We start from the raw sequence: 135,344 nt of genomic DNA on the forward strand, positions 1-135,344 counted from the left end.
CAGTTCCCAAGGGGTTCTCTGTAATTTAGCCTCTCACAGACGGTACCTGACTTATTTGTATTATCACTGAGCCTAGGAGCTCTATTCACGGATTGTACAGTACCTAGCCTATGTTCCAAAGCTCACATGGTTGAGCAAGTGAATCTGGGAACACTGATGAACTTCTATTTGGCACAGAAGCACTTCAACAGTTGGCAGTATTGGATCCTCAGTTGACTACATGGATCTGGGGATCTCAGTGCCTCTTATGGTGGACACAATGACTTTGTTCTCCAGTTCTCCAGATTCAACGGTGACAAGTCTTCTGCTCCAAACTATAATGACCCAAAACCACATTGATTAATAGATCACTAGCGTCTGTTTGCTGGATCCATGGCACCAGACTTGCTTTACCATCTAATGACCTTGGTGGCACTTACATGAGGCACTTGTGGTAAAAATGCTGGACTTCCAGACTCTCCGCTTTAGTCGGTCGGACATGAAATGCCTCCTCGATCTGGAGGTATGAGATGGCTCATGCTTTCGTGGGTCCAGACAATGCCCAGGCCATATGGGCCTCTTAAGAAAAACTGACTAACAACCTGACTACAAACACAAATAGCCCTTAAAGGGCAGAAGAAATAAACCAGTGAAGCAGCATTGAGGACATTGAGCAGGATCTGAGCTCACTGTACCTTAGAAGAAACTGAAGGGCAGTTTTTACATCTTCCCCTTTTATATCTTCTGAATCTTCCATGAGGGAGGGATGAGTGGCTCCAAGAGAATTGCTTACTAGATGATTCTGGAAGCTCATGGTGCAAGCACCTTGATTCCACAGGTGCAGATGATACTTGAAAAACTACTGTTACTTTATGATCTCCAAGCACAAGAACATCCTTTGGATGATTCATCTTTTAAACTGTCATATACCAGTATCTATGGTGCCACCTAATACTGCAAGGTTGCCAAGCATGCTCAACTTCTAGTGACTCCACTGGGAGAGTAGGGAGCTGCTCAACATCCTGAAGGAGGTGGCCCTCCACTGATTAACATGCTTGTACTGTGTTGACAATCATCCCATTAAGAGTGTTCTATTGTATACTTTGGCCCAAAAGTACACAGATTAACCTCTTCACCAAGTAGTCTCTATATTCTTAAGAGGTAAACAGAAACCTAGAAATAGATAAATACTTTACAACCCAAACACCTTTTGTGTTGAGTTAGAGTAGCTGTATAACATTCTGAAACGACAATTACAGATAATCATTTCACAAGTGCAGATCACACCATTTTACAATACCGATCTGTTTTGGTTTACAATTGCAAGTTTATTTGTTCAAATACGCCAGATAAGATGCAAGCACTTCCATGACAAATATACAGAAAAAAAGATAGGATCAACACAGAACAGTATGTTAACTAAAAAAGGGAAAGCTCTTTAAATGTTATGATAACGTACTCCCAACAGGAACTATTTCCATTCTCCAGTTAAGTTAATCATACATGTCAATAAAACAAAGGGTGGTGGGTTGAGAGAGAAGTTAGTTGTGTATTTTCCTTAAAAATAAACTCGATACTCTAATTAATGCCAGTTAAACACTACAACTAAATTTACAAATAAGCATAAAAGGAGTTGAAAGTGTTAGAATGACCTTTTCTCTTTGAACAGTCCAGAAGAAAACAATTACTACAAATACAGCAGGCAAACTGACTGTTGGACTGATTGTTATAAGATACATAGTGTAGTACTGAATTCAGTCTCAAATTGTGCTAAATGCTCATCCTCAGTATGGCACATTTTGGTCCATGATGGGGGTTTTAGGCCAAGACAGATCCCAATTTGTTAGAGAAATGTGTAAATTATTGTTGCTTTTTTAAAATGCCAAGTGTACTTCCTCCTACAAAGGGCAGTGTGAGGAGATGTTTATAGAAAGTAGTCTGGAGTACGACGGGTAACGTGAGGCTCTCCACGACGAGGTGCAGGGTCAAACTGAAGGCTGTAGTAAAAGGAACAAATTAATTTTTTGCCGCTACAATTACCGTTTAGTGAATTTTAAAATCCAAATACAGAACGTTTTCCCCACTGCTAGGCTATAACTTACCCCAACCTCTCCACCCAATGCACCATATATGCAAGTCTAGAAAAAACTCACCTAAATTACATCATTTTATGGGAGGCAAACGCTTATAAACTGGTATAGGTGATTACATGAAATAAAGATAATCATTGGCTACAGTTTGTTGAAGCCTCTCTCTAGTCTCACTAAAGGCCCTCCGAGCAGAATTCTCTATTTTCTTATCATAAACAATCAATTTCTCATTACACAACCTAATGTCAGCAAAAGAATGCACCCACTTTACCTCCTGGATGTAGTAAGGTTCAAAAATACTACGGATTAGCTAAATACACATCGGAGTAATATTTCACTGCTCTGCAGCTAAGCATCAAAATAAGGAGTTGCAGCACTAAGTCGTTATTAGGAATTCATGTGTTGTGTAACAACTGCACAAATATGAAGCTTAACATTAAACAATATATCCAGTTCAGTGTAACTTTTTAAATACTTTTATCCATCATGGCTCTCCTGCTCCCCTCTCCCCCTCAGAAGAGAAGTCCAAAAAAGAAGGGGTGGTGGGCGTGGTGAATATAGATGCCTACCTCGCTACCTTTGAGAAGGCTTGAAATTTGACCCAGGTTGATCCTGTGGACAGGCTCCATTGTCACACCCCCTTACTTGGTCCCAAAGCGATAGAAGCTTATAGCCAGATGGATGAGTTGATACTGGGGACTATGAATAGTTCAAAAAGTCTCTACTGCTTAAGTCTGAATTGACACCTGAGGCTTATAAGAAAAGGTTTTGGTGTGTGTAAATAAACAAGAGGTGACATCAGATGTCACTAAACTGGAATGTTTATATGACCTGGTTGGGTTAGAGCAACTCAGATATGTCCCCAACATGTTTAAAATGTGGTTAGTGGATAGGAAGCCTAAGGAGCTCACAGTTGCAGGCCTGCTGGCAGACGAATTTGTAAACAATAGGTATGAAAAGAGATTCAAAGAGTACTAGCTGAAATACATGGCCTGGGAATGGGAACCAATGGAGGGCCCTAAAGAAGGATTCAGATAAATCCAAGTGCGTGGTGATGGACAGAGAGAGCATCCGACTCTGGTAGACAGCAGCTGAGGGATCTCAAAGAACTGAGGTTCAGCATTCGTAGGATGACAGGGCATAAGTGAGTGTACCATCCAAGGCCTGAGGAACTCATGTCTGTCCAGGATTGAGGAGCTAACTCTCATTCTATCCAGCCAAAAAGACAGCCTGTACTTCAACCTTAGAGTGAACTGTGTTACTAAACTCTTGGAGCAAAGCAGTCACAAAACCAGATCCTCTTGGGGACATGGTGCACTGTCAGATGAGCTCCTATTCCAGGCACCAGTGCACAGTTCCTGTTGTAGTCTCATGAGTTCAGACTCTGACCCCTGCAGGAGGAGTGCAAGGTGGTTGTTAATCAGAAGACATCTTCAGGCACCTAAAGTTGCAAATAGGTGTCTCGGAGGATTTTCAAGAGTCTCTAGGCCCCTAATGCTCATTAGTTTCCCACACCCTTTTTTCCTGTCCTTTGGGGTTATTTCTGCATGTAGTCTAGCAGCCAGTTGAATTTCTAAGTGCCCACACCATTTTAGGCATTGTCCACTGGTCCCAACCTTCTGAACTACCTTCTTCACCTAGCCTGGTTAAGACTCTTGTCTTTCTTGATTTATTTGTATATTATTTGTTGTCTTGAAGTGATACCACAGCTGAAGCTATTAAGGAAATCAGTGCCCACTTTTCACTAACACTCCTCAGACTCACTTGCTGAAGGGTTACTGCTGCTTGTTAATATCCTGGAGCAGGAATCAACCCTGTAATTCTCCAAGGAGAAGGATCAGCTACTTACCATAGTGACTGAGACAAATGTTTATATGGATTTGCACTCCTCCCCCACTTATTTGGAGTCTCATTAAGGATTCCTGAATTAGTAGTAGGAACTGAGGGTGCACTTGAAAGCACTCCCTCTTTTATACCCTTCTGCCCCAGAGCATTGCAAGAGGGAGGTCCGTGTGCCCAGGTTTTGGATCCATACAGGTAATTATCTTGAAGATTAGTTACTATGGTCATTGTTTATACATCCACAAACTCTAATACGGTCTTATTTTCCAGAGTTTTCCAAGCTTTGGATAATGACTGCTTCATTTAAAAACAAAACATCCCACCAATTTTAGGTCACTCATTAGTCCTATTTTACAAGTTTTGAAGTCTTTTCCCAAAATCAAAATCCCTCAGAAAAAATAACCTTCATAGAGGATTTTTATATACCCATCTAGGCTTTAAATTTCCAAATCATACAAGTCTTTCCCTCTAGGTTTCAGTAATACCAACTAGGTTAAACTTCTGTTCAAATGAGCAATTCCAAAGGCTCATAACACTGATGTATAGACAACGAAATCTCTTCACATCCCTTGCACAACTTTGTTCTCCATATCATAATTTTGATCCACAGCTATGCTCATTCGTTCCCCCTTTTCACCTTCCCCTTTTGTTTAGTTTAATACCCCTCACCCCCCCGGCTCGTGTAGCCAGCCTGTTCCCTAGAAGACTGGTTCCCCTTCTAGTGAGATGGAGGCCATCCAAACTAAACAGACCATAAAGAAGGTGGACTAACACAGCCCCTTATAAACTCTATCCTCTGTACCAGGCAAAGAGTAAACTTGTCTGCATTGATCAATAGGCCTTGAACACTGACTGAATGAGTTCAGTGCTGGATATAAGCTGGGCTTTGGATTGGCTCTTGACTAACCAGTCATCCAGGTAAGGGTAGACCTGCACTCCTAGTCTCTTCAGGAATACTGCTACCATGGCCAGACATTTTGTGAACACTCGAGGAGCTGCAGAGGGGGCGAATGGAAGCATTATGAACTTGTAATGCAAATGCTTCACTAGGAACCTGAGGAACTTTGTACCCTTAGTACATTGACACATGAAAATAGGCACCTCTTAAATCAAGAGCAGCATACCAGTCTCCATGGTCCAGAGAGGGAATGATGGATGCCAGGATGACCATGTGGAACTTTATCTTTTTGAGATAGTTGTTGGTAGAACTGGAAGGATTCCAGTTGGATATAGTTGTTGGTAGAACTGTGCCGTGGAAGGATTTCTTTCTGGCTCCAGACTAGATGAAACCTGCCTAGGCACTGGAGTCCACAAGCAGAGGAGTGCTTAGATTTAGGACACACACACACTACTCTTAACCCCATGCCTAGCAGACTTGGGTGCAAAGGATCAGCCCCTTTCGCACTCTGCTTCTTATGCCTCTTCTTAAGCACTGGGGACAGTGAATGGTGCTGGGATTCAGGCATGGTAAGAAGCACACTACTTACTGATGCCGAGGCACCTGGCTCAGATGGAGGTCTCAAAGATGCCTCCATCAGTAGAAACTTTAGCTTGGATTCAAGATCTTAAAGTCCCTGCAGCTTTGGCAATGCTCTCCAATATGAGCTTCCCCAAGTGAGGATTGCTCATGGCCACAGCCTTATCACAGGAAACGCAGGACTTGAAGCCTGGTGACCAAGGCATCCCTCAGCACCGGGAATAGAATGAAACCCTCATATGTGATAAAACTTAACTAAACTCTAATAACTTTATTGACACTAAACTATTTAGAGTAAAATTAGAGAACACAGTTTTCCTTGCAAAAGCGAGGAAAGCAGTTAAAGCAACTGTCACAGCTGGTAAGAAGGAACTTTGGGGGCTATGATCAGCTGGGCCCTTTATACCGAGGCCAGTGGTGTGTGGTAGCAGAGGCTACTCGAGCCACCCTGACGGGTACCACTGAGGGGAAAATTTTCTGGTGACTATGCATGGAGTATGCGCACACCAAGAGTGGAATGCACATGTGCAATAACTCAAAGAAGGAAGCTGTGTGGAATTCTTCTTGGTCTTCTCTGAAAGTCACAGCATTCCTATTCTTGTCAGTCTTAGCTGTGTAGAATGCCACTGGGTCCTCTTGGTGGTTACAAACTCCAAAGCCTCTAGTTTCCACTCTCTGGCTCCTTGGTTAACCAATTCTTTTCTTTCGCACTACCTCCAAGCACAAAATCTGCAGCTACACTCAAACTCCCGTTTGCCACTCTGTTCACCTGCATTCACTCTTTCAATCAACCTCACAAGCTATAAACAAAATTAGTCCCGAAAGTACAGGGGTGGGGGAGAACAGACAAGGGCAGCACCAAGGACATTGCACAATCTCAGCTTGCTGCAACTTTGGCAGTTAGAAGGAACTGAATGGTGGCTAGGGTCTTCCCCCCACCCCTGTTTTTATATCACCGGAACTTCCAGGGATGGGAGAGACAAGTATTCCCAATGGACACAGCTTTCCAAAAGGTTCCAGAAGTTTTTGACAGAGGTGCAGGAATTCTACAAGTGAGAACATGCTGAGGCCACTTGAAGATCAGATGTTAAGATTTCAAAAATGAAGTCCTAGAGTATGTAAAAGTGTGATTTTTTTCTTTTCTTTTTTTATTATTGATATTGATATTTTTCTATTCATCTTGCATATATTTTGCTTTTTTAATAATGTAGATCTAAGTATCTATAGATAGGGATATGAAGGCCATGTCCTCAAACTCTCTGATAGTAGGATTGTTTCTCCATCCTGAAGGGATCCCCTGTCACTAAGGAAAGGCTGCGGCAATCCTTAGGGAGACTCCCATATCTCACTGCCATGTTTCTCAAAAAAAAATGTGTTTTCATAACTTCTATTTCCATTTCTGCATCACACTCTTTACTCAGAGTGAGAGTAGCACCATTAGTTCTAAGATCTGCATCTCTACCCTTTTAGAAGAAAAAACAGACACTTGAAACAAGGTAAGTTACTCACAAGGAATATTTTAAAGTGTCATCTAGTTCCATGATAGCAGCCTGGTTCCCACAACGATAACAGTAATTGGGTGCACTGAAAATGGTAACCACATTTCGATCATGACACCAGTTGTAACCCTGTAATGTAAAAGAATTGAATTCTCAGTTAAAAAACTAAGTACAGATCATAAGAGTGGCCACACTGGGTCAGATCAAAGGTCCATCTAGCCGACTGACAAGTCTTCTGACAGTGGCCAATGCCAGATGCCCCAGAGGGAATGAACAGAACAAGTAAATCATCAAGTGATCCATCCCCTGTTGCCCATTCCCAGCTTCTGGCAAACAGAGGTTAGGGACACCATCCTTGCCCATCCTGGCTAATAGCCATTGATGGACCTATCCTCCATGAATTTATATAGTTTTTTTGAACCCTGTTATGGTCTTGGCCTTCACAACATTCTCTGGAAGAGTTCCACAGGTTGACTGTGCATTGTGTGAAGAAATACTTCCTTTTATTTGTCTTAAACCTACTGCCTATTAATTTCATTTGATGACCCCTAGTTATTGTGTTATGAGAAGGAGTAAACAACACTTCCTTATTTACTTTCTCCACACCAGTCATGATTTTATAGACTTCAATCATAACCCCCTTAGTCGGATCTTTTCCAAGCTGAAAAGTCCTAATCTTATTAATCTCTCTTCATATGGAAGCTGTTCCATACCCCTAATCATTTTTGTTGCCCTTTTCTGAACCTTTTCCAATTCCAATATATATTTTTTGAGATGTACAACCACATCTGAATGCAGTATTCAAGATGTGGGTGTACCATGATTTATATAGAGGCAATATGATGATATTTTCTTTTATCTATCCCTTTCTTAATGATTCCCAACATTGCTTCGTTTGACGGCACTGCACATTGAGTGGATTTTTCAATGACAGATCTTTCTTGAGTGGTAACAGCTAATTTAGACCCCATCATTTTATATGAATAGTTGGGATTATGTTTTCCAATGTGCGCTACTTTGCATTTATCAACATTGAATTTCATCTGCCATTTTGTTGCCCAGTCACCCCGTTTTGAGAGATCCTTTTGTAGCTCTTCACAGTCTGCCTGGGTCTTAACTATCTTCAGTAGTTTTACATCATCTGCAAATTTTGCCACCTCACTCTTTACCCCTTTTTCCAGATCATTTAGGAATATGTTGAATAGGACTGGGCCCAGTATAGACCCCTGGGGGACACCACTATTTACTCTCTCCATTCTGAGAACTGACCATTTATTCCTACCCTTTGTTTCCTATCTTTTAACCAGTTACTGAGAGGACCTTCCCTCTTATCTCATGACAGCTTACTTTGCTTAAGAGCTTTTGGTGAGGGACCTTGTCAAAGGCTTTCTGAAAATTTAAGAACATTATATCTACTGGATCCCCCTTGTCCACAGGCTTATTGACTCCCTCAAAAAAATTCTAGTAGATAGGTGAGGCACGATTTCCCTTTACAAAACCACATTGACACTTCCCCAACAAATTATGTTCATCTATGTATCCGACAAATTTGTTCTTTACTATAGTTTCAACCAATTTGCCTGGTACTGAAGTCAGGCTTACCAGCCTCTAACTGCTAGGATCACCTCTGGAGCCCTTTTTAAACACTGGCATCACATTAGCTATCCTACAGTCATTTGGTACAAGTCTGAAAGCTCTTAAAAGCTTAAATGGGTTATGAGCATTTAATAGGGCAGCTTTCTTTATTCTTTTTAAGTGTTTCCATTTTGCAATGATCTCAAACTTCAAATATAGTAAAAGCTTTGTTATCTGGCATGTTGGGTGAATGGGTGGGTGGGGTGCCGGTAAGTAAAAAATTCCAGTTAACTAAAAGGGAGGGAGTTTGGATGTGGGAGGGGGCTCAGGGCTGGGACGCAGGGTGCCGGATCCAGGTGGCACTCACCTCAGGTGGCTCCCCACAAGCAATGACATGTCCCTGCTGCTCCTAGGAGGAGGCACGGCTAGGCAGCTCTGTGTGTTGCCTCTGCCCACAAGCACCGCCCCTGAAACTCGCACTGGCTGTGATTCCTGGCCAATGGGAGCTGTGGAGCCAGCACTCGGGGTGGGGGCACCACGCAGATCCGCCTAGCCACCCCTCCACCTAGGAGCAGCAGGGACAGGTCACTGCTTGTGGGGAGCCATGTGGAGCCAGGTAGGGAGCCTGCCGGCCCCATGCTAGCTGGACTATAAACCAGACTTTCAATAAAGATCAGAAATGTCGGCTTATTTAGCTTTCTGATTGGTAAAGTGCCGGATAACAGCTTTTACTGTAATTGTTTCTTCTTAGCAGCTATTTCAAAATGAGCAGTAAACACTAAGACATGAAGAACTTAAGCCTTTACATATTAAGGTCACAGCACAGGTTATAAATTACTATGATTATTGGTAGTTTAAACTATTCGTGACTTGCATGTTTATTAGTACCTTTGTTCGCAAATTCCAGAGAACAGTATCCTAAATGTACCTAGATGTTTTTAAATAGAAATGTTTAACTTTTTTAAAATCTGAGTATTGAAGTTCAAGCTCATCAGCTTACATACTCTACATGTTTTTATGTACAACACAGGCTATAAAGGATCTACTTTAACCGAATAAAAAATAAAAATGCTCCATTGACCCACCTGGCATTTTTCCAGTAATGCTATGTTCTATCTATACCAGCTGGATGGTTTAATCCCTGTTGCAACTGACCGCTACATATTACAGGATAGCCTATTTAACACATTAGTAGAGGGAAAGATTGTCAGCATGCAAGCAGACTATACTTTTGTAACCAGTCCTTAGCATGAGCCACATTCACTCCCTTTGACTAACTCACTCAAAAAAAAAAAAAAAATTCTCTTACTAATTCAGCTAAAAGGAAAAGTGTACAGTGAAGGAGTACTTGTGGCACCTTAGAGACTAACAAATTTATTTGAGCATAAGCTTTCATGAGCTACAGCTCACTTCATCGAAAAGTGTACAGTATTACTTTTCAGGCCTATAGCACAGGATGAAAAGCCTCTCAGGATTTAGAATGTAAATACCACTGTATGTAAGCCTGTAAACAATGGACAACCTTGCATTTATAAGAAATTAGGTCTTCAGTATTTGTATCACTTCATCTAGATTAGGCTACCATAACAGAATACGCTCACCATACCTCCATCACAAGTTGGTGAGCACGGGAGACCAGTGTAAGACCATTGGCATGGTTAAATGTTTCAGAGATATCCTGTCCAAACGTGTAGCCAGCCCCACGTGGAGAAATACCCCAGCCTCCACGATCATCTGGATCTGACCATAAAAGATCACACATTGGGCCCTAACAAGGAAAGCAGAAACTTTAGTTAGAAGCAAAATATTAAAAAGTCTACTTTGAAAGGCATTTTATTTACAACCACCACCACATTTCCAATCCTCATCCTCTAAGTATATGTTGAATATTCTATATATTTTTTAAAAACACACACTTTCATGGTATATTATTTCATAATCTTAAAAAAGGTACTCACTACTTATATAGTACTGACCATCCCAGATGTTCACAGATCATGAATCAGTCTCAAAAAATCATGACATTGGCTTAAATATCATGAGTTTGAACAACTTGAGATTTGGAGCTCTTTGTAGTTTTTGTCCGGTTTGAGCCGGGGGGAGGGGGAGCACTCACATCAAGTTTTCAAGCTTTTCTCTGCAATCAGGACTAGAAACTTTTTTCTGAAGTGAAAGCTGAGATTCTCACGTAATCTTGTTAAGATATGGAGCTTTAAGTGAAACATCAAATATCATGAGTCTCATGATAAAAATCACAAGAGTTGGCAATACTGTTTATAAACACTCAGAGCTTGAAACTGAAATGATTCCTCCCCAATTCCTCCTCCTCCCCTTCAACATGTGTGACCACTGACACACACTGCAGGCTTGCTCATAAACACTGGTTTAATAGTCTTTTTGAAAATAGGGAACATTTGACCACATCATGGTGAGAAAAAACAAAGTTATGAAAATTATATTGATGTAGGCATAAAAAAAACCCATAGAATGGTCATCTAGTCTAACCTCCTGCCAAAATGCAGGATTTGTCGTGTCTAAAGCATCAAATGATGAGAGAGTCTAGTTCCCTCAAACTAATCTTCTGTCCTACTGCAGAGGTTCCCATATCTCAGAGGAGCAACCAGAAATCCATTCCCAAACTGAAGTTATTTTGTCATTTAACTAGTTTATGTTAGTTGTGCCTACTATTTCAGTCAGTTAACTAGTCCATGCATTAGTCAGTGTATTTTGCTGACAAAAGAGCAAGTGTGTATGTACGGCACTTGCCAGGAAATTTCATTCCTGACTACACAGCTACCCCTGACAGAGTTTGGCCCCATCACACTTGCTAAAGCTCAAGAAGTTGTGAAAAAGAATTAGAGCCACAAGCTGTGATGCAGATCCATGCCCTCCTGGCTAGTGAAAGCCAGCAGGGAACTATGCCCACTACTAAAAAGAAGGAAAGGAAGTCAAAGGAGGAAAACTGCCAGGCTCCTTGAAAAACAGAGTAGCCTACCCAATCCCCTTGAATTCAACACTACAAACGGAAGACATCAATTACTGTCCCACCTCCAGCCTTGCACTGCTGGCAAAATAATTAAGCAGAAACCACCAAATGCCAACATCTGATGTCACGCAACATCTTGCAAGTCTCAGCTACAATTCAGACAAGGGCAGGGCACAAATATATCCCTTGAACCACCAATAGATTACCTCCTTTTGGCACCTATGAGCAGGATGAAAAGATTGTGAAAACCAAGTTGACAAATGGAAAAAGGGCAGCGATCTGGTGCAGTCCAATGCATTCTCCACCATTCCAGGGTACGTCTACACTGGAATAAAAGACCTGTGGCATGGTTGTGGGTGGCCTTGGTCAGCTGAGCTGTAAAATTGCTGTTCAGGATCTGGGACCCCACAAGGTAGGAGAGTCCTAGAGCCTTAGCAGTATGTCTACACTGCGATTTTACAGCCCAAAAGCCCAAGCCAAAGAGAGCTAACCCAAGCCAGCTGCGAACATAGTGTGGGTCTTTGATTCTAGTGTAGACATACCCTTAGAGGATGCAGGAGAAAAACGGAGTGGCTTTCACCTTGGAGCTGGCCTAGCTCTTCAATTTTCTCTAATCTGCCTAAGCCAGGCTCCAGGTACTCTGCAGCAAAATGGACCTAAATTCTCCAGATAACCATATAAAAATTATTGAGAGAGGTTTTTACTGAATTAAATATGAAAAATCAGTCAGTGACCCCTGCTATTTAATCTGATATTCAATTTTATGCTTTCCCGTATTTACAGTTTAATACGTTGCAGATTTTTGAACTGACAATGCCTAATCACACTGTAGAAGTTGCTAGGGAAATGAGAGGTTTTGGAATGCTGGGAATTGTAGCATCAGCATATTAGCTAGATATTTCAGTTAAAATGATCAATAGTTACATTTTGCATTCAAACCACTTCTCCTTGCTTTCCAAGTCAACAAATCTAAAGTGTATGGAGCAGTTCCCAGTTTATCTTTCCAGGTATAGACTCAGGCAGACTTCAATGCATTTTTTTACATGGATTATATTTTTAAGCATATCTTTGCCACCATAAGAGCTAGGATACATACATTTGTTTTTCTGTGAAAACTCAGATACTGGACCACTATTTTATGTCAAGACCCGAGTTCCACAGAAAAGCCAAACAGCCATGAAATTTCAGAATACGAGTCCTTTGACTAAGTAGTGGGTATTCCATTTGGAGTGTCCCATTCCTCCTGGGAGAGATGTATGCTTCACTTTTTCCCTTAGATGGATGCTAGACGAGACTTTGCTATTCTTCACACTCCACTCTCAAGAAGTATCACTTTGATTTGTTTCTATCCCTCAGTCTATTTTGCATGCACTCTCTCCTGTCCTATTTGGTTTGTCTTTCCTGCTCCCCACAGAATTATGTCCTTGCTGCAAAGTAAAGTTGACCAAATTCTTGTAAATTGCACTCCGCTACAGGTAACCTATTTACCAGGCTAACTTGAGCAGAAGTGGCATTTATTCACATGGTAAGCATGAACTGGTTTAACATGAGATGTGCAAGCTAGTACACACACTTTCCTATCCAAATATTTCATCAATTTTGGGGCTGATGAGGTGGTACTCAAAGTCAGAGAAGATAAGAGAGTGTGGGAAACACCACTACCTCTTCCTTTGCCAATTCTGTCGTCATAAATAAAATAAACCAAACCAGTATATGTTATTTAAAACTAAAATATTTGTCTGTTACAATCTACTGTTACAATCACTATGTACCTTACTTTAGTAAATCGGATTTCAAAATGGAGGATAAATGTGCATTTAAAAATACCCAAACATATTTGTAAAATCACAGTGCATTTCCTTTCGGGTTACCTCATGTGGAACTTCCTGTAGACGATCCAGAGCTCTGATATGATCCAACGTATCTATAGATGGAGAGAGACCCCCATGGAGACAGAATATCTGTACAGGAACAAAAAAATAAAATATTGATTTTAACTGAGAAAAAACCTCATTTTGAAAAGTAAAATTAACTAGTTTATGCTTATCACTGTTCAGATTCATATCATTCTAAACCTCATGGAACAGATCACAGCTCTCATTCTCAGAAAAATTAATTCCACCAAAAGAAACACACACAGAATTCTGTAAGTGGTGAAGATCACCAAAGAAAGAGTATCCTTATACCTGTAAGGTAATATTTCTTCACTGTCACTTCAGAAATACTTTGACTCCCACAGAACTTAGCACATAGGATACAACCTGCACATGACTCAAGAGGGGACTCCTACCTATTTAGGTGGTGTGTTAGGGATAAAAAGTAAAATCCTGCACTAGTTAGGACAGCAGGACCCAAGATGGGATGGAAAGAGCAGCCCTTCCTCCCGAGACTCTACCACACACTAACTAACCTGGTTGCAGCTTCTCAATCATCTTCTCCTCCTCCTCTCACATACCACTCAGTTCTGGTACAGTACATGTGGAACTTCAAAGCGGCACAGACAGTTTCCACACCTCTTGAAGTGGTGCTTCAAGTGAAGCAGAGTGCTGTACAGGCAGCTTGGAAAAGGAAGTACACTCACCAGTGTACCACTCAATTCAGCAGAAGTCCCCACAACTCCCCACTTGAACCAGCCTAGGTTCATTTTGGTCATGACTCCAATCCAAATCTAGGTGGGTTGCAGCCTGAAATCACCAGGTTTTGGGTCAAAGTCTGAGACTCAGTGCCATGATTAATTTTTCAAGTCATCATGCACAACAGCTTCCAGGATATCTGCTATTCACCATAACCAGAACTATACTTACAATATCTTTCACAATGAATTATTATAAATGGCATGTAGCAAATCAAGGCCAGGAACAAAGTAATACTCTAACTTGTAAGCACAACAGAAAACAAACTGCTTAAAAAAAGTTTTATAGGTATAATAGTTAGAAGTATAATAAAGACAGGACTCCATGAATATAATACTGAGCTGATTCTCACTAATGTTACGAACGTGTGTTATACTCCAAGTATGACACAAGCAGAGCTCCGAAAAGGAGTTTGAGGCCATCTATTCTTAGGAGATCAGACTAGATAACTGAAGTACTCCCACCTGACTTTAACATCTATGTGTAAGATCTATTATCCCCCGTAGAATACACAAAAGCTTACCTGACCATCTACTAGAGCTGTAAGTGGAAGATAATCAAACAGATCTGTGAAATACTTCCAAACATTGGCATTTCCATACTTTCGTAGACACTCATCATAAAAGCCATACACTTGTGTAATTTGTCTGCTCTCATGATTTCCTCTCAGTATTGTAATGCGTTCTGGATAACGCACCTAGCAATGGAAAGAGAACAATCATTTATAACATCAAACAACAGATTTCTGATTAGTGTTAACTGCATGCCATTTGAACATGTAAAAAATATTAAACTTCTTGTCAAACATTTTTACAAAGTGAAATCTTCTAGTCTGCAAATTACATTTCAGCTCATCCCTCCAGCCTCCAATTTGTTTCAGAGTTCTTGCAGTGTGAGGGGTTTTATACTTTTTTAAAATAAAAGTATACCTTTAGTCCTACAAGAAGAGTCACTGTTTCCACCGAGTAATAGCCTCTATCCACATAGTCTCCCATGAACAGGTAGTTTGTGTCTGGCGATTTCCCACCAATTCTGAAGAGTTCCATAAGATCATGGAATTGACCATGGACATCCCCACACACCGTAACAGGGCAACGCACCTCCTGCACATTTGATTCTTTTGTAAGTATTTCTTTAGCCTAATAAAAGATAGAGATAACATTTAGGACAAGAGGTAAGGTAAACCATATTTTGTAAACAGATTCAGTAAGTTGTTTCAGCGCCTACATGTTACAATCCCAATTTTCTGACTGGTTTTGAGATACAGGGAAAAGCCAGGTAGTGATATAAGCAGAGCTGTAATGCATGCTGCAAATTGCTGTGGGGAGAGCTGGCCAACCTTGTATACGCTGGACGACAGATCATTGAGATTTTATTGCACTGTCAATGCTTTGAGCACATTAGTTTTCTACCAAAGGAAATATGCACACAATGCAAAAAATGTTGACAGAATACTCACAATGCATCCGATGAAGTGAGCTGTAGCTCACGAAAGCTTATGCTCTAATAAATTTGTTAGTCTCTAAGGTGCCACAAGTACTCCTTTTCTTTTTACGAATACAGACTAACACGGCTGCTACTCAGAATACTCACAGGTTCATAGATATTCAGACCAGAAAGGACAACCATCATCCAGCCTGACTTCCTAGATAACTCAGGCCAGAAAAACAGCCAGCCGTGATTTAAACATTTCAAGTGATTCAGAATCCACCATATGCCCAAATATGTTGTTTTCTAGTGGTTAACTGCTTACTGTTGCCTCACTTCCAAATTGAATTTTTCTATGTTCAATTTAAAGCCACAAGATTTTGTTATACCTTCTTCTGCTAGATTAATCAGCCCTCTGATATCGCATAGCTTTCCCACACAACAGCAAGTTGTAGATCATGATCAAGTCACCTCTTAACAGTTTCTTGGAAAAGCTAAAAAGAGTGAAAAGAATGAGGAGTACTTATGGCACCTTAGAGACTAACAAATTTATTTGGGCAAAAGCTTTCATGGGCTCAAGACCACTTCATCAGATGCATGCAGTGGAAAATGCAGTAGGACATATATATATATATACACACACACACACACACAAAAATGCGCTTTGCCATACCAACTCTAACAAGACTAATCTATTAAGGTGGGCTATTATCAGCAGAAGAAAAAAATAGCCCACCTTAACTGATTAGTCTCGTTAGAGTTGGTGCGGCAACACCCTTTTTTTCATGTTCTCTGTATGTAGATATCTATCTATCCATCTATCTACCTACTGTATTTTCCACTGCATGCATCTGATGAAGTGGACTTGAGCCCACGAAAGCTTATGCCCAAATAAATGTGTTAGTCTCTAAGGTGCCACAAGTACTCCTCATTCTTTTTGCTGATACAGACTAACATGGCTACCACTCTGAAACATAAAAAAAAAAAAAAAGAGTGAGTTCTTTAAGTCTCACTGCAAGACAGGCTTTCCAAATCTCAAATTGTTCTTGTAGCTCTGAATGCTCTCTAATTTTTCGATAGTCTTTTTGAAAAGCAGATACCAGAAAGGAAAATAATATTCCAGTATATTTCAGAAGTGCTGAGCACAGCAGCAAAGTCCAATTGATTTTGAAAGGACTAATGGTTCTTAAAATATATCTCCTTTATCTATGCACTTTGATGGAAGATTACTCCTGTCAATTGAATTACACCAGAATGCACTAACATTCAGAAACATACGTAAGTATTATGTACAAAAAACGTTGAGGCTGCAGTCATGCATTCCAAAGTTACAGAACACCAGATTTATGGTTGCCCATGCAATCTTAATTCTGTTCCCACTGTATGTCCAACTTGTGCACTGAATGAGGTAAGAGTCTTCTCAGGGGAACTATATGACCGAAGACTATAATACAATAGTCTTTACTCCTATACCACAATAAAAATACACCAAGGGACCAAATTACAGTTGTGCAGGCAACTGTCAAAGTGGCATGTCCTAATTTTTCAGTGCTTGATTTTGCAACCCAAGTAACTTTTCAAAGGTAGCTTTTTGTATGAAATACTTGTATGGTAATATGTAATCTTTTAGGTTTCTTTCAAAAGGAAAATTTATCGACAACTTGCTACATAAAAGTGTAACAGCCCTCTATCTCCATCATGCATCAGCAGGGTCTGACTCATGAAACTTCAGCTCTGCAGCCAAGACTGCTACCATTTGAGCTATAGGATTAACTACATTAGCTGGACGCAGGACAAGGCGTGACCCAGGAACCTCTTTCGGCCAACTGGCAGAAAGCACAGAGTTTTACAGGGATCCCCTAGGTCAAGATTATGCACAACAGTTCACCAAAGGGTGGCATGGAACACTACTGAGAGCCAACAGCCCACAGATCATCATAATCATTGCAAAATGTATGTACAGATAATATTTAAGAGGTTATATATCTATACTGAACTTTATGTTCTTAAGGCCTTGAAGTTAGAGGCAAGTCACTAGGAGGTGATGTCTCAGATAGGTTCTGTTCAGGCAGAGGGTAAAGGCTTATCTTGGTCTTGTCATTGTGAGACACAATGTAAGTCACCACCAGCTAATTAAAACTGCAAAATATCTATGGAAAGGAACGCAGCTGCAGAGTGTCTGGTTTATGAAAAAAAACCAAAAGGACTGTTCAGAGATAGCTTGGGTTGCAAGGAGATGCACAATATCCTTTACCTGGGGGACCAGCTGGCAGGCAACTGGCTCATGAAAAGAGGATCACCGACAGACTAGGCTGAAAAATGCTGGAAGGACTTTGGGGTGAGTTATACTCCATAAAACAAAAAAATAACCTAGTTAAACAAATCTAGGTTCTAAAATGTGTTAGGATTCTATATAGAATCATTTATTTCCAATGCTTCTACTTGCTCCCTTTTGAACCTCTTATCTTTGTTCAAGAAACTTTTGCTTATTTTCACTAAAAAGATATTTAAATACAGTACTGTGTTAAATGCAGCCATGATCTGAAGTAAAACCGGTAAGCTGATGTGTACTGTTCTTTTGGAAACAGCATATCTATGACTGCTGAAAGTGTTCAGTGGACCAAAGGCTGCACGCTTGAGGGAGACGCTTGGCAAACTTGGGGTCAGAGCATACCTATCGCTAACTTGCAGAGGGATAGCAAAGCCTGCATAGGCCTAGAGGGGAGTGCTTGTGTTGCTCCTGACTAGCGGAGCTGGGGAGCTGACCCACAGCAAGCACAGACCAAGGTTCCTCACATTCTTGGGTGGCAGCAATTAAGGGAAAGGTGGGCTAGGTCGAGGAGGTGGCGTTCCCTTCCTCCCCTCCTCCAGCAGATGCAAGACTCACCCATGTGGTGTTCGAGGTAGACAGAACACTGGGGCCATGCACTGGGTCTGGGGAGAGGGTGGAAATAGGAAGGACTCCGGTTACTTCAGCAATTCCCAGGCATTACTAGTGCTGTAGGTGCTGCTGCTGCTTTAGCAACTGCATGGGTCTAGCTCTTGATTGATTTAATTTTAAGTTATTTTAGCAGACATTTTCCTGAGGAGTGCAAGTGAGAGAAGGGAAACAGTAATTTAACAGTTTAACTGAGCTAAACACAAATGTTCTTAGGAAGCTAGAAATGTAAGGGGCAGCTGTGGATGAAGAGAGCTAAGAGATGATAGACAACAATATTTCTCTCACCCATCCTGTCAGCAGGTCCACTCCCCCAAAATTTTACAAGCACAACTAGCACCCTCATCCGATTAACCCACAGTTTACCGGATGGGGGCGGTGACATATGTGTAAATGTCATGTGTCACCCAGTGTAGAGAACATTGGATTTGGACTCAGAAGATCCGACTTCTCTAATGACATGCAGATTGCTTTAGTTTGTCTACCTAAATAAAAAAATACATCAATTCTATTTGTGTTCATAAAACTAAGGAAACTATTCCAGGGAACTACAAACCAGTAAGTCATGGATCTGTCCCTGATAAACTGGTTGAAATGTACTTAAAGTAGAACAAAATGCCTGGAAGATCATGATGTGATGAGGTTTAACCAGCAAGGTTTCTGCGGGGGGGGGGGGGGGGGGGGGGCGGGAGGGGGAGGATCTCACTGACAGCATAGTCCAGCAGTTAGGGCACTAGCCTAGGACTTAGGAGGTTCAATTCCATACTCTGACAGAGAATTCCTGTGTGACACTGGGCAAGTCACTTAACCTCTCTATGCCTCAGTTCCCCATTTGTATAATGGGCAAAATACTACTTTACCTCACAGGAACATTGGCAGAATCACAATTCTTAATGTAGTTAAGTGCTTTGAGATCTACTGATGAAAAACAATATATGTGAGACCTAGTTATTGTTAGAATTCTTTGAATGTGGCAATAAAAGTGGGTAAAAGAACTAGTTGATAGTTTGGAAGGTTCAAGAAACTACAGTTATAGAATGAGAGGAAAAGTATTGTTATGGACCAGAAACCAGCTAAGACAGGAAACAGCAGGAACAGTCAATTTTCATCTTAGCAAAAGGTTAACAGTGGAGTGCCTCAATGTTCCATTCTAAGCCGAGCATTAAATATCAGGAAAGGGAGGTGAACAGCAAGAAAACTTTGTATTCTGCCAATTTTTCTAACATTAGTCAAGTGCAGAGGATTATGAGGAACTTCAGAGATGTAATTAAGCTACATGATGGGCAACACGATAGCAAATGAAGTTCAGTGTCAATAAATGTAAAGCAATGGATGTTGGAGGGAAAATTTAAACTGCTCAGACACTTACATGGTTCTAAACTATATGAACTCAAGAAAGGGACCTGCATAACACTCTAAACAGCTCATTCAATACCTCTGGTCAATATACAGCTACCATCTATCCTATTCTATTATTGAAAAAGGGACAAAAAAAGGCTAATACTGGGAGCTAAATTTCTTAAAGGAACCATTTAATTAAAAGCATAATTCCTAACCCAATGAACATATTTACTTGTATATTCTTAGGAAATTTTTACTCAAAAAAGTATTGCAATTCTGGGCATGGTACGCTGTATTTTTCAGACAAAATGTTGAATGCCTCCTGTAAGTGCAAAACTCATCCTTAACTATGGAGACATATGAAGGCTCCATGAAAAACAGATCAACAAATGTTTGGTGTCTTCCGAGGGGAGGGGAAGAATCTCTTGATGACCTACATTAGCTGAGGCTAAACAAATATTTGCCAGGGATGCTATTCAACAAACAGCCTTACCAAATAGAGGAAGGGTTGGGTGAAGAATATTGAGCCTCTCCGTTTCCATTTTAATCTTCCCCACACATTTCTAAGCTTTTGCATTGATCTAAACCACAAGTTATCTCCCATTCATCCTCTATTTGGCTAAAACTGTACATGTCAAGTTTCAGAAAAAACTTGACTCATTTATTCTAGGTCCTATTTTTTGTTCCAAATTTGAAGGCTACTTTTTATATATTTTGGAGGTGGAGATGGGAAGAGTAGCTTAGTCCTACTAAACAATAAAAAAAAATTCCCCTTTTCTCTAGGATCCTAAAGCTAATTCAGCATCACAATGCTCTTGTAAATAAGAACTTCCTCCGGCTGGTCTACAGAGCTGAATCAATGACAAAGTGAGGTATCTATAGGTAAGCATGGCATTTAATATAGCTCTTGATCTCAATGTAGAACAGTAGTCACTGTTGTACCACGTCCACGATCCTGCATTTTATCCAGGCAACACAACATGTAAGTAATGTTTGCTTATCCTTACAGCACATTTTCTAAGAAAGTCCAGGCAGCTCTAACCTACTTATTTATACCGTACTCTTCACAGCAGCATCTGAACTATTCTACATACCTTTAGCTGCTTTTTGCTCAGAAGACTGTGGGTGTTTTCAAGACATTCCTCCTAGAAACCTAGCATTCTGGGATTTTAGAGTCCCAGAATACATTCGTCACACTGGGCCTGTGAACACTTTTACATAAGCAGACTTGTCCTACAATTCAGAGTTTGCTGCTTTGGCACTGTATTCAGCTCCCTTTCCATGCAACTGAATGTGAAAGTTACAGTCTCAAATGGGACATGAGAAGGAGGGAGCTTTTCACATGATGCAGTTTCATGTCCCTCTGTCACCAAATTGAGCTACAAGAGACAAAACTTGGGGACAGCCCCAGCTCTAGCCATTGCTTGTATAATATTATTGGGAGCGGGGGAGGGAAGAGCGGCTGAGAAGCCTTCGTACGATTAAATGTACTTTGGATTCTGTGGAGCTGGAACTGACATTTCAGTATCAGGCTCATCATTTTCCATTTACTTTTTTATGGAAAAGAGAATTGCCACAGTGTTGCAGAGGCTGGAAAGCAATAGAGACCAGTAGTATGGAGTGCACAACATACGGAAGGCCATGATATGATATCATGAGTCAACAGAATATGCAGAAACAGCTAGTTTTACAGACCCAAGTGGTGATTACTGCAGAAATCCCTGAGATAAAGGGGCATGAAGAGTGTAAGGCTTCAACAACTATTCTAGGGTTCTCAAAACAGACTTCATTCCTTTCCTCAATCAAGTCAGAGTTCTACCACTGAAAAATTAAGTCATACTCTGGGACCACACAGGTCATTGTCAGTCACATGGGAAATTTTATTGATGTCACCTATTCTGGTCTTTAAAGGTTAGTGATGCCAGTGTATAAAAGTGGAACTGTGATGACACGAATACAGTATTTGACTTAACTGCAAAATTACTGAAGATAGGCAATGAGAGCAAAGCTATGAGATCAAATCTTTGTTTAATGTTATACCAATTTTTAAACTGACTACATTTCAAGAAGTTACAAGTAGCTTTAGGCACTACAACTGCCCCCCAGCCTTCTTGCTAGTTATGTTGTGGTATTTTCTTGTTTCAAACATGAATCACATAAAGGAGAAACTATGTATAGTTTGAATGATCCCATGTGTACTCAAAATTAAAACTGAAAAAAAGAAAGATTCACTAATGTATTCTGAGAAAGGTCCCTGAAGAGAGATGGGTGGTAGGCAAGGACTGGAATTGAATAAAATGCCTATGACAGTCTGTAGGACCCATCAGTCTAATGCAATTCCAGCCCATGCTTGTGAGAAGGAGAGTGTCAGATTATGTTGACAGGATTGGTGAGGCACTGAATAAGTAGAAGAGAAAAAAATTCATCTGCAGGAAAAGCATGGTTTCTTTTTGGAAGGCTCCAAGATTTCTGATGCTGGTAGAGAGGTCAACTGTCTGCAATGATCTTGCAACACTGTATTTATTATTTGTTTAATTAGCTGGATCTTACAGACCCAAGGAGCACCAACTAGAATCCCTGAAGGTATGGAGTGCCTTGTCTATTTTCAGGCTGAAGAGCTCAGATCCTGCAAACAATATCCTTAATGGCCATTTGGAGCTGCTTTGATATACCCAACTATTGTAACCAGGATGCTCTGTGATGGCTGTAGCCACTAATCAGAGGCATCTAGGTCTACCTGAAGGGATGTCTTCACCACCAGTAGTCCATCTGTCATGATGTCTCTAAGCTCCATTCTATCCTCGTGGGATCTTCTTGAGAAAAGGTGTTATCTTATCCCATGTAAGAAAATCATTCCACCAACAGAGCCTAGTATTTGGTGACACACATTTGGCGAGTTGCAGAATAAGCTTTTCTGCCTAACATCATCAGCCTGTTTATCCACCCTCCTTCTTTTACACACACGGCATTTGGAGGTCCCATTTACATAAATTTCTCCTGTATTACATAGCCAACTAGACCACATTCTGTAGGTAAGATCAGAAGTACTCAAAGCCCTTATGTGGGACGTGGTACCTCTTATCTTCTCTTCTGTATGTCAGGGAAAAGAGAGGCTAGAGTGAGTCACAGATATTTTGCTGGTTTGAGGACCTCTTCACAGATGGGCATTGCCACCCTGCCTCTGTTGAAAATTTGTGCCTTCTGTGCCAATGACAGTCTATATTTAACATGTTAGCTGTTCTCCTCAGCTTGGAATACTCTAAACTAATCACACAGAGAGATTGGATTATAGTGTAACTGCAGCATCTGGTGATGAGGGGCAAGTAGACCAGTTGCAAGTTCCGGGTTATCAGTGCAGTTAACTCGGGGATCCTCAAAATTTTCCTCCACCTCCTGCATTTTAACACCTCTAGCTAGTTTTGACTTGACTGGAAAAGAGACCTATGAGGGGAGTTGCCTCTGGGAGGTTTGAGCAGGGAGAACCCACATTGTCCAGTACAGTCCATGTATTCCATAAGGATGCAGCTAAGGAGCTGCGGGAACCAAGAGAGGAGTGAGGGTGCAAAGGAGACATTGTGTACATCTGAGGTACTCAGATTTATTTTAGAGGAGGACCCCCAATGTGACCCTTGGATCAATCCCCGATAAATCACAAAGACAATACTGAATCCTTCTGTTCCAGAGAATGTTGAGGGGGTCGGGGTTCTGGGGAGGGCTCCAAACTCAGCTCTGAGAAAGTAGGAGAAGGAAGAGAAATATATTGGATCAAAAAGGTACTGATCTCCTACGTGCCAGGGTATCTGGCAGACATTGGAACAATGGTTTAGTGTTGTACTGGGGAGGCAACTGGTGTTAAGGAGGTGTTTCAGTACCTTTCCATCAGAACCCACACCAAGTCCAACACAAGGGACTCCAACCTCGATGTCACCAGAATATCCCCTTATACTATCATTGGTACCAACATCAATGCTGATACCCATGCTAGTATCGACGCTATGGACACCAGCTCAAGGCTCCAACACATCTCAGGGATTGCTGCCAAGGTCAGCTGTCCAGTCTGAAGAGGACCAATACACTGAACAACCACTGGGGTTGTGGATTTTCCCCAGACAGAACACACATCAGGTTTGGCTGTCATGGACATGACATCATCACATGCTAGCAGGGCTTGAAGCCTGAGGCTTTTGATTCCTCTTGAGGAGTGAAAGGTACCTCAGCACTGACTGGCTGGTAATGATCAAAAAAGGAAAAAAGGCTGCTACTTGTTATCAAAACTTACTAAGAAACTGGGTTAAGAACTAGAGGAGAATTTAAATTTGTTTTGTGAGGTCAAGGAGCTAGGGAGAGCAGAACAGATAGCACTAAGTTTCCACTTACTGCCTTGGGTAAGGGATCTCACAAGACTGGGTGACAAAATGGCAGTCGAAATTAAATGTTGATAAATGCAAAGTAATGCACATTGGACAACAAAATCCCAACTATCCATATAACATGATGGGGTCTAAAATAGCTATTACCACTCAAGAAAAAAATCTTGGAATCGTTGTGGGTAGTTCTCTGAAAACATCCAATCAATGTGCAGCAGCAGTCAAAAAAAGCTAACAATGTTTGGAATCATTAGGGAAGGAATAGATCATAAGATATTAAATATAATATTGTCTCTATATAAATCCATGGTACACCCACATCTTGAATGCTGCATGCAGATGTGGCCCCCCCTTTTCAAAAAAAGATATATTAGAATTGGAAAAGGTTCAGAAAAGGGCAACAAAAATGATTAGGGGTATGCAACAGCTTCCATATGAGGAGAGATTAATAAAACCGGGAGTTTTCAGCTTGGAAAAATTCTACTAAGGAGGGATATGATAAAGGTCAATAAAATCATGACTGGTGTGGAGAAAGTAAATAAAGAAGTGTTATTTACTCCTTCTCATAACAAAGAACTAGGGGTCACCAAACGAAATTAATAGGTAGTGGCTTTAACAAATAAAAGAAAGTATTTCTTCACACACCAAACAGTCAACCTGTGGAACTCCTTGACAGAGGATGTTGTGAAGGCCAAGACTATAACAGGGTTCAAAAAAGAACTAGATAAGTTCATGGAGGAAAGGTCCATCAATGACTATTAGCCAGGATGGGCAAGAATAATGTCCCTAGCCTCTCTTTGTCAGAGGCTGGGAATGGGCGACAGGGGATGGATCACTTAATGATGACCTGTTCTGTTCATTCCCTCTGAAGCATCCGGCATGAGTCACTGTCAGAAGACAGGTTAATGGGCTAGATGGACCTTTGGTCTGCCCCAGTATGGCTGTTCTTATGTAACAAGAAACCAACAAGCATTTGGGGCCATGCTGCCCTTTATGTCATTAGACCCAAGAACATGAAGGTACAGACATTGTTGACTCAAAAGGTTCCAAACCCACATGTGTATTGTGAGTGGGATCCATAGAGATGATTCTCAAAGAAGCAGCTTAGATTCTGTAGAAGGTATGGCAGTGTTTCCCTCCTCCACCAAAATCAGGAAAATTTCCTAGTCACCAGTGACAAACCAACATGCCTCACTCAGGAGTTTAGCACACTTTCCATGACTAGCATTGAAAACAGTTTTACAATATCTACAGTTGGTTTTATTATTAATTAGTATTTGTATTACAGAGGCCTGCAGGCCTCAACCATGATTAGCACACCTTTGAGATAGGTGGGTGGTTTCCAATTCCTGCTGAGGATCTGAAAGGGATCACTGGACCTGTGCTTTAGTCAACTACAAGTAACGTTCCTGTTAGTACAGTCTACATAGTTGATCCAGTCAAATTTAAACTATGAAGAAACAATTTAAGTTCTGTGAAGACAAGGCTCAATATTATTTAGATGCCATGGTCTTAGACATTAGGTGGAGAAGACAGAGAAATAGATCAACATCCTCAATGGGAGATAGAGAAATAGTGCCAAACGCTTCTAAAAGGTAACTAAGTTGCTAGTAAGATACTATGTACTTGTAACACACACTTCCTTTAACCTCACATCAGATATTTATCTTTGCAGGTATTCCTTTATGTATGAAAAACACAGTGCACCCTCTCCAAATTTACAGCACTGTGTGTACAGAATGAATTTTCAGAAAATTTATAAAAGTGTTAGTTTAAGTTCAAATTAAGTAAAACTGGGTCCCTTTAAGAAGTTTAGCATGGGTCAATCTTTTGTCTGCCTAATCAAAATAATGGAGTAACAAACTACAAAATGTCCGTATAGAAAATTAAAATCTTGTGCAGACTATAAAAACATAAGAACCACCATACTGGGTCAGACCAACGGTCCATCTAGCCCAGTATCTTGTCTTCCGACAGTGGTCAATGCCAGGTGCTTCAGAGGGAATGAACAGAACAGGTCAACATCAAGTGATCCATCCTGTCACCCATTCTCAGCTTCTGGCAAACAGGCTAGGACACCATCCCTGCCCATCCTGGCTAACAGTCACTGATGGACCTATCCTGCTGCATGAATTTATCTAGTTCTATATTTGAAGCAGTTAATGATTTAGCTTAATTAAATTCAACAACACGTAGTTGCTAAAATTATATAGACTACTAATCCAGGCAACAGCTCAGATAAATCTTAAATGGGGCTCCTGTGATGCAAGAGGTAACTCAACCAACCAAACCACAACTCAGTCTCTAGCTAGTGGACATGCAATATTACTACTGGCTGTAATAACTCGGTGGTAGGAAGGGGACTGGACATCTGTTTAGACCGGTCACTGGTAAATTACTTGGCCCATCATTGCTTTTCCGTGGCTACCTGCTTGCCCCGAGAGGTTTCTCACAGCACTGCTGCCTTGGCTCTCCTGTGCGCGGAGACACAAATACAGAGTAACACGGCTGCTACTCTGAAGTCTGTATTCGCAAAAAAGAAAAGGAGGACTTGTGGCACCCTAGAAACTAACAAATGTATTTGAGCATAAGCTTTCGTGAGCTACAGCTCACTTCATCGGCTGCATGCAGTGGAAAATGCTCACGAAAGCTTATGCTCAAATACATTTGTTAGGTTTCAGAGTAGCAGCCGTGTTAGTCTGTATTCGCAAAAAGAAAAGGAGGACTTGTGGCACCTTAGAGACTAACACATTTATTAGAGCATAAGCTTTCGTGAGCTACAGCTCACTTCATCGGATGCATTTGGTGGAAAAAACTTTTTTCGCGAGCTGTAGCTCACGAAAGCTTATGCTCTAATAAATGTGTTAGTCTCTAAGGTGCCACAAGTCCTCCTTTTCTTTTTGCGAATACATTTGTTAGGCTCTAAGGTGCCACAAGTCCTCCTTTAAATGTTTGACAAATACAGAGCTGCTGGGAATCAGAGACGGGGCTAGCATAGCTTCACAAAGCATCGGAAATGTACAGTTAGGGCCCCCAAATAACCTTCTCTCTGCCCTGCAGTAACATATGGGGGGGGGGGAAATATAGATATAGTTATCTATGAAACTAACGTGTGACCAGGAACAGTGCAACGCCTGGAACCGCTGCACCGGCAAGGTAACAGCGGCAGCACAGGCCGGCGTTCAGTGGTGGGGGAGCCGGAGCCAGACGGTCCCAGAGCGGCAAATCCCGGAATTCCCTTGAGGAGGAGGAACCCGACCGCTGAACGGTCCGGGGGGTTAGAAGGCTCCGGTTCTGGGATGACAGCAACGGCCCCGGGGTAGATTTCACCTTAAACCAGGGAGAGGAGCCCTCGCCCCAAGCTGAGCTCCATTTTTACTTCCCCTCCTGGGAATACCCACGATCCAGCCAGGCCCCAACGGAGGCGGTTTGACACCACAGCCAGGCCACAACCCCGCCGCCGAGCCCAGGGGTCAGCTGGCAACTAGGCCTCCAGCGACCCCGCCGCCGCCGCCGCCGCCGCCCAGGCGCGGAGCGAGCACGGGACGCAGGGGCGGGGAGCGGGCCCGCTCCCCGGCGCACTGGGCCCAAGGAGCCCTGCGGAGCGCGGCGCTGATGCCGGGCCCGGGAAGAGCCGAGCCGAGCCGAGCCGAGCCGAGCACACGGGGCGGGCCCAGGCGGACTCACCTTCTCGCAGAGGCTCCGCACCTGGCTCTCGCTCAGCTGCTTGCACTCGTTGAGCTGCTCGATCCACTGGTCCAGCTCCTTGGAGAAGCCCTTCTCCTCCATGGCGGGAGCGGGGCTCGGCGCCGCGCGGCCCGGTCCCGCCAACGGCCACGGGGCAACGGTGGCTGCGCGAGGCCCGCTCCGCTCCCGGCCCTCCCCCGCGCCGCGGAATGGCGATGGCAGCCGCCGGACGCCGCGCCCTCGTGGCCCCGCCCCCTTCTCCGCGCCGCCACTTCCGGCCCCGCCCCGCCCCACGGGCGTCGCGGCCGTGGGGGGGGCGCGCGCCGGAGCGGTTGCGAAGCGCCGCTGTAGAGACCCTCGCTCCGCCGGGGCCACCGAGAGAGGCCGCGGCTGGTGCGGGAGCTGGAGCAGGGTAGGTGCGGGGGGTGGGGCGAGTATGCGTGAGGGAGGAGTATCGGGGGGGGTTGGAGGAGTGTGTCTGTGCTGGGAGGAGGTTTTTTTGGGGGGGGGGGTCTGTGTCCTGGGGTGGGTATAGGGGGTCTGGGTACGAGGAGGAGGTATTCGGGGTTATGTGTCCTGGGGTGGGTATTGGGGGGTGGGAGGGGGTCTGTGTACTGGGAGAGGGTAGGGGGGGGTGGGAGGGGGTCTGTGTACTGGGAGAGGGTATGGGGAGGGGGTCCGTGTACTGAGAGAGGGTATTGGGGGGTGGGAGGGGGTTTGTGTACTGGGAGAGGGTATGGGGGGGTGGGAGGGGGTCTGTGTACTGGGGTGGGTATTGGGGGGTGGGAGGGGGTCTGTGTACTGGGAGAGGGTATGGGGGGGGTGGGAGGGGGTCTGTGTACTGGGAGAGGGTATTGGGGGGTGGGTGGAGGTCTGTGTACTGGGAGAGGGTATTGGGGGGGTGGGAGGGGATCTGTGTCCTGGGGTGGGTATTGGGGGGGTGGGAGGGGGTCTGTGTACTGGGAGAGGGTATTGGGGGGTGGGAGGGGGTCTGTGTACTGGGGTGGGTATTGGGGGGGTGGGAGGGGGTCTGTGTACTGGGAGAGGGTATGGGGGGGTGGGTGGGGGTCTGTGTACTGGGAGAGGGTATTGGGGGGGTGGGAGGGGATCTGTGTCCTGGGAGAGGGTATGGGGGGGTGGGAGGGGGTCTGTATCCTGGGGTGAGTATTGGGGGGGTGGGAGGGGGTCTGTGTACTGGGAGAGGGTATTGGGGGGGTGGGAGGGGGTCTGTGTACTGGGAGAGGGTATTGGGGGGGTGGGAGGGGGTCTGTGTACTGGGAGAGGGTATTGGGGGGTGGGAGGGGATCTGTGTACTGGGGTGGGTATTGGGTGGTGGGAGGGGGTCTGTGTACTGGGAGAGGGTTTTGGGGGATCTGGGTATGGGGAGGAGGTATTTGGGGTTATGTGTACTGGGGTGGGTATTGGGGTATGGGAGGGGGTGTCTATGTACTGGGAGAGGGTATGGGAAGGAGGTCTGTGTACTGAGAGGAGTTTTGGGGATTGTGTGTACTGGGAGGGGTATTGGGGGGTCTGTGTACTGGGGTGGGCATTGGGGGGGTCTGGGTATGGGGAGGAGGTATTCGGGGTTATGTGTACTGGGGTGGGTATTGGGGTATGGGAGGGGGGTCTGTGTACTGAGGTGGGTATTGGGGTATGGGAGGGGGGTCTATGTACTGGGAGAGGGTATGGGAAGGAGGTCTGTGTACTGAGAGGAGTTTTGGGGGTTGTGTGTACTGGGAGGGGTATTGGGGGGTCTGTGTACTGGGGTGGGCATTGGGGGGTATGGGAAGGGGATCTGTGTACTGGGAGGAGTTCCTGGGGGGTGCTGGTGCGGGTACCTGTGGCCTCGCTCTCAAGGGGCAGGGCAGTTTCGCTCCCTGGGATGGTGGCAGGGCGGCTGGTGCAGGCCTAAGACACAGTGCTAGCCAACCGTCAGTCAGCACCTCCCTGCCTCTTCCTCTCCCCAGGGCTGGGAGCTGGGGCTTGTTGGGTGGGATCCGGTAGCTGTGGCTGCAGTGGAGGGACCTATCGGGATGTGGAGCTAGCTGTTTCTGAGCTGCAGCATCTGCTCCACGAGAATCGTGCACATTTTGTCTTATCTAAAAACTCTGCTTGGACAGAGGGTGGAAGATCAAAAAAGGAAATGTTGGGGAAACCTGGATGTATGGTAACCCTATGCCACCCCCCATGCCACTCCTGGACCCCCCACAGAGCCACTCTGAGCCCGTCACCCCCACACAGCACCATTCCAAACCCTCCTGCCACACCACCGCTCGTAGACCCCTCCATGGAGCCATTCCAAACCCTGTCACTCCCCCACAGTGCCACTCTGCACACCCTGCTATCCCCAACAGTACTGCTCCCAGTTCACCCCAAGCTACTCTGAGCCCCGCATCACTCCTCCCAGAGCTACTCCCAGACCCCCATCACCTCCACCCAGTGCCACTGCCAGACTTCCCCCACAGCCCTCCCAAAGCCATTTCGAGCCTTCCTTCACCCCAACATGAAGCTGCTCCCAGGTCACCTGTATAATATCCCCTTCTACTAACCCCCTCACTTGGAGCCAGCCCCCTACATCCACTCCCAGCTCCCCTCCACATCCCACAACTGCCTTCTCCTACACACAGCTACTCCTAACCCTGCCCACCACTACTCCCAGTGCCCCTTTCCCCCACAGTCTCTCCTAACTTTCTCCCCTCCCCCCTGAACGTATATAGCCACTCTTAATCTTCACGTATGCCTGCACACAGTAACTCCCAGCCCTCTTCCCCACACATACTGTTGGAATTATTTTTTATACAGGAGTGATGTTCCCTAGGATATGATCTGGACAAATGGACTGATGTGTTATACCAATAAAATAAAAACCAGCAGGATCTTATTAAAGGGGAAAAGGCAAAATGCCACATTTATTGTGAATACAGAAAGAATCATAGTAAGCAGTTAATTATAGTATAACATTCCATTCAATTTCATATTTATTCACACATTCATTCATACACACACACACAGGTTCTGCAAGGTTGTTACCATAGTTACTAGCCTTAGAGTTGCTCATGCCAAGCCACTGGCCAGGTGGCCTGGACATGAGGAGGGAGCAGGGCCTTGTCAGATGCTCATCTGATGCTCCTGGAAGGTGGTTTGCAGAATCAGACCCCAAAGTTCTCACTTTCTAGAGTCCATTTTGATAGGAATTTCTTCCTATGCCAGTCTATGGGAATTGCTTCATCATGCTGTTGCTGAATCAATCAGCAGATGGCACATTCCTGACAGCTCCGTGCTGCCAGATGTTATCTTGTTCTTTGGTTCTCCCATCCTTGAGGCTGTTGGGTGGATTCCAGTCTGCCCTCCGGGGGTCTCTGGTTGTTTCCACTTGACGCCTTCTTTAGCCGATGGACACTGGATTCTTAGGCTGGCACCTCCCTGATCATTCAGTTATTTTCCACACCAAGCATCCATCCACATACATCCTCTATCTCTATTTTAATCACAATTGTTAACAAAGCGAGATGAATACAACAAAAGGGTGGGAAGTCTCTGGGTGCTGTTTCTGTTGTAACAGAGTATTGTTTTGAGTCTCTCTCTGTGTGAGTAGTTGTTACAAAGAATTGCTTTGAGAACAGACTCTGTCTTAGAATGTACTAATGCAATTAGCAGCTTGCAAGTTTCACACATAGAGGGAGAGAAACAGTACCAAAACCCAAGAAACCTCTTAATTAGTAATACCCTGGAATTTAAACTATGGGGAATCAAACTCATTTGTGATTTTAATACAGAACTACTTTAATATGATCCAACAGCATCTCCTCAATTCTCCAATCTGGTCCTGCTATCTCAGCCTCTAGCATGCAAAGTCACTCTCAGCTGAATTGTATGAGTGTTACAGCTAACCATTCATTAATTACATTATAGGGCAACACCAGCAAATGCCCAGGCCCAGACTGGTGCTCAGAAATGTGCATCTTGTACTACCCAGCTCTTTCCTTCTGTGCAAAACAAGCTCATAGAAAGTCTGTCATTTCAATAATAGAAAGTGATATGCACAAATCTTATTATCCAAATGGAGGCTCCCAAACACACACTGATTTAGTTAAAACAAGCTTATTAACTACAGAAAGAAAGATTTTAAGTGATTGCAAATAATGAGGCATAAAAGTCAGTATTGGTTACAAAGAAAATAAAGGGCAAAAATGTAAACTAATACCTAATTTAGCAAGCTAATTGAAATCAAAGCAAATGTAAGAGGACGGTTGGCCCTTAACTAAAACTCAGTGGGTTTTTTTGGTTGGCTAGCTCCCAGTACTAAAAGGAAGGGGAATGATTGCTGGGAAATCAGGACTTTGAGACTGACAGTCCTCGGGGCAATGGGGAGAGGCCAGTGCTCCAGGTCAGCCTGATTGATATGGCAGGCAGTCTAATGACAGAGACAGGAGGTCGGGGGGGGGGGGGGGCAGGAGCTGCCTGGGCCAGAATGGGGCCAAGCTAAGGAGAGAGCGGGAGCTCAGGCTGAGCTGGGGAGCAGAGCCGTGCCAGCCAGAGCCAGAGACCATCAGAGAAGCAGCCTGAGCTGGGGAGAGTGGCAGCAAGAGTCAGCCCATAGAGCAGATCCATGCTGGGAGGAAAGCTGCAGCAACCAGAGCCAGAGGGGCCAGAAAAGCTGCCCAGAGAACTGGAGGCAGAGCAGCAGCAGTGCTGAGGTGGAACTGGAGCAGTCCAGAGCCGGGTGTGGTGAACAGCTTGGGAGAGTGAGGGGGATCTGGGCAGAGGGCACTGCACAGGGAGATGCCACCAGCCAAGAGGCCTTGCAGACCAGACTTGGAGGGGATTGTAACCCTGAGCGGGGTGGGGAAAAAGGGTCCTGCCACCTAGAGCCTGAAGGCGTGTGGCCACCACCAGAGCAAGTGTCCACCCGCAGCATCCCTGCAGCACAGTCAGGGCCTGGACAGGAGGCCTGGCATATGTGAGGAACAGACTGAACTTCTCTTATACTCCAGAAACAGCTGTTTGTGATGTCCCTATGTCACAGAGCAGGGTTATGTGTTTTCCTTAACCTTTCCCATTTTTTCCTTATTTTTTTAATATTGATTGCTGTTTAATAAATTGTAATGGCTTGAAATATATGAAATAATCAGTGGATCAGGGAAGCGTCCAAAATGGAGAGAGTAGCTGGGAGTGGGGACACCCTAATCCTGTCCTATATGACCATGACAAGATTGGGGGTTGAGCCCCCCGGGAATACTGGGCCCAGTTTTGTCAGGGTTACAAGGACTCTGCCACACAGGATAGTGGAAGGGGAGTCCTAGAGGTCAGGCAGGCCTCTGCGTAAAAGGAGTGGGAACTAGGACTCAGATCCTTTCGCTAGCCAATTCCAGCGGGGTAGTGTATAAGCCATGAAAGTTCCCCACAATAGCGGGACCAATCCCGTTTACACAAAGGTTTTTCTCATCACATGATTTTTGCAGCCTTTACTAGCTGAAAGCCTTCCAGCCAGGACCCCTCCCCCAGTCCAGTGTTTCTTTAAGTGATTTTGTTGCAGTGAGCAGAGAGGAATGGAGGTGAGAGGTGATTTGAGGCCTCTATTCCTCATTTTTGTCTTTTCCTCATCTTTTAGAATAATCTCTAGCTGGGGTCCAGGTGACAGCAAGTCTGTTTTGGATGGGAACCCCCAGCTGTTTATTTGCCAATATGTGAATTTCTTGCTTACACCATCTCCCCCTTATCTGTTGTTTCAGATAGCCGTCGCTCATCAATAGGGGAATGTGTTCCGATTTATGTTGGTCCTTGTTACGTTTGCACTGACGTGACTGGCTGACATGATCAGGACTGGCGTGAATTGGAACACATTCCCCTATTGTACAGTACAGTGCTGTACTTGCATCCGCGGCCACATTCAAGGCTTATTACCTACAGAGGACATTCTCCATTCTGATTAAGAAGACAGCAGGTGAAGGAAAGCCGAGTGTAAATGAGTTTTGGAAGTCCTACAACATCTTGAATGGTGTGGAAAATATTGATGTGTCGTGGGAAGAGGTCACTTCACAATGTATGAACAGCGTTTGGTGCCATGCATGGCACCAAGCTGTCCACAGCTTCGTGGGATTTGATGCTGTTTCTGATCTCGAGCAAGCAATTGTCAAGTTGGCGAAGGATGTCAGCTTCAAGAAGGTGGAGGAGGAGGATGTACAGGAGTTGCTGAAGGCTCAGGCTGAGCAACTGACAAATGAACTGATTGAGCTGAACCAACAATGGATATCTGAAGCAAGCAAGCAAGGATGATGACGACGACGATGATGATGTAGGGCAGGAAGCCAGGAGTCTGATGACAAAGAATCTCTCCTGTTTCTCTGGATTGCTAGATGAGATGACGGAAATCATACAGAGCAGTGATCCTTTTCGTGAATAGTCTGACAAAGTCTCCAGGGTTTTCAATGATGCAGTGGCTTGCTACAGGGAGATCTATCATTCAAAGATTCATGCAGGAGAGCAGCTGTCGATAAAATCCTTTTTTAAGACTTCTGCAACCAAAAAGCAACCCAAGAAAACCCAGCCGTCACCTCTTCCTAAGTTTAGCGCAATTAACACTGTTTTATACTGTATTACTCTACTCTATTTACTGTATTAAAATGTTCTATGTGTTTGGTGTTAGTAGGATTCTACATTATTTTATTCAATGTTTTGTGTATAAAATGTGTACTGTATAACTTTGCATTGTAAAAAGGTACACTGTTTAGGCGAAAAGAGCATTGTCAAGTTGTGAACGCATTCCCCCCTTATTCTATTATTTCTTATGGGGAAAAATTCCCCGGTATATGTCATTTGGGTATCCATCATCCTTTTCAAGAACGCAACCCCAGTGTATACAGGGGACCTCCTTTAATAGTCCACTTGATTATCTTGACAACTGGTTGAGGTGCTGGCTAACCTTTTGTCTCTGAGGAACTGGTTTGGGCTGCTTTTTAAAAAAAACTTGAAGCATGTCTCAGCAATGTCATATAGTAAACTCTTATAACTTTACAAACAATGTTGCCACATTTTATCAGAACAGTAATGGTCAGTGAATTATGAGTTTTCAAATGATACCTCAAGGCATACTTTGTATAAAATTTAGCATAGTTTTGTAAAAGTGGTGAACATAAGGGTACAGTCTGTCAGAACAGGGTGTTATCCAAACACTAATTTAACCATACATTCCTGTATTAAATCCAAAGACACATATTAATACAATTGCTCTAAACATGCCTAAATAATAAGTAATTTACTACATCCAAACAATACCAAAACATTTATAAGCATTTGATCAAGATACTTACAAACACACTAAACTCAGGGATGCTTAAACCCATATTGGTCAGCTCCAACTTGGTCAGGTAGGTCTTAGAAATGAACTCTTAAAGAGTTTGCTTTTTTAATACCCTTTAACAAAAAAGTGATGTCATTGCCAATTATTGGACCTTAGCTAAGGGTAGATGAAGCCATTTTTTATATAGCCAATTATTTACTGTACCTAGTACCCAATTAACCGTATTTATTTATATTTCTGTTGTTTCATCCCAAACTTTAAATAAAACAACACTGATATTTTGAAGCAGCACTACAAGTTTAACACGTTAGTTCTTCTTTCTCATGATCTCGGACTTTTTGGTCACGTTTTGGGCCTGTTGCTCATGCTAATATACCAACTCCGTTTAAAACCTTAGTTCACCCACATCTAATGTGGGTCTATATTGTGTCTCTTTCTCAAGTGTGCATGCGCGCATACATTCAGACTCCTAGGCTTGCCTTCACACACATCCACTCCCATTCTCCATCTACAGACACACACAATGCCACTCCCAGTTCTCCCTCCACAGTCACTCCCAACCCTCTCCCTCCCCCAGAGCTACTCCCAGCTCCTACTCATGCACAGAGAGCCATTCCCATCACTGCCCAAAGCCGCTCCCATCCCCTTCCTTCTCCACATATAGAGCTACTCTCACAGCAAGGATTGGCTTTTGGCCCTACGTTAGTTAACATCTTTATCAATGACATGGAAGAAAACATAAAATCATCATAGATAAAGTTTGCAAATGACACAGAAATTGGCAGAGTGGAAAATAATGAAGAGGACAGGTAACTGATTCAGAGCAATCTGAATTACTTGGTAAGCTAGGGTACAAGCAGCCAATATGCATTTTAATAGTCAGTGATCCCTTGGAGTTTGAGGATGATTGTCTATCATGAAATGATAGTCAGTGATTGCTGGTAGAGCTGCAGTTGGCTACTGAAACCAATCCAGGATCCACAGATCTTATCAGAGCTGAGGCTGACATTTGCCAGTGGAAGGGGCGGATCTGAATTGTTGAGTCAGGCTGGAGCGCATTCTTTCCTCCTTTCCCGTTTCTCCAATTCCTGTTGTTTTCATTGGGTCTCAAAATACTGAGATCCTTGCCAGAAGGTCCTTCCCCATTTTAATCAGTCGAGGGCTTGGGTTTCCCATAAGTTTATGTTGGCTTTAAGAGAGTCTTTGAAGCACTTTTTTTGCCTTCCTCTCTTCCATTGGCCTTAGCTCAGTTGTGAGAACATGACCTGCTTCAGGAGTCAATAGTCTGGGATTCGAAGAATGTGACCAGTCCAACAGAGTTGTTGGTGGATGATCATGGTGCTGGAAGTTTGGGCTTGGTACAGAATGCTGATGTTAGTGCTTCGCTCATCCCTCTTGATTCAGAAGATTTTGTGGAGGTACCATTGATGGTATCATTCAAGAGCCTTGAGGTGTCTATTGTACATGACCAAGGTTTCAGCATTCTACAGGAGAGCAGGGATAATGGCCTGGTACACCAGAAGCTTGGCTTGGTTCTTGATGTCACCATCTTCGAAGACACATTTTTCTAAAGTGTCCAAAAGGTCCACTGGCACATTGGAGGCAATATTGAATCGGCTTATCAATGTTGTCTGTCTAGGACAGATAGCTGACAAGGTAGGGGAAGTGCTCCATGTTCTCCAGGGTCTCTTTGTTGCTCTTGACTGTGGGGGCAGGATCCTGGGGGTTTGGAGCCTGTTGGTGGTGCATTTTAGTTTTCTTGGTGTTGAGCGTGAGGCCTAGTTGGACGGAGGCCTCAGAGAAGATGTCGACTGTTGTTTGAAGATCTTCTTCTGCATGGGCGCACAGAGCACAGTCATCTGCATATTGGAGTTGAATGACTGATTTAGTAAGTCTTTGTCTTGGATTGGAGGCGATTGAAGCTGAAGAGCTTGCCACCCATTCTGTGTTGGATATCAAGTCTGGAGGGGAGCTTGTCAGCAATGAGGAGGAGGATGATGGCAAGGAAGATGGAGAAGAGGTTTGGAATGATGACACTACCTTGCTTGACTTCTGTCTTGACTGGGAAAGGGTCTGTTTCAGATCCATTGCTGATGGCCATTGCGGACATGTTGTTGTGGATGAGTCACTGTCTTCAGGATAGAGCCCCCTATTTCTATAAGAGTGGCTTACATTCTTTGTTCCTAGACGCAGACATTTACATTTAGCTGTGGATGATGACCTAGATGTGGTGGAGTGGCTTGAGTGTTCCCATGATCCTGAGAGCCACTCTCAGTCCCAGCCTCCCCACAGAACTATTCAGTTCCCCCTCCACACACACACAGAGCTACTCCCCACTTCCCCTGCAATCACAGAGCTACTCCCGGTCCCTCTCCATATTCACACTCAACCACTCCTAGCTCCCTCACAAGTGAGCTATTGCCAACCCCCCTACAAGGACATTCCCAGCCCACCTACACACACAGCCACTCCCAGCCCCACGCCTAACATCCCCATGCAGTTACTCGCATCCCCAGTCACTCCTAAACTTTACCCCCACAGCCACTCTCAACCTTTTTTACACACACACACACACACACACACACACACACACACACACACACAGCCACTTCAACCCATCTCATAGCCATTCCCAACATCCACAGGCTCCACACACACCATCTGTCCACACCTTCTCCCCTAAGATAAACATCACCAACTATGCTACACACTCCTGCTAATCCATCCCAGAATGATGTTTGCTTTTTTTTGCAAGTGTTACACTGATGACTTGTATTTAGCTTGTGATCTACTATGACCCCCAGATCCCTTTCTTCAGTACTCCTACCTAGGCAGTCATTTCCCATTTTGTATGTGTGCAACTGATTGTTCCTCCCTAAGTGGAGTGTTTTGCATTTGTCTTTATTGATTTTCATCCTGTTTACTTCAGACCATTTGTCCAGATCATTTTGAATTTTAATCCTATCCTCCCAAAGCATCTGCAACTCCTCCTAACTTGGTATCATCCACAAACTTTATAAGAAAAGGAGTACTTGTGGCACCTTAGAGACTAATAAGTGTAATCTGCCATTATCTAAATCATTGAAGAAGATATTGAACAGAACTGATTCCTGCGGGTCCCCACTCAATATGCCCTTCCAACTTGACTATGAACTGCTGATAACTACTCTCTGGGAATGGTTTTCCAACCAGTTATGCACCCACCTTGTAATAGGACTGTCTAGATTGTATTTCCCTAGTTAGCCATGTGAGACAGTATCAAAAGCCTTACTAAAGTCAAGATATATCAAATCTACTGCTTCCCCCTCCCCCCATCCACAAGGCTTGTTACCCTGTCAAAGAAAGCCATTAGGTTTGTTTGACATGATTTGTTCTTCACAAATCCATTTGCCTGTTACTTATCACCTTATTATTTTCTAGGTGTTTGCAATCTGATTGCTTAATTATTTGTTCCATTATCTTTCTGGGTACTGAAGTTAAACTGACTGATCTGTAATTCCCCAGCTTGTCCTTATTCCCCTTTTTATAGATTGGCACTATATTTGCCCTTTTCCAGTCCTCTGGAATCTCTCCTATCTTCCATGACTTTTGGAAGATAATCGCTAGTGGCTCACATCTCCTCAGACAGCTCCTTGGGTATTCTAGGATGTATTTAATCAGACACTCATATCTTGAAGACATCTAACTTGTCTACGTAATTTTTAACTTGTTCTTTCCCTATTTTAGCCTCTGATCTTACCTCATTTTCACTGACATTCATTAAATTAGATGTCCACTTGCTACTGAACTTTTCAGTGAAAACAAACACAGTCATTTAGCATGTCTGTTGTTTCCATATTTTCTGTTGTTTTTTCCCCCTCATTGAGTAATGGGCCTACCCTGTCCTTGGTCTTCCTCTTGTTTCTCATGTATTTGTAGAATGTTTTCTTGTTACCCCTTATGTCTTTAGTTAGTTTAATCTCATTTTGTGTCTTGGCCTTTCTAATTTTGTACCTACAGGCGTGTTGTTTTTTTATATTCATCCTTTGTAATTTGACTAGTTTCCACATTTTGTAGGATTCTTTTTTGAGCTTCAGATAATTGAAGATCTACTGATTAAGCCAGCATGGTCCCTTGCCATACTTCTGATCTTTCCACACAGTGGGATCGTTTGTTCTTGTGCCCTTAATAATATCTCTTGAACTGTTTTTCCCCTTAGACTTGCTTCACATGGGATCTTACCTACCAACTAGCTGAGTTTACTAAAGTCTGCCTTCTTGAAATCCATTATCTTTATTCTGCTGTTTTCCCTCCTACCATTCCTTAGAATCATGAACTCTATCATTTCATGATCACTTTCACACAAGCTGCCTTCCACTTTCATATTCTCAACCTGTTCCTCCCTATTTGTCAAAATCGCATCTAAAACAGCCCCTATGCTAGTAGCTTTCTCCACATTCTGATATAAAAAATTGTCTCCAATACATTCTAAGAACTTGTTGGATAATCTGTGCCCTGCTGTGTTGTTTTCCCAACAGATGTCTGGGTAGTTGAAGTCCCTCATCACCACCAAGTCCTGTGCTTTGGATGATTTTGTTAGTTGTTCCACCCTCATTATCTGCAAACTTTGCCACCTCACTGTTTACCTCTTTTTCCAGATCATTTCTGAGTATGTTGAACATCACTGTTTCCGGTACAGATCCTTGAGGAAATCTATTATTTACCCATCTCCACTGTGAAAATTGACAATTTATTTCTATCCTTTGTTTTCTATCTTTTAACCAGTTATTGATCCATGAGTGGACCTTCCCTCGTATTTCATGACACCTTAGTTTCCTGAAGAGCCTTTGGTCCAAGACCTCACACTTGGTGAGGCAACCCTCATCCTTTCATGTATTTATACCTGCTCCTGTATTTTCCACTCCATGCATCTGATGAAGTGCGTTCTAGCCCACGAAAGCTTATGCCCAAATAAATTTGTTAGTCTCTAAGGTGCCACAAGGATTCCTTGTTGTTTTTGCTGATACACACTAACACGGCTACCACCCTGAAACCTAGGATTACCCTTGTCCACATTCTTGTTGACTTCAGCAAATTATTGTACTAGAATGGTGAGGCATGATTCCTCTTTAAAAAAGCCATGTTAACTCTTCCCCCACATATCATATTTGTGTCTGATCATTTTGTTCTTTACTATAGTTTCAATCAATTTGCCTTGTACTGAAGTCAGGCTTACTGGCCTGTAACTGCCAGGATCACCCCTGGTGACTTTTCTGAAAAATTAGCTTTACATTAGCTAGTCACCTGTGCAGAGGCTGATTTAAGTGATAGGTTACAAACCACAGTTAGTAGTTCCGCAATTTCATATTTGAGTTCCTTCAGAACTCTTGGGTGAATGCCCTGTGGTCCTGGTGACTTATTACTCTTGAATTTATCAATTTGTTCCAAAACCCCACCTCAATCTGGGACAATTCCTCATATTTGTCACCTAACAAGAATGGCTCAGGTGTGTGGAACTCCCCCCTATCCTCTGCAGTGAAAACTGAATCAAAGAATTAATGTATCTTCTTCACAATGGCCCTGGACCCTCACTCTTGCCGTTTTCCTCTTGCAGCACACTTGCAACTGCCTATGAGTTAGCCAGGAGTACCATCCACCTGTCTTGCAATCTTGACTAAATCTATGCTCAGTTTCTGCCTATCCCCCCATCCTCATTTGTGGTACAATTTGGCCAGATGCATTTCTGAAGGAGGCATATATGCCACTAATGAGACTCTTGTGTGTACATTGAATGGATCAGACAGACCAGAAAAATGTCTCTGTAGCCATACTGCTGTTGTGACACATTCCTCTTGGTGGGAGATTGTCCAGTAATTAAACCATTCTAGCATACCATGATGGCCATCATATTACAGTCATGAATGGATATTTTCGAGGCCAGAACAGAGATTATTGCAAACTGTGAAAAACAAAGTGGATGCTACAGCTTTGTTTTTCTGATTGGGTTGACGTGGATGAGGAGTTTCCCAGGAGTTTGTTTAAATCAAGATCTTAATTTAACAGTGTCATTATGGAAGAAGCTATGAAAGAATGTTAAAAGACTGCAGGATGCAGCCTCTTGCAATACTTCAAATGGAATCAAATGTCCAATGATATGGCTTTTGATACATTGTATTCATAAGAAACTTAGTAAAATGCAGCAATATACTACAAAGCAATGTAACAAACAAATGTTTTTATTGTTATTCAAAAATGACAAACTGGTTAAATTCTGCATTATTACACCAGCAAATACTCATAGTGACCCATTGTAAAAAGCTATAAGTCAAATTCAGCCTTGGTGTAACTCTGCTGGCTTCAGTGGAAATACACCAGAGATGAATTTGGTCCAGTATGCCTAGTGGTGTATGTACCTGCTATCATTTAAGACTAAATAAAGAGAAAATTCAAGGTGGCTGGGGACATATAAAAGTCTTAAAATATTCCCGGCTCCACTTTAGCATGAAACAGGATTCCACTATAATTTAGAGATATGAGAGAAGTGAAACTATTATCAAAAAAAGCAGAGATGTGCTAGAAAGGGGACGGGGGAAGAAGTAATTGCTAGGAACAACAGTTTTCACCTAAGTTTAACTTCAGCCAATATTTATTCTACCTGTCCTAAAATACCCCATGGATAATACACCTGTAGTAAATAAACATGCTTACATTTCCACACTATTGCTAGCAATTGACAGTTTTTAATTCTAATCAGCTGTGTATGTTGCACAAAATCATTAGAAGTTTAATACTTGTAGAAGTCTGTTTTCTTGTTGATGAAAATTTACACTTCCCAATCATGTTAAAGGATGTATTTCAGATGTTACATGTGCATATCAAATGTAGAAATTACCAATTTAGGGCTTAACTCTGCTCTTAAATATGTGGATTGCTGTTACCACAGAGCTAATGAGATCATCTGCTAGCTAATTGTGTATAAACCACAGGAACTGATTTTTACAAGATAGATGGGTTCCTATCCAGTGTATCTCAGATTGCAATAGAGGGTGAAACCCTGGCCCCACTGAGATCAATGGCAAACTTTCTGTGATTTCACAGGGGCCAGGATTTCACCCAGATCTCTTTGTGATTTTGATTAATTTAAATCACCTCTAATTATATCTTGTTCTCATGGAAAAACTACACTACACAAATAACATTTAGAAAATACTGGTGATTCTTTAAAGAGAGACCATCATAAACCCTGGACTATTCTGCATAGTTAGAAGTTCAACACAAGTATTTTAATTTTTCTGTAAAATTTGTTTTTAATGTAAATTAATAGCTAATTCCTTACAGAGTTGCTAATTCTGTAGCTTGTGCTATGTCCTAAATTACCACGTTATAGACACCTGACTGTAACTATACTGTCAGTCTTGTTATTTCTATACTATTTACTACATTTTAAAAAAACCTGTTTAAAGCATACAAATAAAATATTAAGTTTACACAAATACTTGCACTGTACAAATGCTGTTAAAGTTTAAAATTAAAATTTTCAATAAGACCTATATACTTAGAAATATTTCTAAGAAAAATGTACAAAAATTACAAAAAGACTTCTGTTTGAGAAAAATACTAAAAGTATTCCAACCACTGTCATAAATAATATACATATATAATGTTAGTGTAAAAACTGTTTGGATTGAACCAGATTTGTCAGTTATTTGCATATCAGATACAGCAAAGTATCAGCTACCATTATAGAAAATACTAACCATAACATTCAAGAATCAAATTTCTCTATTCCAGTGTTTAAAAAAAAAAAATGCGTTCCAGGCCAGCAGAAAGTCCATGCACATTTTCTGCAAAATCAGAAATGAGTGGTGTGTAAGTCTTGTGCTGGCCCACTGCACTGGGGTGAATTTCACCCAAGTATTCAGAATTGACTATAGACCTTGACAGCCTGAGGCAGAGCCTTTGTTCAAAAAATGTATTTAAAAGCTAAAAACTCTATAATCACATGTAAAAAGTTCTGTTTTCATTTTTTTAGTAGATGTCAAATAAACACCATCGTATCACAGTACTAAAAGTTAACCAAAACCTTAACACATTAGGGTCAAATTCAGAGACACAACACCCAGTGAGGCTAAAGGGCCGTACACTGGGTATCTCCAGTAGGCAGAGGAAAAAGAATCCTGCTCCTGGCCAAAGCCATATTGGAGCCACTTCACAGCTATTACTTTATCCAGTGGTTTAAACTGCCATTTGTACTGCAGAACCATGCTGGTTCCACAGGCAGAAGGCCCTCAGTAGTAACTGAGGTGGAGTTACATTTGTCTCTTCATGTGTGTGTTTGGGGTTTTTTTAAGCTGGTTAGGTAAGTCTTGCTGTTCACTAAGGCCTCAATCCTGCACCCATAGAAATCACTAAGAAAACTCCAACTGTCTTCATGTCCTAAAAAAAGGGAGTAATTTTGATGTAATAGTTCTGAAAAATGCAAATTATGTTGCCTTCTGAGGTAAGTGGTTACGCTTCAGAATGTTGTCATGGGACTGGTTTCAATATCCGGGATGAAAAGGTGCTTGCTGCCAGGGAGCTGGAAACAAAGAAAAATATACTTGAGAGAGGATTAAGGCACAGGAAATATAGATTCCTCTTTCAACCCTCCAAAGCCCACCAAACACCATGCCTTTGCACTTCTATAGCATCTTCAGAAGGTTTCGAAAGCATTCAGAGACTGAAGCACTGACCTTCACCCTGTGCAGAGGACAGCAAAAGGCCTATGTGCCTTAAAGTCCTGTAATGCAAAGTCCTTCTGTGTAGGCGTGAATTTCAGCCTTTATAAATATTTATAATGAGTTAAGCCTAACACCACGTGTCCAAGGGTACATAACAAGTCTGTGGAATAGCTGGGGTTAGAATCCAGTTTGCCTGATTCTCAGTCCTATACTTCAACTACTATCATAGTCCCTCTGCATGAGCGTCTATACATGGAGACAATCTGTTGGAGTTTCAAAAATGGCTACGTGATTTAGGAGCACAAGTTGCACTGAAAGTCAGCGGAATGTGTGCTTCTAAGTCAAATAATTGGTTTTGAAAAATCCCACCTATACTCTTATCCATTTGTGGCAAATACCATTTTTAATTAATATAAAAACCAAATACCTCATAAATCATAAGTAAGACTACCTTTTAGTCAAGGGTATTTTTAGTAAATGTCATGGACAGGTCACAGGAAGTAAACAAAATTTCACCGCCCATGACTTTTACTATATTTCCCTGACTAAAAGTTGAGAGGGAGGGGTGGCTCAGGATGATGGCCCTGGGGGTGCCACGGATGTTTGGTTGGGGGGGGTAAAGTTGTGGCCGGGGGGACATCGTGGTGGGGGGTAGTAGCCACAGGTGCTCGGGGGGGGACATAGCCCAGGAGGGCACTGTGGGGAGGGTTGGCAGGTCTGATGCAGGCTCCTTACCCGGCTCTTGGGAAGCAGAGACTCCAGCTCCTAGCTCCACGTGCTGTCTCTGCTCTGACCCAAGCCTCGGTTCTGCAGCTCCCATTGGCTGGGAACCGTGGCCAATGGGAGCTTTGGGGGTAGTGCCTGCAGGCGGAGGCAGCACGTGGAGCTAGGAGCGGAGGGAGGGGAGTTGCTGTCACCCTTATGAGAAGCCCCCCTCACCTCCAGTAAGCACCACCCTGCATCCCAGCTCTGAGCCCCCCCTGAAATTCCTGCTGCTGGGGAACGGGGGGCTCAAGACTGTCCCAGCAGCAGACAGTGCGACTGGCCCAGGGGCTGCCTGAGCTGCTCAGGTGGCCCCCGGGCCAGGCATACCAGACACTGCAGAAGTCACGCAGGTCATAGAATCTGGGACCTCCATGACAAACATGGAGCCTTAATCATAAGCACCAGAAAAATATCAGAAATTTTCTCAGGAGGTAGGAAGGTGGCACTGAGCATTGGCAAGGGAAAAAAATCCTGCTGCTCTTTGTAAAACAGAGCCTACTTTAGTACAAAAAGGAAATAAATCTCTTCTAGTCCAAACCAGGGTGTGAACAAACTCTCATCATCATCTTTTTTCATTTACTGGGCAGGAGAGGGGGAATGGTTACCTCAAAAGACAGTGGTATTGGGCATAAGAGTGGTTAAAAAGACCTAACAAAACATGACAGCTATTATAGCAAAACAGAACTGAAAATCATGTACCCAACTGTTTATATGTATCTTTGTGCACACAGTAAATCCGTGGTTGCTGGGAACGGGAAAGGGAAGTTACCACTACAGGAACTGAAGTTGTGTGGTCCTTCTCTGTATTTCACTGAGGGTGCATGTGCGCCTGCAACCAGAAGATTTTTGCTAGCAGTGTGCATCGGACCATGTCTGCGCACTTATCTCCTCATAATCCAAAGCAAGAGCATAAGAAGCGGTGCAGACCAGTCACCTCTCCAGTTCCTTCTCTACTGTGAATCAACTTTAAGATCTGCGGCAGAGGGGAAGGAGGGCGGGTACTGGAATACACACAGGTTTCACACACCTTTCTTCTTCAAGTGCTGGCCCCTATGTGTATTCCACTGTCAGTGATGGACAAGCAGTGTCTCTTAAGGAGGAGGATTTGAGGACCTCTGGGAGGCTACAGACAGTACTACAGCAGTGCCCAGGGAAGTGTCAGCTGCAAAGGCCAGCACCAAGGCATGCTCTCTGCAGAAGATATGGACTGAACTCCATATGGCTCCATTATAAATTTCAAGGATGAGGACATTTTGTAATGAGGCTACTGAAGCAGCCTGGGCTCTAGCAGAGTGGGCTCTCACACCTTGCAGTGCAGGAGTATTTGTCAGCTCACAGCATAGCAGAATGCAGCTCAGAATCCATTTGGAAAGTAGTTGGGGATAAGACAGCTTCCCCTCGCATCTGTTCTGCAACTGATACAAACAGTCTGGGTGATTGTCTCAATGAGTTTGTTCTTCACAGGTAAAACGAAACAGCTCTATGGACATCTAGAAATGAAGTCTTTTGTCCTCATTAGCGGCGTGCTATGAGGAAAGTAGGTAAGCTGGTTGTCTGAATGAGATGGAAGTCAGAGACCACTTTAGGAATAAGCTTCAGGTGCAGTATAACCGCGTGTACCAAACCCACACTGATCAGGCAGGAGTTAACCAGCTCCTTTGGGCCCAAGAAACCACGCCCCTCACCCTTCCTGGGAGGGAGTATATAAAAGGAAGCAGCTCAGCTCAGTCTGGGCTGGCTGAGGAGGAGACTAGACATGCACTGCAGGTTCCTACAGAAGAAATGCTAAGATTCCAGACTGCCAAAGCTGAGGACCCTGATTGTGCCATGGAGAACCAGTTGACTGTGTGGGCCAAACGGGACACCAAGCTGCTGCTACCTGAGGAGATACCTGAGTCAGGCCTAAGGGTAGGAAGCGACCTAGGGGACACATCGGGAGACAGAGAGACCTAAACTCTCCTCCAGCGGGTGATTGGTTTCTTAGGGCCATGGGTTAGAACCCAGTGGAGTAGGGTGTTCCCCTACCGTCCCTGTGCCTATGCCGTGGACTGTCGCTGCTAGGCGTTACTGCCCTGGACTACTGATACTAGGCGCTACTGTCTGGGGGTTGCTGACACTGTGTGCTGCTGCCGGGGACTATCAATAGTAGGCGCTACAGCCGTGCACTGTTGCTAGTAGGCATTTCTGCCTTGGACTATTGATACTAGGCGCTACAGTCTGGGGGTTGCTGACACTAGGCACTACTGCCTTGGACACTTGCCACCAGGTCTTGCTGCCCAGAAGGAAAGGGCAGCTCTGGGGACACTTGCCGCTAGGCCTTTCTGCCTGGAAAGAAAAGATGGTCCTTTCCACTAGACTCGCAACGGCAGCAGAGGGAGCAACTTCTAGTGGAACCCTGTCATCTCCCATGACTTGCAGTCTCGCTGTCATCTTATCCTTGTGAAAGACTATATATGGCAGATCCACCATAAGAGCTCCCAGTTACCCATCCTTCTAGCTGAGGTGATGGCTCGATGGGGTGTCCCCCCCATGCAACCCCTGAGCACATGAATGTGGACCAGAAGGGGCCAATTAACTTTATATGCTGCACCTAGAGGTTGCCAAGGATTGATAAGCACTAACTGAGAGGAGTGGATGTCCATATGAAAGTAGGCATTCTTCACATCGAAAGCTATGAATCAGTCCTCTGTGTTCAGTTGTAGAATAATTGGTACCAGTGTGACCAGTCTGAACCTCAATTTGCAGATAAAGACACTGAGTTGCCTGGGCTCTAAAATGAGTGTCCATTCTACTTTCTTCTTTGGGATGAAGAAGAAGTTTGATTAAAACCTTTCCTCCCCACTACTGAAGAGGTACTGGCTATATAGCTCCCCGAAGCATGAGGAAGTTCTCGTGACAGTGGTCCCTGCAGAGAGGCAGGGAAGCAGATTTGAGGGTCAAAGGAGAGAGGAATTCTATAGTATTATCGAGATTGCACTATATTGAGAACCCATCTGTTATTGCCTGTCAGGCATAGGCGAAGTTGCTACTCAGCTGCCATATTTGGTCTGTGGGCACATGGTGGATGGATGTGGCATCTAAGGTGGTTCACAGCTCTTGTGCATCTTGTCAAAAATACTTCCTTGTGGGAGGCTGAGGTTACAAGGAAGAAGAGGAGGAATCATTCGGTTTGGTCCTCTGCAGCTTCTGCCTGTTCTGTGTTGGTTCGTAAATCCTTGGTGGTAGAAGTGCCAAGCAGTGGATGATAAGAACATAAGAATGGCCATACTGGGTCAGACCAAAGGTCCATCTAGCCCAGTATCCTGTCTTCCAACAGTGGCCAATGCCAGGTGCTTCAGAGGGAATGAACAGAACAGGTCATCATCAAGTGATCCATTCCCTATAGTTCATTCCCAGCTTCTGGCAAACAGAGGCTAGGGACACCATCCCTACCCATCCTGGCTAATAGCCATTGATGGACCTACTCTCCATGAACTTATCTAGTTCTTTTTTGAACCCTGTTATAGTCTTGGGCTTCACAACATCTTCTGGCAAAGAGTTCCACAGGTTGACTGTGTGTTGTGTGAAGAAATATTTCCTTTTGTTTGTTTTAAACCTGCTGCCTATTAATTTCATTTGGTGACCCCTAGTTCTTGTGTTATGAGAATGAGTAAATAGCACTTCCTTATTTACTTTCTCTACACCAGTCATGATTTTATAGACCTCCATCATATCCCTTCTTAGTTTTTTCCAAGCTGAAAAGTCCCAGTCTTATTAATCTCTCCTCATACGGAAGCCGTTCCATACCCCTAATCATTTTTGTTGTCCTTTTCTGAACCCTTTCCAATTCCAATATATCTTTTTTTGAAAAGGGGTGACCACATCTGCATGCATGATGTTTGTATAGCTGAGGCCTGTGATACTTCCTCCTCGGAGCTGGAGTGTAGGTCCCCAGGGAGTGGAGTGTTGCTCTTAAATCCTTCAGTGAGTGCAAAGATTTGTCTGTTTTGTATCTAAATAGGTTGTTTCCTTCAAAGGGCTAGTCCTCCACTGTGGATTGTACTTCCATGGGAAATCCTGAGGAATAAAGCCACAATGCTCTCTGCACAACAATGGCCACTGAACATGCAGCTATGTCAAATGCATCAACTGATTCCTGGAGGGAAGATCTATTGATTAATCTACCCTCCTCAATTATCGCCTGGAACTGCAATCTGTGCTCCTGCAGGAGTTTGTCCATAAATTCTATCCATTTGGAGAAATTGACCAAATCATATTTTGAGAGCAATGCCTGACAGCTGGCTATATGAAATTCCAGGCTGGCTGAGGTAATAACTTTCCTGCCTAGCATGTCTAGTCATTTAGCATCCTCATCTGACATGGTGGACTTCGTCTGATGATGTCTACTTCTTTCAGGAGTGGCTTGAACTAAAGAGTTTGAGTCAGGGTGCATAAATAAAAATTGTACCCCCTTAGCCAGGAGGTGTCAGCACATGTGGCTGCCATATGTCAGATGACCTCATTCACGGTGAGTGCTACCCTGCTCAACCATCTACTCTACAAAATGTCAAGGAATTTGTGAGGAGCCTCATATAACTCCTCCAGTGGGATTTGGTGGAGAGTCTCAGCCATTCTCCTCAACAGGTCTTGAAACTATCTGTAATCATGAGGAGGAGGTGAGGCTGGTGCCCTTGATTAATTTGAGAATGAAGTTGCTGTCAGAGGCAGCAGTACCAACAGATTCTGTTCCTCTTCATCCTCCTTCATCAGTACTTAAGGATGCTCTGGCTCATCCCGGGGGGGGGGGTGTATCTTCATGATGCAAGCATACCAACTTGGCATCATGCATATATGTTCCACAGTCCCCAGTAAGGCCAGTGAGATGGGTTGAATGTTGGTTGGGGAGATCCCTATAGCATAGGGTACCATCAGTTGCAAGATGGATATCCAGTTTTAGGTGGCCTTGAAGGAGCCCATGAAGTCCCAGATACTCTGTCGGGGCTGTCATTTGACTGAGGGGGCGATGGTCCTTCACCAACATCAGAAGTCTTCCTCTGAAGAGAATGTAGGTTCCACTTATAGTGGTGGTCCCACCAGAACTGTGGTTAACAACATCCCATAGTTGGTGGGAGGGACAGGAGAGCAGCTTCTTCCATCACCATCCCAGTGCAGACTGAGTCAGGATCTCTCTAATGAGGATTGAATCCAAAAGGATGGGAGACTCTGAATCAAGAAGCGTGATGAAGCCCTCTGGAGTTGTATGTCTGTCCATGCTTGTGGAAGAGCAAGGGCTCTTCTCTCTATGTACTGTCTAAGCCAGTGTTGGTAAGGTGGATTTAGAGGGTGATCTTTCTAAGTATTTTGAAGTGTTTCCTGCCCTCATTAAGTGCCTGAGAAGTGGAGTCCCTAGTTCCGCTCCTGTGTCTGATGTTGCAGAGCTAAGAGGCATGCTCCTGAGTGCTTTGGGGGTCCACCTGGCTTGGGTCAGACTGCAGCCTCATTGCACACTACATAAAATGACAGGTTTCAGAGTAGCAGCCATGTATCCATCTGATGGAGTGAGTGTAGCTCACGAAAGCTTATGCTCAAATAAATTTGTTAGTCTCTAAGGTGCCACAAGTACTCCTTTTCTTTTTACATAAAATGAAGTCTGTCTTCTCGTGCCTGGTGGGTCTGGTTGGGAAAGGCATGGCAAATATTGCACTTGGAAGCTACGTGAGTGTCTCCAAGGCAACAGAAGCACTTCTGGTGTTCGTCACTGACTGAGAAGATCTGGGAGTAGGAGGTGCAATTCTTAAAGCCCAGAGGCTTTGGCATAATAGTCACCCTGTGCAGGCGGTGTAGGGTAAACCCAAATCTAACTCACTAATTGAATACCACGTTAAACACTATCACAATCTCCTAAGAAGAAGAAAAATATTTACAGAGAAACACTGAAAAGCTTTGCAGACACTGAAGAGGTTCCATCTCAGACCATGTGGTTGTAGAAAGGAACTGGAAAGGTGGTTAGTCAGCACTGCCCTTTACGTTCTTGGTTCAGAGCATAAGGAGAGGAAGGCCACAGATATGGACCAACTGACACTATTAGCAAAAATCTTTTGGTCTCAGGTGGATGAAGTGCATGAACACCCACAGTGGAATATATGTAAGGACCATCTCTTGTAGTAGTACTCCTTTTACAGCTAAGTGGTAATAATCAGGAGATTTGCTAGTATCTTCCTTCTCAAGATGTACGTGTAATAATATAATCTCCACTCTTCAACTCTGAGCCACAGACTCATAGGTAAGATGTTTTGTGCAGTACATTTCAAATGTTGCAAACAGGTGCTTGATAGCATTTGTGCATACTGGGCCAAATTCTCACTTATGTGACCAAGGGCCAAATCCTGAGGACTAGTTATGCAATCACAAGGTGCTAAAGATCCAGTCAACCTATCTCCACACTCTTCGTTGTGATGATAGAGTCTGAGGATGGTAGACCAAGTGTGGAAAGGGATGGAGGGGTAAGTACAGGCACAAGGAGGAGAAGGGGAACCAGTTCTAGAGAGGGCCAATAGTGCAGACCCTCTAATTTCATTCTGCACCAGCTCTGACCCTAGGTCAGTTAGCCTAGTTAAGAGCTTGGTTACGTAGCCACTTTGGTTACACAATGAAATAGTTCTATAACTGACTGAGACTGGTTTCAGAATGAACAGCAGCACCCTCAGGGAACCAGGGGGGTGACATTCACCCCTCTAAAGAAGATCAGCACAAGGCCCATGCATCATTTAAGTCCTCAAAATAAGGGGTGAGAAGAATTTAAATGGTGCATAAGGGAGAATTTCACTCCATAAGCACAGAAATACTAAATAGAGTGCATTTGTTTTCTAGTGTAACATTAAAATTAGGGCTGTCAAGCAATTAAAAAAAATAATTGTGATTAATTATGCAATTTTAAAAAATTAATTGCACTGTTAATAGAATACCATTTATTTAAATATTTTGGATGTTTTCTACATTTTCAAATATATTGATTTCAATTACAACACAGAATACAAAGTGCACATTGCTCACTTTGTTTATTTTTGATTACAAGTATTTGCACTGTAAAAAACAAAAGAAATAGTATTTTTCAATGCATTACAGTACTTGTATTAGGTGAAATCTCTTTATCATGAAAGTTGAACTTACAAATGTAGCATTATGTAAAAAACAAAACTGCATTCAAAAATAAAACCATGTAAAATTTTAGAGCCTGCAAGTCCATTCTGTCCTACTTCTTGTTCAGCCAATTGCTCAGACAAACAAGTTTGTTTACATTAGCAGGAGATAAGGCTGCCTGCTTTTTGTTTACAATGTCACCTGAAAGTGAGAACAGGCATTCTCGTGGCACTGTTGTAGCCGGCAGCAGATATTTACGTGCCAGAGGTGCTAAAGGGACATTACGTGTCATATGTCCCTTCATGCTTCAACCACCATTCCAGGGGACATGTGTCCATGCCGATGATGGGTTCTGCTCGATAACATTCCAAAGCAGTGCAGACCGACTCATAGTCATTTTAATTATCTGAGTCAGATGCCACCTGCAGAAGGCTGATTTTCTTTTTTTGGTAGTTCGGGTTCTGTAGTTTTCACATCTGACTGTTGCTTTTTTAAGACTTCTGAAAGCATGCTCCACACCTCTCAGATTTTGGAAGGCACTTCAGTTTCTTAAATCTTGGGTCAAGTGCTGTAGATATCTTTAGAAATCTCACATCGGTACCTTCTTTGAGTTTTGTCAAAACTGCAGTAAAAGTGTTTTTAAAATGAAAAACGTGCTGATTCATCACCCGAGACTGCTATAACATGAAATAGATGGCAGAATATGAGTTAAACAGAGCAGGGGACATACAATTCTCCTCCAAATTCAGTCACAAATTTAATTAACGCATTTTTTTAAACAAGTGTCATCAGCATGGAAGCATGTCCACTGGAATGGTGGCCGAAGCATGAAGGGGCACACGAACCTTTAGCACCCGGCTCATTAGACAGCTCATGGTGTCCGATACCATCAAGTGTGTCCAGAGACATCTACACAGAAAACATCACGGGACACCACCAGTACCAGGTCGAGTAACCGAGAACGTTGACCAGGGAAATAACCCACTTCCTCCCCTGATGAACCGAGGGATGCACCCCACCCATGTACTTATTCTCTACACCACTACTGACTTGGACTCTTAATACATTCCATGAGTGGTGCACCTGACCCCACTTATCCACTGACGCTTTAAAAACTCCCACACCTCAATCTGGATCTATGCTGGTTATAGGGGGAGGGACAGCTCAGTGGTTTGAGCATTGGCCTGCTAAACCCAGGGTTGTGAGTTCAATCCTTGAGGGGGCCATTTAGGGATCTGGAGCAAAAATTGGGGATTAGTCCTGCTTTGAGCAGGGGGTTGGACTAGATGACCTCCTGAGGTCCCTTCCAACCCAGATATTCTATGATTCTATGTGATATGTACCTCATGAACCTTGTAACTGATACTTGCAATCCCCCATAACCCAAGCCTAATCCCAGATGTACAGTACCTTCCCTCTTAACTTGTGTAAATTTGATTTTAAAATTAACTTTAATAAAATTTTTATATCTACCACATAAATATCTTGCAATGCCAGCTACAAAAGTACCATGCAAATGCCTATTCTCAGTTTCTGGTGACGTAAATAAGAAGCAGGCAGCAGTATCTCCCGTCAATGTAAACAAACTTGTTTGTTTTAGCAATTGGCTGAACAAGAAGTAGGTCTGAGTGGACTTGTAGGCTCTAAAGTTTTACATTGTTTTGGTTTTGAGAACAGCTATGTAACAAAAAATCTACTTTTGTAAATTGCACTTTCACAACAAAGAGATTGCAGTACAATACTTGTATGAGGTGAATTGAAAAATACTATTTCTTTTATCATTTTTACAGTGCAAATAAATTTTTGTAATCAAAAATAATATACGCTTGGATTTAAATTACAACACAGAATACAATATATATATATGAAAATGTAGAAAAACATCCAAAATATTTAATAAATTTTAATTGGTATTCTATTAACAGTGCGATTAAAACTGTGATTAATCACAATTAATTTTTTGAGTTAACTGCGTGAGTTAACTGCAATTCATTGACAGCCCTAATTAAAATGACAGGTTTCAGAGTAGCAGCCGTGTTAGTCTGTATTCGCAAAAAGAAAAGGAGTACTTGTGGCACCTTAGAGACTAACAAATTTATTTGAGCATAAGCTTTCGTGTAGCTCAGGAAAGTTTATGCTCTCTCCTCTGTTTTTTCCACCAAATGCATCCGATGAAGTGAGCTGTAGCTCACGAAAGCTTATGCTCTAATAAATTTGTTAGTCTCTAAGGTGCCACAAGTACTCCTTTTCTTTTTGCGAATACAGACTAACACGGCTGCTACTCTGAAACCAAAACTTAATGGTATTTGTTCTATCCGAGGTTGAGGCAGCAAAGCAATGTCTACATTTAAACACCCGAGGTCACTGCTATAAAAATATGAAAAAATACAGAATTTAGTAGCCATGCACTTACTGCTAGTCTTAACAGCTTCTGAGGATGATCCTGTATTGGAAGGATATGGAAAAGGACCTTGTGACCAAGGCTGATTTGCAGCATATTGTGGTAAAGATGGCATCTGAGAGCTGTAAGGAAGGGGCATCTGAGAACTAAAATATCCATGCACTGGATACGTTTGAGCATAGTTAGGCCTTTGTAGCTCCCCAAGAGCAGCATAACTAAATGACTGGGAGTAAAACATATTAGAGTGTCCATTACACACATTACTTGCAATGGCAGATGTGCCAGACTGAGCCAACTGTTGTACTTCATAAGTTATCCGCTGGTAAGTCTGGGTTATGGAACTGCCATTGCTATCACTTTGATGACAAGAATAAAAAGAATAGTAAGGATAGGATGTCTCAGAAGCCTGCACTAAAGAACCTTGCACTGGAGGTGTTGATGGTGGAAGTTCATTTTGAAAGAGAGCAGAATGTTCAGTGGAGCTTTTTGCTTTTTCATTGGAATGTGGTTCCAAAAGAGAGCATACTGATGGTGATTCTGTATTTTTATTTGCCATAAGCAGAAGAGGATCTGAAATACTGACAGTCACACTGTTAGAAGACTCTGAGTTCTTTTCATATTTCTTTTCTTTTCTATCAGATTTTGTGGCTAAATTATTAGTTGTACTATATTCAGCCAGTCAACTGGATCTTGATATATTTCCTGTGGCATCTGATTCTTGCACATGCTGTAGATTTAGTGCAGCAGACACAGCAGAGGAACTATCACCTAGTTTGGTTGTTGACCTAACAGATGTTTGTGTTGAACTTAAATCATTCTCAAGAGACTTTTGAAGTAGTGGCTCTTTTTCACATTTCTTGTCACAGGGTGCAAAACCTTCATGATGTTTTCTTGCATTTTTGTAAAAATTACTGTTTCTTCTGACCATGTGCTTTAGGTCTGCTGAGCTCTGCTGGCTGGTTAAACCTTTTAAATTAACAAATGAGCTTTTTGAAGCATCTGGTGTACGTTTAACATGAGCAGAGCAATAAACAGCTTCCAAATCTTTTGAATGCAAAGGTGAGAGTGGTAATTGGTCTTGCACAGCTTTTTCTAGAGGCCTCTTGTTTCCTAGATTATCCAGTGAGATACTCGACGCTAGATCTTTTTCATTTTGGGGATTAACTTTTGTATTCTCTCTAAAAAGAGCAAAACACAATTATATACTTGTACATCCACATTTCTTTTTTATCCCACTGGTTATAAAGAATACATATATACATCACTATCAAATACTGTTAGTAAAATAATTGTTTATAAGGGAAATGCATAAAACATCTGCTTTAATCCTTTAAATATATATGGATAACAACTCACTAGTCCATGCTATTTTATAATTACAGGATGTAATACTGTAGAATATTATTCCACACAACTTTATTGTATTTTATAGTCCAGGCATATGTTATTCAATGTTACACTATTTTTTTTTTCAATTGGACATTATTCTAGAATTCCTCAATAATGTATAGTCTGTGCAGTCCAGTGTGGAATACTTCAGCAAAACTGAACAAAACCATGGTCCAAATCACACATCTTATGCCTGAGGAAACCATGAAGGAACTCTGTTCCTTGCTTTTCTCTGTCTCCTAACAACTGTCTGCTGAAGAAAATGGGGAGGATTCCACCCCTTCTCTTCCTGAAATAGTTTTATTAAATTCAGTGCCTTTAACTGGTGCTCTGATCTCTGAACTCAAGTAGAGTGAGCGGTGCACCAATCAACATACTTCATCATCAGCTCCTATGATATGTAGGCAAAGTGAAAGAGTGATCTTGGATTCCAGAATAGGGAGGTAAAAAAATGAATGTTTTGGTCAGAAACCAGGCAGCTGGTAGCCCTATTGTGTATTTTAGTAGTAACAAAAATATTTTCTTGCAAGATAAGAATTTGATAACTCCACTATAAGTAGTGATCTACCATTGGAATGCTGAAAAAAAAATAGCATATGTCGCATTTCTAAATTTACTACAACTAGAAATCTGACTTGATATACTACAGGATTTAAGCTTCAATGTGTAATTTCTACTCTTTCTTCCATCCTAAAAAATCCTGTTAATCTTCATTACTTCTCCAACCCTGTACCAATAACTCTCTTCTTCCTACCTAACTCCCTCCCCATCCCGATGCAATTAATTTTCTTTCTTCTTTGAATTTAAGCAGCTGGTTAGTGATTTAACTGAAAACAAACAAACAAACCGTGGTGTCTGGAGCTTTAAAAACAGTAGCATTTATGGTAATTTGCAACCGAGTTCAAAAGGCTTGTCAGTTGGCAGCAACTGGACCTAGAGTTAAAGATGGACTCCAAGAATAAAGTGGATGTAGCATGTACAAAAGAACCTGCTAACTCATCTCATATATTACTTTATTTTTCTTGTTGTTATTCTGATCAAATTGAATTGTAGTTAATTAAAAAGCCGCATGCGGTTTATTGGACAATCTGGAGTCAAAACAGGAAAATGATTGGTGGGAAACCTTTGAATGGAATTCTTGAAACACTAAGGTGAATCAGTGAAGCTATAGTTACAGAAGAGTTCTGTATCTGAAAAGAGAGGAAGAGAAATAAAGTAAAAAGAGGATAAAAATGACTTTCTGGAAAATGGACACTTTTCATTTTGATAGCAAAGTTGAGGATTTGAATTTAAGTACAAAGGCTGCATTTATATTTTTATGCCAATGCTGCTGAAGTAAATCAAGTTCCAACTCTGGTTGGAAAGAGATATTTACACACTTATGGTTCCCTCAAGAGCTGGGTGACATGAACTAAGAGGACATGAAATGCTTAAAAACACTATGTACTCCAAACAGACTTAGAGAGACATTTCACTTAAGATGCAAAAAGAAGAAAGCATATCTGATTTTCTGACTTCTCTTAAAGCTGTCCATAATCTCTGTCATTTCAGTAACCACTTAGAAGTTCTTCTAGGACTGTTCTGTAATTCAAATCAGAAATCCAAAGTTAAGAGAACGACCATGGAGTATAGCTCATAAAAAGGCTCTTAATCTGGAAGGAACACTAGATAGAGCTTTGGTGTTGGCTCTGTTTCTGTTGGTCAGTTGTGTTTGAAACAGTATGTCTGCTTAGGTGTCATATAAAGTAAGAGAAGCACAGCCCACAGGCAAAAGAAGGGATAGAAGTCACTACAACGAGTAAGACTACATCTGCAAGTGGGGATGATCTGTGTTTCTGTTATTTGGGAACACATCAGCCAGAGCAATATTTCAATGTCTTTTCAGTGAGCTGAAGTGCAGAAGTTGAGATAAAAGGGCATGCAGTTCATTTACAGGTTTATAATGCCTGCGTTTTGGTATAATTTTAACATCCCTGTGATATATTATACTCTTTATTTATTTGTATTATGGTAGCACTTAGGAGTCCTAGACATGGACCAAGAGCCCATTGTGCTAGGCACTGTACAAACATAGACCAACTGTTATATACTTGCAACTGCATTTCAGCATAGATTTTGTTTGGGTATTTTACAAACAGAGCATGGACTTGTGTTTCAGGACACAAAAAATTCAATGATTTCAACAATTTCCATCCCACCATCAACCTCAGCCTGGACCAGTCCACACAAGAGATCCACTTCCTGGACACTACGGTGCTAATAAGCGATGGTCACATAAACACCACCCTATATCGGAAACCTACTGACCGCTATTCCTACCTACATGCCTCTAGCTTTCATCCAGATCATACCACTCGATCCATTGTCTACAGCCAAGCGCTACGATATAACCGCATTTGCTCCAACCCCTCAGACAGAGACAAACACCCACAAGATCTCTATCATGCATTCCTACAACTACAATACCCACCTGCTGAAGTGAAGAAACAGATTGACAGAGCCAGAAGAGTACCCAGAAGTCACCTACTACAGGACAGGCCCAACAAAGAAAACAACAGAACGCCACTAGCCATCACCTTCAGCCCCCAACTAAAACCTCTCCAACGCATCATCAAGGATCTACAACCTATCCTGAAGGACGAGCCATCGCTCTCTCAGATCTTGGGAGATAGACCAGTCCTTGCTTACAGACAGCCCCCCAATCTGAAGCAAATACTCACCAGCAACCACACACCACACAACAGAACCACTAACCCAGAAACCTATCCTTGCAACAAAGCCCGTTGCCAACTCTGTCCACATATCTATTCAGGGGATACCATCATAGGGCCTAATCACATCAGCCACACTATCAGAGGCTCGTTCACCTGCGCATCTACCAATGTGATATATGCCATCATGTGCCAGCAATGCCCCTCTGCCATGTACATTGGCCAAACTGGACAGTCTCTACGTAAAAGAATGAATGGACACAAATCAGACATCAAGAATTATAACATTCAAAAACCAGTTGGAGAACACTTCAATCTCTCCGGTCACTCGATCACAGACCTAAGAGTGGCTATACTTCAACAAAAAAGCTTCAAAAACAGACTCCAACGAGAGACTGCTGAATTGGAATTAATTTGCAAACTGGATACAATTAACTTAGGCTTGAATAGAGACTGGGAATGGATGAGTCATTACACAAAGTAAAACTATTTCCCCATGGTATTTCTCCCCCCGACCCCACCCCCCACTGTTCCTCTGATATTCTTGTTAACTGCTGGAATTAGCCTACCTGCTTGTCACCATGGAAGGTTTTCCTCCTTTCCCCCCCTGCTGTGGGTGATGGCTTATCTTAAGTGATCACTCTCCTTACAGTGTGTATGATAAACCCATTGTTTCATGTTCTCTGTGTGTGTGTATATAAATCTCTCCTCTGTTTTTTCCACCAAATGCATCCGATGAAGTGAGCTGTAGCTCACGAAAGCTTATGCTCTAATAAATTTGTTAGTCTCTAAGGTGCCACAAGTACTCCTTTTCTTTTTGCGAATACAGACTAACACGGCTGCTACTCTGAAACCTATAATAACAAGAGCGAGCAATGCTGATCAACTACTACCACACTGTGGTATCCAAGATACATTACTTCCATAAATTTGAATAGGAAACAACTATGATATAATTATATGTCAACAATTCTCTATCTGCAGATATGTAGGTGTTAGGTTTCTGTTTTCTGAATCTTTGATAATATTTAAATTTTAACTTTAAATTATGCTACCTCCTGAAGGTTCGAACCCACACGTGAGAAACTATGCTCTTGGTAAATGTGTATGTCCATAAAGAATGATTGTCAGCTAAGGAATATAAGAGTAGTAATATCAAAAACTTATATGATAACATTCTGGTTAAATTATACTGCCATCAAGAAGGTAAAATGAAAATGAAAAGTTTGGATAGAATTTATTTTTCATGACCACAAATCAAGAGGACAGAGAGAGCTTTCTAAGGTGTCAATCTGATTCTGTGGAATGAACTCACACAGGAATTACAGACCATTACAAACCTCTCCATCTTCAACTCCAAGTGCCAGGCACTCGTCTCTCACCAGGTCCACTTAGCACCAACACAGAGTAGCATGACCATTTTCAAAAAAATTCCTGAAACTAGAACAAAACACTAAACTGCACTGCACACACAATTCTCCCCCTACGGGAGAGGTTGAGAGGCAGAATGAACCACATGTGCAGTCTGGGAGCATAATGTAGTAAAATCTCATTTAGTGGCAAGTCAATAATAGAAAGGTAAGGGAGGTGTCATTTAATTGGAAAAATCTACAGAATCATAATTTCAATTGTGTTACCCTCTGCAGTGTGGCCGGGGGGACTCACTGCCCCCCACTCTCCCAGCTCCAGGTCCTCTGATTGGTGGAAAATTTGATTATATAATGTCATCATGCCGAGTTGAATATTATTCGAAAGATCTTTCTCCCGCAACTACAATGGTACCAAAATGTGACAAACTTAGAAAAACTATGTAGATATATAATCAAGAAAATATGTAAAAATCAATTATTTTTAATTATACTTAACACAGGAATGCATTGCTTACATAAAAAGAAGATAGATCTTTGATAATCCTAGAGAATTTAGACTTGACATGTAGGACTGAAAACACTGTATTCATCAAAGTCATCATTACTGTTGTCTCCGCCTAGGGCACCACTGCTACACACAGTCGCATTGACAGTGTCTGGATGGCACTTGCACATCTCCATACAAGGCAGGCTGCTGGCCAAACATTTGTAGAGTAGTGAGCATCTGGTCTCTGCACACGAGAAATTGATTAGCTGAAGGACTGATTGTGGAACGCAAATCTCAGGTGTTAACAGTTTATTTGTCAAGAACTTGTTGTGCTTCAGTCATATCCTTTATGATTGCTAAGCAGGACAGCCTCTGCTGGCATAAGATACCAGTCACATTGTCAATAGGTGCTGGCTTGGGGAAGACCATGCAAGATGTGCATTAATTTGCTTTTTATCTGGCACATAGGCATAGTTTCATTGCACTTAAACCTTGATCATGGTACCACAGAAAACTCATATTTTCCCATAAGCTGTATGAGGAATTTGCACAGGTTTTGGAATGAATTGTTAAACCAGCCGCCACTTGTAGTTGTAGATTATGAATACGCCACACCGTTGTCATGTATGTGTTGGAAACCTGACTTTCACTCAAGCACTTGTACAAGAGACTTTGTGATAAAATGGCAGCCTGGTGCTCCAATTACTTGCTATCATACTTGCTGATGTTGAAGTCACTGTGATCACCAATGCACTACTTAAGGAAGTAGTATGGGTTACGCAGTATTATTTTTCAGGTTTGGCATCAGTAGAGTGATCAGCTAGCAAGTGTGAAAAATGAGGACACTTTTGCGGAGGTGACGGGGGGGTTAGGTATAGTTGCATATATAAGAAAAGCCCCTAATATTGGGACATCTGGTCACTCTAGGCATTAGCTACAGATCCCAGAAACTCCCACATGCTGTAGGACAAAATGCTTTTCCATACAAATGTAGCAGCTGCAAACAGAGAATCTTCATATTACTGTTGATGTCAGCCCTTTCTTCCATTTTTGATAGCACCATGGCTTTTGCAGCTTAAGGACAAGTGCTGTGATTCATTTCTGTGGATAGGACTGCTAAAAACTAGGTCCATATCCCACAGTTCATCTTCAGTAAGTACTTTAAGAGCCTTTCTGCTAAGTATTTGTTCCTCTTCAATCCCATTCAAAGCACATACTTCTCTGTACTTAGCCTCTGCATTGGCCATCACCACCACGTTCCCATCCATTAGAACCCTCATGAGAAAGTTTATAAATTCCAGCTGAGTTGCAGTTTCAGTTGTAAAATCAATATTTGTTTCTGTTGTTTTTACCTTTTAACACAACACACACACACACACATATATATATATATACTTAGTGCAGTGCTTGATGTGATACACAGTATCTATGTTTGGGTGCATTTTGGGTCCATGCACTCTTACCGCACAACATTCTTGCTAAGAGTTACTGCTTCATACAGATTCTCATCTGCTTTGTGTATTGAAACTGTGGTTAATGAATGTCTTCGGGCTTCCAGTTTATTGCAGAAGAAGCAGGTGTTCTTCTTGAACTGTATGCCTTGGGACCTAGTATAAGGTGAGTCTCGCTCACAGATGGCACTTGATACTTTAACTTTTTGCTGATCCTCAATGTACTTCCTTTCCCATCTTGCCAAATTCAGTTATTGGGTGCACTTCTTATAGCAAGTAAGGTGCCATAGAGCACTGTGTTTAACCAAGTCCTCCACAGAGCATTCTCCAAAGATTCAGCTACTAGTCAGTACCCTTCATCTCACCATTGATGATCATAAAAACAGCCATACTGGGTCAGACCAAAGGTTCATCTAACCCAGTATCCTGTCTTCCGACAGTGGCCAATGCCAGGTGCTCCAGAGGGAATGAAGAGAACAGGTAATCATCAAGTGATCCATCCCGTCGCCTATTCCCAGCTTCTGACAAACAGAGGCTAGGGACACCATCCCTGCCCATCATGGCTAATAGCCATTGACAGACCGATCTTCCATGAATTGATCTAGTTCTTTTTTGAACCCTATTATAGTCTTGGCCTTCGCAACATCCTCTGGTAAGGTGTTCCACAGGTTGACTGTGCAGTGTGTGAAGAAATATTTCCTTTTGTTTGTTTTAAACCTGCTGCCTATTAATTTCATTTGGTGACCGCTAGTCCGATGAAGTGAGCTGTAGCTCACAAAAGCTTATGCTCTAATAAATTTGTTAGTCTCTAAGTACAAGTACTCCTTTTCTTTTTATGAGGAGTAAATAACACTTCCTTATTTACTTTCTCCACACCTGTCATGATTTTATAGCTCTCTATCATATCCCCCCTTTTCCAAGCTGAAAAGTCCTAATCTTACTAATCTCTCTTCATACGGAAGCTGTTCCATACCCCTAATCATTTTTGTTGCCCTTTTCTGAACCTTTTCCAATTCCAATATATATTTTTTGAGATGGTACAACCACATCTGCACGCTGTATTCAAGATGTGGGTGTACCATGAATTTATGTAGAGGCAATATGATATTTTCTCTTATCTATCCCTTTCTTAATGATTCCCATCATTCTGTTAGGTTTTTTTGACTGCTGCTGCAAATTGAGTGGATGTTTTCAGAGAACTATCCACTATGACTCCAAGATCTCTTTCTTGAGTGGTAACAACTAATTTAGACCCCATCATTTTACATGTCCAGTTAGGATTATGTTTTTCAATGTGCATTACTTTGCATTTATCAACACTGAATTTCATTTGCCATTTTGTTGCCCAGTCACCCAGTTTTGTGAGATCCCTTTGTAACTCTTCGTAGTCTGCTTTGGACTTAACTATCTTGAGTAGTTTTGTATCATCTGCAAATTTTGCCACCTCATTGTTTACCCTTTTTTCCAGATCATTTATGAATATGTTGAATAGTACTAGTCCCAGTATAGACCCCTGGGGGACATGACTATGTACCTCTCTCCATTCTGAAAACTGACCATTTATTCCTATCCTTTGTTTCCTATGTTTTAACCACGTACTGATCCATGAGAGGACCTTCCCTCTTATCCCATGACAGCTTACTTTGCTTAAGAGCCTTTGATGAGGCTTTCTAAAAATCTAAGTACATTATATCCACTGGATCACTCTTATCCACATGCTTGTCCAACCCCTCAAAGAATTCTAGTAGATTGGCGAGACATGATTTCCCTTTACAAAAATCCTGTTGACTCTTTCCCAACAAATTAGTTCATCTATGTGTCTGATAATTCTGTTCTTTACTATTGTTTCAATTAGTTTGCCCAGTACTGAAGTTAGGCTTACCGGCCTGTAATTGCTGGGATCACCTCTGGAGACTTTTTAAAAAATTGGCGTCACAGTAGCTATTCTCCAGTCAACTGGTACAGAAGCTGATTTAAATGACAGGTTACATACCACAGTTAGCAGTTCTGCAATTTCATATTTGAGTTCCTTTAGACCTCTTGGGTGAATACCATCTGGTCCTGGTGACTTATTACTGTTTAGTTTATCAATTTGTTCCCAAACCTCCTCTAATGACACTGCAGTCTAGGACAGTTCCTCAGATTTGTCATCTAAAAAGAATGGCTCAGGTATAGGAATCTCCCTCAGCTCCTCAGCTGTGAAGACCGATGTAAAGAATTCATTTAGTTTCTCCATAATGGCCTTATCATCCTTGAGTGCTCCTTTAGCATCCTGATCGTCCAGTGGCCCCACTGGTTGTTTAGCAGGCTTCCTGCTTCTGATGTACTTACAATTTTTTTTGCTGTTACTTTTTGAGTCTTTGGCTAGCTGTTCTTCAAATTCTTTTTTGGCCTTCCTAATTATATTTTTAGACTTCACTTGCCAGAGTTTATGTTCCTTTCTATTTTCCTCAATAGGGTTTAACTTCTACTTTTTAAAGAATGCCTTTTTGCCTCTAACTGCTTCTTAAACTTTGTTGTTTAGCCACATTGGCCCTTTTTAGGTTCTCTTACTATGTTTTTTAATTTGGGGTATACATTTAAGTTGAGCCTCTATTATGCTGTCTTTAAAAAGCTTCCATGCAGCTTGTAGGGATTTCACTTTTGGCACTGTATCTTAATTTCTGTTTAACTAACTTCCTCATTTTTTTGTAGTTTCCTTTTCTGAAATTAAATGCTACTATGGTAGGTGCTGTGGTGTTTTTCCCCTCAGGAAAGGATTTTATAATAAATTACTTTGAGATAGTAATTAATCATGTTATGTAATGTATGTTATGTAACTATGTGCCTACCATTTGCGGATGGATTCCAGTAATTTATGGCTGGAAGCTGATATCTTAATTAGTAACTAATTACTACTCTTTGACATAATAAACAAAGGTGACAATCAATACCACTGAACCACTTCTTTTTTGCTGATTCTGGCAAATCAACTTGAAGCACTCCTTCCATTCACAGTAACCTGTAACATTAACAAAATTAATCAGGTTTGTCCTGAGCGTTAACTGATAAGGTGGCACTGTCAGTTGAGAACCACAATTTAAACTTGTGAGGGCTGCATGTTTGATGTGCCTATGTTAAAGTATAATATTAAAAAGAGTTGATTTTTAAACATTTTCTTGAACGTATATCTACTTAATAGTTCTAGGTTTGTCCTGTTTGGTACCATTGTATTCTTGGGAGAAAGGGCTTTTGAATGATACCCAACTGAACTCATTTCCGTTGACACTGTATTAACAGAATCTCCACCAACCGGAGTACTTGGAGCTGGGAGCAGGGCTAGTGGGGAGTGAGTCCCCCATGCCACACCGCAGAGGGTGATACTATTGAAATTATGATTCTGTAAATTTTTATTAATCAAAAGACATCTCCCTTAGCGTTCTATCATTAACTTGCCCTCAGAAGTACATATGCTCGCAAACTCTGACATGTTAGTCACATGGCTCAAAGCACAACTGAAAAGCACTTAGCCATTGTGGTGATGAGTGTGGTATAAGAACCTCTATAGAACTGAAGACAATGAATGAAAAACTACTCAATGTGCTTTACGCAGTAGTCACCTAAATATGCCACAAACCGCTTCTTGTCATCCTTGGAAATGGGTTATTTGGCAAAAATGACATTGATTCTGCAGAGAAGAATACCAAATTAACTTAGTTATAGCTAATGCTTTGGACATCTGGAATAAAGTACTACATATGGCAATCACGTCTGTTACCAAGATTGTTGAGACATTGTGGACCACATATGCTCACATGATTTACCTGAAGAGATTGCTTCAGACAATGGTCTTCAGTTATTGAAGAATTTCAGATTTTCCTCAAAAGAAATTTTGCATCACAGAGTAGGTAAACTGCTTATCATTCTGAATTAAATGAGTTAGCAGAATGCTTTGTGAAGACACTTTAAATGACACTAGAGAAAAATGAGGGAAGAAGCCTGCAATGTTTTGGGATCTTTCTTTTGTCATACAACCTTACACCACAGACCTTCACATAGAAACAACCTTGAAGAGCTGGGGTGAAAGAAGCTGTGAAGTCATACAATATTCTGTCTGAGACATTCTAACATTGCACAATGATGCTGTGTCATCTATGCTGATGGAGAATGACAAGAGAAACATCACTAAGCAATGTCAGGATGTGACATCATGATAACTTGATCAATTAATTTGACATAGTAACCTCTCTCTTCTCCATTACTGTTTTGTTGGTGGCTGAAAGGGGTCCCATCAACTCTGATACATGGCTTAATTCTTCTGCCTCCGGCATCACATGTGCCAGGAAGTGCAAAGAGTGCTACTGTGATTGGAATGCCACACATTAGATCTGAGAATAGGTTGAGCAAGAGGTGCTCTGTGGACTCTAAAAAAGGCCCCCAGGAATTAAATGCATCTCTAATGCTACAAGTTGAGTAGCGCTGTATTAAAGTAAGGGGGAAAGGTGTCACTTTTTCCTGTCATTATTCAGCAGATCTTGAGCTTTTCTGTGCAAGTGTTTTCACTATTTTAAATCCTAAATATACCTTACGTGGCAGCATGTTTCATTTTCATCTCCATTTTTTGAGGCTGCTGCCATCAGAACACCAACCTAAGAGAAAATAAACTCGTTATATGTGAAATTCTTATACTCTTAATTTAGAATCATAGAATATCAGGGTTGGAAGGGACCTCAGGAGATCATCTAGTCCAACCCCCTGCTCAAAGCAGGACCAATCCCCAATTTTTGCCCCAAATGGCCCCCTCAGGGATTGAACTCACAACCCTGGGTTTAGCAAGCTAATGCTCAAACCACTGTGATTATTTTGTGCAGACTATTCCTGTTAGCTATTTTCAAAATGTAAATGCTTATCTTTGTTTGACTAACATCTTAAATTTTTATTACAATCACAATAAAACACTGTCTTTGAGATCCAGGAATTTTGGGTGTTACTGTATAATGAGGGATTCACAAGAGCTATGGTGGAATGGTACCTTTCTCTGAAGCAGCCAGTGCTGATCACTGTCAGAGACAGATACTGAACTTGATGGATCATTGGTCTGATCCGATATGGCAATTCCCATGTTTGGGACCAGATATGCAGCTGGGTAGTGCTGTCAAAGTGAACCAAAAGGGTGTATTCTGCTGAGATTTTGGAAAAGTCCAGAACACAAGAGATAAGCTGGAGAACGCTGATGCTTTCATTTTTTCACATGAGGGTTGTGTCATTTTCATTCATGCTGCTCCCAATGTGAGGTTTGCTTCCATAGTGGGTATGTAAGGGTCTAAATTATGTTTCAGCATGTTCTTTGTACTTATTTACCCACAAACAGGACATCTGCATGTGATCTGGGAATAGATGCCCAATTCTGCAGTACATTTAGCAAGTGGTTTCATGTCTTTGAAAGGAATTTCTGGAGACACTTCATGTGGAATCCCCTGAGGGATGATACTGGTGCATGGCAAAAGCAATCATCGATGCTGAAAACACTGCACTACTGATAACTGCTGCTGGGACAACACTGATGCAATGAGGCTTTGGATCTTTATAAATCTTTTCCAGTGTGGTAAAGTTCTGGCTACAGCCATGCCTTTTGCAGCCTGTGGGCGGACAACTCCCTATGCTCGGCTCAAAAAGTTCTTGGCTTTTGGTAATAACCAGTAGATTGGAAGTATTTCTGGCATTTGGCAAGTTGTGAGTGGGTCTACTTCTCTGGGCTTGGTTCTGATTGGGATGTTGTCCATGAATGAGTGTGTGTGTGTAACTTATAGATTCACAGATTCCAAGGATAGAAGTCCGATCTCCTATATATCAGATGCCAAAATAATCCCTAGAACAGGTCTTTGGATATTTAAAAGTTGTCAGTGATAGACAAACCAACACGACCCCTTGGTAAATTGTTTAATTGGTTAATTACTCTTTCTGTTAAAAATGTACAGCTAATTTCCAGTCTGACTTTGTTTAGCTTCAACTTCCAGCCATTGGATCATGTTATACCCTTCTCTGCTAGACTGAAGAGCTCATTATTAAATATTTGTACCCACAGACTGTAATCAAGTCACGCCTTAATCTTCTCTTTTTTAAGCTAAATAAATTGAGTTCCTTGAGTCTATCAATATAAAGTGTCTCCTTCCCACTGAATCTCTCTTTCTTAAATCCAAAAAATCACTGGGCAGACACAAATCTAAAGCTTCAAAACCAGTAAGACTGAACTAGTTCTTTCAATTGTTTGATGGTGGTGTTGGTGTTTTTTAAAGTTGTCAATTTTTTAAACTAGTATTTCCTAAACTGTAGTCCAGTGTATTAAATGCCCCACCAGCCAGACTCAGAGGGACTTTAGTGGAGCTGTAGTAGGGATCTGCCTAAGTCCTTTTGGACCAAAGTTAGGTCATGCTTGTTCAAGTGAAATATCATCCATAAATAACGCTTTTGCTTTTAAAAAGGAAAACATGCAGCTGAAAGGGCCTCTGAAGGAAGAAAAACACCGTTCAGGTGTAATTAAGAATTGCAAAATATAAGACACTGTAATATACAGTATCTCACTAATAACCATGCATTTTATTCAGACAGTTGAAGTAGAGAATATCTTCTGTATATTTTACACTTGTCACCCTACCTGAATGACTAGTGAAAATTGGTGTAGGCTAGGTAATTAAATTTACCATGTATAAAATGAAAACATGTCAATTTGTATCATGGGGTAGAGGAGACAGAACAATCATGATAATAAACCAAATGGATTTCATTTCCCACATATTTATTCCAAGCCCTTTCATGCCTTGGTCTGCATACCATTGTATTTCAAGATAACTTTATATAGCTTGGAGATTAACTTTTTAGAAGGTACGTCATTGTGACGGTTCTCAGATACTCAAGACTGAGGGTCACCTTATTCACAGATTCCAAGGCCATAAGGGATCATTATGATCATCTAGTTTGACCTCTGGTATAACACAGACCATGGAACTTCCCCAAAATAATTTCTAGAGCAGATTTTTTTTAGCAAAACACCCATTCTTGATTTAAGTATTGTCAGTGCAGGAGAATCCACCACAACCCTTGACAAATTGTTCCAATGGTTAATTACCCTCCCTATCAAAAAATTTACATCTTATTTCCAGGCTGAATTTATGTAGTTTCAACTTCCAGCCATTGGATCTTTTTAACTCTTCTCTGCCAGACTGAAGAGTCTATTATTCATAGAATCATAGAATATCAGGTTTTGAAGGGACCTCAGGAGATCATATAGTCCAACTCCCTGCTCAAAGCAGGACCAATCCCCAGCTAAATCATCCCAGCCAGGGGTTTGTCAGGCTTGATTTTAAAAATCTCTAAGGAAGGAGATTCCACCACCTCCCTAGGTAACCCATTCCAGTGCTTCACCACCCTCCTAGTGAAAAAGTTTTTCCTAATATCCAACCTAAACCTCCCCCATTGCAACTTGAGACCATTACTCCTTGTTCTGTCAGGAGTACTATGTCCCCTACATAGATCCTTATAAACTGTAATCAAGTTGTCGCTTAACCTCTTTGTTAAACTAAACAGATTGAGCTCTTTGAGTCTATCACTATAAGGCATGTTTTCTAATCCTTTAATTGTTCTCTTATCCTTTAATTCTCTAAAACTTGCAATCTGAGCCTTGTTAAAATCACTACAAGCCATTTCAGATTGAGTTCAGAATGTAGACTGAATGGAAGGATCTTTTACCGAAAGTAGAAGTTTCCAAATATAAATATGCATTCTAAGGATTTTGTGGTTCAGGATAAAATTATTTCTAGGACTTTTTCCAAGCTTCTGCTCCAGTTTACTCCCTCGTGGGGGTAGCGGAGGATAGATTTGAGAAATGAGAGGTGACTTTGACCTGCATTCTCAGCTACTATTTTCCCTCATGTTTCCCCAAACAGCGTCACCTATACATTTGTAAACTAAGGGTCTCTCTTTGCAATGACTACTATTCAAGGGTGTAAGCACAGCTTCCTTGTTAAGGGCCATTACTCTTTTCACAAATCACATCAATTCCCAAAAAAGATTGCCAAGAATCAATATTTTACACATTGCTGCAAGAATTTGCCAGAATCTGAATCCCAGACTTCTCACATTCACAGTAAGGAACATACCCTTAGACAAACAAGCGACTTAGTAGTTTTTCCTTATGAATTACAAAGAATCTTTTTGATTTGAATGATCAAAGCTGAGCTTTCAAATTTCTGCTTAGAGTATCTTCTCTCTTATGGTCTGTGGGAACTTTTGGAAGTAAGTCCCATTCTGAAAAGACAACAATGCCTTGCACCTGTGGAACTACTACTGCACTGGTCTTAGATCTTCTTCATTGAATTCTCATCACCTGTGAAATTTCCTTGTGTTTATGTAACAGTTTAGATTCACCCAGAAGCCCCCATTCAGATTCAATGATGTCCTCAAAAATGGGGAGGGTGGGATTTTTTACACTAATTGCTCATTAAAAATTCACAAATCCTTAGGGACACTGGTTTGTCTTTTGGGGACCTGGAGGCTCTGGAGTTTACAAGACTTATCTCAGAATGGGCTGTTTGGGGTTCTCCTTCCCAGAGAAATCACATTGCTCCTGCTTGAACCTTCCCACAGCAGAGTTCCCCTGCAGGAAGCTGCAACCAGGCCCTGACTTGCCAGTCTAATTCAAATCCCTGTGCCCTGGCAGGGTAAGGGGTCAGCTGGTTGGCCACAGCAGGGCATTGCTCACCCTATGAGGCTCCTAAAAAGCTTGCCTTATAAATACAGCAGCTCCTGGACGTGGCTTGATACTTTCAGGGTTTCTCTGCTGCTGTAGGGAGGGGTAGAAGGCAGAGGAAGATGACTAGAGAGATATAGAACCAGAGAGGTCCCACAGCCTCGATGCTCAGTGACCTCCCAGCAGAAGAGAGGGAAAAGAGCTGGAAGATAAAGTGAGATCTCTACTGCACAGACAACAAATACATATAACCATTCTAGAAGATGAACCACCAACTTGTACCACTACTGGAGGTAGAATTTCTGTGGTCCCAAATGAGGAATGGGGCTTAGAATTGCAGCTCCCAGCAACAATTGATTGCTTTCCAATTCTACAACAGGTGCACACAGCCCATTTATTAAGAATAAAGTAGCAGCTGAACAGCAAACACAAGATACAGCTACTGTCTATCAAAGGTAGAAAGCAAGTGCGAGAGGTTGAGGGCAGAGCTAGACCACAGCAGACTGACCTACAGTATAACAATGGTGCTGCATACTTCCTGTTTTCAACTCCCTGTCTTTGGGGTTTATAAATGAGGTCACAACATATTTTTAAAGATTTGATTTAAAGTATGCTATTAATAGGCACCTAGAGGTATACAGACATAAGATGGTAAAGAAATACCATTTTTATGATTTATTGTTCACATTCAGATTTTCTACAGGTCTTATGCAAGAGAAATATGAACACTGATATGAATATTAAAAAGTACTTTAGACACACAAAACAATAGTTGGATACCATTAAAATTAAGAGGATACATTTTTTAAAATGGTATAAGAATGACTGAAGGATTTGAAAACATACCTTATCGTGACAGACTCAAAACCACAATTTATTTCGCCTTCCAAAGAAAAGAGAGCATTCTATAAATGGCAACCAAGGAGCTTAGCTGATCATCCCCACTTCCAGTGACACTGGGAAAGCAGGCATGTGAGATGCACTAGGAGTGGGATTTGTTTGCATTTGAGGCTGTAAATAAAGCTCAGGTGTTTATTTTGGTTTGTGCTCTAGTTTTTGAACTCTTGGCTTTGTCAAGGCAGGGGATCATCATATTGGACTCTGTGTTTTGAGAGAGTCCCCAGCTAGCTTAGCAGGCTGATGCTGATTCAGCATTCTACAAGTGGTAAATTCAGATTTTTTAAAATTGACTCTCCCTTTTTTTACTCTAGTAAAAAAAAATCTTATTTTAAGGGTGAAAGAAAAACAGCATTAGAGATGTCTTAGCCCTAAAACACTGTTACAAACTAATGACATTTCCTCATTGGTCAAAGACAGACCTGTCAGTTCTTTAATATCAGTTTAAGCCTTGGGAATAATATAGATGAGAGAGTTTACTTTTTTGCTCTAAATTCAAACCTGGAATCATTCATCTCCACAAAGCACAACTGATGCACACCTCTGCCCTTAACTCAGTGTCCGTATGTAACTAGCACTACAATTCTCTTTTAAAGATAACACATTTTGAAGTATTAAGGAATGATCTTACCTTTTGTTTTTTGCAGCTGGAAGGAGAAGAGCTTTCTGTATACTCAGGAGTGTCTCCATGTGAGGACACAAAACTAGATCTTTTTTTCTGGGGCGGAGAGCTAGCTTTGATGACATACACTGCATCTTGAGTTTCACAGACACTTTTTTTAGTTTTAGTTAGATGCATTTTCATTTCTCCCTTTCTTTTCAACTGGCAGGTCTTTCTCCAATTATTTAGCATCTGATATATCAGAAGAGAGAGGACGGATTTACCTTTTTTGGCACAAGCAAACTTCATAAGCTCAATGGTTTTCATGATTTTCATAATATGAGCCATTTTTCCTAAATCTTTCCTGGCAGCCAACATTAAATTTTCAAGCAACAAAGAAAACTGGTTGTAGTTGTTGTCTAATTCAGTCACAGTACTCCCATAGTTTACAGATATGGTATAAGGTACACACTCAGCATACGTGAAGATAGAAGGCTTCGAATTTTGTATTAATTTTCTTGTTTCTGAAAGTTCTGAAAGCTCTCTGCTGAGAAGATGAAATGCATAAGAACTGTTTATGGTTTCTGCATAGTTGCAAATAATATCCAGCTCACTCTTAAGATCAGAGATGGCAGACTCTACAGTTTTACAAAGGTTGTCCATTGAATTATCCTTCAGAAATGAAAATGAAGACATTTTCTTTTGGCAATGTACCAATTCAGGAAGAAGCGATAAATCAAACCACAACAAGCTTCGAAATCTTTGTTCATCTATTTTTCTTGCTATTGAATTTTTAAGAAAGTGAACTGTTTCATACATCATTAGTACTTCAATGTAAGTCTCAACAGCTTCAGGCTTTAAAATTACAGCATTAATGCCATCAGTTTTCATTGTGTCTAGCACATTTTGCTCTGTGATCAAGATTTTATTGACATCCTCCTCCTGCAAAATCTGAAAATACATTTTTAAGCTTTCTAAATGTTCCGTACATCTGAGCATCAGCTGCTGTAACTTCTTGAGGTCTGCAAACTGAGCTTCATCTAATATTTCTCCGACACAGCAAATATCAGGATGTGAAAGCAAAACATTGAGGAAGTCAGAGTTTTCATCTCCATGTTTGCCTTTGTTTTCACAATATTTTGGCTTTTCTGTATCATTTTTCTTCTCAGTAATGTTGTTAGATTTTTCAGTTCTAAACTCTTCTGCCACATATTCATAAACTTCATACAACCTGGAGAGAGCATCTTGGTTTATTTTGCAGAGAAGTTGTTTTTTCTTATTGGAAGAGGCTTTATTTAACAACAGACGTCTGTCTTTCCATACAAGACTTTTAGCAGCATCAAAAAATATATGCTCAAGGCCAAAGAGTGAAGCTTTCATATTCATTGATTCACAGGCCTTTATAAAGCTTATCTTTGTGGAGATAATTTCCATTATAACCCACAGATGGTCCTCTTTTTCTGCATAGGAGTGAGCATCTGGAAGGTTCCTATACGTATTTATCAGTTCCACAGCACTTTTTCTTACAGTTTCCAAATCTTCTAAAGTATCTCCAAAGTTAACTCCACAAGTAAAAGGCACAGAGAGGAAAAAATCTAAGCAATCAGAATTCTGTTGTATCACAGCTTCACACTCATCAATCTCTCGTCTGAATTTCAAGAATGCGTAGTAAGATTTGTTTTCCCACCTTGTTTTTTCAAAGAGCTCTAATAACTGTCTATGGTAGCTCTGTAGCTCACGAAAAACATTGTACTTCAGCCTTCTTTGGAAAGCTGGAAAGAAATTGGATTGTTGTTGATACCCTGATGGCCTACCAAGCAGTTCCCCATACAGTGAACCATCATACCAAAGCAAGCTTCGGAAAGTTGGCTCCCTTTCTAGAAAGCACTTTTTGTTTTCAATGAACTGAATTGTTTCCATTATCATTTGGAGTTCCACAAACGAATCTACAGCATGTGATTTTAACTTCGATTTACAGTTAGTCCATAGCTTTCTTTCAACCAGTAACTCTCGGGAAACCAAGATGTGCTTAAATGAGCACCCTTGCTTTTCCTCAAAAGCTTTAACGAATGAAGGAAGAAGGTTATCACAAACTGTAATCTGTTCCTGTAACATTTTCAGAGATGATGTTTCATCTGCTTTTTGTAAAATATTTGATATTTCAGTTATGAAAGCAAGAGATTTCAGTTCTGTCCCAACTCCTCTATGCTTGTTTTCACTATTGAGGCCCTTACATTTGTTAGGATCATCACCTGAGAGATTATCTGCATTCAGTTTAGTCATATGGGCTGTAAGACTCTGATGTGTTTTGCTTGGTGAGGCATCATAAACCCCGGTAATGTTTGGAATACCTTGTTTTGCCATAATTCCTGATTTCAACTCTGAGTTAATTTGGTGATCTTTGTTAGTGCTTTCTTTGCAATCTTCATTTCTTTTGGCAAATTTCTTATCAATTGGCTTCCTTAAGACAGGTGTAGTGAAAGCACTGCTGCTGTTTGAAGAACTCTGAATGCATCTGTATTCCTTATTACACCTAGAGTGACCTTCTCTGTGTGTTATGCTCTTTTGTTCCAAAACGACCTTAGCAGAGGATCTCCCAGGTACATCTTTTACCAAATACAGATTTACAGGTGATTTCACTTTGCTTTCCACTAGCCCCGTTTCCTTTATTTTCTGAAATGTATTCTGTTCAACTTCTTGTGAAATGTATTGATTTGAAAACGGGGTCAGAGCATTGTATACTAAGGACATATTCTTTAAATAGTTCTCTGTCTCTATATTATTTTCTCTCTTATATAAAATTTTTGCCAGTGGTTCCAATTTGATAGTCTCAGTAACATGTGCCTCTTTTTCAGCTAATTTACTGTAATTACTCAGACAACGCATGTCTGAATTTGAAGTTTCTTTTCTGTCATAGCCTCTATCTTGCAGCTGTTCGCTGAGAGGTACTGTTGGTGTTTCAAAAGAATGGGTTTCTAAAATTCTCTCAGATGAAATGTTTGAGCTTATTTTCAAAGATGCAGCTTTAGCACTAATAATTTCGTGGGCTAACGGAACTTGAGATACACTGGTCTCATGTTTTCCTCCTGCTGCAGGCATCTGCCTCATTGAGCCTGAAGAAAAGTTTCCAATACCAACACTCTGATTTGTGGAAATACCCGCACTGCCAGCAGAAAACATAGTCTCTTTTTCAGTAGAAAGAATACTGTCCAGGTTTTTGTGAGTGGCAGAGAGTGTGGAAACATCTTGCTTGTTGGTGTTTGCATTTAAACCGCTCTCTGCAGCTTTTTTTAATAGTGATGTATGTATGACAGCATTCATCTTTACATTAGTCTTACAAGCTCCATCTTTTCTTTTGTCTGTACAATATTCTACAGAATCATCCTTTTCGACAGGCAAGCTCAAAGGTCTTAAGATATTTTTATTGGTAAATGTATTTGCTTCAGAGATACGGTCTTGTCTTGTTACACTGCCACATTTTCCAGAAGTCCCTTGAATATGAATTTTAGATGAAACATTTACAAAAACCTTGTGCTCCTTATTAGTTAGTTCCATATCTTCTAGCCCAATGGTGTCTAAACCTAGAGAGTTTTCAGAGTCTGTTTGAAGTTCCGTTATTCTTCTCATATTTCTCACATTGTCACCCTCAAAAGCCAAATATGCCTTGCATGTAGCAGCTGAAAACTGACTACAAGTTACTGAAGAAGCTACAGGTAAGTCAGATTTACAATGATGCATCTGACTTATAATATCTTCCAACACAACAGGTGCACAATCTGTAGTGGACCTTGCGTGCATGTCTTCCTCTGAAACCATTTCTCTCATTTTATCCCCTTTATTTTTAAACCTTTGTTTTATTGGCATACATGTAACTGTGTCACTTGCTTTCTTAAACGCTACAGTTTGTTTATTTTCCTTCATGTTATACTTTCTTTTCTGAGAAAAGTGAGCAGAAGAATATTTCCCAGTTGTCAAGAAACTATGACCTTCAAGATCACAGCTTTCCCATAAATCGTTACATATTATTTCATAACATTTTGGTAAGGGACCCTTTTGTCTTTTCTCTCCAACTTTAGTTACAATTTTTAGAGATTTGAGAACTCTCCTCTGAGCTTTCCTTAAGTGAAACATAGCACCATCTATTTTTTTGGATAGACGCTTACTTTTGCATAAGGATGCTTCACTACAAAGAGTATTTAGAACATTTTTAATGTGTTTTTCAGACTGTGCAAGTGTTTTCATTCGTCCCTCAAATAATAAAGAAAACATTTCAGATGAACAGTATTCTCTTTTTTTACCACAAAGTTTTAAATTTCTGTATATAGGTGAACGTGTTGAAGCTTTCTGAGACCTCATTTTATTTGTTAGAGATTTATTATGTGGATGTTTTCTCTTAACTTTTGATTGCACACCTTTTTTACTCTTAAATTCATTACTATTATCTTTTGGTTTTGTACCATAAAAGCTACTTACTTTATTCAATATATCAGAAACAGTAACAGGTGCAGTGAAAGTTTTGCTTTCTTTTTCAGGCATATGACTGTCTGCCTCATGAACATAGATAGGTAGGCATGTTTCCATTTTATTTGTAAGATCCAAATTCTGCATATATTCTTCACTTCTTTGCTCTCCTGATAATTCCATATTGACTTCTAATCCTGAAGATTCAATTGCACATCTCCACATCTCTCTTGCAATTCCAATGTTGGGGGGTCTGAATCCTGATTTAAGTATGTTGGTTACTGTAATTTGTAAGTCAGGCCACACAGTTGTACTTAAAGATTCTGTTTTATCTTCCTTTGTGCAAGATTTTTTCCCTGATGAACAATGATCTTCACTTTTCTCTAATATCTTCTGGCTAGTGTTTCCAGATAAACTTTCCCAGTCTATACGCTCTGTCAAATACTGATATAATGAATCAACCTCCTCATCAGATCCACCTTCATGACTATGTGGATTTTGTGGTACTGAGAGAGATTCCTCATGCTGCTCCAGAGAAATTTCAATCTCACTTTCAAATTCCAAATCCTGGAGAAAAATATCCTCACATTTCTCCTCCATCATCTGTTTAAATATTTCCTGCACACAATTTTCATGGCAAGATGAGTTTTTCTCAGAAACATGTGTTTCCTGAGGTTTGGAACATCCCGTTTCTTCGTGTTCCACATTTCCAGAAGGCATGGATATGGTGGTGATTAGCATAACAGCATTCTGCTCCTCCCATTGATGAGCCTCTGGCAGTGCTATAGGTCTGCAAAACTCTGCTGTGGCAGACAGCTCTTCTGATTCTCTTTTGTTATCTGGAATAACTCCCTTTTCCTTTATAGAAGTGGCAATATTTTCTGTTTCCATCAAATATGCTCCTGTTAATGCACATCCTTCTTCAAAAATTAAGTTTAAATCAGAAGCTGATCTTTTTAAATCCAGAATATGAGGAGTGTCACAAACTTCCAGCCAGACTCCTGGGGCGTTGCTAAATTCTTTTTCAAGTTGGCATGTGTGCATTTGATTGAAATCATGAGCATTTATATCGGTCCCCATTTCCTGATTACAGATCCAACTCTGCTCTTCATCTAAAAATGCAGCTCCAGAAGCATCACTCTCTTTGCTATCCCTGCAGAAATATTTGTCTAATGACACTGGCTCATTTTCTCCAAGGAAACATAAGCATTCTTTATTGAAGCAACCTCTCAATACTTTGTCTGTTCTGCAGATAGCATGAGACAAATATATCTGGTCATTCACTGCTTCTTTGATGGAAGAATTGCCTTTTACTTCTTTTATACCATCTTCTCTTTTACCTATGCAATTTTTGTTTGTAATTTCAGTTGCTGAATATATTAATTTATGGGCCTTTACAGGGCCTTCATCAACATTGGCTTTTTCAGAAAGCAAAGTGTCTTGAAGCTTACTTTGGTGAAAGTTTTCTTCACCAACCATTTGATCACTAGGAATAGATTCACAAGCAACGTGATGACAGACACCCTTGTCCTCTTCCACTTTGGCATATTGTTTTCTCATAGCATGTTTAAAAAGATGCATTTTTCCATGGACACCACTATCTAAAGTATAATCCTGTGTATCAAAACCCTCACTATTAACTTCATATTCATTGTTTGAGGTCAAAGTATTTCCAGCATATGTTAAGTAAGAATCTGTTGAACTGTTTCCTATTGCAGAAGTATAATTATTTTCTTGTAACTGGTTATGCATTTTCCCAGTATATTCTGTCTTGCCTTCATGAGATTTAATATTTTCAGGATGTTGGATGCCTATGTTCATGCCTTTATCATCATGCAAAGACTGTTCAGGAGTATGTATTTGATTATCCTCAAGTACTGTTAAATTAATAGATTGTGATTCCTTAAATTTCTGCTCTCCTTTCACTGAGGCATATTTGCCCCATTTAGAATGATTCAGTTGTGTTGAACCCTGCCCTTTATCATGTTTCTTAAGTGGGTAAAGACTATTACACACTTGATGGGAAATCTTAGATTTTTTATCTGCATTATTTTTGTTCTGTGCTACTGACATTTTGCCCTGCCTCCACGCATGAGACAGAGATGAGTGTGACCTTTGTTTTTCTCTTTTTTTGCGGTCCTCTGCAGCTGCTTTCTTTGAATTTTTGTTTTGACAATCTACAGAGAATAAAGAGAAAATATTCCCTACCACTGATGGCATATGATTGGAACCCTTTTGAGATCTGGAAAACAGACAGCTGCTGGAATCTGCAAGGCTGTGAGGCATGGCTTCAGAGTGTGTGTTGCAGGCAAAGTTAGCAGGTAGCACTGATGCAACTGACTTTCCCACTGACATAGACTGGCACTTTTGATCAGGAGGAGGATTATTATGCCTTAACTTTTTAGTGAAACTTAAGTTCTTTTTGCTATCATGACCAGGTAAATGCTTTATATTGTTCTTATACATGGACAAACTCTCCTGCAAGTTTATCTCAGGTTTTGTATCCCCCAATGGAAAAGATGAACATTTCCTCAGTTGTTCTCCCATAGTAATCTGGTGCGTTTTCAAGTCTTTTCTATCACAGAGACGGTTCTCATTTGCTGTGATGTGCTTTTCTTCAATAACAGTTTTTGAAGCAGCATGTGTGTGAATATCCTGCAATGCAAATGGCTCCACTATTCCTTTATGAAGTTTTGTTACGCTACCAGCCACTTGCTTGTTTTCCACAGTGCGTTCTTTGTCTGTATTCAGTGTGGATTTAAACTCTTTTATGAAAGCTGTCTCTTTCCGTGATGCTTGCTCCTCACGTCTCTGTCTAAGTTGACCTTGTTTTGGGTCATTAAGCAGAGGAGGTTCTTCAGGTGAAGGTATATTTAAAGTGGCTGATATTTTCATTTCTGAGTTGAGATATTCCAGCCCATTCTCAGATGTTGAATTCCCATGAAAAACTGCCTCAGTGTTTTGTTTTCCTGAGTTTTCTTCTCTTTTCTTTAGTCTTGGATCCATAATGAGTCTTGAAGTAATTACAGTACTTGAGCCACTGCTACTGTGGGCAGGAGAAACTGTGGTAAAATTATCATCTGAAATAATGCATTTTAGATTCACCATGTGGTCACTACTAATGCTTCCACTGGTATCTACACCAACCACAAGTGGCAGACTTGACTCATTTTCTTGCACTTGTGATGAATCCCACCTTCTAGATATGTTATGTTCCACTTGGGTATCATTGGCTTCAGCTACCGAACCATTCCTGTTTGGTGTATTTTCACAGGAGGAAGAAACTTCTGGGCCAGAAGTATTCTCCTCTGAATTTACTTCACTGCAAGAAGAGCTTTCCTCTGGTCTGAAAGCAAGAAAATTTACAGGTTTCCTGAAATGCTCATAGATTATTGTAGCCTGAGCACCTTTACCGATCCTTTTGGCTACTGTACAGTTTTTCCATGAGCCTTGTCTTCCTGTGAAAGCAAGAAGAGAAAAGTGACAATACTCCAGAGTTAAGGCTGCAAGAACAATGTTGACCCATTTCTAACTTAAAAAACCCCCAAACACTTTTAATCTGAATTTTTTTAATGTTCTGCCTAAAGCATAGGAGAATTCAAAATGGTTGTCAGTGAAGGGGGTGGCTTTTTAACACCTAAATAAAGACATGCCTTTTCTCATCCAGGCCCTTGTCATCTTACATCTTTATTACTGCAACATTCTTTCCTTTGGCCTTAATAAAAGCTTCGCATTTATCCACTCAAAACACTGCTGTACAAAGATCATTTCCCTTGTTCCTCGTTTTGATCATGTCAACACTTTTTTTGCATCCCTCCATTGGCTCCTTCTTTTCCATCACATCAAACACAAATTCCCTGTCTTCACTTCATGGCCCATCCCCACCTTACTTCCCTCTCATTTGCTAACAGTGAATCCACTAACATCTCTCCTCTGCCAGTGATACTAGCCTCAATCACCCACTTGTAATATTTGAAACAAGCACCTTTGCGCTTTCTTCTGTTCTGCCAATCACACATGAGAGGAACCCCCATAAACATGGAATCACAGAAATGTAGGGCTCCAGCCCCCCTGTACTGAGAGAGAACCAACTATACCTAATATTATTCCTGACAGGTGTTTGTCCCACCTCTTCTTTAAAACCTCCAATGATGGGGATTCAACAACCTCCCTTGGAAGCCTGCTCCAGAACTTAATTACCCATAAAGTCAGAAGTTTCCTAACATTTAACTTAAATCTTCCTTCCTGCAGATTAAGCCCATTACTTCTTGTCCGACCTTCAGTGGATGTGGAGAATAATTGATCACAGTCCTATTTATAACAGCCCTTAACATATTTGAAGACTTATCAGGTCCCCTCCTCAGCCTTCTTTTCTCAAGACAAAACATGCCCAGTTTTTTAACCTTTCCTCATAGAGCAGGTTTTCTAAACCTTGTATCATTTTTGCTGCTCTCCTCTGGACTTCCCCAGTTTGTCCACAACTTTCTTAAAGAGTGTTACCCAGAACCAAACACACTACTCCAGCTGAGGCCTCCCCAGTGCTGAGCAGAGCGGGACAATTACCTCCCATATCATACATATTTGTTAATACATCCAGAATATTAGCCTTTTTTGCAACTGCATCCCATTGTTGGCTTATATTCAATTTGTGATCCATGATAACCCCCAGATCCTTTTCAGCAGTACTACTGCCGTACCAGTTATTCACCATTTTATATTTGTACATTTGGTTTTTCCATCATAAATGCAGTACTTTGCATGCATCTTTATTGAATTTTATCTTGTTTGATTTCAGACTGATTCTCCAATTTGTTTAGGTCATTTTGAATTCTAAAGTACATTTTGTCCTCCAAAATGCTTGCCACCTCTCCCAGTTTGGTGTCATCCACAAATTTTGTAAGTATAATCTCCACTCCATAATCCAAGTCATTAATGAAAATATTGAGTAGTACCAGGTCCAGGACAGACCCCTGTACCACCCCACTAGATATGCCCTACCAGTTGACAGTGAACAATTGATAATTACTCCTTGAGTATAATCTTTCAACAAGTTATGGACCCACTGTGACCCAAAGCACCCCTGTATTCACATCCTACACACTATGGTGTACATAATCTGTGTACAAAATATGTCTTGTAAGGTATCATTTGAAAAATTACTTCCTGGTCAATAATACCATGGTGAATTGTATGTAGAAACATTATACATAAAGTTATGAAATCCCTCTGTATGACATTATTAGCACATGTTCAAAACCAGACGCCCCTGCCTAGGCAAAAGTTGTTAAACAGGCCTATTCTAAACAAAGGAATGTGTGTTTACCTCAGTTTACATGTAAGTAGTAAACAGGATCATCAAGACAGCAAGGGGATGAGATGGCAGGAAACAGAACAATTTGCATTTCAGTGAACACAAGTGAAAGAGCACAGAGCTTCCTTCATCACAAGACTCCATGTCGCCTTCCTCACCGCTTGAATAGACTTTACTTTGAGGGGTAATGTTCATTTTAAAAATCCATTTAAAAATTTCAATGGACTACAAAAAGAAAGGCAAAGTGAGTGAGGTATATCTGTTATTGGTATATATTATTGGCAAAGTTGGTGAGGTATATCTGTTACCAACTTCGGCTGGTGATAGAGACAAGCTTTCGAGCCACACAGAGCTCTCCTTCAGCTGTGGGAAAGGTACTCCAAGCATCACAGCTAAATGCAAGGTAAAACAGATTGTTTAGCATAAGAAGTTAGCACATATTCTAAGGGATCACTGAAGGTGCAGTGAGTACATAGCCAGCAGAGTACCCAGAAGTCACCTACTACAGGACAGGCCCAACAAAAAAAATAACAGAACGCCACTAGCCATCACCTTCAGCCCCCAACTAAAACCTCTCCAACGCAACATCAAGGATCTACAACCTATCCTGAAGGACAACCCATCACTCTCACAGATCTTGGGAGACAGGCCAGTCCTTGCTTACAGACAGCCCCCCAATCTGAAGCAAATACTCACCAGCAACCACACACCACACAACAGAACCACTAACCCAGGAACCTATCCTTGCAACAAAGCCCATTGCCAACTCTGTTCACATATCTATTCAGGGGACACCATCATAGGACCTAATTACATTAGCCACACTATCAGAGGCTCGTTCACCTGCACATCTACCAATATGATATATGCCATCATGTGCCAGCAATGCCCTTCTGCCATGTACATTGGTCAAACTGGACAGTCTCTACGTAAAAGAATAAATGGACACAAATTAGATGTCAAAAATTATAACATTCAAAAACCAGTTGGAGAACACTTCAATCTCTCTGGTCACTCGATTACAGACCTAAAGGTTGCAATTCTTCAATAAAAAAAACTTCAAAAACAGACTCCAATGAGAGATTGCTGAATTGGAATTAATTTGCAAACGGATACAATTAACTTAGGCTTGAATAGAGACTGGGAGTGGATGGGTCATTACACAAAGGAAAACTATTTCCCCATGTTTATTCCCCCCCTCCACCCTGCACTGTTCCTCAGACCTTCTTGTCAACTCCTGGAAATGGCCTACCTTGATTATCACTACAAAAAGTTCCTCCCCCTTCCTGCTGGTAATAGCTCCCCTTAAGTGATCACTCTTGTTACAGTGTGTATGGTAACACCCATTGTTTCATGTTCTCTATGTATATAAATCTCCCCACTGTATTTTCCACTGAATGCATCTGATGAAGTGAGCTGTAACTCACCAAAGCTTATGCTCAAATAAATTTGTTAGTCTCTAAGGTGCCACAAGTACTCCTTTTCTTATAGCTGCATGAGAACAAATATTTAATAATGGGCTCTTCAGTCTAGCAGATAAAGCTATAACATGATCCAAGGGCTGGAAGTTGAAGCTAGATAAATTCAGACTGGAAATAAGGTGTACATTTTTAACTGTGGGAGTAATTAGAACCATAGAACCACAGGGTTAGAAGGGACCACAAATTTCATCTAATCTAACCCCCTGCCAAGATGCAGGATTTGTTGGCTGTAAACCATCCAAGACAGATGGCTCCAGCCTCCTTTTGAAAACCTCCGGTGAAGGAGCTGCCATGACTTCCCTAGGCAGTCTGTTTCATTGTCCTACTGTTCTTACAGTTAGGAAATTTTTCCTGAGATTTAATCTAAATCTTCTATGCTGTAGTTTTAACTCATTACCTCTTGTCCTGCCCCCTGTGGCAAGAGAGAACAACTGGGGCTGATGTTCACTTCAGTACGAACATATAGCACTGTCGGTTTAGATTAATAATAGAACAAGTTTATTAACAAAAGAAGATACAATTTTAAATGAGTTCAAGTATAAGAGAGAAAGTTTAGAAAGGCTTACAAGCAAATTAAAGTGAAAACACACATCTAAAAGTCTAAAACTTAATTTAGCAAGTTTTGGTTCAAGGCTTTGTTTCAGATGGCCTTTCTCATCCATCATTTTCCAGCAAGATGGTGGCTGACCCTCTCCTTGGTCAGGATCTCCCGCAGAGGCCCAAAGGTGCTTTGTCATCTTAGGTGAAAGAGAGAACTTGGGTTCTCTGCCCCTTTCTTTTGTATGCAGAGTAGTTGTAGCTGTGCCAGTTCCAGGATATTAGAGAGACAAGGTGCATGAGGTAATATCTTTTCATGGACCAACTTCAGTTGGTGAGAGAGACAAGCTTTTGAGCCACAGAGCTCTTCTTTAGGTCTGGGAAAGGTATTCGGAAAGATACTCTACTCTATTGGCAAAAAGAAAAGAAGTACTTGTGGCACCTTAGAGACTAACAAATTTATTTGAGCATAAGCTTTCGTGAGCTACAGCTCACTTCATCGGATGCATTCAGTGGAAAATACAGTAGGGAGATTTATATACATAGAGAACATGAAACAATGGGTTTTACCATACACACTGTAACAAGAGTGATCACTTAAGGGGAGCTATTACCAGCAGGAGAGCAGGGGGGAAAAATCCTTTTGCAGTGATAATCAAGGTGGGCCATTTCCAGGAATTGACAAGAAGATCTGAGGAACAGTGCAGGATGGAGGGGGGGAATAAACATGGGGAAATAGTTTTCCTTTGTGTAATGACCCATCCACTCCCAGTCTCCATTCAAGCCTAAGTTAATTGTATCCAGTTTGCAAATTAATTCCAATTCAGCAGTCTCTCGTTGGAGTCTGTTTTTGAAGTTTTTTGTTGAAGAATTGCAACTTTTAGGTCTGTAATCGAGTGACCAGAGAGACTGAAGTGTTCTCCAACTGGTTTTTGAATGTTATAATTCTTGACGTCTGATTTGTGTCCATTTATTCTTTTATGTAGAGACTGTCCAGTTTGACTAATGTACATGGCAGAGGGGCATTGCTGGCACACAATGACATATATCACATTGGTAGATGTGCAGGGGAACGAGCCTCTGATAGTGTGGCTGATGTGATTAGGCCCTATGATGGTGTCCCCTGAATAGATATGTGGACAGAGTTGGCAACGGGCTTTGTTGCAAGGATAGGTTCCTGGGTTAGTGGTTCTGTTGTGTGGTGTGTGGTTGCTGGTGAGTATTTGCTTCAGGTTGGGGGGCTGTCTGTAAGCAAGGACTGGCCTGTCTCCCAAGATCTGTGAGAGTGATGGGTCGTCGTTCAGGATAGGTTGTAGATCCTTGATGTTGCGTTGGAGAGGTTTTAGTTGGGGGCTGAAGGTGATGGCTAGTGGCGTTCTGTTATTTTCTTTGTTGGGCCTGTCCTGTAGTAAGTGACTTCTGGGTATTCTTCTGGCTCTGTCAATCTGTTTCTTCACTTCAGCAGGTGGGTATTGTAGTTGTAGGAATGCATGATAGAGATCTTGTAGGTGTTTGTCTCTGTCTGAGGGGTTGGAGCAAATGCGGTTATATCGTAGAGCTTGGCTGTAGACAATGGATCGTGTGGTATGATCTGGATGAAAGCTAGAGGCATGTAGGTAGAAATAGCGGTCAGTAGGTTTCCGGTATAGGGTGGTGTTTATGTGACCATCGCTTATTAGTACCATAGTGTCCAGGAAGTGGATCTCTTGTGTGGACTGGTCCAGGCTGAGGTTGATGGTGGGATGGAAATTGTTGAAATCATGGTGGAATTCCTCAAGGGCTTCTTTTCCATGGGTCCAGATGTTGAAAATGTCATCAATGTAGTACAAGTAGAGTAGAGGCATTAGGGGATGAGAGCTGAGGAAGCGTTGTTCTAAGTCAGCCATAAAAATGTTGGCATACTGTGGGGCCATGAGGGTACCCATAGCAGTGCCACTGATTTAAAGGTATACATTGTCCCCAAATGTGAAATAGTTATGGGTGAGGACAAAGTCACAAAGTTCAGCCACCAGGTTTGCCGTGACATTATCGGGGATACTGTTCCTGACGGCTTGTAGTCCATCTTTGTGTGTAGTGTTGGTGTAGATGCTTCTACATCCATAGTGGCTAGGATGGTGTTTTTAGGAAGATCACCGATGGATTGTAGTTTCCTCAGGAAGTCAGTGGTGTCTCGAAGATAGCTGGGAGTACTGGTAGTGGAGGGCCTGAGGAGGGAGTCTACATAGCCAGACAATCCTGCTGTCAGGGTGCCAATGCCTGAGATGATGGGGCATCCAGGATTTCCGGGTTTATGGATCTTGGGTAGCAGATAGAATACCCCAGGTCGGGGTTCCAGGGGTGTGTCGGTGCGGATTTGTTCTTGTACTTTTTCAGGGAGTTTCTTGAGCAAATGGTGTCATTTCTTTTGGTAACCCTCAGTGGGATCAGAGGGTAATGGCTTGTAGAAAGTGGTGTTGGAGAGCTGCCTAGCAGCCTCTTGTTCATATTCCGACCTATTCATGATGCCGACAGCACCTCCTTTGTCACCCTTTTTGATTATGATGTCAGAGTTGTTTCTGAGGCTGTGGATGGCATTGTGCTCTGCATGGCTGAGGTTATGGGGCAAGTGATGCTGCTTTTCCACAATTTCAGCCCGTGCACGTTGGCAGAAGCACTCTATGTAGAAGTCCAGTCTGTTGTTTCGACCTTCAGGAGGAGTCCACCCAGAATCCTTCTTCTTGTAATGTTGGTAGGAAGGTCTCTGTGGTTTAGTATGTTGTTCAGAGGTGTGTTGGAAATATTCCTTGAGTCAGAGATGTCAAAAATAGGATTCTAGGTCACCACAGAACTGTATCATGTTCATGGGGGTGGAGGGGCAGAAGGAGAGGCCCTGAGATAGGACAGATTCTTCTGCTGGGCTAAGAGTATAGTTGGATAGATTAACAATATTGCTGGGTGGGTTAAGGGAACCACTGTTATGGCCCCTTGTGGCATGTAGTAGTTTAGATAGTTTAGTGTCCTTTTTCTTTTGTAGAGAAGCAAAGTGTGTGTTGTAAACGGCTTGTCTAGTTTTTGTAAAGCCCAGCCATGAGGAAGTTTGAGTGGAAGGTTGTTTTTTTATGAGAGTATCCAGTTTCGAGAGTAGGAAGTCAGTACGAACTAACATTTCATACAATGACTTGTTTATACTGCTCTATATACTATACACAGTATTTATATTCCAGTTGGTTTATTTTATAATTATATGGTAAAAGTGAGAAAGTCAGCAATTTTTCAATAATAGTGTGCTGTGGCACTTTTGGATTTTTATGTCTGATTTTGTAAGCATGTAGTTTTAAGTGAGTGGAAACTTGGGGTACGCAAGACAAACCAGACTCCTGAAAGGGGCATAATAGTCTGGGAAGATTGAGAGCTACTGCCATAAGTAAGTATAAAATAAGATTAAAAATTTAAAAGAATACCATTGGCCCAATTCCCACTTACATCAGTTAAATAACATTGTAATTCTATTGACTTTAATGGAGCTACTCCTGATTTACACGTATATGTATGTTATTTAAGAATCAAATCCAAGCTATTAACCACATACACTTTGATACCTTTATCCCTGCAGGTTTCTCTGGCCTCCATTATTCTTCAAGAGTCAGTATGTCACCACTATAGCATGGAGAGTACTGCTGCAACCAGTCCCCAGAGCACCACAAGACAATGGGAACACATCCTGACTCTCTGCATACTGCAATGGCTCCCTATCAATTGCTAGATCTAAATCAAAACCCCGAGCTTTAAGGGTTTTTGGAATCTGCCTCTCCCTGGGATCACTTTGTTCTCTCCATTACAATGACCTGGTTGCACTCAACTGGACCAATGGAGTTATTAGAGATAAGCTTGATATGTGGAAGCGGTGGTCAGAGACACCTAAGCAGCCAGCCCATTGTGGTAGAACTCCCACCAGACACAGACTGACAATGGATCTCATCACATTTAGATCAAGATGTAAGACTTATTTTTTGACAGGATTTTTCCCAATACAAAACCAGGAGCAGTTTGCTATGGGCAGAAATGAAATTACAAAAGAGAAAGAAGAAAGATTTAAAAATAGCCTCAGGTAATATAAGTGCACCTCAAAAGCTTTTACGAGAAAGGGAAGCAGAATGCAATCCTGTGGACTACTTGTTCACATATGTAATTTTTGTCTGCATTAAGATACCACTAAATAGGTGCATTGCAGATAGAGATCATGATCAGCAGGAGCTAGGAATCTCTGGTGAGTCTGCATCTAATAATCCTGAAGAAAGAAAATGGGCATATTTATGTTAACATATTGAATGTCCCTCTTACTCGGTTATTGAGCATGGAGCATATAATACTATTTTTAAAAGAACTGAAGATCACCTTTATATACATTAAATATACTTTCTATATCCTTTAAGTATTTAAAAAAAATCACAGTGCTTACAGTCCTGCTGGAGAGAAGTCCTCAATTGTCACCTGTCACTGATCAGTGAACCCAGCTAGGTCCCCCTTCTCCTCACCACCACATAAATCTATAGCTTAAAATTATAGGCAAAAAGGTGCACCTCCATTACATTTGGGGACAAATTCTGCCCTCACATATGCATGCACAACTCCCATCAATTGCAATGGGAGTTGTATGTAAGTGTCTAATGGTGCACTTTGCTTCTTATGTTGTACACTTAAGCAAGTAATTTCTTGACAATAGCAGTCTTGCAACTACCAAGTACAGTTATGCATCCAACTCCAAAAGCAGTTACTGCTTTGGTCAGAGTTTTTGTTAATCTCTTCTATAAAACAATAAAGGATTCAACATCAAATATCAGTGACTCAATACTTAACCAAAGATGGATCCCCTCCACACTTTGGGTTCGATTCATAAAGAAACTTAGGTGCAATGATGCTGAGTATTGCCATGCCTAACTTTCAGGCACCTAAAAAATCACTGGGATTCACAAAGCCTGAGTGCAGGACCATCCATATAAAATGAATGGGGAGAGATAGGTGCTTCAGAATGGGATACACAAAGGCCAGCACACTTGGCAGCTCCTTGCCTAAGACAGCCAGTGGGAGATACCAACCCCCGCCCCACTAACAAACAGAGGTACCTAAGTCCGGGCTGCAGGGTAGTGCCTCCCTCTGCTTGGGACTCTCAGTTGCAAACTATCTCTTGGTGTTAGGTGCCCACACTCTTGGAGGAGAAGGAGCTCCCTCATTGTTTTTAGGCCAGTGGTTAGGTACTCACTTGAGATGTGGGAGAACCACGGTTCAAGTTCCTCCTCCACCTGAGAAGGGATTTGAACAAGAATCTGCAAACCTGACAGGGGAGTGCTCTAACCACTGGGTTATGGGGTATTTTGATGTGGCACTCCCTCAGTCTCTCCACATGTGCAGCTGGGGACTTAAATGGGGGCGTGGGGGTCTCCTACATCTCAGGTGAATACCTACCCACTGGGCTATGAATTATGAGGAAAGTGATCCTCCTCTTCTCCTGATGTTTAGTGTAAGCTTCTCTGTAGGGGCTTCCCACTCCAGTAGGCAAGGTCTGAGTACACTTACTGGATCGGGCTCCACAGATGAGTTAGGTTCTCACATCACTCTGGCCCTTCAGCATTCAGAGGCCTGGCCTGGGGTGGCAGTGTGCACACAAAGGCTGAAAACACAGGCATTTAGGGGATTTTCACTATGAAAATTAAGATGCCAAGCGAGTTTAGGTGCCTACCAGGGTTCAGGTAGTTGAGTGGGAGCTTTGTGAGTGGCAGTTATGCACCTAATCTAGCCCCTGGTAACATCAACCCATGGAAGGAAAGACATCTCAAATGGCTTCTTTTCTTTTTCATTTTGGTTATTTTCCACAGTAATTCCAGAGCCCAGGGTCTAAGATCCAAGTGAAAGATAATCATGACTAAGGCAGGAGCAGTAACACAAAAGTATCTCAGCAGAGAATCATAAAGGAAATCAGCCAAAATACATGACAGGCACAGGAGAATCCCCCAGGGGAAACATACTTTTGAAAACATTTTTACATTAACCTCCAAATTTCAGAAACAGTTTTCACCTCAGCTTCCTCCATTCTTTACAGCAAGTGCCATTTCACTTAACTTTAAGTTCTTTTACATATTTTGGATATTTAGCATTAAATATTTGATGACACTTCCATTTATTGAACAGCAACTTGAATTTTTAACTCTTAGAAGTCTATCTCTAACTTCTATCCAAGCTGTTAAAGAATAAGCATCATCTTCTCTTATAAAGACAATAAATCAATATTTGATATTTGCTATGACAAAAGCAATAAAAAACAAGTTAACTTATTTGTAGTTAAAGCTCTTGGAATAGATTTCCTCCATCAATCAACACTTAAGTCTGAAGGCAAAATCCTGGCCTGTCTTTTGGAGGAACAGTGGAATAGTAAGGCTGAGCACTTCTCTCAGAATTAGGCAACTGCCCTGGATAACACATGCAGCAGCACTCCCGGAACCTGAAGGGAAGTACTCCCTTCTCCTCTGCATACTTGCTGCCATCAGTAGCTGGAACTGGGAGGAATATATTGTTCCATTTTGAAATGGTAGCATGGAGTACTGCAAAGCATAATTTTGACATTAGCGGGTGAGATATCCATTGTAGAGGGAGAACAATGATAACATAAAGCTGTTTAGAGAATTAGCTCCTCAATGCACTTATCCCTTTTAACATCCTACAGTTACTACATGTAGCTAAATGAATCTTACCAGAATACTTAGGAAATCCTTTAGACAGAAACCTCACAGATGAGATAAGAGGGTCTGTTTCCACCTTCTGACCAATAAATCTTACTGTTACTACTGCATATGGGAGGCATTGCCTAGGCTTATCCACTGGTTTTGAGTGTATATTGTATTCATAGAAGTAAACCTGAAATTGAAAGAAGAAGGTCGTCACAAAAGGTAAGTGGTTTGTTTTACCAACAGCTACAATTGCATGAACTATGGCATTTTATTACAGAACGTGGGAATGGCCCTAGTGGGTCACATCAGTGGTCTATCTAGACCAGTATCCTATCTTCCAACAGTGGCCAATGCCAAATGCTTCAGAGGAAATGAACAGAACAGGCAATCATTGAGTCATCTATCCCCTTTTGTCCATTCCCAGCTTCTGGCAAACAGGACACTAAGAGCATGGGGCTACATTCCTGACCATCATGGTTAACAGCCATTGCTGGACCTATGCTCCATGAACATATCTAGTTCTTTTTTTAACCCTGTTATAGTCTTAGCTTTAACAACATCCCCTGGCAATGAGTTCCAAAGGTTAACTGTGTATTGTGTGAAGAAGTACTTCCTTTTGCGTGTTTTAAACCTTCTGCCTATTAATTTCATTAGGTGACCCCTCATTTTTGCATTCTATGAAGGAATAAATAAAATTTCCTTATTCACTTTCTACCCACCAGGCAAAATTTTATAGACCTATATCAGATCCCCTCTTAGTCATCTTCTTTCCAAGATGAAATACCCCAGTCTTGTTAATCTCTCCTCCTATGATAACTGTTCCATACGCCTAATCATTTTTGTTGCCCTTCATTGTACCTTTTGGAATTCTAATATAATTTTTTTGAAATAGAGCGACCAGAACTGCAGGCAGTATTCAAGGTGTGGGCGTACCATGGATTTATACAGATTCATTATATTTTCTGTATTATCTATTCCTTTCCTAATGGTTCCTAATATTGTTAGCGTTTTTGACTGCCACTGCACATTGAGTGTATGTTTTCAGAGAACTATCCACAGTGGCTCCAACATCTCTTTCTTAAGTGGTAACAGCTAATTTAGACCCCATCATTTTCTATATATAGTTGGGATTATGTTTTCCAATGTTCATTACTTTGTTTTTATCAACATTGAATTTCATCTGCCATTTTCTTGCCCAGCCACCCAGTTTTGTGAGATCCCTTTGTAGCCCTTCACAGTCTGCTTTGGACTTAACTATGTTGAGTCATTTTATATTATAGTACTATAATCCCTGCACAATCTCTTCTAAAAATGTTTATCTCAGAGTGGATTAAAAACAAGATTTTTAAAAAATTAAATCACGTTTAAACTAGATTTATTTTATTTCCGTGTTGCCTGTTCTTTCTTCCCACTTTCTAGTCTCAGATCACTAAAGTGGATCTTTTGCACTTGTTTCTTTAATTAGTTTCCCAATTGGTAGAATCAGTTTCACAGTTATTGTTTAGTCATTCTCACACTTAAAATGTTCATCTATATTGAAAATGAGAAACCCAGCTCCTCAATAACATCCTTATTGTGAGATTGCCACAAATTTACATACAAAACTGATGAGTCAATAGCCTGTGTTACATTTTCAACCAACAACACTTTCCAATGTACTGAACTTCTACACATCAAAAAAGCTTTGACCGGGCTATACTCTTCTATCAGGTTTGAAGCCATGGCTTGTGTTCCTATAGTACACCAGTGCTTTTGAAAATCCCACCTGTAGGTGCTTAACTTTAAGCTCCAATTTTTAAACACATATTGGTCTTTGTGTATAAAAAAGTTCCTGTTAACTTTGTTAATATCTTGAAGGTCTAAACAAAGAAGTTATTTACATGTTGTTAACACTGAAGCAATTGTGTTTGAAATGACAAGGATTTTGTTTCATTAAGATGAAAGATGTTAGACCAAGACCAAGCATGTGGACCAAGGGGATCCAGTGGATATAATGTACTTAGATTTTCAGAAAGCCTTTGACAAGGTCCCTCACCAAAGGCTCTTACGCAAAGTAAGCTGTCATGGAATAAGAGGGAAGGTGCTCTCATGGATTGGTAAATGGTTAAAAGATTGGAAACAAAGGGTATGTATCAATGGTCAGTTTTCAGAATGGAGGGAGGTAAATAGTGGTGTCCCTCAGGGGTCTGTTCTGGGACCAGTCCTATTCAACATATTCATAAATGATTTGTGAAAAGGGGTAAACAGTGAGGTGCAAAATTTGCAGATGATATAAAATTACTAAAGATAGTTAAGACCCAGGCAGACTGCGAAGAGCTAGAAAAGGATCTCTCAAAACGGGGTGACTGGGCAACAAAATGGCAGATGAAATTTAATGTTGTTAAATGCAAAGTATTGCACATTGGAAAGCATAATCCCAACTATGCTTATACAATGATGGGGTCTAAATTAGCTGTTACCACTCAAGAAAGAGATCTTGGAGTCATCTTGGATAGTTCTCTGAAATCATCCACTCAATATGCAGTGGCCGTCAAAAAAGCAAACAGAATGCTGGGAATAATTAAGAAAGGGATAGATAATAGGACAGAAAATATCATGTTGTTTCTATATAAATCCATGGTACGCCCACATCTTGAATACTGTGTGCAGATGTGGTTGCCCCATTTCAAAAAAGATATATTGGAATTGGAAAAGGTTCAGAAAAGAGCAACACAAATGATGAGGGCTATGGAACAGCTTCCGTATGAGGAGAGATGAATAAGACTGGGACTTTTCAGCTTGGAAAAGAGATGGCTAAGGGGGGATATGATAGAAGTCTATACAATCATGACTGGTGTAGAGAAAATAGATAAAGAAGTGTTGTTTACTACTTCTCATAACACAAGGATTAGGGGTTACCAAATAAAATTAATAGGCAGCAGGTTTAAGACAAATAAAAGGAAGTATTTCTTCACACAACGCACAGTCAACCTGTGGATCTCCTTGCCAGAGGATGTTGTGAAGGCCAAGACCATAACAGGGTTCAAAAAAGAACTATATAAATTCATGGAGGATAGGTCCATCAATGGCTATTAGTCAGGATGGGCAGGGATGGTGTCCCTAACCTCTGTTTCCCAGAAGCTGGGAATGGGTGACAGGGGATGGATCACATGATGATTACCTGTTCTGTTCATTCCCTCTGGGGCATCAGGCACTGGCCACTGTTGGAAGACAGAATACTGGGCTAGATGGACCTTTGGTCTGACCCAGTAGGGCCATTCTTTTTATGTTCTTATGTTAATAAAAATACAACAATAGACCCTGATGTTAAGCACACAAGTCATCCCATTTAAATTAATGGACTATTCATGTATGTAAAGTTATATACCTGCTTAAGTGTTTGCAGGATCAGGGCCTCAATTTGCCATATTTTGTATTTTGCCTACAGCACTTTTGTGAAATTCTCATAAGATGTCCTACCAAATATGATATTTCAAAAACAATAATTCATTACATTTGAATCTGAAGCTACAATAGCACAAATTTTCTAAATTGATTTTACAATGCCTCAGCATGATTTAAATCAGTGATTAAATCACCTTGATTTAAACTGTTCCACCCTGATCTCAAATCCATTAAGCTGAAAATGCCTGAAAATTTAAGGGCGAGGGGACAGGTGGAAAGGAAACAATTTATTTAAAAGATGAGCACTATTCTTCAATTTTAAAATATAAATATCTTCATTATACAGTTGTCCAACCAAATATAAATCTGAATTTGACCACATTATGTAGAAAAAACTTATCTATTGAGCAGTAAACAAAACTGTCTGCAAATACTGAAATCCGTACATGCATCATACATATATTCACAATGCATTATGTAGCTAAATTAAGAGGTTGGAGTTTAGGTTGTATGCTGCAGCAATTGTCAGTTCTTGTGGAAAGTGTGTTAGAGATACTATTAACATATTGGTGTGGTTGAGTTATTGTGATGGTGTGCTGAGTAGACACAACAGAATACAATCAATGGTCACTGCGTTGTGGAAGGAAATTTTTGTAAATAATATTATTAATAAACTTCAGAAGTAGGCTATGCTATGCATTTTACTAGGATCTGGAGAGGAGAAAGTTTTCAAGTCTGAAAATTCAGTAATTTATATGCTACAGGGATCTGAAGGGAGGTTAAATTTAGAGTAATTGAGTTTAAGGCAAGAAAGGACCACCAGATCCTCTTGTCGGACCTCCTGTATATCACAGGCCACCAACACCACCCAGCACCCGTACACTAAACCCAGCTACCAAAATTAGACCAAAGTATTACAGCCGCACAAAAGACTAGACTATTATGTGTCATAGGCAGAGATTTTAAGGGACTGAGGTGTACCAGAGACTGAGGCCCCTGCAGTGGGAGGAAAAAGAGTGAGAAACACCCAGATAATCCTGGCAAGTGACCTGACCCACACACCGCAGAGCACCACAAAAACCCCCAAGGTCACTGCCAATCTGACCTTGGGGAATATTCCATCTCGACCGCATAGAGGGTGATCAGTTAGACCCTAAGCATGTGACCAAGAACCAGCCAGCCAAGCACCTGAGCAAGAGAATGCTTGGCGCCACCTCAGAGCCCTGGCCCTCCCTATCTAATGTCCCATCTCCAGCTGTGGCCGTCCCTGATGCTTCAGAAGGAGGAAATGAATAAAAAACAACCCAGGATGCATTGAGGGGAGGGGAATCCCTTCCTGACTCCTGCAGGTGGCCAGCTGAAACCCTGAGGCATCAGCTTTTAGAAACATAAGACAAACTGGAAACAAGCCCCAGGGTGACTGAGCCTTTCCCTCCACCCAGGCAACCCTGTCATATAATCACCCCCATAAATTTGTCCAGCTGTCTATTAAAACTAATTAAGTTGTTTGCCCCCTACAACTCCTGTTGGGAGGCTGTTCCAGAACCTCACCCCTCTGAAGGTTAGAAACTGTCTTCTAACTGCCAGCCTGAGTTTGTTCAGTTGATATCCATTTGTTCTTGTGCCAACACGGTCCTTCAGCTTAAACAGCTCTTCACCCTCCCTCCACCATTACGTATTTACAGGCCCCCTCTCAGCCTGGCTAAACAAGCCAAGCTCTTCCAGTCTCCTCTTGTAGGACAGGTCCTTATGAAAACATTTTCTTAAAAAGTCCATAACTATAGGTGTCGCTACCTGAACCACCTGCAATACTTGATATACACATACGACCAACATAAGAAGTTTTAAAAAGTTACAGAACCTATCATCAGCATTTCTAAGGCTGCATAGTTGAAGGTAGCCATGGGGTTGAAAAGAGCATGAGCTTTCACCGGGAAGACGTGGTTAGAGACTTTGTTGAGAGCTGTTTAAATGGAGTGCAGGGGGCAAAAGCTGCTTGGGAGAGACAACATGGGCCACAGGATAGGGCACTGGACTGGGAGCCAGGAGACCTGTGTACTATTTGCTCTGCCACTGAGTTGCTGGGTGAGCCTGGGCAAGTCACTTCCCCTCTCTGTACCTCCATGTCCTCTCCCATCCCTTGTTTTGTCTATGTAGTTTGTATGTGCCTCTCAGCAGGGACTATGCCTTCCACTAGGCACTACTGTATAATAAATATTGAACACCACTGTACTAAGTAGCCAAAATCTTCTTACAGAAGAGTGTAACAGAGGCAACATCAACTAGATAAGCAAATGATCTGTCATCATCACCACCATTATGTGTATTACCGTAGCACCTAGGAGCCCTAGTCACAGACCAGGACCCCACTCTGCCAGGTGCTGTACAACACAGAACAAAAAGGACAGTCCCTGCCCCAAGGACCTGACAATCTAAATATAAGACAAGACACACCAGATGAATGCAGACTGATGGTGGAATACAAGGAAACAATGAGACGATCTTGGTCAGCATGATGGGCAGTCTCTGCAGTGTCTTTCCCATCCCCTGAAGACAATAATAATAGAGCCTCACAGTTGGGTTGATTGTCCCAACATGAGACAGTGAAGAAACTCCTATTACTCCAGTTCTAAGCCATTAACATGTCACCTCCATTAGGGCTGGGGCAGCATACAACTTCTCGCTTGTGAGACTGTGATAATCCTTTGTCTCAACATTCAGTTGCTTTATTCCCAGCAAAAGAAAAGAACAGAAAACTCAGAAAAACAAATCCCCCCTAGCTGCAGGGAAGGTGGATAGGCAATCAGGAATCTATTATCATCTATTGCTCCTATAAACAAGGAATTATATGTCCTTTGTACTCTCCAGAGTTGTATGAGACACCAGTTTGGTTCCAGTAAAACTCCAGGGAAGTCTCTAAAATTTCACAAGGAAAAGAAGAAAAGTTCTTGTACATATCTGCAATAAATAGCAAAAACAATCCAGCCTAACAGGCACAGAATGCAATGATAATAAGAACATCTTTTTAGTTTTTGTTGGTTTTTATACAGACCGAGTAAACTATTATTCAGACAAGACACAAAACTAGCAACCCAGGGTAAAAATCTAGTATGTAGGCAGCTGTGTCACTCACAGCCCAGAAACAGGCTCAGAAACATGGAGACGCCAAACTCATATTTATGCCATTGCTACTGAGCTAAGCAATGCTGCTTTGCAAAGAGTATGAAGAGAACTGCCTTGTCCCTACACACCAGGCCTGTGACCAATGTGGCCTGAACACTCCCTAATGGGTTCAGGACACCTAAAATATAACAATGAGAGAGATCCAGTCACAGTCACCTATATCACACAGACTGGAGATTTACCACCTGGAACCAGTCAGGCAAGGGCAGGTGCAGCTCAGTGGGAATTGACCACCACCATACCAAGGGGTTTTGTTGGGGGAGAACAGCCTTAGGTTTCAGAAGGTGCTTGAACCCTCCTGGATACACTGGCCTCACCCATTCTCAAACTGGCCACACCACTTTTGGGGCTATGTCATCTAGCTTCAGGCCGCTAGTAGAGGAGGGGGCAAGAGGAACCACTGTAACCCCCACTGGAAGAATTTTCCACCCTTCAGGTACTGGCAGATCAGGCTTCAATAGCAGAATTAATAAGGTCTATCGCTCTTTTGTAGGGGGTTGTTTAATTTGACCTGTTATATTGGTTTCAAATGAAAATGTTGAGTGGATATTCTAAGGCTTTTCATCCACTCCCAATGAAAACCAAGGGACCCTTAATATCTAACTTGTGGAGAAATTTGGCAGGGAATGCCCTGGAGTTAGAGATGTATCTCTCGCTTTTCCCATGTTCAAGTTTAGTTAAATTATAAACAGTTAAAAAAATCACCATTTCCCTTCTATTGTTTGTGAGCCTCAGAAAATTGTTGGCAGCCTGCCAAAATAATAACAACACCCAACCATTCTACAGCTGTGCCTATGCTAATGCCAGAGCAGCAGCATCACCTCCCATCAACACCCATTGCACTAGGAACCATGTGAGATGCTGGAGCGAGGAGCAGAGACATGAAAAAGAGCCAGGCCAGGCTCTTTGCGACACCTTCCCTGTCCCAGACCCAGCACATGGCCCTAGTAGCCATCGCACCCTTCAGGATAGCAGCATTCTCCTGCTGCCAGCTATTGTAGTCAAGTCATGTCAATCAAGGCGCAGAAGTCTGTGCTGAAGATTCAAACTTTGCTCATGAAGTTCTTGTTACAGTTGCATGTAATATAATTTATTTTTACCTTTTTCTTCTTTAAAAAAAAGAATTGGAGAACAGGTTGCAAAGCCGGGCAGCTGAAAGTTAGTTGTGCAACCATAATTCTGCCCCTTTGAGCATAAGTATTATCATCTTTAATTACACATTCACATATTATTCCTTGTTCAGTGCACAGGACGGATCCACAAGGGGACAGAGTTTAGGTTGCAGTGTCTCACAGAGTTAGAGGGGGAGGGGCAATCCAGACTAGAGAGGGGTTGTGTCACCACCTACCCTGTAAGCCTGAGAGCCTCACAATGCTTTGCTGCTGTAGCGCCCAAGCTGGAAGGCTCACAACCAGCCTGCCAGCATGTAGGTCACACCCTGAGTGTCTGTGTTCTTAGACAGATCTGGTTCAGCAGCCTGCCTACAGCCCCAGTCTGGCTTCCACCAGCCTTGGTTACTACTTGCAGGGTGACCTGAACACATTCCCAGCTCCAAGTTTTCCCAAAACCATGTGCTTTGTAATGTCCAGCTCTCCCTTGGAGAGTTCAGAGATACGACAAGGTTTGTTTGTTCCTCTAAAGACAAAACCCACCATCTTGCCATATTAACTGGAGTTAACATTCACTTCAATCCAAACACAGCACTGGTGGTTTAGATCAGTGGTTTTCAACCTGTGGTCCACAGACCCCTGGTGGTCTGCAGACTAAGATTTCCAAAGGGGTCCACACTGCCATTTGAAATGTTTTAGGGGTCCACTAATGAAAAAAAGGTTGAAAATCACTGGTTTAGATTAATAGTAAAACAAATATATTTACAAAAGAAGATAGGATTTTAAGTGAATTCAAGTAAAAGAGATAAAGTTAGAAATAGATACAAGCCAATTAAATTGAAAACATGCAACTAAAAGTCAAATGCTTAATCTAACAAGGTACAGGCTTTGTTCAAGATGCTTTCTCACCTATATTCAGTTTCCAGAGACTGGTTCTCTCTCTGGCCCAATGAATATTCAAGTATTTTATACAAAGTCAAACAGCTTCAGTAGGAAAAACTGAGACAGACCCATTCCAGAATAGCCAATTGCCATCAGAAATGGTGCCAACCTCTCCTTGGCTGAAGGACCAATCTTTCTCAGCTTGCAAGAGTTCTGTTCCCTTATGTCTATCCAGTGATGGATGCTCAAGATGGCTCCTGTCTTTGCTTATATCTTCCAAAGTTCAGTGATTTTGTTTCAAGAGGCAGGATGACCTCATATTGTTCTTTTCTTCCTGTGGACTTCCCTTCCCCCTGTATGTAAATGAGACTTCTATTGTTTTGATTCTACCATGCTTAATTTACCTAGGAGACAGGAAAATAGCTACCTTCCCTCCTTTCTAGGAGGGAACCTGTTGCTTCCTCTTTGGACACAGACTTTAAAACATAGTATCATTAAGTATACACATTTCCTCATATAGTGTTCACCATGCATTTCACAATGATATTAATCACCAGGGTGTCATTTGCTTTCAGAAAATCCCTCACTCTATACACTTTTCTAATATAGTAATATTGTATACAATCACTTGACTCAATTGCTTATCACTTGAGGTTCAGCCCGACTGTTTGGATACCACAGTAAACCTTTGCAACAGATTATTTGAAAAGTAAAAACCAGACCAAGCTTCTCTCTCCTGGTAGATGTAGATGTCATGCCACTTGTTAGCAAGAGGTTTTTCTCCACTCTCTTATTAGCTAGATGGGTCTGTTTACGTGATATGCATTTACATTCTCATTGTCTTTCAAAGTACTCTGAGCTGTCTAGTGCAGACCTGGTTACCAACACCACCGACACACCTGATTTAAACACACTTCAGCTATACTTGTAGCATATATCTATAATGCTTAATACCCACCGCATACATATCTCACACAAGAATATTAATGCTCAGTGAATTATTGATTTTCACACGATAGCTCACAAGGCATATTTTGTACAAAAAGATTATTACAATAGTGTGTAGAGTGGGGTACAGGGGTATTTAGTGTCACACCTCCCCTCTTACAAAGGAGTAGGAGAGTTAACCACGGGCTGACCTGGAGCAGCAAGTTAGAACCCACTGTTCTCCAACTCCTCAATATGTTTAATTATGTCTGAAGTGACCATCTTAAACCCAGATTAAGGGACATCGTTCCATCACCTTTAACATCCATACTTCTGCCAGTGGTTGCTTCACATCATCTGGGTCACCCAAGCCCTAAAGAGTTCTGTCACCCTGAAGGTATTTACTCAGCTCTCTTACCACTCAGTCTGCCCTGCTCTCAGTGGAGTTCTGGCCCACAGCTTTCCCAGCTGTGCCACAGTCTTCATTGCATCCAGCAGTTTCTGGACAACAGCACTATCCAGCTATGCCTTAGTTTCCTCCTGTTGCCTTGATGGTCCTCTTTACTGCTTACATGTACATACAGACCTTCATTATCTTTGCCTGACAATCAGGCTGATCAGTGAATCAAATAAGATTCCTTTGCCTAGTACAGACCTGTTGACCAACTCCCCCAGCATGCCTGGTTTAAACATTTCAGTCATAATTCTAGCATCTATCCTGAACTCTTAATATCTGCCGTGTACATACATCACACAAGAATATTAATGATCAGTGAATTGTTAGTTTTCAAATGATACAGCACAGTGCATATTTTGTACAATGATTATTATAATAGTGTGTAGGGTGTGCAAACAGAGGCACTTCATGTCACAGATGGACGAGCATAAAACTGGCATTTTCTAACTTTTGAATACTTGACTTTGCAACCCAAATAATGTTTTAAACAGTTTTTTGTAAGTATTTAACTAAGAGTTATGCAGTCACTATCTAAAGCAGTAGTTTTCAATCTGTGGTCCACAGACCTCCAAGGGTCCACAGACTATATTTAAAGGGTCTGTGAAAGATTGTAGTTACCATAGAAGAGTGGTTTTCAACCTGGAGTCTGTAGACTATACCTAAGATTTCCAAAGAGTTCCACGGGCCACAACAGTGGTTCCCGTAACCCACCCAGCAATATTGTTAATCTATCCAACTATACTCTTAGCCCAGCAGAAGAATCTGTCCTATCTCGGGGCCTCTCCTTTTGCTCCTCGACCCCCATGAACATGATACAGTTCTGTGGTGACCTAGAATCCTATTTTCATCGTCTCCGACTCAAGGAATATTTCCAACACACCTCTGACCAACATATTAACCCACAGAGACCTTCCTACCAACACTACAAAAAGAAGGATTCTGGGTGGACTCCTCCTGAAGGTCGAAACAGCAGCCTGGACTTCTACATAGAGTGCTTCCGCCGATGTGCACAAGCTGAAATTGTGGAAAAGCAGCATCACTTGCCCCATAACCTCAGCCATGCAGAACACAATGCCATCCACAGCCTCAGAAACAACTCTGACATCATAATCAAAAAGGCTGACAAAGGAGGTGCTGTCGTCATCATGAATAGGTCGGAGTATGAACAAGAGGCTACTAGGCAGCTCTCCAACACCACTTTCTACAAGCCATTACCCTCTGATCCCACTGAGAGTTACCAAAAGAAACTACAGCATTTGCTCAAGAAACTCCCTGAAAAAGCACAAGAACAAATCCGCACAGACACACCCCTGGAACCCCGACCTGGGGTATTCTATCTGCTACCCAAGATCCATAAACCCGGAAATCCTGGACGCCCCATCATCTCAGGCATTGGCACCCTGACAGCAGGATTGTCTGGCTATGTAGACTCCCTCCTCAGGACCTACGTTACCAGCACTCCCAGCTATCTTCGAGACACCACGGACTTCCTGAGGAAACTACAATCCATTGGTGATCTTCCTAAAAACACCATCCTGGCCACTATGGATGTAGAAGCCCTCTACACCAACACTCCACACAAAGATGGACTACAAGCCGTCAGGAACAGTATCCCCGATAATGTCACGGCAAACCTGGTGGCTGAACTTTGTGACTTTGTCCTCACCCATAACTATTTCACATTTGGGGACAATGTATACCTTCAAATCAGCGGCACTGCCATGGGTACCCGCATGGCCCCACAATATGCCAACATTTTTATGGCTGACTTAGAACAACGCTTCCTCAGCTCTCGTCCCCTAATGCCCCTACTCGCGCTACATTGATGACATCTTCATCATCTGGACCCATGGAAAAGAAGCCCTTGAGGAATTCCACCAGGATTTCAACAAATTTTCAACCTCAGCCTGGACTTGTCCACACAAGAGATCCACTTCCTGGACACTACGGTGCTAATAAGCGATGGTCACATAAACACCACCCTATATCAGAAGCCTACTGACCGCTATTCCTACCTACATGCCTCTAGCTTTCATCCAGATCATACCACACGATCCATTGTCTACAGCCAAGCTCTACGATATAACCGCATTTGCTCCAACCCCTCAGACAGAGACAAACACCTACAAGATCTCTATCATGCATTCCTACAACTACAATACCCACCTGCTGAAGTGAAGAAACAGATTGACAGAGCCAGAAGAGTCCCCAGAAGTCACCTACTACAGGACAGGCCCAACAAAGAAAATAACAGAACGCCACTAGCCGTCACCTTCAGCCCCCAACTAAAACCTCTCCAACGCATCATCAAGGATCTACAACCTATCCTGAAGGACGACCCATCACTCTCACAGATCTTGAGAGACAGGCCAGTCCTTGCTTACAGACAGCCCCCCCAACCTGAAGCAAATACTCACCAGCAACCACACACCACACAACAGAACCACTAACCCAGAAACCTATCCTTGCAACAAAGCCCGTTGCCAACTCTGTCCACATATCTATTCAGGGGACACCATCATAGGGCCTAATCACATCAGCCGCACTATCAGAGGCTCGTTCACCTGCACATCTACCAATGTGATATATGCCATCATGTGCCAGCAATGCCCCTCTGCCATGTACATTGGTCAAACTGGACAGTCTCTACGTAAAAGAATCAATGGACACAAATCAGACGTCAAGAATTATAACATTCAAAAACCAGTTTTAGAACACTTCAATCTCTCTGGTCACTCGATTACAGACCTAAGAGTTTCAGTGGCTATCCTTCAACAAAAAAGCTTCAAAAACAGACTCCAACGAGAGACTGCTGAATTGGAATTAATTTGCAAACTGGATACAATTAACTTAGGCTTGAAAAGAGCCTGGGAATGGATGAGTCATTACACAAAGTAAAACTATTTCCCCATGTTATTTCTCCCCTCCACCTCACCCCACCCCCCACTGTTCCTCAGATATTCTTGTTAACTGCTGGAAATAGCCTACCTTGCTTGTCACCATGAAAGGTTTTCCTCCTTTCCCCCCCTGCTGCTGGTGATGGCTTATCTTAAGTGATCACTCACGGCTGCTACTCTGAAATCTCTCCTTACAGTGTGTATGATAAACCCATTGTTTCATGTTCTCTGTGTGTGTATATCAATCTCCCCTCTGTTTTTTCCACCAAATGCATCCGATGAAATGAGCTGTAGCTCACGAAAGCTTATGCTCTAATAAATTTGTTAGTCTCTAACGTGCCACAAGTACTCCTTTTCTTTTTGCGGATACCTCCCTTTGAAATTGTTTAGTGGTAGGCAAATGAAAAAAGGTTGAAAACCACTGATCCAAAGCCTGAAGACTGCTTACTCTTTGAGCTGAAGTCACTGCCATCAGCAATCAAGCTTTCCATGTTGGGAACTTGAGCTTAGAGACATCAACAGGCAAAAAACAAGCCTTTGCAAAGACCACATCAATATTCAAGCTGTAGAAATTTTTTTTCCTAACTTTCCAAAAGAACTGAAAAGCACCAGTGAAAAACACCAAACCAATCACAAAGGTTTTATGAAACAACTCACAGAATACATACTACATGATTCACCTTGTAAAGTATATTTACTCCTCAAACACAAAGAGGCTCACACTAGCCAATGGAAAAGCATAGCATTTGTAAGCAAAACACAAGAACAGTGTGATGGGGGGTTCGAGGGGGCACTCACCTCCTGAGCTGTTCAACTAACATAACTGTCAGGATGAGTAAATCAGAAAGCCCACACCTGAGACAAATGGAGCTTGCGAACCGACCCAGGAGTTTGGACTGAGTGTGTGTTGGGGGGGAGGGGGAAGGGGAGGCAGGTTGCTGAGACGGGGGGCGGGGGTGAGAGAAAGAGAGAGTGTATGTGTGATGAGAGAGATCACATAGAAAAGAGGGAGGCGGAGGCAAAAGCAAGAAAGTCAGGCAATAGCCTGTGAGTATCTGTCTGTTGGCTAAACAGGCTTGGGGGTGCAAGCTAAGAAATTGCCCCTTTTGTTCTTCATTCCTCCTCCATTAGGAGAAGCAGGGCTTTGAACATTCTTTATAAATAAACAAGATTGCTGCAAAGAAAATACCAGACTCCATCATCAATTTCTATTTCATCTGGAAAATCCCCAGGCCCTCAACTTCGACTAGTACTATCTTACCCATACAGACAAACAGATGTAGAGCCACATCTTCAGCCCCTTGCCTGCCAGCATTGCAACAAGGGACCAAATTCCTGACATTTCAGATTGTGACAAAAGGGGGGCTGGCACGTTGAAGGGATTCTTCCTAGAGACTGTCCCAAGCTGGGGGCATAACACCAATCCTATGGAGTCATGACACAGATCACCACACTTTTTTATACAGAGATTTATTATTTATGTAATCTAATGCTTCAGACCATTCCTAAGAATTTGGAGGCCACATTTACTGGTATGTTCCAGCTACGTTGCACTACTCCAGTGACATAAAGCAAGCTGTAAACCCATCTTAACCATCCAGTCAAGCTGACTTTACCGTTACTTTGAGTGGCACAAAGCAGACAGAGTATCAGTGAATCTGGCCCTAGCATTTTATTCTCATATTGTGCTTCCAGGATGGGAACAAGGAAAGATGATATATACAATTCTATTTAGATCATGTATAAACAAACCAAGTGAAATAAAAGGTCAACGTACCGATGAGCCAATGGCCTGCAGATCAACTGGATCTTTAAGTGTAGGAGCAGTTCTAGACATATGGCAATCAAAGTTTGGTGTAGGATCCAGAGCAATTTTCTTTCTACCCATTGGAGGCTGAATTTTTTTTACCTTTCCAAAGAGAACCTGCTTAAATAAAGCAAAAGATTTCAACAAGGATGTGCCAAAATCAATCTATTATAGTTTAAGCAAACATACACTACCCACTTCCAGAGGAAAGCAGGAAAATTAGGAATGCAACAAAAGGGAATGGCTTCCAAGAAATAATAACTATCTAAGGAAATATAAGTATTAAAAAAAAACAGTTTTTAACGGCTTCTATTGTCAGCATATTGTCAAATACTTAGAAATGGTACTACTTACACACCTATTCTTATTTTAAATTATCTCCATAACTTCTTCTGTTTACACACTTTGTGGAATGTACAAAATACAAGGGATATATTATTAACAGTGCATCAGTTTCTAAATAACATAGCTTAAATAAGAGGCAAATGACTCATGAGCACCACAAAGCAATTAGCTTGAAATAGTATTCACCGGGGTAAAATCTTCAAAAGTGCTTATGTGACCTAGGAACCCAAGTCTCGTTTTCAGAAGCAACTTAGGCACTTAGGAGCCTAACTCCCAATAAAAGTCAATGAGGCTCCTCAGTAACTTTTGAAAATAGGATTTAGGCTCTGTGACTGAGTGCTGAGAGCCAGCAGCTGACCCAACACTCTGGTCACTAGACACCAACTAGTTCCCCCAGAGAAGCCCTGAGGAGCAGAAGACTATAATCAGACTGTGGGCTGATGAGCTAAGGAGAAAATTATCTAATCAGATGAGAAGGTAGTTAAAAAATATAAGAAGGAAGCAGAAGGGGAGGAGAGACGACTAGCAAATCCCTGGGGAAGCCAGGTCTCTGGCTGGTGAGACTGCTTCCTCTTCAAGCTGAAAGAGCAGAAGGCAGAAGGACGCCACAGGTAGACACACTGCATGGGGCTGTGACGCCGACTGAGGGTGGAAGGACACTGCAGGCAGACATGCTGCATGGCAACGGTGACAGTGGCAAACGGATGCTGCAGGCAGAAGTGCTGCACAGCGACTGGGTTGGTGTCAGGAGGACACTGCAGGTAACAGTGTAGCATGGAGACTACAATGGTGGCAGAAGAATGCTGCAGGCGGACATGCTGCATGGGGATCATGATGGCAGCTGAGGGCAGAAGGATGCTGCAGGAGGCAGTGCTACACGGGGTCTGTAGTGGAAGGATGCTGCAGGCAGAAGGACACCATAGATAGAAGGGTTGCCTGGGGACTCTGACGGTGGCAAAAGGATGCAGAAGGTGGCAGTGCTTCATGGGGATCATGACAGTAGCGGGACACGGTAGTTAGAAGTGCTTCACGGGGATCGTGACAATAGTGGGACACGGTAGTTAGAAGTGCTTCACGGGTACTGTGACAGTGGTAACAAATAAACACTCATTCAGGTGTTGACAATCAAGAGGTGTCCAAGGCTGTGTGTGAGGACCCCAAGGTGGGAGAGGAGCCTGCCCTGTTACAGACACCTAGAGCACTTGTGCACTTTTGAAAATGTTCCCCCTAACTCTTTACATGGCACCTACCTTGAAAACCAGGATGTTTTCTGCACTGATCAATCTATTTGCATAATTCAAAGCAACATCAACATGTCTGAATAAATAAACTCCAAGGAGGGGATTTCCTAATTCCTTCATGGCAGACTCACTGGTATGTATTCCACTGTGGTAAATTTTTGAGGCCTCATCCCAAGGCAGCACTAAAAAGCAAAAATGTTCCTCAAGTTCTCTGCCTTGCCTCCCTTCTTCACGCATCTTGGCCCTAGCAATGAAATAAAAAGAGGTTACACACTCTGACAGCTAACACAGCCAGCAGGTTTCAAAGACGTGCATGGACAATACAAGTAAATATTATAACTATCCCAGGGTCCTACTGGCACTACTTTACCCTCCCCTGTGGGAGGCTTGGCTCTGAACAGTTCAGCTCACAGGCAAGAGCAGGGGACATAGAGTTCTCCCCCAAGGAGTTCAGTCACAAATTTAATTAACGCATTTTTTTAAAATGAGCATCATCAGCATGGAAGCATGTCCTCTGGAATAGCGGCCGAAGCATGAAAGCGCATACTAATGTTTAGCATAACTGGTACGTAAATACCTTGCAATGCTGGCTACAAATGTGCCATGCAAACGCCTGTTCTCTCTTTCAGGTGACATTGTAAATAAGAAGCAGGCAGCAGTATCTCCCTTCAATGTAAACAAACTTGTTTGTCTTAGCAATTGGCTGAACAAGAAGTAGGTCTGAGTGGACTTGTAGGCTCTAAAGTTTTATATTGTTTTAGTTTTGAGTGTAGTTATGTAACAAAAAGAAATCTACATTTATAAGTTATACTTTCACGATAAAGAGATTGCACTACAGTATTTGTATAAGGTGAATTGAAAAATACTATTTCTTTTGTTTATCATTTTTACAGTGCAAATATTAGTAATAAAAATAATAATGAGCACTGTACACTTTGTATTCTGTGATGTAATAGAAATCAACATATTTGAAAATGTGGAAAAACATCCAAAATATGTAATAAATTTCAGCTGGTATTCTGTTGTTTACCAGTGTGATTAATCAACAGCCCTAGTTTGTAGGACATTTAGCCAATGCTAAGAACCAGCAGGTGGGACATGCAGCAGGTTCCATTCACTGCCAGAGGCAGAAAAAGGGAACCGAGAGAGGGTAACAGGTGTTCTGCCCTTCAATGTTCCCTCTAATTTTTGACAGGCCATGTGCGCAAAAAATTTCTTCTGTGCAAATTGTTGTGCTTCTGTGCAAATTTTTGTGTACGCGGTGTTTCACAGTGTGTGCGCGCACACGCACACAGCTTAGAGGGAACAGAGCTGCCCTTTATGTCCTTGTACAGGAGCATGAACTTGCATAAGGCACGCGTGCAGCCTCGACGGACACATCTAGTCTGAAAAACTCCAGCCTTGTGCATGAGGTGAACGTGCAGCTTGTGGCATCCACAATGGCACATGTTTGAAGAACCACCAACCAGAATTGCTAAAGGGCCCGGTCTTTTCCAGATAAAAGCAGTGCACCTTTTTTACATCTAGGGTACAGAGACAAATTGCCCCAGGGAGGGAATGGGATCTGGAACACAACATGGGCAGAGAAATGCATTGAGATAGGTGGAAATCTGAAAGCACCTTAGGCATGAAGCCTGGATGTGGCCTCATGGTGACTTTGTCCTTGTGGAGCCACTGTAAGGTGCAGTACCCATCCAAGCACTGAGCTCACTCTCCCTCCTAGCAGATGTAACGGCTGCCAGGAAGGATATTTTTGATCAAAACCCACTCAAGAAAGGCTTCTGCAATAGGCTTATAACGAGTGCCCATCACTTTTATCAGCGCAAGATTAAAGTCCAAGGTTTTAAAGTAAAGGGCTCCTTAATGGGAGGGGGGGGGGGGTAAGGGACGAACACATTTACCAAACCCTTAAGGAACCTGAAGACTGTAGGGTGAGACAAAATGGGTTTGTCCTTAATTAAACCATGATACTGCCTCTGGATTTGCATCACTTACTGTGGGGAAGAATCGAATCGACGGACCCTCCGGGTTCGTTGATGAAGGGGTCAAAGGTACCCAGAAGCAGACCGAAGAAGTCGGTACAGGCACAGAGTCAAGCAGCTGAAAGCGTGCAGTGAAGCAGGTCTCACCCAGACATACAAGGCACTGGAATTGTGTGCTGATGTCTGGTATATATAAGCGGTGGGCAGGAGGCACATCTCCAAAGTCTTTATGGGGCTTGGGACCAGACATGGTCCAGGTGGGGGGCCAACGGTTCCTGGTACAAAAGCATGCTAGACACAATACATTCTATGCTATGCCACACAAACTAACTGCAGTAACTCCTTGTTTAACAGTGTAGTTCTGTTCCTGAAAAATGCGACTTTAAGTGAAATGATGTTAAGCGAATCCAATTTCCCCATAAGAATTAATGTAAATAGGGGGGGTTAGGGAAATTTTTTTTGCCAGACAAAAGACTATATTTCATACACACACACACATATATACACGTATAAGTTTTAAACAAACAATTTAATACTGTACACAGCAATGATGATTGGGAAGCTTGGTTGAGGTGGTGAAGTCAGAGGGTGGGATATTTCCCAGGGGATGCTTTACTGCTAAATGATGAACTAGCACGCGGCTGAGCCCTCAAGGCTTAACACATTGTTGTTAATGTAGCCTCACATTCTACAAGGCAGCATGAACGAGAGGGAGGGGAGACAGCATGGCAGAGAGCGACAGACACACACACCCCATATGTGTGAGAGAGAGACGCGCATCAGCCCTTTAAGTACACTGACCCCACTCTAAGTACACTGCCTTTTTATGTAGATGAGCAAGTTGAGACAGCAGCTGCTGCCAGCAAGTTCCCTCCGTCCTGAGCCCTGTCATGCTCCCCCCCGCTCTATGGAAATGGGGTAAAGTAGCAGGGGGCAGGAGCGGGGGGAAGGGGGACACCCTGACATTAGCACCCCTCTTTTCCCGCCCCTTGCACAGCAAGCAGGAGGCTCCCGGGAGCAGCTCCAGGGCAGAGGGCAGGAGCAGCACATAGCAGTGGGGGAGGGACAGCTGAACTGCCCGCAATTGATAGCCTGCTGGGCAGCTGCCCCACAGGGAACTTAGGGGAGCAGGGAGCTGACGGGGGGCTGCCAGTCCACCCTGGTTCCAAGCCCCCACCAGCTGGCTCCATCGGGCTGCTCTTTCTGCAAAGACAAAGCAGGCAGCTGCCAAACGATGTTAGAAGGGAGCATTGCGCAACTTTAAACGAGCGTGTCCTCTAATTGATCAGCAACGTAACAACAAAACAACATTAACCGAGACGACTTTAAGTGAGGAGTTCCTGTACAGGAAAACTATGATGACGATAAGCTAGATGAAGGCAAGAGGTAGCTGAGACACGAAGGCAAGTTCTGCCCCCTGCAGCAGTGGCACAGGTGGTGCTCAAGCAGATGTAAGGTGCAAGCCCTTAGAGTAGGACAATGACGTCCCTCTCATGTGAGAGCCTCACACACAACCCAACACATGCAGGTTTTCAAAGGTCCGGGGAGCCAGGCAGAGAGATCTGCAAAGAACCACCAACTACTACCCCAAACAACCACAACTGTGAGCATGGAGGAAGGAGCCTGATAAAGAGGCACATGCAGAAGGGCAGAAGAATGGCAGAGTTCCATGCTGCAGTCCATGGTGTGTGGCACAGGGCATTTGCAGTAATGGTAAGGCACGTGTTTGGGGGTGGAGGAGGAGAAGGCACACACTGTTAGGTGGTCTAACTTTTCATTTCCTTGCTTTTATGGGTTTGCATCAGTTACGTTGTGTGTGTAATAAACAGCTTCACAAAGCTTTTTGTTTGTTAATATAATAAACTTTTCATCATCAGAATGGTGCCTTTCTAATGCTTCTCACTTGTAAACACTCACCCACGATAGTGGATCTAGAAATGTTTAGCACGTACATGTGTGAGATAGCAGTGCTGAAATGTATGAGCATCATAAACCAAAGAAATGTCTCACCCCCTTCCAACTTGGGTTAATAAATAATTAAATCCAAGGTCATCACAGATGTATTTTGTTGACAATTAGGCTGTGCTGCAAAGCGGTTTTCCATCCCCAGTGATTCCCTATGAGACCTGACCTTCCTCAGGGCTGGTCTCATCCTCACCTCCAGCCAGTGATCAGAAGCGTCACATGCAGATAGGCCAATTTACCTGATCAATAACAGGAAAAAACTGGAAACTTCTGCTCAGTTATGCGTATGTGCTTTGCCCCTCATAGATTATATTCTGTAGATTTAATTCTATTTAAATGCTTTTAAATGTTTGGCATGAAACTACAAAAACCAAAGACATTATTAATTAATCATCACATAGCATAACTTGCCTATGCTTTTCAAAGATTAAGGAGATGGGCTGCAGTTGAGGAAAAACTCTCACAGCCTGTTATGGCTCCCTGAATCTTGACCTGGCACAGGTTAATGAAGCCTGGGGTCTGCTCTTATTTGGAACAGTTGATGGATGGTGCCCAAGGAACTGTCTGTAGACTGTCGCACCATCTCTCCATTCCTTTATACCAACATGCTCCCTGTACCTGGACCTGCCAGGAAGATTATAGTTCTAGGTCTGCCAGCAACACCCATAAGAATCACGAGGATCAGGAGACAAGGCCAGACTCTGCATAGGGAATGTAGCAGGACAGAGACCTGGCTCACGGTCTCCTGAAGACCTTGTAAATAAAGAACACGTAGGTAGGTAAAGAAAGGTGGCAGGAAAAGCTGGGATAAGATTTAAAACAAATAAAGTAATGGAAGTCATATTACGCAGCAAGCAAATGACCCATAAGGACACTTTGTAAAGTGAGCCCCACGGTAACACTAGCATCCTTGACTTGCCATTGGAGGAAGCTGGTCTCACAATGGAAAGGAATGATGAATGAATATTAAGAGCAAAGGGATAAGTCATGAAAAGTCACCATGGTGAATCCACTGCCATTCATTTTGCAATAACCTACCTCTTTGAAGCAAATTTTTTTTCCAGATCTTCATTGTGTACCAGTTTTATCTCACCAAACTGCCACGACAACTGCAGGTCACATCCTGTGTTGAGACGAGACTGGCTCAGAGTATGATTGATGCTTCTATACTCCCTCTGATTAGTGTAGCAGGGTGTTAAAGAAACTAGAAACACAACAAAGGAAACAGTGAATATATGACGCATTTTCCAATACCCTTTGCAGACTGACATAAGTAGATTTCATTGACAGCAAATTCACTAAGGCCTGATCTACACTAGGAAATTAGGTCAGTATAACTACGTCACTCAGAGGTGTGAAAAATCCACACCTCTGACCAATGCAATTAAACGAACCCATCGGTGTAGACAGCACTAGGTTGATGGCAGAATTCGCCTGTCGACCTAGCTTCCACCTCTCAGAGAGATGGATTATCCCTCCCGTCGGCATAGGTAGTGTCTGCACAGAAGCACTACAGCTGTAGTGGTTTATGTGTAGACAAGCTCTAAGTCTGTTAAATTAATTATGGCAAACATTAACCAAAGGTGAGGCAGCATGGCACAATGGATACGTTAAAATAGTGTGCTTTTGCTGTCTGTTCTGAGACCATTTGTCATGCTAATTACTTTGCCCAAGGGTCTGGGCTTAGCTGCTGAGAAAGTTCTGTCTTGCATGTCTCACATAATGGTACAGTTCATTGATCTTAAGGAAGGTTTCTGTTGTAAGAGATGGTGCTCATAGAGAGGAAAGAGAATCTCCCAGGTAGCTAGGATTAATCCCATGGAAGGTTTAGAATATCAGCATTAAATGTATGGTCCATGTTCTATGTTCAACAGGAAGTCAGCACAGAGAGCAGAGCAGTGGGCTGACACATCCATGGTGTCCTAGGTAGGCAGGGATCTGCATTCTGTACCAACAGGACCATATTCAGGGTTGGCAGCTCCACTCTTCCTTTCCCACAGCTCCTCCAAACTCTCCATTCGGCAGCCACAGAGCCGAATCTGCTTGCTCCCCACTCCCCATGCTGCTTAATAGAGTGAGTGAGGAGTGCACCTTGGACTGGAGTTTCACTGGACTGAGCTAAATTCAGGAAAAGGCAGAAGACAACTGAATAATGCACAATGTGACAAACTGAACTATATGATTGGCAGGTCAGGAAAAGCCTGACAGGAGGCGACACACAGTTCACTCATCATAGCCATCTTGAAACGTGTTAACTGCCATAACTAGCTAAAATTAAACCTTTCTACACAATACAAACAAACAACACAATACCAAATACACAAAGCCCCCAAAAGAAATGTTTCTACACTCCAATGGCAGGCAGAGAAAATAACTGAGGGGGATGCGGTCACACCTTTTTCCATGGTCCATGACCCTGTGGGAACATTTCAGGCCAAAGGCTCTAAGTCACCACTTTGTGGCACCTGACTCCAACAGAAAGCATCTCCTCTATTTCAGAAACTGACAAACTCTCTCTAACTCCATGTATTGGTGTTCATATGTAACAGAACATATAACATTTGAGAAGAGTTTTCGGGATGTGTTAGCAAAACTGGACAAAACTAAATAAATATATTTTAAATTCAAGATATTTGTTATAGTCAGTAATGATAAATTCAGAGAAGATTAGGATTGGAAGAGACCTCAGGAGGTCATCTAGTCCAACACCCTGCTCAAAGTAGGACCAAGCCCAACTAAATCATCCCAGCCAGGGCTTTGTCAAGCTGGGCCTTAAAAAACTCTAAGGATGGAGATTCCACCACCTCCCTAGGTAACCTATTCCAGCGCTTCACTACCTGCCTAGTGAAATAGTTTTTCCTAATATCCAAGCTAGACCTCCCCCACTGCAACTTGAGATCATTGCTCCTTGTTCTGTCATCTGTCACAACTGAGAAGAGCCGAGCTCCATCCTCTGTGGAACCCCCCTTCAGGTAGTTGAAGGCTGCTATCAAATCCCCCCTCACTCTTCTCTTCTGCAGACTAAATAAGCCCAGTTCACCCAGCCTCTCCTCATAAGTCATGCGTCCCAGCCCCGTAATCATTTTTGTTGCCCTCCGCTGGACTCTCTCCAATTTGACCACATCCTTTCTGTAGTGGTGGGGCCAAAACTGGATGTAATATTCCAGATGTGACCTCACCAATGCCAAATAGAGGGGAATAATCTTCCCTAGATCTGCTGGCAATGCTCCTGCTAATGAAACCCAATATGCCGTTAGCTTTTTTGGCAACAAGGACACACTGTTGACTCATATCCAGCTTCTCATCCACTGTAATCCCCAGGTCCTTTTCTGCAGAACTGCCGCTTAGCCAGTCGGTCCCCAGCCTGTAGCGGTGCATGGGATTCTTGCGTCCTAAGTACAGGACTCTGCACTTGTCCTTATTGAACCTCATCAGATTTATTTTGGCCCAATCCTCCAATTTTTCTAGGTCATTCTGGACCCAATCCCTACCCTCCAGTGTATCTACCTCTCACCCCAGTTTAGTGTAATTAATGAAGATGATGAACAACGTCCCAGGACAGACCCCTGGGACACTTCACTTGATACAGGCTACCAACTAGATATCAAGCCGTTGATCACTACCCGTTGAGCCCAACGATCTAACCAGCTTTTTATCCACCTTATAGTTCATTCATCCAATCCATACATTTTTAAATGGCAGGCAAGAATACTGTGGGAGACTGTATCAAAAGCTTTGCTAAACTCAAGATATATCACATCCACCACTTTCCGCATATCCACACAACCAGATATCTCATCATAGAAGGCAATTAGGTTGGTCAGGCATGACTTGCCCTTGGTGAATCCATGTTGACTGTTCCTGATCACCTTCCTCTCCTCCAAGTACTCAAAATGGATTCCTTGAGTATCTGCTCCATGATTTTTCTGGGGACTGAGATGAGGCTGACTGGCCTGTAGTTCCCCAGATTCTCTTCTTCCCTTTTTTAAAGACAGGCACTATATTTGCCTTTTTCCAATCATTGGGGACTTCTCCCAATTTCCACAAGTTTTCAAAGATAATGGCTTATGGCTCTGCAATCACATCAGCCAACTCCCTCAGCACCCTCGGATGCACTGCATCTGATCCCATGGACTTGTGCATGTCCAGCTTCTCTAAATAGTCCTTAAGCTGTTCTTTCACCACAGAGGGCTGCTCACCTCCTCCCCATACCGTGCAGCCCAGTGCAGCAGTCTGGGAGCTGACCTTGTCTGTGAAGACAGAGGCAAAAAAAGTATTGAATACATTAGCTTTTTCCACATCATCTGTCACTAGGTTGCCTCCCCCATTCAATAAGGGTCCCACACTTTCCCTGACCTTCTTGTTGCTAACATACCTGAAGAAACCCTTCTTGTTACCCTTCACATCCCTTGCTAGCTGCAACTCTTGTTACCCTTCACATCCCTTGCTAGCTGCAACTCCAATTGTGTTTTGGCCTTCCTGATTACACCCCTGCATGCTCGAGCAATAATTTTATATTCCTCCCTAGTCATCTGTCCAAGTTTCCACTTCTTATAAGCTTCCTTTTTGTGTTTAAGCTCACCGAAGATTTCACTATTAAGCCAAGCTGGTCACCAGCCATATTTGCTATTCTTTCTGCACATCGGGATGGTTTGTTCCTGCACCCTCAATAAGGCTTCTTTAAAATACAGCCAGCTCTCCTGGACTCCTTTCCCCCTCATATTAGCCTCTCAGGCGATCCTGCCCATCAATTCCCTGAGGGAGTCAAAGTCTGTTTTTCTGAAGTCCTGGGTCTGTATTCTGCTGCTCTCCTTTTTTCCTTTTGTCAGGATGCTGAACTCAACCATCTCATGGTCACTGCTGCCAAGGTTGCCACCCACTTCTACTTCCCCCATCAATTCTTCCCTGTTTGTGAGCAGCAGGTCAAGAGGAGCACGGCCCTTAGTTGGTTCCTCCAGCACTTGCACCACGAAGTTGTCCCCAACACTCTCTATATTGCCCAGCAGATGTCAGGGTGATTGAAGTAACAAGCAGGTTTTTCTGAGCTTTAATCAGCTCAGTTCACAACATCTGGTAGGTGCTAAATATGAAACAAGTCCATTGATTTCAAGGCTTTGAGGTGTTATCATTTATAGATGGAGCTTTGGAATAACACACATCACTTACACAGTTATGCACAATTTTCACTTGACAAAAATGCTCAGTTTTGATTTTTGTTACCAGTTTACCGTACCTTTATCAGCAGTCCTCTTTATTTTAGGGATGGTAAATTTTTTCAAAGGATTTGTTTCTACACCAACAGCTGTCACGCATGGTGGCTTCTCATTTGATCTTATTTTTTTCTGCACTTTAACTCTATTAGTTTCTTCCATTTCCATCTTGTCGCTAGCCTAAAACAGTAATGAAAGCCGTAAGTAACCACCTAAGAAACAGTCCATTGGTATTTCTGCTTTTCTGCTCAACTCTATCTATGTTGTTATCTCATCCTCCCAGCTGTACTGTGTGCTCAGCGAGGCATCAAACTGTACCTGCTTAGCAGCCAAATAGGGTATCACTATCTATCGAGCAGTCCCTAACTTTACTAAGTTCCTCCGACGCTATATCCTCATGCTCTCTGGGAAATAGAGGACCAAGAACTATACAAGTTTAATTCATCTCTATGTCACTATTCCCAGTCCCATTTGTCTGTCCTGTCATCCTGTTGCATCCTGTCTGTCATGTTGTAAATTATAACATCTCTGGGGCAACAACTCTCTTCCTTCTTGCATGTTTGTCCTGCACCTAGCACAATGAGAGGCTGATCCACTAAGGGAGTACCTAGGCATGTCACACTACAATTAATATGTTATTAATAGCCAACTGATAGCCAACCTCCTCCTCTGAGAAAATTCTGAAAACCATTCTGTTTAGAAACTTTTCTGCTAGTGTATCATACAGCACTTTATTTCCACATTTTTAAAGTATGATTACATACACTGTACAAAGGATCTTTGTCACTTAGGATTTTACACGTCTCTGCTGCTGGTGATGTAAGAATTCCCTATGACATTATTCCCCCAAAAGGAGTTGTGTTTATCTTATCACACATCTTTGTTTCTCTCTTCCTGGAAAAACTTTTAAACAGAAGTTTACATGTCCAGGTGACTGTTCTTCTGTAATGTCTAAGACTTTTGCTAGTGCAGACTTAATGAGCTAGCTCATCACCAGAAAGTCTTTGAAGGAACAAAACAAAACACATATGCTCCTTGAAGGAGTACAGTGACAGTGTTATGAAAGATTTAAGAAATCTTTCTCATAAAGATTTATTTGCTGATCTTATAATTTGAGGTTAGTAGTTATATCTCTACCTTTTCCCTCTTCATAAAAATTTGTGTTTTGGTCTTTTAGAGACCAGTATTTTTGGTGTCAGCCATTTTGAATTTTTTAAGAAGTGTTTATTTAAGTTTATCTTTATTGAGTGCACTAGAAAGAACTGAATAAATATAGCTTTCACACCTTTTAATTTTTAGAGGGAAAATGTCCATTTTACCCATTTATTGTACAAAGTCTGAATAACAGAAGGTGTTAAAATGCATTTTTAGAACAGTACATTTCTAAATAAAGGTTTCAGAGTAGCAGCCGTGTTAGTCTGTATTCGCAAAAAGAATACATTTCCACCAAATGCATCCGATGAAGTGAGCTGTAGCTCACAAAAGCTTATGCTCAAATAAATTTGTTAGTCTCTAAGGCGCCACAAGTACTCCTTTTCTTTTTTTCTAAATAAAAAAGTTACTACATCTGCAAAAATCTTAGTAATAACAAAATAGTGTTAATACATACATATGTGATAGCAGATATTTTTAAAGAAAAATATTTCATATGCAGTAAGTCCATTTTAAATAAAGCCTTAAGGTCAAAGGCGAACCATTTAATGCATATACAGAGTCATGCATTTTTATAAAAAAATATGATCAGGCATTTATTGTATTTTTAAAGTCATTACATAGTTTACAAATTCTTAGCAACAGCAGAATAAAGAAGTGTTAATACATATAACAGCAAGTTAGACAAACACCTGTCAGGGATGGTCTAGATAATACTTAGTCCTGTCTACTTCTCCTGACTGACCCTCCTTTGTTTGTTCTCAGTCAGGGCAGTTCCTGGACCCTCACCTTCAAATAAGGCTGTCAACCATACAATTTTATGGCTTGCAGTCAGCTTTAGTCTCCTGGCTGTTTTCTTGGAAGAGGCCTGATATAGGACTGTCACCCCTTTGCTAGCCCAAGCTTTTCTGCCTCCCCTTCCTTCTGTATATTCTTCCCTTTATAGCAGGCCTTGTTTTCTCTGCAGCTGTGGTTGCAGCTGTGAGTGCAGGCTTCCATGATTGGCAGCTCTGACAGCTGCATGGGGGTGTGATCAAGCTACTTGCTTATAAACAGGAAAGGCTCTTCTCCCCCAGCTGTTTGTGTTCTGTATGGGGTTGTAGACCCCATTACATGTTCTTCCCTACAAGGCTGTGGTATTGCCTTGGCTAGTATAGGATACTTATCTAGACAGGAAATCAGAGTTAAGAAGCAAGCTTCCTGCCTGTTGCTGTACACAAAAGGTGACAGGTTCTGTGGTATGGTTGTGGTGACAGGTATCATCTCATGGTTCTCAGGTTTGTCTCTTTCATCACATTTAGCCAGCAAAAGAGAGCATGATTAGTAACTAGTGTGAACTCATTTCCTAGGAGGTAGAATTGCAGACTCTCTATTTCCCATGTGGCAGCCAAGCATGCTTTTTCTATCACTGAGTATATTTCTCAGGGGGAAAGAGTTTCTCACTGATACAGGCTATCTGGTGTTCTCCATTTATCTTTGGAGAAAAGACATCCCCCCCCCCAGTCCTACCGCCTGTGTGTCTGTTTGTAATACAAATTACTTTTTGAAGTTCAGGCTATACAGCACTAAGTGTCTGAAGAGTATGGTCTTGAGTTCTTGAAAGGTACTTTCGCAGGTCCACAACACCTGTCTTGGGGTGGCATCCCTAGTTAAGTCAATAACGGGAATGCTATGGTGGCAAAATGAGGTATGAACCTGCAGTAGTAGCCAGATAAGCCTAGGAAAGCATACACTTGCTTTTTGGTCATGGGGGCCTTGTATACCTGTAAGGCATGAACATTATCCACCAAGGGGCAGATGTGTCCTCCACTGACTCTGTCCCCCAGGTAACAGTCTTCCTCCTTTCCTATTGCACATTTAGTGGGGTTTGCCGTTAACCTGTCAGTGATTGGAAAATGGTAGCTAGATTGTCCAGATGGGAGTCCCAGTCCTTGCTATCGATCAGGGTAGCCAAACTTACTTACCCTCGAAGTGCATAAGAAAATCTTCAGAAGTTCAAGAGTTGGGGTGCACCGGCTCAGGGCTTCTGGCCTACAGAAAGCACTTGCTGGGGCTCAGGGCTTCAGCCCCACTCCTGCTGAAGCCCTGAGCCCTGGCAGGTGCATCCCATGGGGCTGAAGCCCTGAGTCTCTCCCCCCCCCGCTGGACAGAAGCCCCTACTTCACCACCCTGCTGCAAGGCAGAGGTCCCGAGCTCCCCTCCGTCCAAATCTGGTAGGTGGAGAATGGGGGGAGAGAGGGCTCCAGGAGCCACACCTTAACTGTAAAAGAGTTGCATGCGGCTCACAAGCCACAGTTTGCCCCTCCCCTGCTATAGATAACTATGTCATCCAAGTATGCTGCCGCATATTGACTGTGCTGTAGGAGTAATTGGTCCAAACACCGAAAAGTAGCTGTTGTCCTGTGTAACCCAAAGGGCCTGATGTTAAAATTATATAGGCCAAAGTGGTGTAGAAAAAGCCATTGTCTCCTGGGAAATCAGCCTTAAAGGGATCTGCCAATACCCCTTCGTCAAATCCAAAGTGGTGATATATTATGCTTCTCCCAGTTGGTCTAAGAGTTCATCCACTTATGCCATGCGGAAGCCATCAAATTTAGAAACTGTGTTCACTTTTCTAAAATCTATACAAAAACGTAGTGAGCCATCAGGCACTGGGACCAGTACAATACGATTTCTCCAGTCACTCTGGGATTCTTCTATCACCCCGAGTTGTAACATGGTCCTGATCTTTCATGATGGCCCCTCAACTTGTTGGGGATTGGTTGGAGCCTTTCCCATATTACTTTACTGGGTTCCGTATTAATGCAGTGTTGTGCCAGGAACATCTTCCTGGGCAAAGCTGAGAATACCACTAAACTGCTAAAGTTTGCAGTTGCAGTGCCTATTCCTTTTGCTTATGGTTTAGGTTCTTTCCAAAGGGTACTGAGCCTTCTTTTAGGCAGTCTAAACTTTTAGCTTAACTTGGAGTTGTAGTTCCGGTTCCTCAAGATACAGTCTGATAAAAAGATTTCCCCTGGCTTTCTAGGGCTTCACTAAATTTACATGGTAAATTTGTTCCTTTTTCTTCCCTGGTTGTCTGCTTACGTAGTCCGCAGTCCTCTCTTTATCACCTTGTAAGGGCCCTAACCATTAACTTTGATTCCAAGCTTGGAAGAAGCAACAGGATAGGATCACCTAGCTGAAAGACGCACATCCATATTCCTTTATTGTACTATCATTGTTGTTGATCCTGTGTTTCCTTGACATTTTCTCTAGAATATGCCCCTCCAGTCTCTCATGTAACTTTAAAACATATTGCACTATGTTTTCTGCCCTCAGAGATTGACTTTCCCAGGTTTGCAATACCAGGTCAAGTATGCCCCTTTGTTGTTGTTTATGTAGCAGTTTGAAGGGAGAAAACCCTGTTGTGGTTGGGGCACTTGTTTGATGACAAAGAGTAATGCTGGGAGTAGTTGGCTCCAATGTCGAGGATCCTGGGTAATGAATTTCTTGAGCATCATCTTAAGTGTCTGATTGAATCTTTCCACTAGGCCATCTATGGGTGGTACAGAGAGTGCACAATAATTTGATTTTTAATAGTTCCCATACTTCTTTCATCAGCCATAATGTGAAATTTGTCCCCTAGTCAGGACCCCTTCGGGAAACCCTACCCATGTGAAGACCTTCAGCAATTCATTAGCGATAGTCTTAGCATTCTTAGACCACAGTGGTATGGTTTTCGGGTGTCTGGTGGCATAGTTCATGATGACAAATACATGCTTATGTCCAGAGGCACTCCTCTTGAGGGGGTCTATAATGTCAATTCATATTCTTTCAAAGGAAGCATCCACCAAAGAGAGGGGTACTAGTGGAGCCTGTGCAATTCCCTTAGGGGGGCTGTTAACTGGCATTCAGGTCATGATGCACATAAATTCTCAACTTCCTTAAAAACCCTGGCCAAAAGTACTAGGCCAGGATCCTAGACTGTGTCTTGTGCTTCCCAAGATGTCCTGCACATGGGGGCCATACCAACCTTGTCACCCTTACTTCTGCGCTACTGCTGCTGGTGGCACTGTCTTCAGAGCTGGGCATCCAGCCAGCTCCTGTTGCTCTCCAGCCACCGAGCTCTGAAGGCAGAGTGGAGAGCGGCAGCTGCTGGCCAGGCACTCAGCTCTGAAGGCATTGTCGCCGCCAGTAACAGCAGAGAAGTAAGAGTGGCAATACCACACCATGCCACCCATGCTCTGGCAGGGATTTAAAGGGCCTCAGAGCTCCAGCCCCCGCTACCGCCCCGGCCTTTTAAATCCCCGCTGCCGCTGCCCCAGGGCTCAGGCAGCAGGACTCAGGTGGGGATTTAAAGGGCCCCAGGGCTCCAGCCGCCACTACTCCCCGGGGCCCTTTAAATCCCAGCCTCAGCTCTGCTGCCCAAGCGCTGGGGTAGTGGCGGCAGGGCTCTGGCGGGGATTTAAAAGACCCCGGAGGTCCAGCCGCCGCTACCGCCCTGGTCCTTTAAATCCCTGCCTGAGCCCTGCTGCCGAAGCCCTGGGGTAGCAGTGGCGGGGCTCCGGAGGGGATTTAAAGGGCCAGGGCAGTGGCAGTGGCTGGAGCCCTGGGGCCCTTTAAATCCCTGACAGAGCCCAGCCACCACTACCCCAGGGCTCGGGCAGCAGGATTCAGACAGGGATTGAAAGGGTTTGGGGCTCCGGCAGCTGTTACCACAGCGGAGCCCCAGGCCCTTTAAAGCTCTCCCAGAGCCCAGAGCCCCAGGGTAGTGGTGGCAGTCGGGAGCCCCCAGGGCTCCTCAGTGATTTAAAGGGCCCAGGGCACTGCTGCGGTTGCGGCAGCTGGAGCCCTGGGCCCTTTAAATCGCCCCGAGCCTGGGGGTTCCCAGCCGCCTCTGCAGCTGTAGCTCAGGGGTGACTACCGCAGCTGGAGCCCTGGCCCTTTAAATTAAGATTTAAAGGGCCCAGGGATTTAAGGCGCTGCCTCTTCTGATTAAGGCCACGCCCCTTGCTCAGGACTCAGGTGTATGGTAAATCCTCTAACTTACTTTCACCCCGAGCTGTATTAGAGGCATCTTAAATGTTGTAACATTTTAAAATGACAAAGTTTAAAAAGTTAACAAAAAATAAACACAAATACAAAGCACCACTCTCTCTCTCACACACACACCCATTTCCCAAAACAATTACACATACATTGAAGCCAGCTGGTACGCTAGTTTACAGATAAACCTCTATAAGCATATATTCAAACTAGTTTGTATTGTTTTATAGATGAGTCACCAACTCCCACACGCATTCATTCTGGTTTTTTCAATGTTATTTTATATAAGATACACACAGGCTTATTTAAAATTATGTAAAATTGGTTAATATACACCAGGTTGACAAACTATTGAACTAGTTTAAACTATTTTATGTATGAGTTAATTACACTTTTTACCAGAGGTAAGATGCTAATTCTCTCCCCCAATACACAAGCACAAAGCACCAACATCCAATCTTTCCTCATCTTTCCCAAAAGAATTAAGCATACATTCATACCAAATTGTACACTATTTTATAAACTGCCTCAAGTATTAATTCAAGTTTTTTGTTCTATAGATAAGTCATTCACACATGTTCATACTTGTTTTTCAGCATTATTTTATACCACACACACACACACACAGCCTAACAAAGGAAATCTGTTACCTGTCTGAAGTCAATGACGATCTGAGATTGTTGAACAACAAGCTCAATTGGATTTAATAAAAAATCAGAGATTAGTACAGCAGTATACAGAATACAGAAATAATAGATACATTACCACTCTTTATATAAGATGAAGAGCTGGTTCTGTGTCCCTTTTTCATTGTAACTGTTGGGATGCACGGTTTCATTTCACAACTAAGTTCCAAAAATTCTATCATTATATAGGGATTTTAGACAAAAGCACACATTTGCCAAGAATATTCTGCCAGAACCATATGTTATGATGTTGGGTTTTTAAATATACGTACATTCTCAATTTACCTGATTGATATGTGAAGGCATAATTGTTTACAGATGAAAGGGCCAACATTCTTCAAGATAATATCTCTCAGTGGGTCCTTCTTCCCTCATAATCATTCTTCCCTTTGGGTTCCCAATAGAAAACATGTGCTGTAACAATCATCCCTCATCAATCTCCCAGGTTTATATATGCTTATATATATATTTAAGAGAATGGTTTCCAAGTATATCTAGAGTTTTATAGACATGAGCTGCCACGGATTATGAGATACAGCCTAATGCATAGAATTCCTGAATAGGGTAACTTACAGGTTAAGAACCAGTATTCTGAGCCTCAGAATTGAACACACTTTTCGTTAATATCATAAAGATTCTAAAGAATAGTTCATATATATAAATTAATCAAATATACAGAAAGAAAAGGACTAATGGGACTGATATTTACTAACTGGTACTAACAAATCTAGTAGTGTAAAACCGGTTAATACATCCATGTATGAGATAAAATGCAGGCCTAGCTTAAACTATTTTATGTAAAAAGAGTTGATAACACTTTTCACTACTTCTTCCACAAACTATACCTTTTTTTTTTAAGATAAACCCTTCAGTATTTAAGGTATGGAATGTAGACTAACTAAATTAATTAAACTTGGATTTAATAAATAAATAAAATAGGAATGACGTATTAGGGAAAATGATATTTTATTATCTGAGGAGCAGTAGATACATTGCATATTAAAAAAATTTTGTTATGACACAGTGGCCAGACTTTTAAAGGTAACATGAAAAAACAGAGCATGAGGATAAGAGAGTAGGTATGGATTTTTAGGGCCATTCTAACAAAAGTTTGAAATCTTTATTTAGAAGAACATTTTTTGTATACATTCATTGTTAGTTGTCATGCATTAACAAGGGTAAACACATGTCAAGTAAATAACAGTTACAAAGGCATCAGGAGGAATGAGTACCCATATTGGTCAAAATTGCAAGACTGGTCATTTCTGACTGAGATGAAAAACTCTGAAATATAACCAAAAACCTTCTCCGTACAGCCTTGGTGACAGTTTATAGGGTTACCTCAAAAGCAACAAGAACTTTTGTTTGTTAGTATCCCAAGACACACATTGGACCCTAAAAGAACAGCAGTGACTAAACATTAAGCCTAAAAAGTATAGCCACAGTGGTGCAAGACTTCAAGCCCAAAGCTTTTATTTTCTTTTGATAAAAAGCCCCATTGTATAATAAAAATTCATCCTCTTTACTTTTGTAGCAATATTTTATGGAGCTATCGGCAAAACATGTACTTTTTTACATTTTATTTATCACATTGATGCAGCCCCCAAAAAAATTTCCTTCCCTTTTATAAAACTCAAAGTTGTACAGTGCCTTTAAACCTGAACTTCTAACACACCACCAGCTCCCACCCTACCTCTCAAACATTTTGATTGTGTCTTAACCAAAGAGGAATAGGTCCACTAAAATAAAAATGACATTACAGTGTTTAAGAGATATACTATGCCAACCTTTAAAAAAATACAGGTTGCTTGTTCTGAAGTTTTGCCTAAATGAATTAGACAATATGAAAACAAAAAATAAACAAAAAAACCCACAACAAACAAAAACTTCTCTAAAGGCAGTTTAGAAAGATATGACATATGCCTCTTAATAGGTTAATCACTTGTAAATTGTAAAGAAATCTTTAGATTCTGGAGTATAGTATAAAAACCCTCATGTTTGGTACAATTGTGCTCATAAGGTCTGTGAAATCAACTGACCCGAAAGTCGTTCTCCAGCTCCTGTCTAGTGGCAGGACCATATAGAAGATAACAACCTCGTACTGCTACCAGTTACTCTATTAGCTCAAGTAGTAGAGGACTGTGTTATGGATATAACAATCCCATCCTGCTGATGACCCACCACATGGGGTCAATATGGTTCCATTGGATGAAATTTTTGTTTTTCCAATTTTTAAGGGTTTTTTTTTTTAAATACAGGAAATTACATTTAAAAAAACCACCAAAACCCCCTACATTAAAAGGACATTAAGGTTGCAGAGTCAACACTCAAAAGTTAGGAAATAATAAAATTAAGGTTACCCGTGTGCAACCTTAATTTGGCACCTTGTGCATCAACACTATATGATTCCGTCTGTAACCACAGGATCACATCCGATTTTTTCCACAGGACCCCTGCCTCATTCAGTGCACTGGATAGACAGTGTTCTCCCCAAATATTTCTTTTTATTCTCATCATTCAGTGCCTCCTGCATTATTTATGTAACACCATCAAAATGCTGCTCTGAAGACAGAATTATTAATTTCATCATATGCTTTTCTATGGTGCACTCATCTTAATATTTTAGTACTTTACAAGCATTAATGTATTGTGAGGTGGGATTACTGGTCCCATTTGACTCATGGGGGATTTAGGCATAGACATAAAAACCAGAATGGTCAGAGGTGTCCATTAATTCTGGTTGCCCAATTTGAGAAGCCTAGGGCTTGACTTTTCAGAGAACTTAGTATTTTAGAGCACTTTATATATTCAGAGCCAGCTCCCACTGACCTCCATCACAGCTCTTACTGCTCAGCACTTCCGCAAATCAGATCTCAAGTTTCTTACATTGGGAACCCAAAAAATGAGGAACACACAATCAGTGACTACCTTTGGAATTTCTAAATATAACAGATGACAATTTCCTAACTCAAAAAGTGTTGTATCCAACACAGAGGAATTCTATATTAGACCTCATCTTGACAGATAGCGGAAGTGATCAGAGAACTAAAATTAATGGTAACTTAGGATACAAGTGATCACAAGTCAGAAAAATGAATTCACTGTTAAGCAAATGAGGCCAGGACTCAGGAAGGCCCTGTGTGGTGATACTAGGACAGCACAGAGACTTGCAATGATTCTTCATGCTTGAGTGGCAACAAGGTACTCAGGGTGCCACAAAAGAAAATATGGGCCTTGCCTTACAAGCCACTGCAGCTTCCTATCTCAGAAAATGCTAGCACAGGCTTTTACCAGCTCAGGCAGACAGGATGCTTGGTTGATGAGGATGCTGCCAACAGATGAGGATGTTCTGCATTCAAGTCCCTCGGGTGGATAATTACAAAGCCAGAGAGCGCAAATGTCCAAACTGGCGTCCACACAACTCTCACTGCACAGCCAGTGTATCTGGACCTGCTGCACAAACACCTCACCAGGAGGCTGCCATTTTGACCTACAAAATGGCAGACTCTGCATATCCTGTTGCGGCATTTGTGGAGCAGGACCAGACACATTCAGGGACAGATAACATCGTCTCATGGGCCAAACTGGCCTGCTGGACCCACGCCCCATCTGCTGGTGGAATAGTTTGGGAACCTATGCATTAAAGGGTTAGAAAACATGCCTTACAGCGATAGATTCAAGGAGAATCTATTTAGTTAGGTTACCAAAGAGAAGGTTAAGGGGTGATTTGATCAGAGTCTATAAGTACCTACATAGGGAACCAATATTTAATAATGGGCTCTTCAATCTAACAGAGAAAAGTATAACACGATCCAATGGCTGGAAGTTGAAGCTAGATAAATTCAGACTGGTAATGAGGTGTAAATTTTTAACAGTGAGGGCAATTAATCATTGGAACAACTTCTAGGGTCCTTGTGGATTCTCCAACAATGACCATTTTAAAATCAAGAATGGATGTTTTTGTAAAGTAACTGCTCTAAGAGTTATTGTGGGGAAGATCCATGGCCTGTGTGACACAGGCGGTCAGACTAGATGTTCACAGTGCTCTCTTCTGGCCTTCAAATCTATGAAAAGTTTGATTTAAGTGACTTGCCCAGCACCATATAGAAACTCTGTGGCAGGATTAGAATCCAGTTATCCAGGACAGCATTGAAACCATCCTCTTCTGCCTCATTCACTACACATCTTCCAATGACACGGACCTCATCACCATCTGGGCCGAGTCCTTAGGGAGCAGGATACTCCTACTGTCATGCAAGCGGGCCATGCTTACTCGCCGGCTCTAGAAGGAGGACCTCTGCAACCTAAGGAACTGGCAACCAGCCTCATTCCCCAGCACAGACTACAAGGTTGTAGAAAAAGCCATCTCACTGAAGCTGGGGTCCATGCTGGCAGACAGGATCCATCTCTATAAGACCTACACCATCCCGAGCCAAACCATCTTCAATAATCTCTATCTGGTCCAGAACCTACTTTATCTTGCGTGTAGGGATAGCCTGTCACTCACTCCTGTCCCTGGACCAGAAGATCAGGAAGGATCATGAGATATCTTGTGGGCACACAGAGGGCAGTCAGCTTCAGGCCCCACTTCACGGGCTTTCTCAAGCTGTTGTACGTCTCTGCTGAGAGTCTGATGAAGCTTACTTGGGCTTTGACCAAACTCCTCACCTTCAGGAGAGGGTTAAGTCAAGGCTGCCCACTGTCCAGCCAGCTGTATACCATAACCATTGGGGTTGGTGCTTTGAGAGCTGGACTTGCGGGTGGTCCTGTCAGCATATGCCGACAATGTGCTCATAATGATCCAGGACCTGGGAGACCTGGTGTGTGCGAAGGCTTGCCAAGCCATCTATTCAGGTGCCTCATCCACCCGGATCAACTGGGCTAAGAGCTTGGGCCCCCTCCCACCCACACTCCAGGCCATCCGATGGGGAGTGGGTCCACTGCTCTATCTGAGCGTGTATCTTTCTGCCACCAATCACTCCCTGCTGGAGAATCGGAGCAATCTATAGGCCAAGATGGCTGAGCGGTTGCAGAAGTGGATGGTCGGTGCCTTAACCAACTGGTCCTGTCGATGCTCTGGCACCAGCTCAACACCCTGAGCCTGCCCGGGAACCCTGGTCAGCCTCCAGAAGACAACCCTGAAGTTTTTCTGGCTGAGGCTGCACTGGGTCTCTGCAAGGGTCCTGAGCCTCCCTCTGGAGGTGGGCAGACAGGTCTACACCTTCCACCTTCAGCCCCTGCAGAGACTCCTCTATAGTGCAGGTAATCTGGCATGAAGCGTGCTGGCACATTCCTTCCTCCCCCCTCCATGGGCTCTGATATAACCAGCAGCTCTTTTATCTCCAAACCCGAGAGGTTTTCCCCGAGACCTCTCTAAGCCCCTGATCTTCTACCAGGACCTCCTTAGGACCTGGAAGCTGATCTCAGCAACCAGGTCTGTAGCAGCTGCCAGGGGGGAGGACCTCCTTGTGGAGCCCAGGCAACACAAGCCACATCTTAGCGTGCAGGTAGCAGAGTCCTCCTTGGTGCACTGTAGATAGGTCCTTGCTCGTACCACCAGAGTTGGAGACCTCCTGGACTACAATCAGAGGGACTGGGTGGACCCCGTGCTGCTTAAGGCTGTCCACCCAGCATGTCTCATGTCACATGCTTCAAGAGGTGAGGGCAGCCTTGTCTCCTGCTTCTCTTGCTTTCCTTGAGCAAGTCCTATGGCAGGGTGCTCCCCGCCTAGCTCTCACCGTTGGCCCTCCAGACCCTGCTATTTGGCCCCTGTCCAATTAACCTCTCCAGCCACCCCGGCACACCACCTGAGCAAGCTTCACAATACCCAGCCTGTCCACCGCTGAACCATGCCCAGGAAACATCTGTATGTGCTCATGCTCCCTACTATTCACTTCCTCGCCTTCAAATCCCACCTCAGCAACAAGTAGCAGGACCTGTTTCCATTCAAGGAGGTCAAGGAACCCCGGTGGGCCAGTCTGTAGTCTACTGTGGTCCCATGGCCCACCAGAGATATTAGTAGGGCCCCATGAAATCCATTTTATTATTGTGGATTTTCATATTTATTATTTTCTGATTTCATTCTTTTCCATTTTAAAAAATATTAATTCTGTCTTCTTCGGTCCCGGGGCTACAACAGAGAGGCAGAGAGCTCCTCTGGCCCCAGGGCTTTGGCGGGAACGCATCTTTTATTTAATTTATTTATTTATTGCATATTGCTGGATTTATTTTTTTTTTTTATCACTGGATTCCATGTTATTATTTTGATTCCACCATTCCATCTGTGTTCTCGTTAACACAGATTTCATGTGGCCCTATATTAGTTGGTGGCACATTCATGGATCTGTGAGCACAGGTGTGTATCTGGCATGATTCATGAACTCCCCTGACACCTGCCCCTTTTGCAGAGAGAAGGAGACCGTGGTGCACATCTGTGTAGCGTGTGTCAGGCTGCAGCCCTCTTCCAGCTCCTCTAGAACTTCTTGCTGAGGTTCTGGCTTCACTTTTCCCCACACCTCCTGGCCCTGGCACACGCCATCTGTGGTCCCACAAAATAGCAGGACCTGCTCGTCAGCCTCCTTCTGTGCTGGCCTATTTCTGGTCCCTTGCTCGTTCACGCCTCCAAGCAGAGTTCCTCAGGGTGGTGTCCACTGACTCCCTGGAGGCCTTTGGGGAGAAGTGGGCACTGTCAGGGGCTCTGCTCGATGTTCCCCTCCAGAGCTCTAATTTTTGCCCTGTGTATCTTCACTCCTGTTTTTTTTCATTTGTTGCCCCCAATACACATTTGTGGCCCAGGTCCACTGGTCCCTTCCCCCCAACTAAGGGAGAAGGCGTTTAGCTACGGGCATTATTAGGCCTGCCTGTGACCCAATTTCCACAATAGGTACACACCTTCCAACTTCTGCAACAAATAATGCAGGGGTCCTACAGACAACAGCCTCCTTCACTGCACAATCCTGATTCACTCCCTGAGCACCATCCATCATCTGTACTGAGTGAGGTGGGAATCCTGTGGGAAAAACAGTATGTGCTCATAATGCATATGCATGAGAGGGCTGAATCCAGGTTGCAGTGGCAACTTTAATTCTGACTTTCCCAACTTCTGAGCACTTGACTTTGCAATCCTAATGATCTTTTAACGTCAACCTTTTGTGTGTAATTTCCTAGATCAAAACCAAAAGCAAACAGAAACCTGCTTTGCTAAGTGGAAATCTTTAACACTTACCCAAGGTTGCTTCCCGTGCACTGGGCTCACTCGTGCTCAGCTGTCAGGATTGACTGCACTGCAGTGGAGTCTCAAACAAGTCCTAGCCTCTGGAAATGCTGGACCCCCCATTCGCATGTTGCCCATCCTCCTCCATTTCAAAAATCTGCAGGACTTGAAAGGGGGGGGTGCCTTCCGATTTCAGTGACCCCTGGGCAGTGGAGCTCACAATTGTGACCAGGGCCGTCAGTATCAGGCATTGCGGGATGGCTGCTGGAGGATTGTTAGGGCTTGTCTACACTGACACTTCACAGTGCTGCAACTTTCTTACTCAGGGTGTGTGAAAAAACACCCCCTTGAGCGCAGCAAGTTTCAGTGCTAGTGTAAAGCACCAGTGTAGATAGTGCTGGTAGCTACACCCCTCATGGAGGTGGTTTTTTTGGAGTGCTGGGAGAGCTCTCTCGCAGCGCTCTGCTGAGACTACACAAGCCACGTTAAAGCACTTTAACATTACCAGTGTAGACTAGCCCTTAGTTGATATAAGCAATGCAGCGTCTACACTTGCAGTGTCGACCACAGTACACCGACAGCTCAACACTAACAGGGGAGGTGGTGTTACTGCATCAGTGGGAGACAAATATAAGTGTAGCCATGTGCACAACTAAGTCGATGCAAGGCAGCTTACATTGACCTAACTTTGTATCACAGACCAGGCCGTGTCTAAAGTGCGGTAGCTAGATGTCGTCAGCACTATACCCTCAACCAGGCTGACCTCACCTAGTTTACGTTGCAGTAAAACTAAAATTTCTTGTTCATGCAGCAGGAGACTAACCCTTCTCTTTATTTTTCCTGCCAGCACCTGCTCCTTAGCCTGGCTCCTTCTAGCACTGCAACCTGTGATTGTGGTCACAGCGGGTATGTCTACATTGCACTAAGAGACCCACGGCATGGCCACACAGTTGGTCCAGGTTAAATGACCTGGGCTCACAGGGGTTCAAGCTGTGGGGCTAAAGACTGCAGTGGGTGGGTCTCAGTGACCTGGTTCCAGCCAAGCCCAAACAGCTACACTGCTATTTTTAGCTCCTCAGCCCAAGCCCAAGTCAGCTGAGCCAGACTTGGGCTTAGTGCTGCAGGTATTTTAATGCAGTGTAGACATACCAAAAAGGCAAAACAAAAGAGGGAGGAGGGGCCACCAGAGGCCAGAGCTGCAGGTTTGCTCACTACAGGGTCCAAGAGCTCCTCTCTGTTGCTGCTATGAGAAGCAAGACAGGAAAGGGAAAACAAAGAGGGAGAGAATGAGGACATAAGAAAGGAACATGGACAGTGCTGACAGGGCAAGAAGGAAAAAGGAAGAAGGAAAAGAGGGTAACACTTAGAACATGGATCCCTAAAATGCCTGCATCCTCTGACCGGCAATGAAAATAAAGCTTTACATTCACAATTTCCAAAAAAGTATTTTTTTCTACAGATGCATACGCTAAAAAGCTGGTGACGTTTCAGTGATTGTTTTACAGTGCTAACACAGCACACCCAGGGATTCACTGTAACATCCTGTCCCACCACGAGGGGAGGGAGGGGTCACCAATATCTTCATGCCTTTTGAATTTTCCAGAGGTCCTCCTACGCTAGAGAAGAATAGTATTTCATACACTAGAGAAAAGTAGTACCCTTTTATCATTACTCAAGATACTCAGGTCCAAGTTTCCAAAGTTAATACAACTTGTCAAGGTTGTGTACTAACTAACCTCCACTAACTGTTGACCTCTGCTTATCTGTGTTTACATTTATTGCTAAATTGTAGTAAACATGATGTTAATTAACACAACTCCCTCAAGGCCATGGTCTAATGATGTAATTTTCTGGTGAAGACAAGGCTGTGGTAACACCCACCCAGATGAATAAACCCTACACTTACACAGTCTTTTGGAAGGAACTTTTCTTGAGCACAGATAAACACAGATCTGCCTTTGCTTTAGATAAATTTTGGTATGACTACTAAGCCAGACCCTCCCCCAAAAGTCATATACTGAAGATCGTCTAGATTACAACACAGTTCAGTAGGAGAGCCTACTTGAATTAGAGCTGCAGGATCATGTTCTCTTTAGCCAGGAAGGGTTTTTCAGGTACTTTCTCGGGGAAGTGTCTGCTATTGGGGTTTGACAGTAAGTATATTGAGATCTCAGATAAACAGGCTCAGTTGATCTATTGATCGGAAGTAAAATCAGCATAATACAGAAAGGTCAATAGGTTACCAATCAGGAGAATGATCTTGCAGTGGCTACATCTTCTCTGTTGCAAATTATGAGCTCAGTTCCACTCATATTTATTTTCCCTTTATGACAGATAGAAAATTCCAGATTCCACTGTAGAACCACAGAACTTGCATATTTTTTCTTATCTAGTTTTATACATCACATTCCCAGTGTCAATAGAGACATCTGCACTAACTGTACCTAGCACGCAATCGATATTTTGCATACCTCAACAGGAGACAATTTGCTCCTGACAGTTTAATTGCTAATACATTTCTACAATAAAGATTAGCATGACTATAAAACGCTGTATTCTGGAAGATTTTAACCAGCTCAGTGCACTAACACTAGGTTAACACTTATCATGAACTAATTATATACTTGCATAGGTTCTTTTTTCCCCCCTCTCTTTTCAAAGTATCATACTGGGCAGTAACCATTAAACCTCAATGTGAACCTTAGAAGTCTATAAATAATTTTGCATCTCTGAGACACACAGAGCACTAAGCTATCAAACAAGCAAAAATGAAAAGTTTAAATCTAGACCATATTATTCGCTGCTACACTGTTGACAGCTGTATCTGCCTTTTCTGTTACTTTTTCAGCTGTACTAATTAAGGAAACCCCAGGAACAGATAGGATTAGTTTTATAGGGTGATAATCAGAGCCTTCTTACTAGAGATTTCACATTTCAGACATAAGGGTCCTATTGCACTACAGGGAATACCTTAACTTAACTTTAAAACTATCATTAGTTCTTAAAGTCTGGCATACAAAAGTATGAAAATTTGCCTAGTTTCTGATTTATTCTCCCCCCTTATGATATTAATTTCAAGTAACAAAGATTACTCTTATCCTTCATCCGATGAAGTGAGCTGTAGCTCACGAAAGCTTATGCTCTAATAAATTTGTTAGTCTCTAAGGTGCCACAAGTACTCCTTTTCTTATCCTTCAGATTTCATCTAGACAAATTTGAAGTACCAACATCTGAATCGACTTCCTAAATGGCAATTCTGAAAGCACCTAGACAGATAATCACATACATGCCAGCGCCAAAATTAAGGAGTGATTACTTAGATAAGTATTAGAAAAAACAGAAATCATTCCTCAAGGATTAGTCACACATGATACTTCTGCTAGCCTGTAATCTAAAGCACACAAAACGCTTTGCTTCCCATAGATAAGATTCTGAAAAGTGTTGAGCTATATTCTAAGAGGGGAGTTGCAAGAACTCAACACTGCTCAGAATTTGACCCAATGTAGTCAAACAATCAGAGGACAGAATGCTAATCCCACTCAAGTGACTCGAGTCACTGCAAATTTTGCCACTGATTTACAGAGTAAAACTGGGCCCTAATTTGCCTGCACCCTCAAAAAGAATCTGAGGATACCAGTTATAAGGAACATGTGTCAACAAATTCACAACTCCTCTGGGTTCTTAACATTACCTTGGGATAAATTGTTAATATTTTCTCAAATAGACCATTTTGTTTCTCAATTCCTCTGTTTGGCCTCGGCCCTGAAGAGTTCTTTCTACACAGAATCCCCTCAAAATCAATAGGAGTACTTGTGGCACCTTAGAGACTAACAAATTTATTAGAGCATAAGCTTTCGTGAGCTACAGCTCACTTCATCGGATGCATCCGATGAAGTGAGCTGTAGCTCACGAAAGCTTATGCTCTAATAAATTTGTTAGTCTCTAAGGTGCCACAAGTACTCCTTTTCTTTTTGCGAATACAGACTAACACGGCTGCTACTCTGAAACCTCAAAATCAATGGAACTCTTTGCAGGATCAGGTACTTATAGGAGTCCCCTGCATACATTTCTTTGTTTTTCTTCCCACTTCCCTACCAAACATAGGAGGCCCCCAAATCCTTTTCCGTAAATTGTATAGGTGTTTTACCATTGACTTTAGGAGTTTGGGAGTGAACCCTAAATCAGCAGATGAAAAAGTGATTCACAAATAAAAGTTAGTAGGCTGCTGGCTCCCACTTTTCACAGAAGAACTTCATTAATTCACACTCCTGAAGTTACCTATTTTTGCATATCAGCAAGTAAAGCAAGCAATTTAAAAAAAATCAAGATGTACATGGTTTAATTATTGTAACAAGTACAATTTAGGTATGAATATTCTTACCAATACCTCACAGTACATTAATAAATATCCTGTAGAATACTTCATAGAAACAACTACGTGTTAGTAACAGAAAATAAGAAGGGTGATCTTTTGTGCACAAAACTGACAGTCAGGTGATTTGGATTCTATTGCCAGCCTTTTTCTTAGGCAAATCTCTTAATTTTGCACATGGAGAAACTAAGGCACAGAATGATTAAAACAATAATAATTCTTCCCTACCTCAAGGGGTTATGTGACCAAATTAATTGTTTGTAAAGTGCTTTGACAGCCTGAGATGGAAGGTGCTGCAGAAATATTAATGTGGAGACCTCTCTGTTACTAAACTTTTGCCAAAGGAAAATTTTCAGGGTTGCAGATTAACAGAGTTAGTAAAACGAAAAAAAAATACTTGTAACACCTTAGAGACTAACAAATTTATTTGAGCATAAGCTTTCGTGAGCTACAGCTCACTTCATCGGATTCATTTGGTGGAAAATACAGTGGGGAGATTTATATACACACACAGAGAACATGAAACAATGGGCTTTATCACACACACTGTAAAGAGAAAAAAGAAAAGGAGTACTTGTGGCACCTTAGAGACTAACAAATTTATTAGAGCATAAGCTTTCGTGAGCTACAGCTCACTTCAAAATGCATCCGATGAAGTGAGCTGTAGCTCACGAAAGCTTATGCTCTAATAAATTTGTTAGTCTCTAAGGTGCCACAAGTACTCCTTTTCTTTTTGCGAATACAGACTAACACGGCTGCTACTCTGAAAGCTTTTCCTTTTGTAATAGTAACACTATTGAAAACTGTTTGGGTTCCCCCTCCCAATGACACCAGTAGCCAAATTACTTTCAATGCCAGCCGAAGGGAGCCCAGGAGGCCCTGGACTGATAACTACATTCCTATCACATAAAAGGCTATTGAAAGAGATACAGGCAGAGGTGAAAGTAAGCCGGTACTGTCTGGTATGGGCGTACTGGTAAGAAAATGCCGACTGTATCAGCTGGGCCGCTGATGAAGGAGGTGGGCAAAAGGGGCAGCTGCCCCGGGGAGCCCCAGGCCGGGCCTACCGCGCCAGCGGCCAGAGCTCCGGGCCCTTTAAATTGCTGCCAGAGCTCCCAGCTGATGCCGCTGCTACCCAGGGCTCCGGTGGTGATTTAAAGGGCCCCAGGCTCCCAACTGCTGCTGCCTACTGCACCAGCGGCCAGAGCCCCAGGCCCTTTAAATCACCGCCAGAGTTTCAGACGATGCGGGCCAGGCAG

The 135,344-nt window shown here is 42.2% G+C and overlaps 2 protein-coding genes and 2 long non-coding RNA genes across 5 annotated transcripts; 2 read left to right on the plus strand and 2 right to left on the minus strand.

Moving 5' to 3' along the window:
* Window positions 1–1,286: 1,286 nt before the first annotated feature.
* Window positions 1,287–28,094, minus strand: PPP2CB (protein phosphatase 2 catalytic subunit beta). Of its 2 annotated transcripts, none has more exons than XM_038398475.2 (7): window positions 27,843–28,094; window positions 15,011–15,220; window positions 14,605–14,778; window positions 13,320–13,409; window positions 10,069–10,230; window positions 6,898–7,016; window positions 1,287–1,976 (listed from the first exon to the last, which is right to left on the minus strand). In XM_038398475.2, exons 1-7 carry the CDS (start codon window positions 27,942–27,944, stop codon window positions 1,904–1,906), a joined length of 930 nt encoding a protein of 309 aa, XP_038254403.1. In that variant the 5' UTR covers window positions 27,945–28,094; the 3' UTR covers window positions 1,287–1,903. The 2 variants fall into 2 exon arrangements, with proteins under 2 accessions (XP_038254403.1, XP_043368986.1); XM_043513051.1 differs by lacking the exon at window positions 27,843–28,094 and adding an exon at window positions 20,883–21,062.
* Window positions 28,095–28,098: 4 nt separating this feature from the next.
* Window positions 28,099–34,487, plus strand: LOC119854337. The gene is made up of 2 exons (XR_005292420.2): window positions 28,099–28,254; window positions 33,575–34,487. It is a non-coding gene; the product is annotated as an uncharacterized LOC119854337 (long non-coding RNA).
* A 7,641-nt stretch (window positions 34,488–42,128) lies between these two features.
* Window positions 42,129–117,677, minus strand: TEX15 (testis expressed 15, meiosis and synapsis associated). The gene is made up of 7 exons (XM_043513044.1): window positions 117,579–117,677; window positions 115,661–115,817; window positions 111,466–111,631; window positions 106,490–106,724; window positions 104,865–105,011; window positions 90,273–90,435; window positions 42,129–43,699 (listed from the first exon to the last, which is right to left on the minus strand). The coding sequence occupies exons 2-7, from the start codon at window positions 115,803–115,805 to the stop codon at window positions 43,662–43,664; spliced, it is 894 nt and encodes a 297-aa protein (XP_043368979.1). The 5' UTR covers window positions 115,806–115,817; window positions 117,579–117,677; the 3' UTR covers window positions 42,129–43,661.
* LOC122459794 lies at window positions 78,520–87,958 on the plus strand. Its single transcript, XR_006280721.1, has 2 exons — window positions 78,520–78,656; window positions 87,140–87,958. It is a non-coding gene; the product is annotated as an uncharacterized LOC122459794 (long non-coding RNA).
* Window positions 117,678–135,344: the final 17,667 nt, after the last annotated feature.

The sequence above is a fragment of the Dermochelys coriacea genome, chromosome 4 (genome assembly GCF_009764565.3).
Source record: "Dermochelys coriacea isolate rDerCor1 chromosome 4, rDerCor1.pri.v4, whole genome shotgun sequence".
Lineage (NCBI taxonomy): Eukaryota > Metazoa > Chordata > Testudines > Dermochelyidae > Dermochelys > Dermochelys coriacea.

Coding starts and splice junctions, on each gene's coding strand:
- PPP2CB (XM_038398475.2), bottom strand. CDS start 27,944: ATGGAGGAGAAGGGCTTCTCCAAGGAGCTGGACCAGTGGATCGAGCAG. Junction 13,410..14,604: donor CAGCTCTAGTAGATGGTCAG/GTAAGCTTTTGT, acceptor GTTCCTGTACAG/ATATTCTGTCTCCATGGGGG. Junction 10,231..13,319: donor TACAGGAAGTTCCACATGAG/GTAACCCGAAAG, acceptor TTTCCTTGTTAG/GGCCCAATGTGTGATCTTTT.
- TEX15 (XM_043513044.1), bottom strand. CDS start 115,805: ATGGAAATGGAAGAAACTAATAGAGTTAAAGTGCAGAAAAAAATAAGA. Junction 105,012..106,489: donor AAAACATCCTGGTTTTCAAG/GTAGGTGCCATG, acceptor TTATTTAAGCAG/GTTCTCTTTGGAAAGGTAAA. Junction 43,700..90,272: donor AGGATTTCCTAAGTATTCTG/GTAAGATTCATT, acceptor CTTTGTTTCCAG/CTCCCTGGCAGCAAGCACCT.